Source organism: Lissotriton helveticus, chromosome 9 (assembly GCF_964261635.1).
Source record: "Lissotriton helveticus chromosome 9, aLisHel1.1, whole genome shotgun sequence".
Lineage (NCBI taxonomy): Eukaryota > Metazoa > Chordata > Amphibia > Caudata > Salamandridae > Lissotriton > Lissotriton helveticus.
In genome coordinates this window covers 449,055,997-449,200,175 of record NC_136070.1, presented here as the reverse complement: position 1 = coordinate 449,200,175, position 144,179 = coordinate 449,055,997, and positions in this window count along the sequence as shown.

Sequence of the window (144,179 nt, the reverse complement as noted above, 5' to 3'; positions counted from 1 at the left end):
TTTCAAGAATTCGTTACTTGTATTTAACCATTGTTGGAAAAGAAGTACTGAGTCTGGATCACCCCGCCATACTACCAGCACATCGTCGATATAACGCTTCCATAAGCGAATCAACATGAGAAAAGGGTTGGCAGACGTAAGGATGTGTTGCTGTTTGAAGGAATGTACATGCAAATTCGCCAGGCTTGGCACAAAAACACTGCCCATGCTGGTTCCCTGGATTTGTAGGTAAATTGTATCTTCAAATTTGAAGAAATTGTCTTTCATATCCAGCCGGGAAAGTGACATAATAAAATTTACCGGTGTAATACAATTCAAGTCAGTTTCGTCCAAAATGGACGCGACTGTATCCAGGGTCTCATCCTGGGGAATTGAGGTGTACAATGATTCGACATCGAAGGAGACTAAAGAGTGTCTCTCCGTGTCAAATTCAATCTGAGGTAGTAATCCTAGTACATCTTTTGTATCTTGAAGATACGTAGGCATCTTCAGTACGATAGGCCTCAAAAAGTGATCCACAAAGGTAGATAAAGGTTCCAAAATGGAACCTTGGCCAGAAATTATTGGCCTCCCAGGAGGTGGTCTTTGGGATTTGTGTACCTTCGGCAAGGTGTAAAAATATGGCATTATCGGATGCTTAGTCTACAGAAATTGGGTTTCACGCGCTGTTACCCATCCCTCGTTCATGGCTTCTTCAATCATGTCACTGATTGTCTTCCTCAGTTTCTCAGTAGGATCTTCTGTCAATGGCTGGTAGAATCTTCTGTCACTCAACTGTCGAAGGCATTCGGTTCTATAGTCCACAGTGTCTAAAATGACAATAGAACTGCCTTTATCAGCAGGTGTGATAGTTATTACTTGATCTTGTGATAAGGTTTGCAGGGCTTGTTGTTTCGGCCGTGGCAAATTCCTATAGGAACTTTGCTTGTTTTTACATAATTTAGATATGTCCTCTTGGACTGCTTTTTCGAAAGTCAATACCTGAGATGGTATGGTGTGCACAGGAGGATTAAACGTTGACCATTTCTTAAGGCCGGTGTTACACTCGCCTGAGTCATATTCCAATGATTGTTTGTGCTTGAAAAAGTAGTGTAGTCTTATTTTCTGAAAAAATTGTGATAACTCACACTGGATTTGAAAAGGGTCTCCATCAAAGGTGGTAACAAAACCCAGACCTCTATTGAGAACAAGTTCTTCATCCTTGGTAAGAGTCCTATTGCTTAGATTCACTACGAGACTATGTCTGTGCTGCTCCCCGGTTGTGCTGAATTCTTTCTCGTGTGACTCAGAGTCCCTGTATGTGGACCTGCAGACTGATCCCAATGTACCTGAGCCTGTGGATTCCTTCTCTGCCTCTCGATCTCTGTGGGCCAAACCCTAAAAAAAGACTGGTTCTTGTAATCTGGTTGATACGCTTGAAAAGGTGCCCTGGGGGCTGAAATGAATGTGGTGGATATCCCCATGGAGTCGGGGGCCACCACTGTTGGAACTGTGGTGTAGGATGTCCCCTATGGCTGTTCGGTCTATTAAACCTGCCTCGTCCTCTATATTGTTGTTTGTAGGCGCCAGGAGCCTCAGAGTCGCTGGAACTATCCTCTGAACTGGAGACGGAATAAGTCAACCCATATCTCTTCTCATTGTTCTTAAACTCTGGCGGGGAATAATTGTTAATTTAGCGGTAACTTAGCTCATTCCGGTGGTCCCCCTTGGTCCGCCCCTTTTCCAGCTCCACTAGGTGTCATGTGCAAATGATGCCTGTAGCGCTTTAAATAGCTGAAGTGCTCTTGAATATGGGTTCTGTCTACATAACTAATGTTAAGAAGACTTTTGCATGATGCTGTCCTGAAGAGCAGGGGCAGGATACTATCAAAATAGTGTATTCGGCTGAGGCAGAGTTCTATTTGAGAATCAGATAGACTGTTTCAGAGCAGGTTACCAAGTAAGACACTTTTAATAAGGTTGCATTGTAAGGAAGGAATGTTTTTGTAGAATGGTTTTGTGTATTTTTTAAGCACAGAGATTTAACATGACTAATACAGGAGTGGCGAGGTTGAATGCGAGGATAGGGACTGTCTGTTGTTAGGACCGCCTCTCTGTCACCCCTCTTATCCTTTTTTCTTTCTCAGAGCAGGGCCTCGTATTCCTGAGTAAGGTTCCAGGTGAGCTGAGGTCCAGTCCCCGGGTAAGAAGCAATGCATACATGGCTATCTAGACTACGAGACAATGGGCAGTAATAATAAAGTAAAAATAGGCCTGTTGGTCCATTTATAAGTGAATTAACTAGGAGTATTGGTGGTGTTTGTTTAGTGTTCTTTGTTTTCATTTAGGTGCCACCTGCATCCCTTGAAGCGGAGGATCTGCCTGGACGCTCCACATTACTTCAGTGCTTTGAATGTATTAGGCTGAAGTAAGTTGGTTGCAAGTTTGTTTTAAGTTGTAGTTGGTTTATTGACCTCTTTTAGGTATGATTTACATCAGTGAGTTTAAGCATGACATATTGCTTGTTTTCTCTCACTTTTCCACGTCCTAGAGGCTTTCCTGTGGCCCGGACTCCATAGTTTAAAATTTAGAGAAATTAAAGTGTCTTGCTTGAGTTATTGATGTTTTCTAGCTCTTTTGAGTACACTAATTTGACTTGGTTTTTGAATTTCGCAGATTAGACTGCCCCATCTCACCTCCTTTCCCTTGTACCCGTCCTGATGAAGACCCCGATAAAGGACCTAATGTAGCCTACGAATAGGGGTCGAAACGTCGACGACCTTCTCTGTTTAATTGGGACCTCCGGCACAATTCCCTGATTATTTCAAGCTCTGGTTGTGTCCGTTGAAATGTCCTTATGTTATTATTGACATAATAGATGCCGCAATTGTGTAGGCCCTTGTTAATTAGGACTGATTTTAAGTGTGATTTATATAATTTATTGTCACTGTCTTGATTCTATGTACTTTTTCCTATTCTGCACCGCCTTTTTGAGCACTTCCTCCTCCCTTCCCCCCTCCCCTCCCCCCGTCTTGGGGCTATTCACTAATTCATTAAGTCGATTGACATGTTTCGATTGATTCAAGTGCAGTATTGTTGAATAAATAACAATATCTGATTATTTTTGAGTTATTCTTCTAAAATTGTTTAATTTTTGATTGTGTGTGTTTCTCACAACACGTTCTCCTTGCGGGGATCCATTTACACTTACCACAGTACACCCAGGTCCCCGCGACTATATGGGTTCAACCCTCTTTTGGTAATGTTGAGCAGTGGTGGGTCTGAGGAGCTGTGAGGATGCGATGCAAGGTCCTACGTCGGGGATGGGTAGGGCAGTGGTGGTTCCGAGGAGCTGTGAGTTCCTGCATGGTGTATGTGTTACGCTGCAGTGTTTACGATATGAGGCTGCAAAGTGATGTGTAGCACTGCTTCGGTTCTGATCACAGGATGACAGCTAGGCTGGCAGAGCACCTCAGGCTCACGTCCAAGGGTCCAGGACAGGGGTGGCACCATGTGCGGGGTAACACTCAGAGCAGACAGAGTCCAGGTGCTGGGTTCAAGGTACTTGGAGCCTTTCCTGTCCCTGAGGCCAGCCAATCAGCCATTGGAGTCACACTGGAGGTCCTGGGTTGAAGATGCAAGTTCAATCCTTTTCACTCAGGCCACAGGGCAGCAGAGAAACAGAGTAGCATCCTTCTTGCAGAGCAGCACAGCAGTCCTTCTGAGCCCAGAGGTGCACTGAAGAGCTGGGTCTGAGGGTCAAATATTTATGTAACGTCTCACAGGGAGGGAAAGAGGGCTTAATAGGACCGGCATACGGGACCGATCAGAAGTTAAAGACAAAAGGTGTGCTGTTCCTAGGAGGCTAGGGGGGCAGGGGGGAAAGTGGAGGGGTACCTCAGAAATGACGGATTTAGATAGGTGCTAGAGGGAGCAAGAGAGGTAATGCTCATCCAGGATAGCTCCAATTAGGAGCAAGGGCCCTCACACAACCCGAGGGGTGGCATGCTTCATCCTCGGGCAGCTCCTCATTGGGCCGGCGCTGCAATGCCCAACGGGCCCCACAAGGGGGCTCTTTGCCGGAGGTCTTCTCGGTTTTGCCGTCGTGAAGCTAGATGATATTATGTGAGGGCGAACCTATGTGAAGGGAGTAGATGTGGGAATGTGCAGGTGTGGTTTAAAATAGCTTCTGGATACTCCAAGGGGAATTTATTTGTGGAGAGTCTGGGCCATAAATATAAACGGACTGAAAAAGTTGTGAACTGGTAGGGCAAATTAGACATGTGTCAGTTCAGGTGAGTTGTGCAAAAGGGTCAACATGTTTCTTGCCTATTTGAAAAGTACAACAGGATCTCAGCAATTCATCAGGACCTATGAACCTCGTCTACTATCAAGGGGGCACAAATAATAAAAGACGGATGTCAAAGTCACGTCCCCTTATGTCAGGATACTATAGTCGACCTGGTGGGTAAAAAAATAAATAAAAGGTGAGGTACAAATATATCTTCCAGAGATAAGTGCCCCTCGGGGACAGAAAATGTAACATACAAGTCAATGAGTACTCGATGAGGCATGGGCCGGGTCACTCTGAAAGAAAATGTATAAAATCATGAACAGGGAGAAGACATACGTATTGCCCAGGTAAAGAACAAAGAACATGAGAGGGGAAGGCAACCAACCTTCTGGAGAAAAAGGCACATAGATTTTTACATTGGTATATTTCAAACAAAGACACAAGGCATCTTCATTGCATGAATGTGGCAAATACCCATGCATCTCCATTGCGAGTGTTTCTGGCCACGCTGTCTCTAAAAGCAATTAGTGCAATGTTGTGATATCTGGTGGTGGTAATATAAGATCATTATTATTATTATATTATTAGCCACATTAAAGAAAAGGGCAAATGGGGAGCCTATTTTAGAAGGAGGGGGGTAGGGGAAAACAACTCGTAATGAAGACATAGTCCCACCATAACATATCATAAAATGGTCACATATATCATACAACACTTGTCGAGAGTGTGTGGCCAAGCCACTTGGTGTTCAAATGTGTGACCAGTGGGGCACTGGCTCCATCCCTATATGCACACCTTCATTCCTCACACAAACTTGAGGATTCGTTGTTGTGTTTGTCCAAGTGTTTGGTAATGTTTATTCAATCAATATTTTTTCAAACATAAATTTCGCATTTAGACATTCGATAGTCAATCTGTTTTTCTCAACATTTTCAACATGTGACAGAGTCCTTCAAGCGAGTCCAATGCATTTCGGGCCAATAATAGTGCCCTTCATCAGGGAACAGACACTACAAAATGAAAATAAAACAATAACGAACAGTCAATAAGTTTCCTATTAAAAACTGAGATGTGGGGGGAGGTGTGTGGGAATCACGTCACGATAAGTCGTGGAGCTAGTATGTGGATAATTAGGGTATCACCTCGATAAACCTTAATGCCCGTGTGTGTCAAACAGAGTAAACTGAAAATGTCTCACATGTCACGGTTGACAAGATGTTCCTATGGTTTAGGTATCTAGGGACAAAAGAGTTGGTAAGGAAACGATTTGCGAACAATGACGGCTTCCTAGTCATATCTAAATCGGTGGTGCCGAGAAACTAACCTGGGGGGTCGTCATGATCTTAGTCCGATGTTGCTAAGTTCAGGAACGCCGGTCGGGACGTGTCCGCCATGGACCGCGTTTCATAGATTTGCTCAGTTCCGATCCCGTGACAGTTGGAACTGAAGATAGACTACTAGTCGCGTTAACGATCGCCCGAAAAAAATAAACGAAAGTGGTACTGATGGTAAATTAGCGCAAAAGTCGCTGCATGTTAGTACTTGGTGGATATGCTGGTTTGTCCAAAAAAGTGGAAAAGGAAATTAAAAAGTGAAAAGGTTAAACACTTTTTAATTTCCTTTTCCACTTTTTTGGACAAACCAGCATATCCACCAAGTACTAACATGCAGCGACTTTTGCGCTAATTTACCATCTGTACCACTTTCGTTTATTTTTTTCGGGCGATCGTTAACGCGACTAGTAGTCTATCTTCAGTTCCAACTGTCACGTGATCGGAACTGAGCAAATCTATGAAACGCGGTCCATGGCGGACACGTCCCGACCGGCATTCCTGAACTTAGCAACATCGGACTAAGATCATGACGACCCCCCAGGTTAGTTTCTCGGCACCACCGATTTAGATATGACTAGGAAGCCGTCACCGTTCGCAAATCGTTTCCTTACCAACTCTTTTGTCCCTAGATACCTAAACCATAGGAACATCTTGTCAACCGTGACATGTGAGACATTTTCAGTTTACTCTGTTTGACACACACGGGCATTAAGGTTTATCGAGGTGATACCCTAATTATCCACATACTAGCTCCACGACTTATCGTGACGTGATTCCCACACCCCCCCCACATCTCAGTTTTTAATAGGAAACTTATTGACTGTTTGTTATTGTTTTATTTTCATTTTGTAGTGTCTGATCCCTGATGAAGGGCACTATTATTGGCCCGAAATGCATTGGACTCGCTTGAAGGACTCTGTCACATGTTGAAAATGTTGAGAAAAACAGATTGACTATCGAATGTCTAAATGCGAAATTTATGTTTGAAAAAATATTGATTGAATAAACATTACCAAACACTTGGACAAACACAATAACGAATCCTCAAGTTTGTGTGAGGAATGAAGGTGTGCATATAGGGATGGAGCCAGTGCCCCACTGGTCCCACATTTGAACCTCATTATTACAGACGTCGTAGGACCCTCGGCGTAACCTATGCAGCACCTACAAAATTGAATAACTTACGAAATTATTCGAATCAGCTGTGCATCCGCCCGGCCCTTTTCTTTGTTACAGTTTTAGCAGTTTTAGCAAGCCACTTGGTGAACATATTGTATCAGGCTGTATTTTGTCCACCATGCAGTCTCTAACACCCTGTATCCCACTCACCGAAAGAACGAGGTGGTAATGCCCCAACTGGGACGAATTGGTGAACTCGCTCAAGTCTCGAGGGAAACCCCTCCGCAAAATTCGGAAGTAATTATTTATCATGGTATGGTGCTCCACGCATAGGAAGATTGGTAATGTCTATAGGTGGGGAGCAAGCATCTGAGGGAAAGGTGCGTATAGCAAGTAGTGGTGGAACATACGAGGTGCTGGTTGCATTTAATGACGCGCCGAAACAGACGTGAGCGACTTATGGTAGAGCTGTGCTATATGTGGGGCTGCTATAAAATGTCTGTATGTCTAGGCAGTGCTAAATGTAACTACTGTGCTGCTGCCGTTGTGCAGGCCATGACAGGTTGTCTCTGCCATATTTAAAGTAAAATAAATATTCTACCTGGGTCATACTGGCAGTGCCGGGGAGGCTCGAGAGTGAACAGCGGGGCACGTACTCAGCACGCCCCTCATTCGAGTTTTACAGATAAGGCGTGGGACATGCTTCAGGGTAATTTGGAAGCACTAGGGAAGCATATTCCCAGGAAAAACAATTGCTCACTTTTTTAGTAGTCAGCAATCCATTCCGGCACCAGACGCCGAAGTATGCTGGCGTGACTGGGTTTGCGACTGTACGGGGCACGACAAGCTAGGCACGGCTGCTGATGGAATAGTAAAAGTTTTCCCTCCTGGGAGCTGGCGGTGGTACATGTAAGCATTGTTAGGGAGCAGAGAGCGGAGCACACGCTTAGATTAGTGCTTCGGCGGATAGTAGCGAGTCAAATATTTATACCTGGTGCCCACTTTGAAGTTGGAGAAGGTTCTGGAGGTTTCTACCCCCAAGGATGTCTTGAATTTCCTGCCTCACTGTCCTTGCCCAAGTTTGTCTAAGGTCACAAAAGATTAGTGTCAAACCCTTTGTGTGTATGCTCAGTCAGAGGCTTTGTGATGTGCAAGGGTGGTAGGTGACAGCTCCCCCATAAACTCAGAGATGGCCTCTCCTGTGAACACCTATTCCCCCTTTGTCTCACTGTCTGAGAGCAATACACAAAGACCAACGGGCAGCTAAAATGGTTAAGACAAGAAAATGCAAACTTTATAAAAGTGGAATTTTGTAGAACTGTGACTTAAAATCAGGCTTTACCATTTAAGAGGGTTTTAATTACAATTCCATAGACACCAAACTCAACATTCCAAACCGCTCCCAATTGAAAGTTACTACTTATTAAATGTAATAGGAAAACCCATTGTTATCCTACGGGAGAGGTAGGCTTCACAGCAGTGAAAAAAAATGTAGGAGTTTTTCACCACCAGGACATGTAAAACTTAAATGTATATGCCCAACTTTTTTAATACACTGCACCCTGCCCTATGGGCTGTATAGGGTGGATCCTAGGGGTGACATATATCTGTTATAAAGGGAGGTTTGGACCTGGCAAAGGTTTATCTTTCCAGGGTGAACTGGCACTTTCAACTGCACACCCAGGCTGCCATGGCAGGTCTGGGACATGTTTAAAGGACTACTTAAGTATGTGGGACAATAAGTGCTGCAGACCCACTAGTAGGATTTAATTTCCAGACCCTAGGTACAAGTAGAACCACTTTACTAGGAGCTTACATGAAAATTAAATATGCCTTTTGGGTGTACGCCAAAGTTACCATGTTTAAAGAAGTGAACGTAAGCACTGATCAACAGTGACAAAGAGTCCTAAAACCAGCAAAAACAAGGCGATGGAAGGCAACATGTTGGGGAAAAACCAATGATGTCAGGTTTAACACTAACTTTTTCAGACATAGTACAATTCGATACATTTTTAAATTGGTTTTATTGACAAAGCCTGATATCATTATAAGCTGACGTCAGATGATATGCAATATTCTCAATACATTTTTTCTTTTATTTAGGTGGCTAGGACTATACATTGATAGCATGCATTGGGACAATGGCTCATCACAACATGCAACCATCCTATCACTCAACCTATGAAGCTTATAACAGTGCACCCAGGAACACACAATATAGAGAGATGGAATGACATCTTGAGATTCTCAAGCAGATGCCTAGACATATCTTGTAGGCTGTTGCACGGACCAACATAGTTTGTAAAAAGATTGTGATCTATTGCAATGCCTCTTAAAGACAACAAAGAAAGCGTGGAAGGCTACACACATGCACACAGAAAATACCAGACTGTCAAATGCTCGCAGGATGGGAACTTGTGAAATCACACCGGGTCCGTATTATACATTGTGCCCCGGGGGCACACAGGGCATGTGCACAGACTTTGTCCCCCCAGGGAACAATGGTATTACAGAAGGGGCTGCAGACCCTTGTGTATCCCCTTCTGTAATACTGAAAGCCCTGTCTCACAAGTAGTGCCAGCACTATCATGAGAGGGTGTTCCTCATTTGCATGGAGGTGTGGCCCCATAAAAATGAGGGAATCACTTTGCCTCTGTTCCCGTACCATATTACCAACATGGGTGCAGAGGCAAAAATGCCTTTAGGAGTCTCTCTGAAAGTGAGGCACTAAAAGGTGGCACACTTTCAGTGCACCTCCTAAAGGCAGCCCTGTAGGTCTCACGGACCCCACAGACTCCCCCTTGCAGGTGGGTGTAGCCACTCACTGCACCCACATATAAGGGGAGCTCTAATCCCTCTTAAGCCGCTTCTATAGTGAAACACATAGTGGATTGTAAAGAGCCGCTACGTATTTCCCTGCCCTGGGGGCAATGCATTCACCATAATAGGGTGTACTTCCCCTGTTTGCACCCAGTGCACCTTCTGAAAGGTGCACCATTGCGCAAACCGGGAGAGTGCACCCTTATCATAATATGGGCACAGATGCCATTATGTGTGATTTTTGATTCTCTGCACAAATAGTAGACTTGTTATACCTTCTTTGCAAACTAGGAGGTCCAGGTGTATGCTGGTTGACATCATTGCATCCATAATATTTGTTTTGGTACTTCACCACTACCACACTTCAAATCAGCCCCACACATATCAAGATGGATTACGGCCATATTATCAAAACCCTAAATATCGTGATTTTTTTTAATATATATGTTTATCCAACTCCCCTGTAACTCCACCAAAAATCAAGCACGGACACCACTTCACTTGCTCATAATTATTCTAGTGCGATTGTTGCTGCTATGACGTATTCGGCCACACCTGGCCTTGATCACATACACCCTGCAAACTTAGAGACACACCTATATAGATAATATGGTATATGGACATCAAAAACATACTGTGCAAATCGAAGCAAAGTAAAAAACATCATATAAAAATCATGTCCAAAACAGGCAATGTGTTAAGATGGTGTTTTAAATATTTCCATAAAACTCATGAGACATACGCAGAGATCAATAAACATCACGCCCATTTTTGCCACATACTCAGATTGTAATGGATTTTGTTTCCTGGATAAATTAACATGGGCTAAAAACCATCAATTATTTGTTGTTGATTTTGAAAAAACATTATGATTTTCAGGTCAGTATACACACATTACAAACCATAAGGCTACTGCTCTCAGATAAGTGGGATAGATGCTAACAATTGCACAATTATATTACTGCAACCAATTGCCTCATAGCTCCACAAATGTGCATGCTGACTCTCTCAATCACTGGATAAGTCCATTATGTGTATATTATATTGATAGAATCATACACCACTCATATATGAGACAATCCAATAACTTATAGCCCAAATGCATGTTCCACAAGATGTAGCCAAATAGAAAGATAACTGAAACCATCCAATCAAAAAAAAAAAATAGATGAAACTGAAATTACATATTAAAGCACACATACAAAAATTAGCAAATTCACATGGCATGGATAGATGTTAATATTCAGATATCTGTATCCAATACAGAGTTATAAAAATATATACACTTAATCCAGCACATTAACCTGAGTCCATTACCCTCATAATCACCCATCATGTGAATATTATACATAAAATTATAGGGAAAAAGCAGCTCAAATTTTCTCACATGCTAATCCTTCAATTCCAAATCTTATATTGCTCGGGAAAACTTAATAGCAATGAATGAATTTCATATTCTTGATTCAAGACATTGGGTACTCTAGAGTCTAAGTTTAAAATGTAGCTAGTATGCAACTGTCTTAACATCTGTTCACGACTGCCTCCCCTAATCAATTTAGGAATCGAGTCGATAACACAATTTTTAATACAGTTAGGGTTACTATTGTGACATTTGGCAAAGTGGCGGGCAACCGGATAGGATTGATCTAAATTAGTAGTTGCTCTCAGGTGCTGTAAGGTCATCTTATGGACTTGCAATTTGGTACCCCCCACATATTTCAATTTACACTCACACTCCAGGATGTATATGGCATATTCAGTTTTACAGTTGAATATGCTTCTGATTTTCAGTGGTTTCTCACTGAAGGGTGTGGTGGATTCATTGATGTTATTCCAGATTAGCAGAACATGCATGAACTGCACTTATAAAAGCCTTTGTGTTGTAGCCAATTCCTCCTGTCCATGCGTTCAGTGCTGTTTTTTTACTAAACAAACAAAATAGCCAGGCAGAAATATTTTATTTGAATTTATTGATCCCACCCAGCCAATTAATTCTGGAGGGTCATCTATTTTATTTTAGTGTTTTTTGTATTTTTAGAAAAACATTTAGACATTTAGTTTGGATATGTCATCAAACAGACAGTCAGCAAACAGTGAAAAAAATACACACAAACAAATAAAGTGTGCATAAATGTACAAGTGCTATACAGTGTAAAAAATCAATACTGTTATTTTATACAAGCAACACCAGAAACAATTAATCAAATACCTAACAAAAATTCATATTAGGAACCAGTCCTTTACATTAGGTACAAAGAGACATGCGAAAGAACAGTTCAGAAAGCACTACCGGCCTGTCTTACTAAACCAGGGATAGAAAAATAAATCATAGGGTTACAGAAACTAGGGGTAGCACTGTATATATTTAAACAGCCCTAGTTGCACCCTTTATTCGTTTTCCCAGGCTTAGGGTCAACGCGTTTCGAACCTCAAACACTCCATGAAGAGAGCCAGGTGGACACCCAGAGAGCATTTGCTTGAGAAGAGACTTAGACCACCAACGCAACGTATGGTGTGTGTATCAACATTCGGACCCCACACTTATCCGGTCCAGAAAATCATTCGCATTGCTTGGCATTTAGTCGAAGAGGTCCTATCTAATGTTGGAGCACCCCTCTTTGAACTCAAGAAGAATCGCAGTATAGGGGAGCAGATCACATCTACACGACCCCAAAAGAAACGGGACACTCAGAGTACAATATTTGGCATGAATCGAGTGAAGGGTCATCGCAAATGCGGTACTTGTTCCGTGTGCAATCTAACAGTGGAGGGGTCTCTTTTTACTGATGGAAAGAAATTCTGGCGGCACGAGGAACATACCAATTGCAAAACCAAGTATGTGGTACATGCCATCCAATGTCCATGCCAAAAGGTGTATATTGGCAAAACAACACAAGAAGTCAGACAAAGGATTATTCAACATCGAACCAGAATCAACAATAAAATCCTTACTGCCCCGCTGGTGGCGCACTTCCTATAGAAGAATCACAAGGTGGAAGATCTGAAATGGACTGTGTTGTCAGTAATTAAAGTTGGTGGAGGCGGGGACCCTGAAATACGCTTATCCCAGAGGGAAGCATATCTCATTCTCAAGTTTGATACAGCTAACTCCGGACTGAATGATCTGTCCGAAATAAACAATCTATGATCATTTTCACTCCAGCTCTCATACTTGTTTCATTATACGGCATGAATGTCCTATGTGGTTACGGTTCCGACATGTTTCTTTATGCAGTTTCTTTATGCATTTACTGATCCGTCGCAGTGTTTGAATACGGTCCTCTCAAGCCTCTTAAGTGGCTTTGCCATGCAGAAAATAGTCTTTGTGGTGGACTACATGTCCCATCATTCCCGCTGACAAGTGCGGTGATGAGCGGTCCCTTTAATTGAGTCTCCCATGCTCGCGGTGTGCCTATGTCAAACGCCGCCAGCGAGTGAAGAGAGCAGTTCGCCCGTCTTAATAGTGAGTACAATCCTCGTCGAGCCCACGGTCTAATGCCTTCTAATGCAGGTTAAGTTTGTAAAATCCAGATCACCCTATTTTCCAGGCATGTTCGTGTCGAATATTGCCGTTGGATACAGAAGTATATGACCGCAGACAAGAGACCTCAGAGCCACGACGCCGGTCGCTCCTAACTAAGTGAGTGCAACATCGGTAAGAGTGGCACTCTACGCCATATGTCTATACTTTGTGTAGTAAAAACATGCGGGCATATTCATTAAGATCTTCCACCTTCCCCTCAGGTTGGCTTCTGCGGGAATCCCTTACAAAATCACGGATCTTCCGATATATTTACTTTTACTTGCATAAACGACGCATCCCAATACAGGTATGCCTGTGTTTACGAGTATAATGTTGTCTAAAAATCAAATCGCATGTATAGGTTCTCATTGCTATTCTTATCCGGTTACAGAATTCCGGCATGTGTGAGGCCCTCCATTTCACTGCAACGATTTTTGAGTGACAATTACTTGTCATTCCCAGGTACTCTTTGACTCTTTTCTTTAAAGTCTCGAGTCTGACTTTTAAATTCTAAATTGTAACACTCGTGCACAATTCTTACACCATTTCCCTCATTACTTATTTCAGTTTTGGCTCTATCCAGTCCATGTCCTGAGGAGAACCCTTACTAACGCTGAGGTTCGAAACGCGTTGACCCTAAGCCTGGGAAAACGAATAAAGGGTGCAACTAGGGCTGTTTAAATCTATACAGTGCTACCCCTAGTTTCTGTAACCCTATGATTTATTTTTCTATCCCTGGTTTAGTAAGACAGGCAGGTAGTGCTTTCTGAACTGTTCTTCCGCCTGTCACTTTGTACCTAATGTAAAGGACTGGTTCCTAATATGAATTTTTGTTAGGTATTTGATTCATTGTTTCTGGTGTTGCTTGTATAAAATGACAGTATTGATTTTTAACACTATATAGCACTTGTACATTAATGCACACTTTATTTATTTGTATGCATTTTTTTCACTGTTTGCTGACTGTCTGTTTGATGACATATCCAAACTAAATGTCTAAATGTTTTTCTAAAAATACAAAAAACACTCAAATAAAATATATGACCCTCCAGAATTAATTGGCTGGGTGGGATCAATAAATTCAAATAAAATATTTCTGTCTGGCTATTTTGTTTGTTTAGTACGTTGGAGTGGTCCAGGCCAGTTCAGAGATAGGACCCAAACCTTTCTCCTCGCCCTGTTTTTTTACTAAGGCATCCCTCATCCAGTCGACAAATGATTCAGTTGACTTCAATGTCCCCCTCCAAACCACGAATAGATCATCAATATAGCAGTAAATCAAGATCGCCTATTTGCAAGTTCTGTACATCAATGTTCACTTCTTGTTGATTGATCCGTATATACCTTGGTTTCATTAGTTGGAATTTGGCCAGCTTAAATTTTTTGATATATTTAAATATGTCAACTCTAGTTTGAGCATAGTTGAAGCTACTCTCAGGGCAGAATGACAAACCTAACGGCAGCAATTGTAATTCCACTTGGCTCAATTCAATACATTAATGACTGTATTATCGCTGCCTATGTTCCTAATGTTTATTTCTTGGACAATGTCTTTTTTTGTGTCTGTTTCCTTACTGCGTCTCCTTCAGCATTTTCTGCATTCTCTCCACCTATGATTTCGACATTGTTTGTTCTGAATTTTGTGTCTCTGGGCAGCAGTGTTTGACTGTGGTCCCTGCAAAAAAAATCCAACTCCTCAAACATGATATAGATGGCTAAAAATAGAAAATCTTAAATATGTTACCCTATAATATTAATATAATGTAAATTAATTACATTCAAATATTGTTTAAAAATATATAAATACATACTTATTTAAAAACACACAAATATATATATGTATGTGTATACATAAACTCATATATAATCTAAAACGATATTTACATACACATAGAACAAAAATAAAAAATTTAACAAATAAACTACAAATACATTTAAAATATGACCAATTATACATAAAAAGCAAACAGTAAACAAAAATACTTTTACTACAAATATCTTAAAAATTATATCAATTTATGTATATATAGTATTAAATAGACGAATACTAACAATATATATTGAATCAATATTAACAAAACGATTAAACTCTACGAATAAAAAAATTATATTATTCCCACTCCGATCAATGCAACAGTAGGGAAACCTTTGGACACAGGAGGGGTCAAATTTATTATTCCCACTCCGGTGTGTGCAATAGTAGATAAGGCGTTGGACTCAAGAGGAGTAAAATGTACTATTCCCACTCCAGTCTGTACAACAATAGGGAAAGCATTACACTCAGGAGGGTTAAAATTTACTATCTACACTCCACTGTATACAACAGTAGCGAAAGCGTTAAATACCAAAGTTGTTACATTTACTATTCCCAAACCAGTTTATGCAACAGTAGGGAAAGCATTGGACTCCGGAGGGTAGCATTTATAATTCCCACTATAGTCTGTGCAACGGTAGAGAAAGCGTTGGACTATGGAGGAGTAAAATGTACTATTCCCACTCCAGTCTGTACAACAATAGGGAAAGCATTACACTCAGGAGGGGTAACATTTACTATCTACACTCCACTGTATACAACAGTAGCGAAAGCGTTAAATACCAAAGTTGTTACATTTACTATTCCCACACCAGTCTATGCAACAGTAGGGAAAGCATTGGACTCCGGAGGGTAGGATTTATAATTCCCACTATAGTCTGTGCAACGGTAGAGAAAACGTTGGACTATGGAGAAGTAAAATTTACTATTCCCACTCCACTCTGTGCAACAGTAGGGAAAGCATTGCACTTCAAAAGAATACAATTTACTATTCACACTCCAGCCTGTGCAACAGTAGGGAAAGCGTTGGACTCAGGAGGGGTAAAATTTACTATTCTTACACCAGTAAGTGCAACAGTAGGGCAAGTGTTGGACTCAGAAGGGGTACAATTTACTTCTCCACTCCAGTCCGTGCAACAGTAGAGAGAGCAGTTCACTTTAAAAAAATAACATATTTTAACAACTCGATAAAATCCACAAAAATATAAAATTCGAAATATAAAAATTATGGACCTTCTTAAGAGTTTGGCGGTGAAGGACTGCGCCCATTCCTGCAAATCCATGCAGGAACCGCCAGCTATATCAGGAGTTTTCTCTTGTCAGGCAGTTGGTTATTTGCATTCCCAGGGCATTGCCACTACAATGGGAACTTCAAAGACAGTACCTGCAAGGCATGGACTGCTGCAGTTCATGCCATGCAGGTACTGGTGTGCATCCAAGTGGTGGTTGTTGCACCGACATGAAAAGTGTGGCCTCAATACCACCGCACTCTCTGATCACTGGTGTTTGTGGTGGTCCCAGAGAGGGCTGAGAGCCCTGGTCGTAATGCGGCCCGGCAAATCTGGCGGTCCGTGGACCATCAGACTCGTAATAAATCCCTATAAGTATACATTTTAACAAGAATTCAACAAATCACATAATTATTCCAATTGTTAAAAATTATTATCAATGAAAACAAATATTATTAACTTAATTTAAATGTCACCCAAAGGGGCCTATTACCATGGCGGGCGGATCGATCCGCCTGCCAAATGTCCCTGGTTCTTCCCCCGCCATATCAGTATGGCGGGGGCAGTGAGGAGGATGGAAAGACCGTCTGCCACTTTTCCGCCGGTCGAATTGTCGACCGGGTGCAAAAGGGACACAATATGGTGGCGGTGTCCGCAAGACACCGCTATCCATATTATGATGTGAGCGGAAATCGTCCTTTCCATTGCTGCGATGCCGCCATGAAAAGGCATGCAGTCCTCAATGTTGGGGGCCAGTTGCAGGCCCCTGGGTGTTGGGGTGCACATGGGGGGTACCTATGATAACCCCCTCATTGCAATGCACTACGTGGCAGGCACCACCTGGTGCCTGCCATGTTGTGCATGGCAATGCTGTGCACAATCCTTTTACATTGCAGGCGGGGCTGCAGCCAGCCTCAATGTAACAGGCCCAGGATGCGCACGCCAGTGTGGCGGGCGCATCATAATTGGCATTGCGGGACCGCCGCAACATCACTGGTCGGTCCAGTGCCTCGTTGCGGTCCGCCTGCCATCGTAATGGACCCCAAAAGGCTCACAAACATCACACCAACAATTATAATGTATTTGAAATTGCAAAAAGTATAACACAGATTAAGTAATAAATAAAACTATTTGTAATACATTAATACATTTTTAAAATGTATTATTACTTCCCACCCTATTCTCCTTCAAAGACAACAAACACACCTAATATATAACATAAAAAAACTTTTTTTTTTGTGCAAAAGTATCAATAAATTAAAGGAGAGGTGTCTGTTCAGAAATGAATAATTGGCAAATGTTTGCGGACATTGCAGATTTTCAAGGGGTCAATTCCACAAAGTTGGGTCAGACTGGGTAAAATATTCTCATGTAGCCGAGTAGGATTTGAATCTTTTGTCCTTCAGTAGCAGAATTTGTTTGCTTCTAAGGTTTTGCCCCTTGCAAATATTTAATAAAGAAAGAAGATAATTGGCTGTTTATGTTTGAGGACTTTGAAAGTGATCCATTTGATTCTCCCGTCCATGGGCAGTCTGTGAAGGTACCTCAGTACTAGAATTACGTGGTCAAAGGTTTTGATACCAGCTACCTGTCTACCATAACAGAGCTTTCATGAAAGCAAGTGAGTGTTTGGCACCTCTGATGAGAATGGTATTTTGCCATCATCATTTTTTAACAATATCTTGAATTACTTCTGATAAAGTAGATTATCTTTAAAAAGCTTGAGTCTTGTAAGTGAAAATGTTCAAGCTTGAGCTGATTCCTTTGTACAATGAGCATTATCATGGTGAAGTTCTAGCCTGTACAAAATCCAAGAGATGTAACTTCTTGAGCCATGATGGACACAAACACCTATTTTTTAGCTCGGTAAACCAATTTATGCTGAAGTTTGACTGGTGCTCTCAGGTAGTAAGAACGAAATACACATTTTATGGGTTTAATATGAGGTAATTTGTTAGCATCCATTTTAGAATATTTTCATTCAGGCAGTTTTGTGATGGGGGATGATGAACAAGGTAAATCTCATATATAGATCTCTGTCAGAGGCATGTTGGAGAATGGACATACCTGACTTTTGCATCATGATTTGCTGTGTCTGCATGTATCAACAGACCCATGTGGCAGCCAACATGGAACCTTGTGGCACTTTATATGTGACTGCATCAGAGTTGGAGCTGGCACTTCCATTTCTTACCATCTGGTTATGGTTGCTGAACTAGGAGCTGAACCAGTGCAGGACTTTGCCTGTGAATCCCACACGAGTCTCCAAGAGTAGTTGGGTCAAAGGATGCCAAGACATCGAGTAGGACAGAAAGTATGCTTATACATTTTACAATAGGATAAGGACATGATAAGATTTTTTGTGGTGGCTATTCACTGCTTCAGTTTTTGTGAATACAATGCTGATAGGTCGCTAACAGAATTCTATTTTCTATAAACACTAATAGTGTTCATTGTGTACATAGTGTGTTCAAAAAGTCTATGGGCCTTATTAAGAGTTTGGCAGTGTGGGAGCAGGACCGCCCTACTCCTGCACCACCAAACCCATGTAGGAACAGCCCGCCAGATCAGGAGTTTTCTCCTGTCTGGAGGGCGGTTCTTTGGTGTCTATAAAATATGCACCACAATGCGGACGTCAAAGGCAGTACCTGCATGGTGTGGACTGCTGCAGTCCATGCTGTGCAGGTACTGGTGTGAATGCACACAGGGGGGCACATCTTGTGCCCCCCTGTGTGTATCCACATGGGATGAGGCACAAGGGGGCTCTGTAGGACCCCTTTGTATCTTCACCGCCACACTTTTCATGTCGATATCACCGCCATGAAAAGTGTGGCGTGAGGAAACTCTGACTATGCTAGATGGGTGGCAGAGGCCCTACCAAGCATATTGTGGCCTCAATACCACCACAACATTGATTATGGTGAACAGCCCTGGTCGAAATGGGGTGGTCGGAATACTGCCACCACTGCACCCTGTGAGTATGGCAGTCCTCGTGATAAAGTCCTATGCCATACTAAGACCTGGTAAGGCCTGTTGATGTCTGTTTCCAAGTGCAAATGCTTTAAAACATGATTGTTTCAGTTATGTTGCTCTTGAGGTACAAATATGCAATGTGGAATGAGGCTGCAAAGAAGGATACTGTAAACATGGCACATTACTCACATGCATGTCATTCAGGGGGCAGTGGTTTAGTTCATCTGACCGAGGCAAGAGAATGCCCTACAACCATTTCTTCTCGCAAGATTTGCTCTTCTCACATGACTCAAAGTGTCAGTGACCATCCTGAATGGCCACATTTATAAACCTTGCTTACAAAATCCTGATGCTTTATACTGATACACCTATGAGTGAGGATGAGCAAATACCCTGAAGGCCTTCCTTCCTTCACAGATTTCCTTGGCAGTCTTTTAGTACATACCCAGGGTAGCAGATAAGTCAATCTGACTTTGGTTAACCTGTCAGTTATTATTTTGTTTACACAGTGTGCTTTTTATTGTCACATGTAGTGTTGGGCTTAAGTGTACTATAAACTTTGGTGGCAAGCTCACCGTTGAGGATGATGATGATATAATATATTTTGAAGCATGTACTATTGCCCTACATGGGTGTCCTGGCACTAGGTAACTGATATAAAAAAAATTGGCTTCACCTTAACAGCCATATCTTCAAGTTCCTACAGAAAGATGTATCAACCTTTCTCTTAAAGTTAATTTGAGGAGTTCTGAGGAGTAGAGCTTCCATTGATCTTAAAGACCTACTGGGTACATATTGTTTTAATTTCTCTGCAATACTAACAGGTCCAGCGCAATAAAAGGCTTAATGAGACAAGCAAGCCATTTTAAAGAGCAGTCTCTACCTGACCAGTAGCCAGTGCAGTTCCTTCAATGAATAAGAGACAAGTCATAGTTACTTCTGCCCTTGCCTCACTGTCCTCTTTTGTATCCTTAGAAGTCTTATCACCATTTTAGCTTGAAATTCCATGTACAAGACAATATAATATTCCAGGATTGATAAAAACAGAACCTGGATTACAGGAATGTGAGTCTGACTAAAGGAAGCACTATCTGTAATAGTCTCAGATGTAAAAGGTAAAAGCCTGAAATCAGAGAAGTTTGTTTATTCATACTGAGCTCGAAATCGATAGTTCCAATCCCCTAGAAGTCCATCCGGAAATGTAGATGAGATTGGTATGGTGATGCTAAACAAAGTGTTGAAAAGTTAAAATCACTCTATGGCCCTTCAACACTATTAGAGTGCCATTAAGGTGTAAACTATGACCACTACGGGGTACAACATGGATAGGAAAAAATCAGACATGAAAAGTTTGATATTTGGATTGCGGGAATACTTATGTAACAATGGAATGAGAAAAGTCCTGATACCCTTTTTGTCACCACAAATTCCCATTCAAAATTATCAAAATGTTATTCCTCAAGAAATGGTGAAGTCAATAGTGTAGAACATGTTGAGACCTTCATAGGTCTGTAAGCATGCAATCATTAGAACAATGCAAAAGGTACAAAAGGAAGAGAGGCTACCTTATTACCACATCCCATATTAGGCCTTTTTATGAAGTTGCCCTGCATCCCTATGCTTTCGCAGTAACAGCCGCATAACCACTCGTTGACGCTGCTTGTGTTTTTTTTTATTTTCAGCGCTTCATGCGCACTTTTAATTTAATTTGTAAGCCCCTAGACTGCTACAGACAGAGCCAGTGGGTAGGGGTCCCCCACTCAGGGCCCTCCTTCAATCATCCGGCAGACAGCTCTGGTACACACCACTCACTGGCTTTTTTTTTCTTTTTTTAAGCGCATATTCATGCTTTTACTTTTATTTTGTAAGCGCCAAGACTGCTACAAAAGCACTGAGAATAAAGAAAGGTATAAATAAAATCAGCAATTTAAAGGAAAATGGACAAATACGAGAAAAAACACCTGAAATAAGAGAGCGAAAACGATTGTGATGTGGATGGGGAAGGGAAGAGAGTTATTGAAAACTTTTGTAATATTCATATTGCGCGATTTTTTTAAAACTTACCCAAGTGAATCAAAAGAATTGGAAAAAAGTGAGCTGAAACAGTAAACCTATGGGCAAAGGTGAGGAATAGAACATGATAGCAGAGTTTCTGATGAATTCAGTGTTTCGAATAAAATAGCAATTTGAAGCCTTTATTGTATAAGTAACTTAGCTTTACATCAAAGACTCCTCAAAGTAGAAAAGGAATCATATTTTTCCACCACAAAAGGCAAGGTACTCATATATATACAACTTGTCCAAAAATATAATGCAAGGCTTAAAAGGTGAAGAATTTAAAATCTATTTCTGATGTGATGCATTATAGTAAAAAAAAGATTAGCAGAATCATTACATGAACAATCATTTGGATTAGAGCATTCAACTGTGTCTTTCTTAAATCAGAAACAGTGGGCAATGCAATGTAACAAGCATGGAAGTCCTTAATACATCAGTATTATATATACCAAAATGTTATCAAGAGATATGTGAAGTATATTTTTTAGCTCTATTTAGCACATGGCTTACCAAACACAACAAATCTTATTTTCGAATTAGAATTCCTCAACGTCATGTCTGGCAACTGTAAAAAGTATAGGTGAATCTCAATGTGGTACTATATTCTTAAGTAGTGAGGCATAGATGTTAAACCATTAAAATGTGAAACCACAAGACCCAGAGGCGATCTGGGGTGAGGGAACCAGAGGCACGGGGCACTGGGAGCAGGCAGCCTACATCATAAACTAGTAATCACAAATGGGGCCGCTCCCAGCGGGTCGTTCTAGATGTTACAGTGTTTCTATAATGTGAGTGAGGACAAATCACAAACAGTAACGGACTGGTCTCACACACCACCTGGTGTCATGCTTCATCATTGACCAGTCCTCGCCCTCTAAAAACTTGGTTTGATAGACAGCGGGCATACACCTGACGACAGGGATGCACTTCTAAACTAAGTGCGGGCCCATATATACAAAAAGTGCATTAAAAACCCATTATAGATGTCAAATTATTTTTCAAGTGACTGGCATCTATATGGTGATTAAAAAGAGTGGTCGGTGCAGTGGGGATTCTATTGTCCCCCCACCGAATTTGATGTGGACAACATGTTTCTGCCTAACGGCCTGGTGAGCTCAATGTCATTCATCAGGACCTAAAAAGAAAAGAAATTTAGCGGGCTGAACTCTTACCAGACTGTGGTGAAAGAGTTCCCAATATGTGGGGTGAGGGCTCTCACACCACTGAGAATGGCCTTATTCTAAAGCCTGCGATAAAGACAAATAATAAACAACATATAGTCAAACAACAGCATCTAAATAGAATGTGGAAGCAACAGTCTGTCACATGCGTCAACCGGTATCGTGAGTGACTATAAGTGCACAAACGTGTCAGTCAGAAGTGCACTTAAGGAAATGATATGGCGATATTGTCTCCAAATGCTTACCTTAACGTTGGGACTAAAAGCCCTATAGGAGGGTAAGTGCAGCAGACCTCTTCGGTCGGGCTGTAATTGGTGAGGAGAAAAAACAGAGATAACGCCATATGAGTTATCAACAGAATGAAATATAAAGTAATCCAGCCAGGAGGTACAATGGTACCTTATGCAGGCGCTGATTCACTCAACAATTTACCAGAGGTCACCTAGTCATCCATACACGCATTCACACTCTAACTGGACACGCGCTTACTTTGCAGCAGGACATTTGATTGTTTAAGTCTGGGTAAGACTGCTCAGCCATAATGTATTGCGCACTGCCTGTTTTTAAAAACAATTATACCGTTTTTAGCCTTACTTTGTTCACTCTCTCACACTTACTGGCATTTCTTTTGTGCTTGCCGCCCGCACCTCGGTTCCACCACGGGGATTCCCCGCTTGTAGTGGAGGGTGCAGGCAAGACAGTATTTCCTCTGTGGCTTTTGGGGGCGGAGCGACGCGACTAGCGCTGTGCTTGCAGCCTATATCAGCCCAGGGGTTTTCATATCGCTGTGGACACGCGCTTATTTTGCAGAAGGACATTTGATTGTTTAAGTCTGGGTAAGACTGCTCAGCCATAATCTACTGCGCACTGCCTGTTTTTAAAAACAATTATACAATTTTTAGCCTCACTTTATTCGCTCGCTCACACTTACTGGCATTTCTTTTGTGCTTGCCGCCCGCACCTCGGTTCCACCACGGGGATTCCCCGCTTGTAGTGGAGGGTTTTTGGTGAGACAGTATTTCCTCTGTGGCTGTTAGGGGTGGAGCGACGCGACTAGCGCTGGGCTCGCAGCCTATATCAGTCCATGACTTTTCCGTAGCGCAGCGGGCACACCGGTGGCATGCGAAGGTGCGCCAAAGGCAAGCCCGACGGTGCCCGTCCGTGCCTGGACCGGGCCCAGGGTCACCTTCCCTGGCTCAATCCCCTTAGACTCTGAGGCAATAACCTACTCGAGTAGTGATCTCAAACTTCTTCGCCCTGCAATAATCTGTCCTCCTATTGTGCCAAGTACCTCTTTAAGTGACCATTCGAAGGTCTGTCCTTACTGAGACTTCCCATTACTCTACCAGCCCATTTGGTCACCTCCCACGCACACTCTGCCCATTCTATCGTTTAAATCATTACTGTGGCCCTTGTAAACGTACACTCTCTAGTTAAGCATAAGTACAAGATACTAGATCTTGTCACAGAACATGACCTTTATCTTCTTTTTATAATCGAAGCATGAACAGACCCCTCATCAGGACCCGACCTCACTGCGGCTACCCCTGAGGGTTATGTAGCCTGTCGTCAAGACAGACCCAATAAGAAGGGTGCAGGCTAGCAATAATCTACCGCAGCAAATTCTCAGCTAAAATAGATAATATACCATTGCAGACCTGTGAAGCATTGAGCTTCTCCATCTTGCTAACCCCCTCCCAAACTTTTAAGGGTATTTTACTATACCGGCCCCCAGGTTCTCGGACACAGTTTCTCTCTACTCTGAGCACCATGCTGGAACCATTGGCCGCTGAACCATCCCTCTCTATTTTAGGGGATTTCAACTTTAATCTTGAAAATCAGGCTGACAATGATATGATCACGTTACTTTCAGAATTAGAGGCGCTGGGTCTTTCACAGTGGGTATCCAACTCCACGCACGCAGCCGGACACACCCTGGATGGCCTCTTCTCCAACTCTTCAAACATTACCTTAAAGAACATTCTTCCCTTGGCCTGGACAGACCATCATGCAGTCATTTTTAATATCCATATTAATAAAAAAAGACACCCAGTGCTCTCTTAGGCCCCCCATAACCATTAAAGCTTGGAAAAGCACAGATCCTGAGCTCCTTAAAGCACATTTATCCTTTAGTCAACCAAAAGCCTCCCCAGACCCCAATTTAGCATCATCAAATTATTTTAATTGACTGCATAATGCTTTTAATCTGTTGGTGCCAAAAAAGACTCTCTCAAAAAATCGTTGCTCTCCATCGGCCCCCTTGTTCGCTGAACCCCTTAGAACACAGAAGAAGCTGTGCAGGAACCTCGAAAGACAATGGTGTAAAAACTACAATAGTCAAGAAAAAACTCTTTACAAAGAATCACTTAACAAATACAAATTGCTGATCATACAGGAGAAAAGCAAATATTACATTGCACAGATTGAATCTGCGCAAGATTCCAGCAAACAGGTTCACCAGGTAGTCGCTAAACTATCAGGACAAATCTCAAATTGTAATCCAGCTCCAACACAAGCACTATGCGACTCCCTGGCTCATTACTTTTTTGAAACGGTGAATGACATTTACACCAATTTCTCTTCATACACCCAAACGAATGATCAGCTGTTTAATCCTGACCCTACTAAGCACTCTCCCTCCCTAGCATATTTTGAGAACACCACTCCCGATCAGATTTCACACCTAATAGCTACCATTAAGTCCGGCTCGGCCACTGACCCTTGCCCTCCTTCAGTATTCAAACCACTAGCTGACCTAGTTGCACCATCACTTTCTAACACCTGTAATGCAATGTTTTTATCAGGCATCTACCCCAGAATTTGGAAAACAAACATTATTAAACCCCTACTGAAAAAAACAAATCTGGATCCGAATGAAGCTAAAAACTATAGACCTATAGCCAGTTTGCCATTTCCAGCCAAAATCTTTGAAAAAGTCATAAACACCCAGCACTCCAAGTATATTGAAGATCACCAACTCTTGGATGACACTCAATTTGGCTTCCGTAAAGGTCACGGAACAGAAACGGCGCTCATCCAAGCATCAGAAGACATTAGAAGTATTCTTGATCAGGGAGGGACGGCTGTTCTCACATTCTTGAATCTCTCAGCGATTTTTGACATCGGTCGATCATGCCATTCTGATCAACCGTGTCACACAGATAGGCATCCAACAGACGGCTAGAGCCTCATTGTCTTCTTTCCTTACTGACCGTTCACAATCGGTAAATATCGGTCCCTTTAACTCATCTCACCAGTCCCTCCCGTATGGTGTTCCACAAGGATCTTCTTTAAGGCCAACACTTTTTAACATCTATGTGTCGGACCTGGCTAAATTCATCAAATCACACGGGATGGGCCTTACATCATACGCCGATGATACCCAATTGGTGCTCACAGTGCACAATGATGGCGATATAGTAGCAGCTAACTTTCAGAAGGGCATGATTGCCATTAGTAGTTGGATGACCACCAATGGCCTCAAATTGAACTCTGAGAAAACAGAGGTGATGATACAGGGTAAGCTATCTCCAATTTGGTCCCCCAGCTGGTGGCCGCCATCGCAGGGTCCTCCACCGTTTCCAGTGACCAAGGTTAGGAATCTGGGCGTCATATTCGACAACCGACTGTCCTTTGTTCCCCATGCCAACTCGGTGGTATCATCCTCTTTCCACAAGCTGCGCATGATAAAAAAACTTTTGCCATACCTACCTCTGAATGCCGGGAAAACATTAGTCAGTGCCCTTGTCATGTCCACTATTGACTACTGTAATGGACTTCTCATGAATGCCCAAAACAAAGTCATCCATAAACTCCCACTTGTTCAAAATGCTGCAGCCAGAATGTTATCTGGAACTACCAAACACAAGTCTATTTCCCACATCATTCGACAATATCACTGGCTCCCTGTGAAAAAACGCATAAAGTTTAAGGCTCTATGCATTGCTTAAAAAGCATCCAGCAATTCTAGACCTCAATTCCTTAACAATGCTCTCATAGCTTACGTTCCCGCTCGGTCCCTGCGCTCCTCTACAGCTAATCTGCTTACAGTTCCACGAACAAAAACTGCTTTTTGGGGTGATAAGCGCTTCATCATGGCTACAGCAAAACTCTGAAACGTCGTTCCAGCTAAGATTAGATCCAGCCCGTCTCTTCTAGTTTTTAGAAGAAGGACAAAAACCTGGCTGTTTAATCAGTAAGCTTTCTGCTACAAAGTATGTGTCTGTTGTCCTTAGCGCCGAAAAAGCCGCGGGTATTTGCGCGCTCTACAAATCTCATAAATAAATAAAATACTGTATCGTGGTCCGTCCTCCACGTTTCCACCTATATGTGCTCTTGACCCTTGCTCGGCGATGAATGAGTTCAGGCAGCGCCGGCTATTTATGGTAACTACGGCTGGTGTTAAGTGTTCTAATCGAAGGTAATTAGCCTCAGGTGTGTGTGGAACTCCGTATCCGGTGTCCCAACCTGGTAAGATACTATATATCCATGGTGTTTGCCTGGGCTGCCTGGAGTACCGATGGTGACAGTATGTCCAAAATAGGGGTTTCCGGTGTCCTGGAGACGGGCAGTGCATGTTAGTGATGGCGGAAGGAGTCTTCCATATAGTGCATGCGCACTGGAGTGGTGTAGGAGCAGAGCGCATGCTTACTGCAGTATAGATTTTGCGCATGCGTGTTTTTAGCGACGCGAAGCAGCGCTGCTTAGAGATAGTAGTGTTAGCATTGGTATCAAGGATGTGGCGGAAAAGTTTTGCGTAAAGCGCATGCGGGCAGAAGATGAACGTGTGTGTTATAAGTCCAAAGAAGGAAGTGCTACCCTTGTGTCATCAGTTAAGGGCATTGTGCTCTGGAGATATTGTGCATATTATGTTAAAACACTCAAGACACAGGCAGAAAGTATATTAATGTTACAATCCCTGGTATCTCAACGATGTATAAGGGGAACGCTACGCCAAGAGAGGTGCCTGCGCTCTTCTTGTCCACATGTGGTGTGATACCGGGTATATAATCAGAAAGAAATGGTGTTGAGGGTGGGTCAGCAGTGACCAAAAATGCTGATCCATATTTGTTGCGTGTAACCATATCTAGTTGATATTTAAGATATCAAGAAGTGAGGAGAATATTAGTAGGGTGTTTCTAAGCCAAATACTGAGCCAGCGCTATCCATGGGATCTCATCGTTAAGCCCTTTCTTCCATGATTGTAGGCGATAGACCCATCTCTGCTCTCGGATATGGAGTGGTTTGGGCAAATCATTTTTTTCTTTTCTCATCACTTCTAGAACCACCCACTTTAAGTCAGTGTCTTTGTGGTTTTGTTCCAAGAAGTGTCTTGTAAGTTTTCTGTTTGTGTTTTTTACATCGTATAGTGCTACGGTGTTCGTTAACGCTTGTCTTGATCTACCGGGTGGTCATTTCCACGTATATCAGGTTGCAGGGGCAGGTTAGATGGTACACTATATTTTCTGTATTGCAATTGCTGAAGCTGCTCAGTTTCCAAGGACGTGTGGTTCCTATATTCACTTCTTTAGTTGTCAGTGTTAGAGGGCAAGCTATACAGCCTCTGCTCGGTCTCTGGGTGTTCCAGAGGGTCATTTGGTCCTCCCTATTGCAGGATGGATCCTTGGCACGTACAAGCTCATCTAGCAGGTTTTTGCTTCGCTTATAAGCGAATAATGGAGGTTCCCAATGTTTCTCAGCACCATCCAGAATATGCAAATTTTTCTTTATGATTTTCTGTATAATGTTGGAGGTTGGTGTGTATGTGGCCACACACGGTATTCTGTCAGTTTTCTCTTTCTCAAGGTTCTCCAATAGAGCTTCGCGGTTTTTGTTCCGGGCTCGTTTTCTGGTCTTTTTTTATCAACTTTCTGGGGTAATGCCGATCCAATAGTTCTTTCTCAAGATCATTGGCTTGCTCATTGAAGCTCTCAGTCTCTAAGCAGTTCCTGTGCACCCGAAGGAATTGGCCCAATGTTAAGTTGTTGCGTAGGGCTTTCGGGTGGAAGCTTTCATATAGCAAGAGGCTATTTTTGTCTGTTGGTTTATTATGTACCTTGGTAGTGATACCTCCTGCAGTCATGCTGATGTCGAGGTCCAGGAAAATGTCATGATCTTTGCTGATTGTATGGGTGAATCTAAGGTGTTGGTCTTTACTGTTGACCCATTCCACAAAGCTCCTGGCTGTATCTTCGTCCCCACGCCAAACAATAAAAACATTGTCAATATCACGCATCCATGTTCTCAGATGTTCCGTAAATGGGTGTTTTCATGGAATATATGGTCCTCCTCAAACTGGTGTACGTATAGGCATGCCAGACTGGGGGCAAATGTGCTGCCCATTGACATACCAGTGATCTGATGTTATAGAGTTCCTTCAAAATTGAAGAAGTTTTCAGTCAAGGCCACCTCAGCACATTCAATGATAACGTGTTGTGGAGTCAGGAAGTTCAATCAGTGTTTAACGGATGTATGACATTACAACGCATGCTTTTACATCGCATGCTTTTACAACGCGGTTTTTACAATGCATACCATTACAACGCATAGTGCTTTTAGGCGCTGGATAGTGAATTGTTTAATTTACTATTCCAACTCCAGTTCCCGTGGATAGTAGGGAAGGTGTTGGATAGTACATTAAACATATTCCCTATCCTAGAGCGCCCCCCAGCGCAATGCGTTGTAATGGTTTGTGTTGTAAAAGTTGCGTTGTAAAGGCACTGCGTGGTAAAAGTTGTGTTGTAAAGGTTGTATACCGTGTTTAACAGAATCTTTTCCACGACCTCCAAAGTGTGTCTCTAGGGACTGCTTGTGTACAGTACCTCAATGTCCATGGTAATAAAGAGGTATTCTGTGTCGTTAATGTCCAGGTCCTTCGGGATGCAGAGTACAACCTTAGTGTCTCGGAGATAGGATCATGATTTCTGGACAATCGGTTTAAGAAACCAGTCACAAAACTGTGACAGAGGTTTAAGTATCGATCTGATGCCGGAGACAATCGGTCTCCCAGGTGCTGGCATTTTTTCTTTATGACTCTTGGGGCGAGTGTAGAATCTCGGTGTTCTGGTGTCTTTATTAAGCAGGAAATCTACCTCTTGTCTCATTATCCAGTCATTACCCCTTTTGTTAGCTGGTTTGTTCGTAAGTTTGGAATTGTTCTTTAATTTCTCAAGTGCTGTCCGTTCCCGTCTGGTAAGGTTTTGAAACCCTTTTCCCTGCTGAAATTGATTTTTTCTACCTCCTTAAGTACCACCTATTTGAATGCAAGGATGTGACAGGGGATGGTCTGTGTTGGAGGCATGAAGGTGGATTTCTTCTTCAGACCTCTGTGAGTCTGTTCGCTTTGTTTTTCACTCGCATCCCCAAAATGGTTGCGGAGTTTGATTTTTCTGAAGAACTGGGTCAATTCTGTATTAAATAAAAAGGTATCATTAACGAAGCCCAAGCCTTTCGAGAGTACCAATTCTTATGGTAGCTGAGGTTAACTATGTTTGTCACTCTGCTTGTTGATGGGCCACTCCCTCTCCTCACTCTTTGCTCTGTGTCCCCATTGAAACCAGGGTTTGGCCTTCCCATTATACCCTTGTGTTCTGTCTTTTTTGTCTTCCTTTGTCTTCCTTTTCCCCATCCCCGGCCTATGTATAAAAAATGACTGCACGCCTTGGGGAAACACGAACCCTGGTGGGTAACATGATTGTTGCCAGAATCCAAATTGGGGCATTGGTGGGTGCATCATTTGTTGTGGATAGGTCTGTTGTCGTCTCCCTTGGTAGCTCTCCGAACTCTCATCACTGCTGCTGCCACTTGTGCTTCCCTCCTCCCCAGAGCTGAAGGTCAAATTCGGTGGGGGGACAATAGAATCCCCACTGCACTGACAACTCTTTTAAATCACCATGTAGATGCCAGTCACATGAAAAATAATTTGGCATATATAATGGCTTTTTAACACACTTTTTGTATATTTGGGCCCCCATTTAGTTTAGAAGTGCATCCCTATCGTCAGGTGTATGCCTGCCCTCTATCAAACCAAGTTGTTAGAGGGCGAGGACTGGTCAATGATGAAGCATGACACCAGGTGGTGTGTGAGACCAGTCTGTCACTTTTTGTGAGTTGTCCTCACTCACATTATAGAAACACTGTAGCATCTAGAACACCCAGCTGGGAGCGGCCCCATTTGTGATTACTAAACCATTAAAATGATCAACTGTTTAGCGTATTGAGGGTTCTCCGAAAGGTGTTAGACCTCCTCCCCATGGACTCCAGGAAGACCATTGTTCACGCCCTAGTAACCCCCCATCTGGACTATGGGAACGCCTTGTTACTGGGCTTGAGCAAAAAGGGACTCCACCAACTCCAGTGTGTCCAGAATGCTGCTGCACGTCTTGTGCTAAAGCTTCCCCGCAGAGCCTCAGGGAAATCTGCCCTATCCAAGCTTCACTGGCTCCCCATCAAAGAGCGTATCAAATTTAAAGCATTATGCTTTGCCCATCGCATCGCTCATGGCACAGGGCCAGACTACTTAAAAAGCCTTCTTACAATACACCGCCCCTCCAGAAATCTCAGATCCTCTGGGGCAATGTTGTTTAAAATCCCTAAAGTCACCAGAGCCAGAATGGGCGGCTGTTTGTTTGGATATCTGGCTTCTAAGTGCTGGAACGAGCTCCCACTTGAGATCCGCATGGAGCCCTCCGAAAGCAGGTTTCGGGGAAAACTGAAAACTATCTTATTCCCTCGCACTTAACCGTTTCCCCCTCAGTTGGCTCTCCCGTTCTCCCTTCTCTCGCGCCTGTGCAGTTTTCAGCGCGGGGACACTCTGTTCTTGAGTAACCAGGCGCTTTACAAATGGCTTTAAATAAATAAATAAATAAAAACTGTTAGTTTCTTAGCAAGAGACAGATGCTTTTTGAAATGTAATTTAGATTTAATCTGATGGTATTTCAAGATCTAATAAGGATCGCTCCAGTTGATTTATAACACTAGAAATCATTCTTCTCTTCCATCTGATCCACTCCTCTTAAGAAATACATCATACCAATGTCTCGTTTAATTTGTGAAGATTGATCTAGCCCATGTAATGATGATATTGTCATCATAGCAAGGCTGGAGAAAGGCGCCCAATCATGTATTCATAGCCTTCATAGCTGTTGATGGGGAAGAGGTAAAGAATCACACAGCATATTCCCTTCTAAATGATCAAGGCCCAGAGATTCAATATGCTACAGCTATTTATAGGCATAAGACTGAATCAAGGCCTCCAATAGGATGGGGACACCCCTGTGATGCAGGACTTGAAGGGGCCTGGATTACAGACCTGGTTGAGTTCTTTATCAGTCATTACAAAGATGATGTAGAAATTGATGCTGTAATACAGACCATCGATTTCCAATAAAGCAAGGTACATTAATTATCAGGTGCAGTATTAATACACCCAAGGAAAAAATGAGTCAATGTATTTTGTGCACTGATTTTCACATGATTTCCCTTTATTTAATCATGATTTTTGTTTTAGATAAATTCTGCTTGCTGTTCAAGGATGAAATTTGTCAAGGCAAAAACAAAGTAAAGAAAGTTTCCTCCTGAATTGGAATTCATTCTGCACTTGAGGGCAGCTCCCTTAAATTTTAATGCACTGCAGCAACCAAAGTTCCTGCAGTGTATTGCATTAGGAGGAGAGAGTCAGGCAGCACCACCATATCTTACTAGATATGTCACTGCTGCTGTCATGTCTGGGGTTGACGTACAACTGCTCAGCCTAGTGCCATGCACACACTTTTGCACCACCGTGTCTAGCATTGGTTTTGTACAGGAAGGCTACCTTTCCAGTGCAAAATACTATGCTAAGACATAGCTTAAAAAGTCAGCTTTTTATGTGTACTTTACACTGGCACACATATGCAAAGTTTGAAGAATTAGAAGAAGAAGAATTAGAAGAAATAAAAACATTTATTCATGTTAACAACAGCTTTGAATAGGTGTTATGTTTTGGGGCAAAGCGCTGTCTACAAAAGTTAGCCAAAGAACAGGTAGTGGTGTCAAAAACCATGGGTGGTTTCATGGAAATGCCTATATCCCAGCTGGGTATACCCATTGAATGCAAAGTAATGCAAAGTAGTGCACAGTGTTTTTTTGGTTTAGTGTAGGACAACTTTCCAGCGCAAAACAAGTCTTGCGCTGGAAAGTAAATCCCTATTCTACACTTTGGGGCTCATTACCAAGTCTGGCGGAAAGCCTCTGCCTTTTACACCATCTCGGATTCGGGACCGACCAACTTGCAGTGGGCGGTTACGACCGCCTGATTATGATGCGACCGAACACTGTACGGTCGGATCCCCAGTGTTTGTTAAGGGAGCTCCTGTTACACCCGAGAACCGGCAGTAACACAGGCTCCTATGGGGAAATAGGGTGTGTATGTAAAGCTCTGCACACTGTCACAGGCACCCAATGGTTCCTGCCACACAGTGCAGGGTTTTACAGGGGGGGTATCTTAAGTACCCCCCTCGGCCACCAACCGCAGGCTGTGGGGGCTAGGGGGCCCAAAAGTCACCTTCCAACAGCCTTTCCATGTCAGAAAGGCCAGTGCGAAAAGGCTGTTGGAAACCGACATTGTAATCCCGACGGCAAAAACACCGTCCATTGGGGGTTACGGTGCTGTTCCAAGCGACAGGAATACTCCGCGAGTCGGTCGGAACCGAGTTGTAGTGACCGACAGGTTTACGTTCTGATTGCAAACACCGTAATCAGGCGGTCGGACTGTAAACCAACCAAGTCGGTCGGAGGGGCTCCAACGCCGTTGCAAAGATTCCAACTCGTAATGAGCCCCTTTGCACATTCCATCACTTTTGGGAAATAAACCCACTGCAAAGTGCTGAAAAATCTGTCTCCAAATGTTGAAATAGATGTTTTGAAATTAAAAGCAGCAAGGATGAGACCAATGAACGCCCTGCATGCAGCTGAAAGGTCTCTTTGTTAAAAGAAAGGAACAAGGGCCTTATTGAAAGGAAAGTGGTAATGGAAGATCCATCAAAAATGGCAGATGTTCCCACCTCTCCCTCTGGTAATCAAAATACCCTATTGAAATTGCCCCATGTCAGATGCCTCACTGGCAGTGACACCGCCAGCTAGGTGAAATGATAACCCAAAAATGAATGTGGCTCTCACGCCCGACTTGCAGTGTCAAGTATACCACAATGTTTTGCAGAGTTGAAAGAATGCTTGTTAAGTACGTCAGACCATCACAGAAGACTCAGTACTATGTCCTAAACAGGGCTGGACTTGCTGTAGTGGGTACTGGGCGTTTCCCCGGTGGGCCGGAAGGGTGGAAGTCGGTTTTCTACCAGTGGGGTCTGTTTTGTTGCTGGGGGGGGGGTGGTTTTTGCAGTAGTGCTGCAAAATTGGCCCCTTGTAACAAAAGCGCAGCCGCGTTCCAGCCAGTCCTGTGCAGTCCCTCCCCCGGAGGCTAGTCGGACGTAATTGCCAGGGCTGGTTTATGATCCCAGTCTGGCCCGAGTCCTAAACAGGATGCAAAACATCCCCTGCAGGTAAGGGGTATAAAAATATGGGTATGTATTCTTACTTTGGCGGCATCAAACTGCAGGTAGAAATAACTCTATCCAATACTAACATTAACATCTCTCCAAAATACCTGCCTCCATTGTGACGGCAGCCATTTTGAGGGAAAAATTTCTACCAGCATGGCAGGGAACTCAAAATGCAGCAAATGTTTCACAGGAATTGTTGCAGAGGACGTACAATGCCACAGTGGTGGACAGAAATTCGATCTGCAGTATTCTATATCAGCCTGTGGTCCTCTACCAGAACATCTTGTTACCTTCCCTTGAATCCCAGGCCCCGCATGAATTTCTGCGAACACACATTTTGCAATTATTTCATGTTCGTGCCTTTGGTGGTTTGCTGACTTCATTCTTACTGTCAGATTCAATTGGCTTTATTAGCTCACCAAGGTAGTTAGTATGGGTACCTCTCCTATTATTGTTAGCAATTTAATTTCCCATAAGGACGGAGCTTTTTTTCCTAAGAATATTGCAAGTTTTTACTAACTGACCAAATAACAACACTGTTCTTGCTGGGGAGTAGTCTTTTAAAAAGGTGTTAGTCATTGTGCCACATATTGTTGTTATATTATGTGCTACATTAGTTTGTGTACAATCAGGGCTCATATAAAGGTATGCACGGTAGTATACAGTTACTCAATAATTCTTAGTAATTGAAGGAGTGCAGATCGTGATGGACGCCTCGTCTTGAAACTTCCATACTGTGGTACCACAACACGTTTTTTTTCTATTTTTATTCAGAAAAATGGGATTCTCCACCTTGCACCGCAGGGAGGGGGGACTTGTGGACCGGAGATAAGAGTAATTCTTGCAGTGGTTTTAAAGCAATGGAGTTCGAAGCCAAGAGGGAATCAGGCTTGTTCCTCACTCACGTTTTCCTCAACAACAGACAATGTCAAGTTTTTTAATTAAAGCCCTGGGGGTGGGGCGAATCACAAACAACTGACCTCTAAAGTATAACTCCCCTACCTCTCACATAACTTGGAAGAGGTCATCCAATTAGCCTTTCTTGAGGTTCTACCAAAGTTCGAAAGGCATATGGATAGTAACTGTGCGACCCTTACATTTTATCTGGTCGCGTAATTGCAGCGAATAATTTCCATATAATTTCATTCATGAAGGAGTTCAATTCAGGTTAAGGTTTTTACTACCTACGCTATTTTAGCTCTCGTGGCAATTACAATAAATTACCTTACAAGCTATTTCTTTACTGATTGAAATATTTGTGCTCCCTTTGTGAAAGCCGTACCCTTGTCACTTTTGATACTGCATATTTAAAAAAAGAAATGTGACTAAATGACAGGATATGTGACAGTAAATGTTATTTTTCGTTTCTTCTGCTCCAGACTTTAGACTTCCTGCACACATACCAGGCATTAGTGAATTGTCTCTAATTGAGTGCTTGGAATTTCGTTGCTGTCTGTTCTGTCTCCTGATCACCACGGCAACACTCATACGCTTCTCAGTTTCTCTTCCTATTTCAATTCCTCTCACAGGCGGGGCAAACCCTTCCATGATAGTAGTAGTATCTCACAGCTTTCGCCGTACAAGAACACATTATCAGGAGCAGTTGTAATATTATTTTGCAGTTGTATTTATATAGCGCTTCTTACCCTTGACATGGTGGCAGACCTGTAGCACTATGCTCCATGGATTTTGTTTGGTTGTAGGTCTATTAGATTGTGAAGTGTCCCATTGGAATTCAGCGGCGGCTCCTCCCGATGGCGGAGGAGCGTCGCCCCACTGGGTCAGAGCCAGCCACTAAAAAAGAAAATTATATTTTAATATTGTTTTATTTTTCAATTGCTGTCCGAGAGTATGTAGGGCCGGGCAGGTCTGGGTCACAGGGAGGAGATGCTGTGCACTTCTAAGAGCACATGTCTGTTTGGCCGGCCGTCTTTGGCCGGCCAAACAGACATGTGCAGTTAGGTTTCTCTAACACTGCTGTATTCTACAGCTGGGTAGAGAAACGTGCCAGACTTCATGTGCCTCAGCAGAGCGCCTAAGCATCCCGCTCAGGCCAATCTCGGCGATGCTCTCATAGTATGAGAGCAGCATCTGGATTGGTTGGGGAGCCTGTTTTAGGGACTGTCAGCAGTAGCAGGAGAAGCGCAAGGTGGCCACAGGATCAGGTATGTTTTTTTCATAATTTTTTTAAATTGAACCCCTGCCCGTTCCCAACTACTGCTGCTGCCCTGCCGCCCCATCTCCCCCCCCCCCCCCCCCCCACGGCCCCCCACCTCCTGGCATACTGGCGGCAGCCGTGACTGTGGAAAGTGATTTGGTGTTAAGTATGATAAAATCAGTGGTGTTCTTATTATGTTCTACTTTGCTGAGCTTCAGTGTGTAGTGCACCTAACATTAGAAAGATATAGAATGCTTATGCTTATATAGTATTGATGTCTGGTTGGAAGAATGTGGGCTGCAAGTGTGGCCTATGTGGGAAGCTTTTTGCTGCCAATGCTTGATGAGCGTCGGCTTGCTCTTACAACGTCACTACAATCTTTGGGAGATTGGCTCTGGTTCTTGGTTGGTGTGAACCTAAATCCCTTCTAGGGGAAGAACCTTCCTGAAATCTATGAGGACCTGTGTGTTTCTTGTTTGTGCAATGAGGCAAATCCATAATTTTATAAGGAGAAGAAATTTCCATCCAAACCTGACTTGGGTGGAATAGACAGCAAAGGGTTTTTTTCCTCAAGTGTTTTTGAAGTTTTACCTAAATGAATTTACAGTTTTACCCAATTAGAAGAGTGTTTGAAGGTAAGCAAAAATGTGTTTTGCACTTGGGAGAGAATTTAAATAGGTTTGTAGAAGGAGTTGCATATTGAATCAAGTTACAAGGACACCATCTATCCAGTTGTGGGACGTCCTTTGACAGATTTTGCACTCAACAATGTCTAGGTCTTATTACTACATTTGAACCATGTGGGTTATCACACCAGATAGCAATGATATGTAAAATAAAAGCTATTTGAGTAATAAGGTGACCTTAAAGTTGAAGCACGATGTGAAGCTCTGCTTTATAAAAGTTTTGAAAATCTAGAATTGTTGAAAATATGTAAAAAATTAAGGGCTGGAATACTATTACATTACATTATACATTAAATAGTTTTTTGTAGCAAAGCTTACTTTCAAGTCCCTAGTGTAAGGTACTCTGGGTACCAAGGGCCTGCAATTTAAATATCACCAGTAGATTGCAGCACTTATTTTGCCACCACTTCTGTCACAATGTGAAAAACTGGCTCTAGGTTTGCTATTGTAGCCTAGTCGGGCAGCTTTTAAACTGCCATCTTGATATGGGAAAATAACCATTTTACCAAATCCAAACCTTCCTTTTTTAATTTTTATGTCACCCCTAAGAAAAGCCTTAGCAGCCCATAACGCAGGGTCCTGGATATTAAAAAAAAGGGTATAACACATTTAAACTTTACATGTCTTGACAGTGGAAATTCAAAATCTTTGGTTTCACTGTATTATGGCCGGTGGTCCTATTGTCTGAATGCTAACTCCATTTGGGACCACCAAACAAAGGGGCTCATTATGATGGCGGGCGGACATTAGTCCGCCCGCCATCATAACGGTGATGGGACCGCCCGCCAGACGTGCGGCGGTCCCACCAGTGCAATTAGGATGCCCCCACCATACTGGCGGGCGCATCCTGGCCTTTTACAAATGTAGACGGTGCTGCTGGCTTCAGCACCGTCCGCAATGGTAAAAGATCATGCACAGCATTTCGCTGCACTATGTGGCAGGCACCATGCGGTGCCTGCCACTTGGTGCATGGAACTGAAGGGGGGTACCATGGGTACCCCCCAGTGCACCCCTCTACCCCCTCCCCCCACAGAGGTGGCCTGCAACGGGCCCCCAAAGCAAATCCCAGCCAGCCTTTCCTTGGCGGCATCGCCACCATGGGAAAGCCTATCTATTCCCACATCCTAATATGGCGGACGGTGCCTGCTAGGCACCGCAAACTTATTAGTGGCCCTCCTCCGCCCAGTAGGCAATCATAACGATTGCCACCTGCGGAAAGTGGCAGACGGACTTTGCGTCCGCCGCGATACCCACCGCCATCCTAATATGGAGGTGGGTAAATCTCGTTACGATGGTGGAACGATCGCTACCGTCTGCCCGGCGGTGGTGATCGTTCCTCCACCATAATGAGCCTCTTAGTACTTCACGGTATGAAATTAATCGTTGAATTAAACCTGACTTAGATCTGAAATTAGATTTAAAGTAACTTTAAATGCAAAGGTGACTTTTGAAAGCCACCTTTTTCTTGCCCCAAATTCTAGTAGCCATTTCTGATTAGCTGCAGCAGTTGTCACCAGTGAAAGCCTGCTGCCCTCCTGCCAAGATGTGTGAAGCACTCAAAGGAATGGGAGCAAAGGGTCTATTGGTGTCCAGTGGTGTAACCTCCCCCAACAGGATGGTCTGACGGAAGTGGCCACAGATGGCCCAGTTTCATATTGGCTACCACCTCCGATATGCAGATGTGAGTCAGATTGCAGCCTGCTTTTCCCTTTATTTAGGTAGACAGGCTGGCATCTCTTGCAGAGGGGGAAAAACAGTTGCAGTTCCAATTTTGCAGCAGGGGTGGCTGACATTCAGTTCAAATCTCAGGGGTCAGCCAGTGACTTGGTCCCAGGGACGAAGAGTCCTGACATTTTGGATTTGGGCAGAGAGATGCCCTGCTGGATTGTTTAGTTCCAATCTCACTGAGATTTATGTTAAATTGTCTAGGATTGACTCACAGGAATTGTAGCCCCATTGGTTAGTGAGTTCTCACCCACCACAAATTCGAAATTGGCCTACAAATTGCACACCTGGCTTTCAGTCTCAGACACTACTGGACTTGGAAAAAATAGAAGAAGGACTGCACCGGCTGAAAATGTGGACTTTACAAAGAAAGGCTGCATCAATAAAGACTGCACCTGCTGAGCCAAGACAGGGTCCAGAAAAATAAGGGCTGCTCCTGCTATTGAACCCGTGGAGACCGACCTCAAGGGCTGAAACTCTTCCCACTTGTGCCAAGGATCAGTGAAGTGGACTCCAAGGGATAGTTCGATACCAAAGGGGATGTTGGACGGAGCGTTTGAGCAAACCAAACAGTCACCCCCAGTCAACTGATTTGGGTTTAATCCATCACCATTCTTTAGCTCACTCCGCCAACCCAGTTCAAACATGGCCATATGCAAATCAGTCTGACCCTGTGCCTCATGGGAACAGTCCAGCCCGAACTGCCAAGCCATTTCTTCCCTGGGCCGGAAACTAGCATCCTGGGACCGGTTTCGGGTTCATAACCCTCATCAGCCAGGCTATCTTGAATCCAGTGGCAAAGTGAGCAAGGGACTCACGTCTGAGCATACCCTGCCATCTTATGGTGAACAAAGGGATACCAAAGGGGATGTTGGATGGAGAGTTTGAGCAAATCAAACACTCACCCCCAGTTAACTGATCTGGGTTTAATCCATCACCATTCTTTAGCTCTCTCCGCCACCCCAGTTCAAACAAGGCCATATGCAAATCAGTCTGACCCTGTGCCACATGTGAACAGTCCAGCCCGAACTGCCAAGCCATGTCTTCCCTGGACGGGAAACAAGCATCCTGGGATCGTTTTCGGGTTCATAACCCTCATCAGCCAGTCTATCTTGAATCCAGTGGCAAAGTGAGCAAGGGACTCATGTCTGAGCATACCCTGCCAATTTATGGCGAACAAAGCGATACCAAAGGGGATTTTGGACGGAGCGTTTGAGCAAATCAAACACTCACCCCCAGTCAACTGATCTGGGTTTAATCCATCACCATTCTTTAGCTCACTCGGCCACCCCAGTTCAAACATGGCCATATACAAATCAGTCTGACCATGTGCCTCATGGGAACAGTCCAGCCCAAACTGCCAAGCCATGTCTTTCCTGGACCGGAAACTAGCATTCTGGGACCGGTTTCAGGTTCATTACCCTCATCAGCCAGGCTATCTTGAATCCAGTGGCAAAGTGAGCAAGGGACTCACGTCTGAGCATACCCTGCCAACTTATGGCGAACAGAGCGATACCAAAGGGGATATTGGACGGACCGTTTGAGCAAATCAAACAGTCACCCCCAGTCAACTGATTTGGGTTTAATCCATCAACATTCTTTAGCTCACTCCGCCAACCCAGTTCAAACATGGCCATATGCAAATCAGTCTATCCCTGTGCCTCATGGGAACAGTCCAGCCCGAACCTCCAAGTCATATCTTCCCTGGACAGGAAACTAGCATCCTGGGACCGGTTTCAGTTCCTAACCCTCATCAGCCAGGCTATCTTGAATCCAGTGGCAAAGTGAGCAAGGGACTCACGTCTGAGCATACCCTGCCAACTTATGGCGAACAAAGCAATACCAAAGGGGATGTTGGATGGAGCGTTTGAGCAAATCAAACACTCACCCCCAGTCAACTGATCTGGGTTTAATCCATCACCATTCTTTAGCTCACTCGGCCACCCCAGTTCAAACATGGCCATATACAAATCAGTCTGACCATGTGCCTCATGGGAACAGTCCAGCCCAAACTGCCAAGCCATGTCTTTCCTGGACCGGAAACTAGCAATCTGGGACCGGTTTCAGGTTCATTACCCTCATCAGCCAGGCTATCTTGAATCCAGTGGCAAAGTGAGCAAGGGACTCACGTCTGAGCATACCCTGCCAACTTATGGCGAACAGAGCGATACCAAAGGGGATATTGGACGGACCGTTTGAGCAAATCAAACAATCACCCCCAGTAAACTGATTTGGGTTTAATCCATCAACATTCTTTAGCTCACTCCGCCAACCCAGTTCAAACATGGCCATATGCAAATCAGTCTGACCCTGTGCCTCATGGGAACAGTCCAGCCCGAACCTCCAAGTCATATCTTCCCTGGACAGGAAACTAGCATCCTGGGACCGGTTTCAGTTCATAACCCTCCTCAGCCAGGCTATCTTGAATCCAGTGGCAAAGTGAGCAAGGGACTCACGTCTGAGCATACCCTGCCAACTTATGGCGAACAAAGCAATACCAAAGGGGATGTTGGATGGAGCGTTTGAGCAAATCAAACACTCACCCCCAGTCAACTGATCTGGGTTTAATCCATCACCATTCTTTAGCTCACTCCACCACCCCAGTTCAAACATGGCCATATGCAAATCAGTCTGACCCTGTGCCTCATGGGAACAGTCCAGAACGAACTGCCAAGCCATGTCTTCCCTGGACCGAAACAAGCATCCTGGGACCGGTTTCGGATTCATAACCCTCATCAGCCAGGCTATCTTGAATCCAGTGGCAAAGTGAGCAAGGGACTCACGTCTGAGCATACCCTGCCCACTTATAGCGAACAAAGCGATACCAAAGGGATGTTGGATGGAGCGTTTGAGCGAATCAAACACTCACCCCCAGTCAACTGATCTGGGTTTATTCCATCACCATTCTTTAGCTCACTCGGCCACCCCGGTTCAAACATGGCCATATGCTAATCAGTCTGCCCCTGTGCCTCATGGGAACAGTCCAGCCCGAACTGCTAAGCCATGTCTTCCCTGGATAGGAAACTAGCAACCTGGGACTGGTTTCAGGTTCATAACCCTCATCAGCCAGGCTATCTTGAATCCAGTGGCAAAGTGAGCAAGGGACTCACGTCTGAGCATACCCTGCCAACTTATGGCGAACAAAGCGATACCAAAGAGGATGTTGGACGGAGCATTGAGCAAATCAAACACTCACCCCCAGTCAACTGATCTGGGTTTAATCCATCACCATTCTTTAGCTCACTCCGCCACCCCAGTTCAAACATGGCCATATGCAAATCAGTCTGACCCTGTGCCTCATGGGAACAGTCCAGCCCGAACCTCCAAGTCATATCTTCCCTGGACAGGAAACTAGCATCCTGGGACCGGTTTCAGTTCATAACCCTCATCAGCCAGGCTATCTTGAATCCAGTGGCAAAGTGAGCAAGGGACTCACGTCTGAGCATACCCTGCCAACTTATGGCGAACAGAGCGATACCAAAGGGGATATTGGACGGACCGTTTGAGCAAATCAAACAGTCACCCCCAGTCAACTGATTTGGGTCTAATCCATCAACATTCTTTAGCTCACTCCGCCAACCCAGTTCAAACATGGCCATATGCAAATCAGTCTGACCCTGTGCCTCATGGGAACAGTCCAGCCCGAACCTCCAAGTCATATCTTCCCTGGACAGGAAACTAGCATCCTGGGACCGGTTTCAGTTCCTAACCCTCATCAGCCAGGCTATCTTGAATCCAGTGGCAAAGTGAGCAAGGGACTCACGTCTGAGCATACCCTGCCAACTTATGGCGAACAAAGCAATACCAAAGGGGATGTTGGATGGAGCGTTTGAGCAAATCAAACACTCACCCCCAGTCAACTGATCTGGGTTTAATCCATCACCATTCTTTAGCTCACTCGGCCACCCCAGTTCAAACATGGCCATATACAAATCAGTCTGACCATGTGCCTCATGGGAACAGTCCAGCCCAAACTGCCAAGCCATGTCTTTCCTGGACCGGAAACTTGTAATCTGGGACCGGTTTCAGGTTCATTACCCTCATCAGCCAGGCTATCTTGAATCCAGTGGCAAAGTGAGCAAGGGACTCACGTCTGAGCATACCCTGCCAACTTATGGTGAACAGAGCGATACCAAAGGGGATATTGGACGGACCGTTTGAGCAAATCAAACAGTCACCCCCAGTAAACTGATTTGGGTTTAATCCATCAACATTCTTTAGCTCACTCCGCCAACCCAGTTCAAACATGGCCATATGCAAATCAGTCTGACCCTGTGCCTCATGGGAACAGTCCAGCCCGAACCTCCAAGTCATATCTTCCCTGGACAGGAAACTAGCATCCTGGGACCGGTTTCAGTTCATAACCCTCATCAGCCAGGCTATCTTGAATCCAGTGGCAAAGTGAGCAAGGGACTCACGTCTGAGCATACCCTGCCAACTTATGGCGAACAAAGCAATACCAAAGGGGATGTTGGATGGAGCGTTTGAGCAAATCAAACACTCACCCCCAGTCAACTGATCTGGGTTTAATCCATCACCATTCTTTAGCTCACTCGGCCACCCCAGTTCAAACATGGCCATATGCAAATCAGTCTGCCCCTGTGCCTCATGGGAACAGTCCAGCCCGAACTGCCAAGCCATGTCTTCCCTGGATAGGAAACTAGCAACCTGGGACCGGTTTCAGGTTCATAACCCTCATCAGCCAGGCTATCTTGAATCCAGTGGCAAAGTGAGCAAGGGACTCACGTCTGAGCATACCCTGCCAACTTATGGCGAACAAAGCGATACCAAAGAGGATGTTGGACGGAGCATTGAGCAAATCAAACACTCACCCCCAGTCAACTGATCTGGGTTTAATCCATCACCATTCTTTAGCTCACTCCGCCACCCCAGTTCAAACATGGCCATATGCAAATCAGTCTGACCCTATGCCTCATGGGAACAGTCCAGCCCGAACTGCCAAACCATTTCTTCCCTGGACCAGAAACTAGCATCCTGGGACCGGTTTTGGGTTCATAACCCTCATCAGCCAGTCTATCTTGAATCCAGTGGCAAAGTGAGCAAGGGACTCCCGTCTGAGCATACCCTGCCAACTTATGGCGAACAAAGCGATACCAAAGGGGATGTTGGACGGAGCATTTGAGCAAATCAAACACTCACCCCAAGTCAACTGATCTGGGTTTAATCCATCACCATTCTTTAGCTCACTCTGCCACCCCAGTTCAAACATGGCCATATGCAAATCAGTCTGTCCCTGTGCCTCATGGGAACAGTCCAGCTCGAACTGCCAAGCCATTTCTTCCCTGGACCGGAAACTAGCATCCTGGGACCGGTTTCGGGTTCATAACCCTCATCAGCCAGTCTATCTTGAATCCAGTGGCAAAGTGAGCAAGGGACTCCCGTCTGAGCATACCCTGCCAACTTATGGTGAACAAAGCGATACCAAAGGGGATGTTGGACGGAGCGTTTGAGGAAATCAAACACTCACCCCCAGTCAACTGATCTGGGTTGAATCCATCACCATTCTTTAGCTCACTCTGCCACCCCAGTTCAAGCATGGCCATATGCAAATCAGTCTGACCCTGTGCCTCATGGGAACAGTTCAGCCCGAACTGCCAAACCATGTTTTCCCGGGAGCGGAAACTACCATCCTGGGACCGGTTTCGGGTTCATAACCCTCATCAGTCAGGCTATCTTGGATCCAGTGGCAAAGTGAGCAACTGACTCACGTCTGAGCATACCCTGCCAACTTATGGCGAACAAAGAGATACCAAAGGGGATGTTGGACGGAGCGTTTGAGCAAATCAAACACTCTCCCCCATTCAACTGATCTGGGTTTAATCATCACCATTCTTTAGCTCACTCCGCCACCCCAGTTCAAACATGGCCATATGCAAATCAGTCTGACCCTGTGCCTCATGGAAACAGTCAAGCCCGAATTGCCAAGCCATGCCTTCTCTGGACCGGAAACTAGCATCCTGGGAACGGTTTCGGGTTCATAACCCTCATCAGCCAGGCTATCTTGAATCCAGTGGCAAAGTGAGCAAGGGACTCACGTCTGAGCATACCCTGCCAACTTATGGCGAACAAAGCGATACCAAAGGGGATGTTGAGACGCAGGGTCAGACTGATTTACATATGGCCATGTCTGAACTGGGGTGGCGGAGTGAGCTAAAGAATGGTGATGGATTAAACCCAGATCAGTTGACTGGGGGTGAGTGTTTGATTTGCTCAATGCTCCGTCCAACATCCTCTTTGGTATCGCTTTGTTTGCCATAAGTTGGCAGGGTATGCTCAGACGTGAGTCCCTTGCAAACTTTGCCACTGGATTCAAGCTAGCCTGGCGGATAACGGCTAAAATGCAAGAAACCGGTCCCATGATGCTTGTTTCCGGTCCAGGGAAGACATGGCTTTGGCAGTTCAGGATGGACTGTTCCCATGAGGCACAGGGTCAGACTGATTTGCATATGGCCATGTCTGAACTGGGGTGGTGGAGTGAGCTAAAGAATGGTGATGAATTAAACACAGATCAGTTGACTTGGGGTGAGTGTTTGATTTGCTCAAGCGCTCCGTCCATCATCCCCTTTTGTATCCAAAGGATAGTTTACTAGCCTCCTGTCAAGCTTCAGGGGCACAAAAGCTAAAGAAACCCTGCATCTGTAAAGTGCCCAACTCACCAGTTAACCTTGGACTTGCCCTTGACTTCGCTAATGCAGCTCAAGAGATTAAGGCCTAGCCTCCCAAAAGGTGCCTTTCAGGTCCTAGACCCTTGTAGTAGAGAAGTGTGGCTCAATGGTTAGAGCGGCAGACCCTGATGCAGTAGTCTGGCCGGGACCAGGGTTCAATTCCCGCCTCGGCGGGTCTCGGGCTCAATTTCCTCGGACCTGATAATTCTCGCCTCTGTGCCTATTCTAATCATGAGTCCCACTCTGCACCTCTGGGCAATATCTTGCTTAATCTCTACAACGGCCCCAACAACGCTGAGGATGCCTGACTTCACCTTGGGGGTGCCCAGGAGTGGGCTCCTCACAGGGAAAGGCCAGGAAGGGTTCCTCGGCGGTATTCGTACAAGCGCCGAGATGACTACGGGTAGTCGTGCGCTATACAAGTGCGTAATCATTTCATTGTTTAGTGAAAAAGTTAGCTCTTTCTCAACACAGACATGCAGTTAGGGAGCCAAGCCAAAAGTTAGCTTTTTTTTAACACTGAGTCTGAGGCTCATAGACTACCGCTGGTTGGTGGTACATTGATAGCCTCAAATGCCATCAAGAACCAACGCTTCACTTTAGCCCGAGACTGTGCAGATCTTCCGATATCTAATCCAAAGCTGAACTCAAGTTGCAAAGGACACTGCTCACCTCACTGTTGATGAGAAAAAGAACCTAGAAACCTTTCTAAGTACAAAGGTGAAATATTGACCGGCACCCAACTTGCATGGCAGTCAGCCTGAACTTTGACTTTGCGCTGGATCCTCACATTCAAGGCTCATACAACACTGCTAAGCATGAAAAGCAGTGATTTACTAACTTTGCAAAACGTTTCTAAACTTTTTGGAGTGAAAAGCAGTGATTTATGAAAACCTTACCAAAATAATACCTCCAGTGCCCTTCACCAGATTTTTGTTGGTTTGAAATCTACTTGAAGACAAAAATATTTATTATTTTTTATAAATTGGGGGGTTTTATTTGTGTCATGTTTCTTACAGTTTTTGTACTAATAAATGCGTTATACTTGTTTTCCTTTGGTTTAAGCCTGGCTGTTCTGTGACACAGCTACTCAGGACCAAGCTAAGGTTTGATTTAAAGAAACCTAACTGGACCTGCTATATGTTAGTGCCGTTATTACTCGGCGAGGTCTCACAGCCATCTCAAATTATGACCCAATTCTCTCACACTGATCTCTTCTTATCTTGGATTACTACCTTAAATCTTGAATGGCAGCATTTGAAAATAGAAAATAACCAACGTTATTAAAAAGTGAATCCCAGCAGCACATTATTTCAGACTGTAAGTTGATAACCATTATTGAGTCAGTAAACGTGTCTTTTAGTAGAGAAAAAGTGGAAATCCCAAACCTTCTAAACCACCTTAAAATGTTAATGGGAACAATATGAAATGGAAGTTTAAGTTTAATCTGTTGGAGGAACAGTATTTGCTCACATGATGGTAGTAGAAAGATTGACGATTGCCAAGGTTCCCTTGGTACAGGAATGGAAACTAAATGGAGAATTCATGAACAGGAACAGGGGCTTACATTTCTGAAAGTATGGGGTCTACAAGTAATGTCTAGCGATGTGTTATCCAGTAGGTAAACTACAGAGTTTTTTGCTGAGAGGAGTAAAGAAAGAGAATGGATGGAGACATTCACCAGAACAAAGATATCGTCAACGCTCCAAAAACATCATTGTAATTAACTGTGACAATACCAGTAGAAGAAAGTAGAAGTAATACTTGATTTAGTGTGACTGCTGAAATTGTTGTCATTCAATGGATGTTGAATCTTAATGGATTTAAATAACTTTTAATAATGTTTTTCTTTTACTGAGAATGAATACCTCTACTGATTATGCAATATTGACGTGCTGAATGGAAAGAGACACTAAATGGAATGTATCAAGGCAGGTGCAAATCTTCAAAGACAGAGGGGCTTATTTACAGGGCCCTTGTGCCACTTTTGTGTAATTTGTAACATTTTAAAAATGACGCAGAGTGATGCAAGGGCCTTGTAAATATGCCCCAGAATGTTTTTCTCTAGGAATTACTATCAAGTTTGAGACCCAGCGGAGACACTGAAAACGCCTTGAAGGATGTTCAGGCATCATTAGAAATGGCTCTTCATGCAGTCAGAAGTCTTGAGATAGTAGTAGCCTATCACACAGCCATTCATTAATTTCTTTAGACTGCAGAGATGTGGATGTGGCAACACATCTTGCTTTGAGATGGATTTTCTCATTCGTCTCTTGCTATCGCCTGAAAATAAGGTTGGATACCACCAAGTCCTCAACATAAAAGGTGGCCCATGGAGTTTTCCAAGGCTCTTTGTTGTCAAGAAAGTTCACTGCATTAAATGTATTTATATATTCCTTGGTAAGCGTGGAACTACAGCGTGTACTAGAGTAGAGAGAAGACAACTCAGCTTGGTTATCCTGAGTCTGGACAAGGGAGCAGTTCCCTTCGGCCCTAGAAGCCCACTCAATAAGACTCCAACAAACAAAGGCTATGAAGGACATACCCAGCATAAACACAACCCACCTTCAGATTACAGGAAACTCTTTGAAAACAGGTCAGTGACTAATACAGTCCAGGAGCAACGGGAGCCTTTTGAGCCCTTTTGTGCAAAGCCTGAGCTCAAAAGGTCAATCATTTGTATGAACATTGAATTCTAGGTGCCAACTTGGATTTGAAGGGCAGGAGAGGAAACTGGAATCCGTAACGGAGACACCCATGAGCATACAGATTAGTGCTGTTGCTGTCTACAGTGTAAGTTACCACTCTGAAGTCGAACATTCTGTTTCATTACCTTGGTGTAACGTGGAACCTTAAGGAAAATTATGTGAAAAATTGGGGAAAATGCTACCCAGGTGCATGTTCACGGATCTTTTAGGAAAATAGATGTCTAGACTCTAGAAAAAGTAATTCTAGAATCCTAGGCATGGAGTTAGGGAATCAGTAATTAAAAAATGTACAGTTAGCCTCGGTGGGTCTCTGGTTGGCGCAGGTAGGTACTTGTGCCAAACAGGGACCCTCTCCTCTAGTCAGGGCAAGGGAATTACCCTCTTAAAATAACCCCTGCTCACCCTCTAGGCGGCGTGGCGCGACCCGTCAAGGCTAGTTCAGAGGCGATGTAAGTTAAGCATTTGTGACTACATACAGTAACCCAGTGACAACACTACAAATGGACACCACACAAGGTTTTGTATAAAAAATAAGTTATACTTTATATAGAGTTACCACAAGACCAATAAACGACAAAAAAAGTCCACAGTACTATCAAATTTCAAGAGTTCTGGTTAAAAAGGTGTAAATCAAAGTTCTGTGCGAGTTGGTAGCCTTGTCCGGCTACAACGTGTTGAAAGAACACAGAGTCTAACAAATCCAGCGGACCGTAGCAGTCCGAGCCCACTCAAATGTCGACAGACTCAAACACAGTACCTTTTCCTTGGGGCGGCCGGCACGGATGTGCGAGCCGGTTCCGGCGATCGTTGCGGTACAGGAATAGAAAGCGTTGCAGGTCACGGTGTCCCTTCCGTCGCGGTGCAGGCTACGGCTCGTTGGCAGCGTCGGTGAGCTCAGAGCTTGCATTGTTCGGGGCGGACGTTGCTCGTTGCGGTGCTTCCAGCTTTACGGTGCGGTGTTCGAGCCGGAGTTCGGGAGCTGGCGTCGGTCAGTCCGGACAGCGCTGCGAGTCGGGCGGTGCGTCACGAAGTGTGCGAGGCGGTGCCTAACTCCTGTGCGGTCACAGGATTCGAAGTCAGCAACAGTGACCGCATGTTGCGATGTCCTTCCAGTTGCGGTGCAGGCTACGGCTCGTTGACGGTGTCGAGACGGAGTCGGTGAGTGCAGAGCTTGTGTTGTTTGAGGCAGACGTTGCTCAGTGCGGTGCCAACAGGACACAGGACCGGTTGTGAGAGTCGGTCACAGTTCCCTGCCTCTGTAGCCACTGGAATAGTAGCAATTCACAAAGGCTGGTGAAGTCCACTGGTACTGGGACTTCGGTCAGGGGGCAAGCGCTCTTCCAAGCCCTTGGAGATCTTTTTAGCACAAGTTGAAAAGCAAAGGTAAAATCCACAAAGTCCTTTCTCCTCTCTAGGCAGCCAGGCAACCACTGCAGGCCAATCCCCCAAGCAGCACTTCAGCTTGGGAATAGTCTCTTCTCAGTTTCTTCAGGTTCCTTCCCCTCAGCAGAGGGTTTGTCTTGTCAGTTCCAGGAGTGATCTAATTTCATGGGATCAGGGTCCCAATGCTTATACCCCAAAATCCTTTGTACTCTGAGGGGAGAGGGGTCTGTGCCCAGTTCAAGCCAGTTTTGAAGCACTCTGTTTACCAGACTTCTCCTTCCCTTTCACTGCACAGGGCAGTGAAGTACCTACATTTCACAAACCCCCAAAGGGTTATACTTACAATTACCAAATACTATTCATCAATAATCAGTCGATTGGCAGTGTAGAAAGTTCAAGCGTTTATTACACAAATAATACTCTGCCAGAGGAGCTCCCAACGACCTCACACCCGAGGACCGCAGAGAGACTGCTGGCACATTGACAGCTCTTCACATATATACTATCACAATTTGCAACCGTTACCTAAGATGGAAAAGTACAAGTTGGTACAGGAGGTGGCAAAGGATATGCCCATATATGGCATACAAAGCATCTATCTGAGCTCATTATAGCAAGGTCACGTTGGTCGACTCCCTTCTGGTAGTTTCGGTGAGAGTCCGCACCGCGTTTGCAAGAATGTGCTTATCTGTCCGGCCCCCTCCTACAACCTTGATGGGGCCCAGAAGCAGAAGCAGCTGCTCGCTACATGTGTCTAGCTATTTCTCATGAGAACGGGAATATGCGAAAAAACTGAGCCCAGGAGGTTTTTACAATTAGTACTCTGGGTTGACTTAAACAAAAAAAGGCGCTGGTCCTGTAGTCCGACGCTAACCTATTTACAAGGAGAGCGGAATAAAAATGAATAAAGAAAGGGTGACAAAATGTAACGAAAAGGGTGAATAATGCCATAGGGGCGTTCTCAGTATGTTAATCAGTTTCATCGCGCTGAACACTCGCGGAGAAACTACTATCTATTTCCCCGTGCAAGGCCTAATCTAATTCTAGTTCCTCAAACCCTACTTTTAGCGTGATGAAGCTAATAACAGAGGTGGCTAATCGTCGAAGAGGTCTTCGTCTATTCTCATAAGTTCACGGACCTCCTGCTGGAGCATCTGGGCTTTGGTGGGGGTTGCTGAAGGGGTGACTGCCGCTGTTAATCTAGAGGCACAATATGAACAGCAAGCAGGACCACACTGCAGACAGAGACAGCAGACAAACAGGATACCTGCCGCTCCACCCAAATCAGTAATACCTTCCAACCCCAAGTACCCAGGAGACCCCAGAACCACCCAGACAGGGACCAGGACCCATTCTCTACATGCATCTCTGCTGCTATGCGATGGAGCTTCTGAATGGCCAAATGAACAGTAGGGGCGGGGTCTGGAATGTAAACACAGCAAGAGCTGCCGATCGCCCGGCATGCTCCGCCTCGATCAGCCAAGATAACGTCCAAAACCATACGGTTCTGAAGCGCCACGAGCCTGGTCGCCTGAAGCTCAACCGTTAGATTGGCCATGATATCAGTGGTGATGTTAATCACATTTTCTACTATTCTAGACAACCGTCTTATTTCTCTGCTGTTAAAGATCGGTCCCCAGAATGGGACCAAGCCTTTGATGAAGTCTGTGAACTGCTCCAGGGAGGTGTCGGTCTGATCAACTTCAGTGGCTATGAGCTGCCTACGTGGCCTATTGGGTAATGCTCTCGTTGAATGCAACTGGTGTGTTCTATGATAATCAGACGGTGCTATATATACAGGCGGGTACAGGAAGGACAGATAACAGTGCCCAGCCCAGACCCCGGTGTAAGCATTTTCCCCACATACGAAATACACATTGGGAGGTGTCAACAGAGGTGGACTACTAAGTATATTCATCTGATAAGTATAATTACAAACGCTGTCACCAACTTGCACATGCCCCATTCCTTGCACACAGAAGTCAGAGGAAGTATTCAAAATAGGAATGGGTACAATGCGGTCGCTTGTAACATTTCGATCAACAAAAAGCTGGAAATATTGGGTGGAATTAAATTGATTAAAATCATAGAGTTCATCCTGCAACCAAGTACTATTCCGAACCTCCATATACCTGTTCATAGAAGCCTGAAGATCGAAAGATCCCCGTCCCCCATTGCCTTGTGGATCAAATCCCTGATGTGCCGTAATGTACGCTAAAATCATATTATAGTCTTTTTCAGTGTAACCAAACTGTTTGTAATTTTCTATATAATGGTTGTACATGGCTGAAAACAGTTTGAACCAAGCTTCACAACTCCCTAAATAGGAGAGAGGGAGCGAGAGGAACAGATCATGATTGTGTACAACAGAAGGCAGAAGGTCACAAACCCAGCAGTCAGTGGTGTTGTTGGTGCTGTGCGTTTGGTGCAGCATTTCTACAAATACATTTTTCGCATAGGTCTGGCGATGTCGTTCTTTGTGGGGTGCTAAAGTATACATAAAATGCTCAGGGGGGGCAACAGTCGACATCATCATTGATTGCATTGGGTGTTTATATTCTAAGTATATAAAGACCCCCATAAAGATGGCTAAAATTACTGCAACTGTAACTACAAAAGCTATCTTTACACGCATGGTCCAACTGGAAAACATTGGTTCGTAAAAAGGCAAATACCTAGGAGCAAAAGGTAATTCTTCCTCAAGTACAAGTCGACCAAAAGGGTACATTCCTAGCTAAAAGTCCAAAGAAACTAAGTGGGGCCAGAACAACCTTCCTGCCAGAGGGTGCTTCTCCCTGTGTCCTTCAAAGCCTCACAGGCAGGCTTGTAATCTGAGTACACATCCGACGACGTCCCACGAAACAGATTTTCTGAAAGAATTTTGCTCAAACAACCTGGCCAGTGGCAAGAACAGAGTCTTTCTTTCTGAACAGAGCACAATATCAATGTTCCAGCTCTCAACTAGTTCAGTCCAGTGTCCCGCTCAGCACCCCAGATTAGAAACTAGCAAACCCTACTTTTATCCAAGTCTTTTCTTATCTCCTAATAGGGTCATCTGAGGTACTGTGATGTTTTCTTGGCCGCAGGTTGTAATGGACATGACCGGGCCCTTCTTGATCAGGGAATAACAAAGGGGAAGGTGTAATACCTTCATCAGAACTGCTGCCAACCAAATCAACATGGACAGGGCCAGGGGCAATTGCAGATTCTCCAGAGACTGCCCCGTCCGGCCCTATCTCTCCTTGAGCTCCGATTTCACGAGCATCGGAGAATGGGACAAACGCAACAGCTCTCTCGCCTTCCTGAGTCAGGATTCCCTCAGGATGCCGCTGGTCATAAGGAAGTGGAAGAGGAACTCTTTTCAGGTGTGACACATGGATCCAGTGTCGTTTCCCATCCACTTTCACTGCGGTCCGCGTAGCCAGCAATATCTGATGTGGCTCAGACCATCTCGGAGCCAAGCTGGAGTCTCGATCGTATTTTTGACCAACACCCACTGGCCGGGTTCCAGGCGATGTCCGGGGCCCTCTGGTAGGGGTTGCAGTACAGATGCTACCTGCTGATGAATAGAACGAAGGTCTTTAGTCAAGGTATACAGGTAATCGATCAACATAGGGTATTCAACATCAGTAAATGATCTCGGCCTAGGCACGCCCCACACACTAGCGGGTCGCCCAAAAACTATCTCGTAAGGAGATAAGCCCGAGCGTGAATGTGGGGTGACCCGCAGGGACATAAGAGCTAATGGGAGGGTGTCGGGCCATTTTAAACCAGTGCTCTCTTGAATTTTTGCCATCTTTAACTTTAATTTTCCACCAGCCCTGCTGACTGGGGGTGTCTGGCTGCATGGAACTTCTGTTTTATCTGGAGCCCATTGCATATACTCTGCACAAGGGCCCCATGGAAATGCCCGCCGTTATCAGACCAGATCAAGCGGGGCAATCCGAAGCGTGGGATGAACTCTTTTACAAGCGCTTTTGCGGTGGCTAGGGCAGTATTTTCTTTCGTAGGGTACGCCTCAACCCATTTGCTGAAGACGCACACCACCACTAGTACGTACTTTAAGTTATTGACGCGCTCCATATGGATGTAATCCATCTGGAGCACCTCAAATGGCAATGTCGGGGGGGCAAAGTTCCCACTCAGAACTGGTTCTCCTTTCCCCGGGTTATGTTGCAAGCAAACCATGCAATATTGGACCAAACGTACAGCTGTTCTTTGTATATTGGGGTTATTCCAAACGGGATCCAAAAAGGCACAAATGCCTTTAGCTCCGACATGTGCTGGTCCGTGGGCCATAGTGACGACACCCTGTACCATTGCATTGGGCAGCAACCATCTCTGTTTGTCTGTCAAATCCACCCAACAGTTATTCTCGTCCAATCGTCCCACTTCCTGTTCCCATCTGTCTAACTCCGCTGTGGTTGCTTCTTTCTGAATTTCTTGCACACTTTCAATAGTATTATTAAACAAGTCGGACTCCCCCACCCATCTGGCAGAGGAGCTTACATACATAGAGGACACCATTGACTGGGCTGTTTGTTTAGCTACCTGATCTGCAAACGCATTTCCCTCTCCCACTTCATCCACCACTGTTTTATGTGCACTACATTTTACGATTGCTACTTTCTTGGGGAGAGTCAAAGCGTCAAGTAATCATAATACCAAGGGTCCATTCTGTATCTTTTGACCATGTGAGGTGAGAAACCCCCGCTCCCTCCATAACCTCCCAAAACTATGGGCCACGCCGAAGGCGTACTGGCTATCCGTAAATATGTTGACCTCTAATCCCTCACTTAGCTCACAGGCCCGTAGTAAAGCCATCAACTCAGCAGCTTGGGCTGATCGATGGGGTATTCGGAATGTTTCAACTACTGTTTTTAGAGCGGTAATTGCATATGCAGCTGTCGTTGTGCCATCTGCTAATTTAAAACAAGAACCATCCACATACAATTCCCCTTGGGGTTCAGATAAGGGAATGTCTGTGAGGTCGATTCTTCCCTTCGTTTCTTCTTCTGTCCTGAAGATACAATCATGGACATCATTCGCCTGTTCCTCCGAAGGGAGAGGTAACAGCGTAGCCAGATTTAATGTGGCACAACGCTTAATGGTCACATGTGGAGCAAACAAAGTCAATTCATAACCCGTGAGGCGCGCGCTTGTCAGATGCTGTGTTTTCGTTTTATTTAATAATGCATCCACAGCATGCGGCACCATCACGGTCAAATTAGAATTTAGAACAAGTCCTTCTGATTGCCTGATGGCCGCCGCCACAGCCGCCGTGGCCCTCAGGCAACTGGGAAGTGCTCTGGCCACATTATCCAATGTGGCTGAAAAATAAGCACACGGTCTTTGCTTACCACCAAAACCTTGTGTCAACACTGAAAGTGAGCAGCCGTCGACCTCGTGCACATATAGTACAAAAGGTTTACGGTAGTCAGGAGTTCCAAGGACAGGAGCAGAACACAGAGCAGATTTCAGAGAAGCAAAGGCAGACTGACATTCATCAGTCCAAGGGAGGGGTTCATGCACATCTTTAGTGGTTAAGTGTAACAGAGGTTTAGCAAGAAGGGAAAAATTAGGAATCCATTGACGAATAAGAAGTAATACCAAGAAAAGCACGGACTTCACGCTGAGTACAAGGCACAGGCATGTTAGAGATGGTAGTAATTCGTTCAGGTGATAGACGCCTACCCTCCTTCGATAGTAAGTGGCCTAGGTAGGTCACTTCCCGTCGACAATATTGGAACTTGGACAAGGAAACTTTATTACCTCTGTCCGCCAGATGGTGTAGTAGTTTAACTGTGGCATCTTTACAACCCTCTTCAGTGTCAGAAGCGATCAATAAATCGTCAACGTACTGCAAGAGCACACTACCATCAGGCAAGGACAGGTCATCCAAGACCACCTTAAGGGCTTGGCTGTAGATGCTGGGGCTCTCGGTATAACCTTGAGGAGCGCGACAAAATCTGAAGCTTTGGCCAGATAATGAGAATCCGAAGATCTGCCTGCTATCTGGATCAATAGGAATGCTAAAGAAAGCGTTCTTTAAATCGATCACGGAGAAATACTTAGCAGTGGGAGGTATCATAGTAAGGATGGTAGTGATGTCAGACATAACTGGAAATTGGGGCACTACTATCTTGTTAACTTCTCTTAAATCAATAACGAAACGATATTCATCAACATTCTCAGATGTCCCTGTCTCAGGAGCCTTTTTCAAAATAGGCAAAATAGGGCTATTACAAATGTTCGAAGCCGTTTCTTCCACCACCCCTTTGTCAATTAAATGCTGTATGGTGGACAGCAATGCTCGCTCTCCCGCTGGGGATATTTTATACTGGGGTATGCGAGGTAATCTAGCATCGGGTTTCAACGTAATCCGGACAGGAGGGATATCTAACTTTCCGACATCCGGATCTCCTATCGCCCATAAACTGGGCGATATGTCCGCAAATTCAGGTGGCAATGGGTCATTTTTAGCAAAACATTGTCTCGTACTTACATCGGGATTTTGAATAGTCAAATAAACACCATCGGGAGAGCAATGTATTTTAGCATTCAATCTTTTCAACATATCCAAACCCAAAAGATTCTCTCCGCAACTGGAAGTTAAAAGGAATGGAGAGTCCATAGTGAACGGGCCAATCGTGAAAGAAAGAGGCTGAGAGATGGGGCTGATTACGGGAACTCCTGAAAATCCCACTGAAATATTATTTTGCCCGGACAGAGCGTCCCCTGGGACCAACGAGCGAGCAACCGAACTATTCATTGCTCCTGTGTCAATCAAGAACTTATCGGTGGTCCCCATCAACTCCCCTGTCACATAGGGTCCCTGCTGATTGACCGGTATCGACACTTGGCCCCCACTCTGTCCTTGGCTGTCCTATACATCTCCGAATTTATCCTGATCCTCAACACCATAATCTTCATTATAGTATTGCCTACCTTGGGGTTTATCGAAATGATTTCGCCCGTGGCCTCCTTGCCCTGCTTCTTCTCTATGCAAGTCACTACGGTCCGTACCGCCGCGTCCTCTACCCCTTCCTCGGACAGCTCAGTTCTGTTCTAGCAGCCACGGACACTGATCTTTCCAATGGCCTTCTTCTCTACAATACGCGCACTCATTGGGTCCCCAGCGGGGAGGCTGACCCCCTCCTCCCCCTCTGGAGACCGGCCCGCTGGACCCGGGCCCTCTGGCGCCCCTCCCTGTGCCTCGACCCCTCATAACCTGCTGCAGCAACACTCGAGTTTTGAGATCCTTAGTCTTCTTTTCGTCTTTATCCTTACTCTCATTTTCCCTGTGTTCGTAATACTGAGCCATACTTAATATGATAGAAGGGGAGGATGTAGTCCAGGTGCTTTCGGCAGTTTGCAGGTGGGTTGAACTCTCAGGTATCAGATTGGTCACAAATCTATTCACAAATAATCGTATTCCACCTTCGCTAGCGAGGTCCTGACCACTAAAATCGATGAAAGTTCCCTCGAATCTGGTAAAGAAGTCGGAGACACTTTCATCTTTCTTTTGCCTACAAGCAGTCAGTTTATCCCAATCCACCTTTCGTGGAGGGATCAATGTGTGCATATAAGCTATAATCTTGGCTGGTGAGGCAATTATTTCAGCCTTCGGCTTATGTCCCGGCTTACGGTCTTTATCCAACGCCTTAAGCTCATCCCAGGTACCCCCCAACTCCGCCGCGTTGGGAGTATCATGGACCTGCCGCCATATATCTACGGGAACCAATAATCCGAAAAACAACTCAATATCTGCTAGAGTCATGACAGCGGAAGACGCTGCCTCTGTTAATTCTTATAGTAGGCAGTGGGATTCTTACGGGGGTCGGGAAGTTGTGCTTTTAAAGCCAATACTTCATTTCGTTTCCACGGTGTGTACACCCATTGTTCTTGAAACCTGGCGTCTACTCGGTCTCGTGTTATTACATTCTGATCATTGGGCAGCTCAGGAATCTCGGGATGATAAATGGGATGTACCTCCCTCATGGGGTGCTGGGAACCTAATTCAGGGAACCGTGAAAAAAGTCTATCTCGATAACCCACTAGCGTGTCAACATTCTTATAAACTTCTTCCGGGCTTAACTCGAATCTATGGGCACGGTCCTTAATGTCGTACAAAATTTGTGGGGCTAATCCTTTCTCCCCAAAACACTGTTCCCAGATTTCAATAAGGAATCGGGACATGTGTTGCAAGGCAGTCTGTTGCATCACCGGTTCAAAGTCTTTCATGGTGCTCCATATGTCGGTTAACGTGTATATGTCTTTGTACATCCATCTAACTGCTTGGTCAGCTATTGCTTCCTTTTCTCCGTAGCCTACCGACCCTCTCGTAAATAACCGCCTAATACGCAAGCCCTCCTGATCCCCAAGCGAAAACCTATCCCTGCACTCGGGTGTCGTGCTTGCTGACTGGGAAGTTCCCACAGGGCTAGGCATGGCTAATATCGTTGGGGAGACACCCGCCGCCCCCAAGGGGTGGCGCGTGTCTGGGATCAGGGTGGCTAAATTCCTGGCAGAGGGAGCAACGGTACCCGGTACATCTGTGTGAGCCCGGGACAGGGCTCCCTCTTGAGCCGACGCCAGAGGGGCCGTGGGCGCCTGGAGAGGCACCGCTAGATATATTCGCTGTGGTGCATATGGCGGAGGGGGGCGAACATCCAACAGATCCTCTATCTCGTCCTCAGCTTCCTTACGGACAACATAGATCTTATCTACTTCCAACCGAAATTGCCTATCTAGGTACTCGATGTTCTGCTCGGTCTGATTTTTGTCACGTGCTATGGCTTTCTGAGTAATGGTCTGTCCTTGCTTCATTTTTACTAGTTTCTCGGCCCTAATTCTTCTGTGGGTGGCTTCTTTCTGCCAGGTTCTTAGGGTATCGAACATGGACTGTCTACTGCGTTTTGCGAACAGACGTTCTTGCAAATAATTAATCTTTTTCTCATCGAAGGACCCGGTCAATGGCCATTGTAGCTCTACATTATCCTTGGTGTACTTGTGCCATAGACGATTAAACACCAAGGGTCCAATCTCGTGCTTACAGTACAAGTCATGGCTTGGAGTACCTTCCGGAGGGGCTGGCTGACTTTCATCTAATCTGGTACTATTCGGGCTGGTACAGCCAAAACATAACTTACTGAAGCAAGGCATGGTTCGACTACGGTTCTAATTGTAGCTGTAGAGAGGAAAAAAGGCAAGTTATTATTTTACAATACTCTCATACATACATGGCCATGTTCAACTATTCACTCAATCACTCATTCATTCCCTAAGAGTCATATGATCATCCTGAATACAATTAAACAAACACAGAACACAAATAGAAATACAGACAAAACAAACCAATATAAACCAATGCTAGCCCAAATCAAAAGACGGAGCCCGTCGACTCTCGTCTGTGGAGAACCGGTATGTTCCAAAGTCAAAAGAACCAAAGATCAAAACAGCCTCACCATAGGGGCTGCCTAGAGATAGCCACACAGGTTTTTCACAACCACAGACTGACCTACCGACCATCCAACGGCCTCCTTGGTTCACCTCCCGGACTATGCTGGCTTAGCCCGCTTTTTCAAGCACCGCTCCAGATCTGTCCGAGTGCTACCCAAGTCTGACCATCAGCATTTCAGAGGGCGGTCCGGCCGGATGTGAACGTTTCACAATTCACACTTAGGTGTGTTAGTCATATCTCTATCAAATACAAAATAGAGGCGTCCGCGCGTGCAGTCTCACTACTGCTCCGTCAGACCCCCTTCCAAAATACCGCGATCTCCGTGGTCTATGACCACCCAATTCCAAAACCAGATGCAGAAGGATATCCAACATAGAACGAGACAAAACACTCACCTGGTGCACTCAGGTCCGATTGCAAATTTCTCCACTGCCAATCGATCTGTTCATCCGGGTTTCACCCGTAGGACTATGGCGTGGGGCCATTAGCAGCCAAGGCTCTTCCCGATCGGAAAAGCCGAGCAACCCTTTTTCTTTGGTCAGTCCACCCCCCCGACCGAGAATACCCCTCGTAATGTCCCGTTATTTTCCAGATACGGAGGGACGACCCCAATGCGGAGTCCCGGCGGAGTCGCCAACTGAAGTACCTAAATTTCACAAACCCCCAAAGGGTTATACTTGCAATTACCAAATACTATTCATCAATAATCAGTCGATTGGCAGTGTAGAAAGTTCAAGCGTTTATTACACAAATAATACTCTGCCAGAGGAGCTCCCAACGACCTCACACCCCGAGGACCGCAGAGAGACTGCTGGCACATTGTCAGCTCTTCACATATATACTATCACAATTTGCAACCGTTACCTAAGATGGAAAAGTACAAGTTGGTACAGGAGGTGGCAAAGGATATGCCCATATATGGCATACAAAGCATCTATCTGAGCTCATTATAGCAAGGTCACGTTGGTCGACTCCCTTCTGGTAGTTTCGGTGAGAGTCCGCACCGCGTTTGCAAGAATGTGCTTATCTGTCCGGCCCCCTCCTACAACCTTGACGGGGCCCAGAAGCAGAAGCAGCTGCTCGCTACATGTGTCTAGCTATTTCTCATGAGAACGGGAATATGCGAAAAACTGAGCCCAGGAGGTTTTTACAATTAGTACTATGGGTTGACTTAAACAAAAAATGGTGCTGGTCCTGTTGACCGACGCTAACCTATTTACAAGGAGAGCGGTATAAAAATGAATAAAGAAAGGGTGACAAAATGTAACGAAAAGGGTGTCTAATGCCATAGGGGCGTTCTCAGCATGTTAATCAGTTTCATCGTGCTGAACACTCACGGAGAAACTACTATCTATTTCCCCGTGCAAGGCCTAATCTAATTCTAGTTCCTCAGCAGGCACATCAGACGCCCCACAGGAGGTGGAGCCAGCATTGTGGAAGGCAAATACAGCCCTGGAGCACTTTGTTGACAGTCGTCCTTCTCTTCTTTCACTGTGCAGGCCAGAGACATCAGACGCACCACAGGGGGTGGAGCCAGCACTGTGGGGGGCGGGCACAGTCCTATTCAGGTCCCAGGTGCAACTCCTCCCTCCCATCTGGTTGCAGATCTCCCTATTCACCACCGGGCTGCCCCAGCCTGTCTCCTGGAATTTCCCAGTCCTGTCACACACAAACCCAGACAAGGAATACACAACCTAGCAGAGGCAGGCTCAAATGGTTAGGCAAGCAAATACCTACTTTCTAAAAGTGGTATTTGCAAACACAGAATATTAAAATAAACTTTCCTAAAAGATGTATTTTATTATTCTGAGTCCAGGTATACTAAACTCGAATTTCTTCCATGTTCTCTGAGTCTGCTAGGATTATAAAGTGTAATAATTCTAACAGCCCATTCTGACCTATGGAGAACAGGTAGCCTTGCAATAGTGAAAAACGAAAATGGCTGTAATTCACTATTAGGACATGCCACACACATCAGGGCTTGTTCCACCTTATACTTACAATGCACCCTGCCCTTGGGCCTACCATAGGGGTGGCTAATATGAAGACAAGGGAAGGTTTAGGGACTGGCAAGTGGGTGCACTTTCCCAGTCAGCATGACAGTACCAGACTGCACGCAGGTTCTGCAATGGCAGACCTTAGACCCATTTTACAAGGCTGCTTCTGTGGGTGGCACAACCAGTGCTGCAAGCCCACTAGCAGCATTAGGATTACATGCCCCGGGCACACTCAGTGCACTGTAGTAGGGTCTAACAAGTAAACCAAACATCCAATCAGGGAACCACTAATCAATACATCAATTTACAGTAGGGAGAGCATATGCACTTTAGCACTGGTCAGCAGTGGTAAAGTGCCCAGAATTATAAAATAGCCAACAGGTCAGAAAAAATATAGAAGGAAGGCAAAAAGTTCAGGGATGACCCTGCAAAAAGGGCCAAGTCCAACATGTACGTTCCATCCCTGTAGGTACATGTTTTCAAGGCTTGACATATGTGCTGCTTAAATTCACCATTTGACCAGTATACATATATAGTCGAGGCATTTAGGCAGAGCAATAAGTCACATTAATTTGTTTCCAATATCAAATTTCACATATATCGTGATCATAATATCCACTCCAGTATTAGAGGTATGGTAAATGTAGATTTACTACTAGTCAAACTACTGCAACAATACCACTGCCACTTTATATGTGTAGGTTGATATTCTTAAGAGAAATCGTGTAGTACAAATCTCTATGAACAAAATCATAAGAAGGACATGCCTTTAGATAACGTCTGCACTTCACTCTCATCCAGGTTCACAAGATGGAAGCAGAATACTGTACAACAAGTATTTTACAAGCGGAAGTCAATTCACAGCAGGTAGCACCACATATAACTGCTTCAAAGGAACTCCAATTGATTGCCATAGTATAAATTTATCACAGTTCAATGGTGGCACGATGCGAGCGGCTCAGTAGGCACAGTGGGGAACACTAGCCGAAGACAAGAGTATAAGATGTCCTCGCCTTTTGAGCATCAATACCTCTGGGCAAGTTTACGAATCTGCAAAAATATTTGGTTATAAAGGATATGCAAGTTAATTTAGGTGTTAGAAAGTTTCATAGAAAATAGTTTAAGGGAATGAGAAGGTCATAGTGGGGTCTCCAAAGTTGTGTTTTTAATTCAGACTCCTGCAGGAGTGATTTTATGAAAGACTGTGGATGTAACGAAGCCAAACTAAATATAGAGTTCATTGTTTTCTGCCGTTTTGGTGCACATCTATTCAGTAGTTTTGCCTCTGAAGACCCACATGTATGGAGCAGTAGGAGCTGGTATTTGAAGGCGGTAGGGGAAGGATAGCGGGGGCGGGGACAGTCATGAATGAAATAAAAAAAAACATTTACCGTCGCCACCTTCTCCTGTCGGTCCTCTTCCCCGCTTCCAGAGCAGGAAGCAGGATGCACCCAGCTCCCAGCCTCCCGATAGCCAATTACAAAGCTGCAATGCAGTGTTGTTATTGGTCTGGGTGCCGTGGATTGGCGCTCAGTCAGAGAGTGGTAGTCTAGGCATGTTCTCCATGCAGGCTGTAATGCAGAATGCATGAAGAACATTCATGCGCACTTTAGGGAGTGCAAACCACTCCTCCCCTCCCCTGTCTGTCAGCAGAGCAGCCCGCCCCGTCACAGCCGCAACAAGAAAAAAATAAAATGATAATAACTTAGAGTTATCATTTTAGTTTCCGTTAATGACACTGCTTAAAAACAATGAGGTGATGCTCCCCCGCCTTAGTGAGGAGACGCCACCGGTATGGAGAGTTAGCTCACGAATGAACTTTTGCTGCTGGGAAAGACTTCACCATCGCCATGTGAGGAAATGGTGGCAACAAACCAACTGCATGAGGGCTATGTCAAACCATACCACATAGGGATAGTCTCTGCTCCCAAATTAAAATAACATCCTCTAAAGTAACTCACTGCAAACTTCAAAAGTCAGCTGCGATGACACAGAAGTCTTTATCCAGGTATCCTTTTGAAAATTGGATGACAGCGTATTTTATTGAGATTCAAGTGTCTGTGTGGATATGTGGCAATGGCAAATCCCGCCTCTGCGTAGCCACAGGTGACCACTGCCCCGCGCTACCGTAATGGAGATAGCTGAACGAGGTGAATCAGCGTCATTAGCTGTGATTCAAGATGCAAAGGTGAACCATGAGATCACTCAGGAAAAACATATTTGAACCAGTTGTTGTTGAATGGTTGCGCAGATTGATGCTGGGGTGGCGCTGAGTGGTGCTGTGGTGGTGCTGAGTGGTGCTGTGGTGATGCTGAGTGGTGCTGTGGTGGTGCTGAGTGATACTGGGATGGTGCTGAGTGATGCTGGGCTGGTGCTGAGTGGTGCTGTGGTGGTGCTGAGTGATGCTGTGATGGTGCTGAGTGATGCTGTGGTGGTGCTGAGTGATAATGTGGTGGTGCTGAGTGATGCTGTGGTGGTGCTGAGTGGTGCTGTGGTGGTGCTGAGTGATATTGTGGTGGTGCTTAGTGATAATGTGGTGGCACTGAGTGATGCTGTGGTGGCGCTGAGTGATTCTGTGGTGGCGCTGAGTGGTGCTGTGGTGGTGCTGAGTGGTGCTGTGGTGGTGCTGAGTGATGCTGTGGTGGTGCTGAGTGGTGCTGTGGTGGTGCTGAATGATGCTGTGGTGGTGCTGAGTGATGCTGTGGTGGTGCTGAGTGGTGCTGTTGTGGTGCTGAGTGATAATGTGGTGGTGCTGAGTGATGCTGTGGTGGTGCTGAGTGATGCTGTGGTGGCACTGAGTGGTGCTGTGGTGGTGCTGAGTGGTGCTGTGGTGGTGCTGAGGGATGCTGTGGTGGTGATGAGTGATGCTGTGGTGGTGCTGAGTGGTGCTGTGGTGGTGCTGAGTGATATTGTGGTGGTGCTTAGTGATAATGTGGTGGTGCTGTATGATGATGGGGTAGCACTCAGTGATGATGTGGTGATGCAGAGGGCAGAAAGGCACAAAAAGCAGTCTAACAAAGGGCAGAAAAACAAGGGAAAAACGAGTCTGACAGAGGGCAGAAGGGCACAAAAAACCAGTCTAACAGAGGACAGAAGGGCAGAAAAACAAGGGAAAAACGAGTCTAACAGAGGGCAGAAGGGCACAAAAAACGAGTCTAACGGGGCAGAAAGGCACACAAACGAGTCTAACAGAGGGCAGAAGGGCACAAAAACTGAGTCTAACAGAGGGCAGAAGGGCACAAAAACAAGGGAATAACAGAGGGCAGAAGGGCACGGAAAACAAGTCTAACAGAGGGCAGACAGGGCAGAAAAACAAGGGAAAAACGAGTCTAACAGAGGGCAGAAGGGCACAAAAAACGAGTCAAACAGGGGGCAGAATGAATCACGCCCTGCGTGTTTGTCCACGAAGATGCCACCTTTTTTGTGCAATACCTCTACTCAACTGGAGTACTTTCTATTGTCTAATCAGTAAGTGCTCCCTCGTTGGCTAAATGTATAGGGGCAGATTTACAATAACTGGCGCATCCCCAGGGATGCGCCAGTTATTGTGCGCCGCAGCTCCGCCACCCATGATGCGCCGCATTTACTATGCGGCGCACCATGTGGCAAAAACAGCACAGATGCGTCAGGCATCTGTGCCGTAAAAGCAGCGCATTGCTGGAGCTGCATCGTGCTTGCTTGCAATGCTCTGGGGGGCCCTATCTCCCCAATGTTGCATCAAGCCTTGCGCCTGCTTGAAGCAGGCGCAGGGTTTTGACGCAGCATTGGCCTAAAAGTGACTGAGTGAAATCTTGTAGATTTCACTCAGCCACTTTTAGGAGGCGTTCCTGCGCAGGAACGCCCTTCCCTGCGCCGGAACGCCTCCTGATGGCGCAGGGCTTTACAACGTGACGCATCTCTCAGATGCGTCACGTTGTTGATACCCAGCACCATGGCGCATCTTTTGTGCTGCCGCTGCATCGCAAAAGGTCTCGGTAGAGGGTGGCAGTTGTGAACCAGAGGGTGGCAGTGATGAACCAGAGGGTGGCAGGGGTGAACCAGAGGGTGACGGTGCTGAACCAGAGGGTGGCAGTGCAGAACCAGAGGGTGGCAGGGGTGAACCAGAGGGTGGCTGTGATGAAGCAGAGGGTGGCAGTGATGAACCAGATGGTGGCAGGGGTGAACCAGAGGGTGGCATGGGTGAACCAGAGGGTGGCAGTGGTGAACCAGAGAGTGGCAGTGGTGAAGCAGAGGATGGCAGTGCTGAACCAGAGGGTGGCAGGGGTTAACCAGAGGGTGGCAGTGGTGAACCAGAGGGTGGCAGTGCTGAACCAGAGGGTGACAGTGGTGAACCAGAGGGTGGCAGGGGTGAACCAGAGGGTGGCAGGGGTGAACCAGAGGGTGGCAGTGATGAACCAGAGGGTGGCAGTGGTGAACCAGAGGGTGCTGTGCCCATACACGACCGCATGGGTAACTTCGCCATGCAACCGGCCCGCGAACACGCAAAAAGCCCCGCGAACACGCAAAAAACTCCGCGAACACAGAAAAAACCCCGCGAACACGCAAAAAAACAAAAATCCGCAAATTCGCACGAATTCGCGGATTTTGCGGATTGCAAATTTCCCCCATACTTAATACTGATCCTAGAGGGTGATTTTATTTATATACAGAATCTGGTACTAGATACCTCAACTAAAACAAAACGACAGCTAAAGCTTAAAACCGCAGAGCTAATAAAAAGTTTGTTAACAGACTTTGCATTAACGGACCCCGGGAGGCAGGGACATCCCGGCTCCTCTCAATTTACCTGTTACCCCTCAAGGTGCATCTCGGTTGGACTTTTTTTTGTGGATAAGCTAGTGTCCAATGGCCAATTCCTTCTCTGATCACTCTGCGGTGTCTTTTGCGTTAAGGTTGAGGATCAAGCCGGAAGAGAGTTCAATATGTCAGTTCGATAAATCGCTACTGGAAGACAATACTTAGGTGACGGAAACGAAAATTTTTAGCAGGGAATTTTTCCAGTTTAATGTAAATACTGCCCCAATTTTTGTGGTTGGGAAGGCATTTAAGGTCACCATCAGAGGACAGCCTATAAGGTCAGGTTAAACAAACAACGCAAGCTGATGTTTTCGGAGTTACAGACCGCAGTATAGGAAGCTAGACAAAACCTAGATTCTCAGCAGTAGCAGAACATACATTTAAAGCACTACAGCAAGATTTATCAAAAGTTAAAGATCAGTTGAAGGATTCCTTTCTACTAGAGGAGATCTCAGGAAGCACGGCGTATCAACATAACGTTTATGAGGAAAGCCAGCATATTGGCAGATTCTTGGCCTGGACTACGAAAAGTAAGAAAGCGGCACAAATAATCAGTCATGTCAGAAATCTTTCTACCGGCCTGTTAGAAGAAGATAAACAGGCAATATCGGAGGTGTTCCTTTCTCATTTTAAACGAATCTATGTGGATACATTGGCAGTAGAGGAGTCAGAATTGCAGTCCTATCTTGAATTATTGGAGTTACCACAGATATCTCAGCAGTATACTGAGACGCTGACAGGAATGTCACAAGTTAGTGCAGTACTAAACAGTATGTCCAACGCCAAGGCTAGTGGGTCGGATGGGATGCCGTTTGAAGTATATAAGATATTTCAAGAAGAACTACTTCCTATTTTACCTAAATTGTTCAGTCAAATAAAGGATGAGATTGATATCCCTAATAGTTTTAAGGAGTCAGTACTTGTAGTCTTCCTTAGAAAGGATAAAGATCCTCAGGATGCAAATTCCTACTGCCCTATCATTTGCTAAATACAGACTACAAACTGTTTATGATGATCTGGGCTACAAGGATTGCTCTGTGCACCCAACAAGTAGTTCATATTAATCAAAATGGTGTCCTTCCGGGACAGCTAATGGGCACCAATACATACTTTCTCATGCAAGCAGTCAATTATTGATCGGTTAATAAGATTAAAGTGGTCATTCTGATGATGGACGCTGAAAAGGCTTTTGATTTGGTAGATTGGTGTGCCTTATTTGCTATTTTGGCTAAGTATGGTTTTCCTGTTCAGTTGATACATATGCTGAAAAAATGATATAGTCAGGCGGAAACAAAAATTGTCATCATTGGTGCAGAAGCTGGGAGGGTGAATATTAAACGAGGCACGCATCAGGGCTATCCGTTATCTCCCCTTTTGTTTTCCTTGTTTATTGAGCCCCATGCTGTCAAAATTCGTAATAATTTATTGATCGTGCCCCCCCCATTGAAAGTATGCCAAAAATTAAGCTATATTCAGATGATATAATCTTATATCTTAAAGCTGAAAGGTCTACCATACAGAATGCGATGGATGAATTTCAGAAATTCACAAAGGTAGGGGGATATAAAGTTAATCAAGCAAAAACAGAAATCCTTACATGTAATTCAGTTCCTTCTGATTTTCCGGCTTCTTTACATCCTCAACTGCCACATCCAATCAGATACCTAGGCATTTTTGTTACAAATTATTATAACCAATTTTTTTTCTCTGATTTACACTACTATGCTAGGGAAAGTGAAAAAATTATTAGAAAAGTGGTCTTTGCTTAATTTATCATAGATAGGTCGGGTGTCTATGGATTAAATGTCGGTGCTTCCATTCGTTGTTCCAGTTCCTCTTCAGTAATCTTCCCTTGAAAATCCCAAGTGCCTATTTTAAGGAATTGGACGAAATGATTTGGAAGTTTGTATAGAATAATAAACAGCCCCGGGTTAAGCTAGCCACACTACAATTGGATGCAGCATCGGGGGGTTAGCGCTCCCACATTTTCCAACTTATTACCAGGCCTCGTTGCTCAATTTGGTATCGCAACTTGGAGAGAAAAATTCAGTTTTTGATAACTTTTTTTAACACAAATGGTGAAGGAAAACGCCATAAAACTTCCCACTTTTTTATTATCAGCAAAACGCCCTAAAAAACAGGTATAAGGTCATTTTGGCATTAGCGGCTAGGACACTGCTTTTTTATAAAGCACACGATATTCTAGCATATCATGCTTATGTTCCTATCCCAGATTGTGTAGTAGGAGGTTTAATGCTGCCCAGAGGGCTTAACCAAGTAAGGCAAGAATTAGGTTTTGGTCAGCTTGGGGATTTTTATAATCACCAAACGTTAAATACCTGCGAAACGACACAGCTGCAATCCGGCAATTTAAATACTGCTTTTTTTTTAGCAATCTTCAGCTCGTGAATTTTCTTAAGATTAACTATACCATGCTGAGTGAGGCTGCGCGTCCAAATTACTAAGCAAACGACACATAAAATAGTGGGAGTGGGATTTTGGTATCGGCAGTTACATCAGCAGATTCATATTGAAATAGCTCCAGAAAATCTACTCAGAGACAGGTTGAAAATTTAATACGAAAGAATGGCAGCAGCTCAGTGAATTATCAAAGAAAGCAGTGCAAGGTGCTAATTTTAAAAGAATGAATTTCCTATCCAGATGGCCAGCATATTACACTCCTTTGAGATTGCATAAGAGGCTTCCTACTAGCTTGAACCAATGTCATAGATGCAATAAACATGGTGAAGTAGGATAGGTACACACATTTTATGAATGTAGTAAATTGCAGCAATTTTGGAAAGATGTTTTTATCATGATTTTTCAATTTCTGTCATCAACTATTGACCCATCATCCAGGCTGGTATTATTTGGTGCATCGCCGGAGGTACAATGTTTTACGAAATATCAACAGTATTTTGTAATAATTTCTACAGCGGTTGCTAGATCTTTGTTCTGCAAAATTGGAAAACTATTAAGCAATCTACAATTGGCCAATGGGTCAGTAAAATGTGCGGGACTTACTGATTCGAGGAGGCCTATGCAAAACGTGTAGGAGCTACAGTAAGATTCAGAGCTATCTGGCAAAAATGTAGTTTATCTGAGGAAAGTAGGTTCTAAGACCCCCTCTGTAGTAGGGAATTAATTTTTGCACAATATTAAAACAGTCACTGCTAGCTACACTTGCCCTTTAAAGGGTTCTTGGGGATTTGTACTGATGCTGCTACTGGTATGGTTTTAACTGACTTTTTGCACTTTTATTGAAATATTTGCTCCTAGTTGCACATGCACTTTAAATTGTTGCTGATATTGTCATGCTTTTTGTTTTTCATTACTGTTTAGATTGGAGTGGGCCAACTTTGCAGTAATATTTATTAAGGATTATAAGCTACTGCAAAATATATTTTGTTGCACCTTCCTATATTTCTTAAACCCAGATACTAATCCAGAGTCCTTTTTAGGTTTTGCCTAGCAATGCGTACGAAGTACGCATGCGCTAGCAAAACCTCTTGAGTTCTATGTCGGGTGATGACCCGCCTCTGTCTCTCATTGGCTAGCTCCATAAATGGAGGCTAGCCATTGGGAGACAGAGGCTGTCAATCGCGCTTTCTCCAGAAAATGCGATTCGGGGGCGTTTCGCAGTGTTTTTTTAAGCCCCGCCCCTTTGTCCCGGGCCGCGCTGTGATTGGCTGCCGGCCCGGGACACCCCCGTGATGTCATTCCCGGGCCGCGCTGTGATTGGCTGCCGGCCCGGGACCTGACTTGTTTCCTTTTTGTTTCCCAGTTTTACATCCTTCCTTGTTCCCACCTCTTATCTATATATTTTTATTCCCTCCATTTTAATTTTGTTTCCTTCGTGCCTACACTTCACTTTCATTCTTGTTACTTTCCCATTCTCGTCCTTTCCTTTGCCCGCTCCAGACGGACGCCGACGCCTAGAAGGGCTGCAGACCTTTGCATGCCGTGAGAAAAATACTTCAAGCTACGTCACAAGACAAATGGCCTCTTTCTGTGTCACTGCTCAAGGACGGCCTCATTTGAGTCACGAGGCCTGCCATTCACGTTTGTACGGATCTTTCCATCCCACGCAGCAGTACTATGTCGATAGGAATCCTTCATGGGGGTGGTGTGTGTGAGGGGGGAGGGCGGGAGCTGGAAGCGCTGCTTGCTAGAGGTTTCAACCTCAGCCGCTGACCTTGAGCGGTGTCTTTTCTTCCTGGGCCTCGGCTACACGGGACCAGTAACATGCAGAGACCCTGTGGCTGCCCCGGAGCAAGCACGGGAGCCCTTTACATGGACTGGGAAGGAGGGGACGATATATATATATATATATATATACACAACCCTTATTACTTATAATGTGATTATTATTTACACATCTGTGTACATAGGCTGGCGTCATACCATCATATATGTGCTGGGGTCTGGCACAAGCGAGCTGCACTGCCTCGCAAAGCGTCAAGATATTATTTGCTTTAAACTTTTTTTGGCCGCGCTGGGATTGGCCGAGCCTCCGCCGTGTCATCGGGAGGAGGAGGAGTGGAGAGCAGGAAGCAGCCTGCATCGGCCGCGCTGGGATTGGCCCAGCCGGCCGAGCCTCCGCCGCGTCATCACTAGAGCTGCTTCCTCTGCTCTGACGCGGACACGGGCAGTCAGGTAAGTTTTCTTATTTTTAAAAAATTTACTTTTTAACCCCCCCGCGCGAGTCCCTTGCCCCCCCCCCCGCACCCCCAAGTCCCGTCCCCCCCACCCCCAAGTCCCTTTACCAAAGCCGACAATTCTGACTCGATAATGAGACTGGACGCTGCACTCAGACCACATGGCTTCTTGTGTGAGTAGTGTCTTCTGCAGCCGTGGAGGAGCTGTACTGACCTGCCCATTATATGCTTAAAATGTAGTTTACTGCAAGGCTATGCATTACACTTTTCCTTTCAAACTAAATTAACGTCTCTCACTCTTAATAAAGCTAGCACTGTGCCTAGCGATGACGTGGCATAAAGAGTATTGATGCACATAGTCGCTGTGCGTCATTTAAATGATACCTGTATATGAATCTATAGCCTTCATCAACCCACATAATTACGCCGTTACTGCTCGCCTCTGGTATTCCTTTACAGAGATGTCTGAACAGGAAATCCAGCAAGACCACAGGCACAACAGGCAATAATGAATTCAAGGATTGCCTGGTTATTCCAGAATGCCTCAGGCCCTTGAGGACTGGTATGGAAAAGTTGGCACACAGAGAAAGACCTAAACTTCAGAGAATACTGACAAATTGACAACACATGCAGTATGTTCCCATGAGGTGCACAGTAAATGGAGCATTTTGTAGAAGCTGAGTGAATGGTAATGACCACTGATTAGCTGAGGTCAGCCTATTGGGTCAAAAAGGGTTGCATTAGGCAGACTTAGTGGCTGAACTTATGAAGGGCCGGGATGCTTTCCCAGTGACCTGTGAAGAAACTGAAATAGATGTAGCCCTCTCAAATACCTACCCTCCAGCACTTCTCCAACTTGTTCTTTTGTGAGTCCCTTGTCTCACCACTAGCCATGGCCCTGATCGCGCACTAGTCCCTATGTCCACAGCTTGTGTTTAGCGCTGCAGACAGCTAGGGAGAATAAAGAGTATCAAAGGCAGAAAATCAGCCTACAGAAAAATAGGTGTTTCACCGTGGCTGGTGTATGCGGTATAGTGCAGAATGCAATATCATATTCCGAAGGAGTATTAGCTTTGATGGTTCTATACAACAAATAACACACACCTTATAAAGAAAGCCATCTCCGGATGTTGCCCATGAAATTAGCACAATTGTTTCAAAATCCATCCACTTGGTGAACAAGTTTAGTATTTTGTTATGTTCCTAAATGTTTTCATTTCATTTTCTTCACCGTGAGAGAAAGGAGATAATGCATGATTAGAAAAATTTAGAGAGAATATGTTACTTTATTACAAAGAAATTCAAGCCGTGTGTGCTTTACTACATCCACAGAACAAAAATAATGCCCACAGGTTACCCATAGTCCAGGTTTTAACTTTTTGTTCTTCTGTAGCCGTCCAATTCCTTATGCTCAAAAAAGAAGTTTGGTTACATATGACCACATTCCCTCTATGGCTTTATTATATTCTATTGTTAGAAGTGCATGGAATGTCTGCCTGAACAGTGCATATATTTTTCATGATTAGAATATTTTTTGTGGTCTTGGATTTGTTAAAGATGAAGTGATGGGGTGTTAAGGTGGTGGTTTCCCAATGCTTGCATGAGCCAGAAATTCACAAACACCTGCCCTCGTACTAAAAGCATGACCGTGGCGTTTAATCAAGAGGCTATGATTGTTATGTTTCATTATTGGCAAGTTGTTATATTTTTGTAGTGGTGATTTTCATTACAATCCTGGGGCTCGATTTGCAAAAAGCAGGAGCAAAATCAGATTTCAAAAAACCTAATGCTTTAGATTTTTGTTTTGGTCAGCCCTGTTTGGTGCTAAAATGTGGAAATGATTAACATAAATAATGATACGTTCAAAACGTAGGAAACAAAAATAGGCCAGTGGGTTGGTACACACCATAACAGTCCATACATAAAACAGTATCTTGTGACCCTGTTTTCGTTCCTCTGTTGCCTGCTTGTGACCCTGTTTTCGTGCCTCTGTTGCCTGCTTGTGACCCTGTTTTCGTGCCTCTGTTGCCTGCTTGTGACTCTGTTGCCTGCTTGTGACCCTGTTCTCGTGCCTCTGTTGCCTGCTTGTGACCCTGTTTTCGTGCCTCTGTTGCCTGCTTGTGACCCTGTTTATGTGCCTCTGTTGCCTGCAATGTGTGGGGGCTCGCAGTGTGTGTGGGGGGGGGCTCGCAGTGTGTGGGGGGCTCTGTGTGGCTGTGTGTGTGGGGGGCTCTGTGTGGCTGTGTGTGTGGGGGGCTCTGTGTGGGTGTGTGTGTGGGGGGCTCTGTGTGGGTGTGTGTGTGGGGGGTTTGTGGGGGGGCTGTGTGTGTGTGTGGGGGGCTCTGTGTGGGTGTTTGTGTGTGGCATTTGCGAGAGATTAAGCTATTGGCATTGTAAATGACAATGCCATTTATTTACGTTAAAAAAAACATAAATAAAAATAATGTCAAGAGCAATGCCAATAGCTCTAACTTTAACAAAGGCAAAACCATTGCATTGTAAATGCTTGTTTTTGTTTCTTATGCATTATTATGTAATCTATATTGTGTTTTTTTCTGCTTTTATTCCTGCTCTAATAAAAAATACATTTTAAAAAAAGAGATTCGAGTATCTGCACTACCTACTCATGATTTGGAAAATAAAGTCACTTTGGTCACTAAATAAAAACCCATTTCAACACCTGAAAACCCTAATTCCATGCTAGATCTCTAGCGAAAACTCAGGGCCAAAGAGAAATGTCCCCATGGCCATGCAAGGCCTACCCTCTAAGACCTTGTCTGTACCTGGTCTTGGCCAATTGAATTCCACTAAAGAATAACATGTGTCATAAGGATAAGAGGAAATCAAAGGGACTACATTTCTGATTTTGTTAATGCAAATTAGGCCCATTATCTCATTTCCAGATTGCAAATCCAATAAGGTTGCAGGAGTCAATCTTCTTAACCAAACTGTAACACTTGACGTTGGCTCAAACTGTGTCCTGCTTGGAAGGATATCTATCACTTGTTTGTTTATCCTGGCCCAAATCCATAGGGGGCCTGAGAAACCTACTTATGATCTGTCTTCTAGTACCCCATCGTCCATAAATGAGGTCTTTTGATATTTGGAAGGCCTGCCAATTCCTAATCATTATGCCTACAAATGGATCCTTCAAGGGAAAACAACACATCGCTTGGCTCCACTTCCTGGAGTCACAGTGCTGGCCAGTGAAAGACTAACACACAAAATAATGAGGGTAAACTGTGCATTTATTGATCAATCTAGGCAGGGTGATTGACAAATAGTTCATTTATAAATTCTTATTTATTTTTTAAGCAGTATTAAGAACTATCTCCAAAGTGGGCTACCTCTGGGAGCAGCGCGGGACTGGGAAGAGGATGAGGAAGTAATGAAGGGGGATCCTCCTGCACCACACCCCCAAGTCATCCCTCACTGCAGTTTCAAATGTATTCAGCCCAAAACCTGATCACGCTTATTTGCATCCTTAAGCAACACCTTTTGGAAGCATTGATGCATTAACATTCTGCGCAAACATATGCTCATTCACACTGTTTAAAAACAATGCCGCTTTATTGCTCACAGATGCTTTCCCAAAAATCTAAAGAGGTTAATGTGTTGGTGCAGCCAGAGGGAGCTTTCTTCTGTATGTGGCGTTGAATCAAACAGCCCCAGATCTTCATAACCTGTAAATCAGCTGTCGACTCAGCTGTCAATATTTTGAAAGGGCGAGATTTTGATCGATACCTTATATCTATTGATCCAAACCTCGATCTGGTCGACTGAACCTTTGTTGCCTGTCTAGGAGGAAAACAGTACACCCATTTCCAAGCCAGTTCACCCAAGAAAGGACTCTACTCTCAAAGATCACGGACAACTTCTAGTTTTCAAAAGTTTATTGTAAAGATATAATGAGCTGCAAATACAGGCATCTCAGAATGAGATTCACGAGATACACAGGTCCAATTACATACATGTGCTCTCGAAAAGCCCTCAGACGAGCAACAGAAATCACTAACACAAGTTCTAAGAACAATAAAGCTATCAGCATAGACGCATATCTCTCCTTCATTTAGGTTGGAGGAAAAACAAACACAGGTTAGGCGTCCCTACCCTGTTCTAGATGGTATCCCTACTTAACCAAATCCCAACCTAACAAAGGTGTCAGCAGTGAATGACCCCCAAGGGAAGTCACTCACTCTAAGTCTCTTGGTGAAAACCTAAAGTTCTCCAGTCATGACCCCTCTCTGCCTACCCATCCGCTCTCTAAAGGGTCCTCAGGTCTCTGCTCTAACTCCACCCAGGGGTGCTGTCCCTAATACAAAACAGTCAACAACATTTGAGACGCCCCTTGCGAAACGCCTCTCACGTGGTGCAACTTCAGGCTTTTTCCATGATGCTTTGTATTGGGCCTCAGACGTTAGAGTTGACCTTGCTTCTCAGACTCTTCTCCGGCCCGCTGATACCCCTTAAACATTCCAGAGCCCTCCTCCATGTCTGGGCCGTCTACTGAACAGACCTCTATTCATTCATTTATAATTGGATCCCCCCTTTCCTGTTGCAGACAGATATCTGCCGCCAAGAACCCAACTCTCATAGACTTCTAAAAAGGCTTGCAACATTTCTCAGCCCAGACATGTACGTGTAAATCAATGCTAAAACATTTCAGGCCTACAATATTTCTCATTATGATTATAGCATTCAACTTCTTCATTAATTAAAGCATGTTAATACTCTTATTCTATTATTAAGTAAACATTTCTATAAATCATGGTCTATTAAATGCAATGACCAAAAACGTTAATATAATCTGTGTCGTGAAAAGAACCATCTTCCCTTTCAACTCCAGCTCTGGCCCTGAGGCCTACCACGTTCTGCTTTTAACCACATACCATCTTATGTTTTAGCAGCTTCACGACATGGATTCAAAAAAATAATCACATCTAATAAAGTCATATAATGTCACACATTTCTGTATTAGTTCCACTTCTATTAAATCTCTACATTAGCTATACGTTTTTGAATATAATTGCAGATACTATTAGCACTCATGGCATTTCTCTTCACGATTTGTGCTTACTACAGGTAAGTGTGATGTACTCATACATTTAAATCAGTTTGCGCTCTCTCAGTTCCCCCCTTTGATGACCTCTCGGGGTCATCACTAACTTTAAACTGCAGTTATTGCTGGCATTCTCTGCGCTTCCAGAGCTCTCAGACTCCTGTACTGATTATCTTGTATGGCAGCCAATCTCTGCAACTGCTCTCTTTGGGCCCTTTCTGACCTTCTTGCTCTGTACCATTTGAATACCCTCACCAATCCCCACAATATTATCCCACAGATCAATATTATGATGATAGGCTTCAGGATATACCATACAAAGCTTTTGCCTAAGGCGGAAAACCACCCTCCAACTGTACTCATTCCGTGGCCCACCTTTTCCCAGACATTTTCTCTACTCAAGTCTTCGATCTCCTTGTGAATACTAGTTATGTTCTTAATAACTTTCTCAAGGGGCTTCGAATTGTCTGGAATGTAAGTACAACATTCCTGGACCTTCAAAGCCTTACAGACTCCGCCCTCTTTTGCTAATAGGACATCTAATGCAAGACGATTTTGAAGAACCATAGCCCTTATCGATTGCATCTCTCCTTCTACCAGCATTAAGGACTGAGCAGTGCTGGCAGACAACCTGTCGACAACTGTTGCCAGTCGTCTAATTTTAACATCATTAAGGATTATTCCCAAAAGAGGAAACATAGCTCCAAAGACATCTCCAACCATTTCGGCATCACCTACATCTCTCCTTCCTCTCGATGATGTCTGACCCTCAATGATCACTAAGTCTTGTGCATGATATATTTTGGGGAAGACAATTGCCAAGTAACATGATCCATACCAGTTGTCAGGTAGTCTCACGTAAGCATTTCTTCCACATACAAAATACACATTTGGAATCACTTGCATTCCCTTCAGGAAATCCTTAGTGTAGTACTCTAAATTAAAAGCATGTTCACAGTCAACTTCACCTACGTATACATTTTCATAATACGTTTTGGCTCGGTGAAGACATAACTTTCCTCTCTGCGCTTTATCTAAAGCTATTGGACCACTACTACCCTTTCTCTTATGTGACTTCTCTTCCTCGGTCCAATCTATTTTCCCTTGTCCTGATTTCTTCAAAATCTTTTGTCTCCTGTAACGATCATCCACCTGCCCTATGAACTTCTTCTCGACTTCTGACACCTTGCATGTCAGGTTATTTCTACGGGCATGTGAAGTATCTAAGGTAATCCAAGGAATGAAGAATTTGGCCAATCTGTCTTCACTCTTCCAGTAATCCCATTTATTCATCTGCTTATAATTCGGGACTTCTGGCAACACTGAATCATAATTAGAGAAATAGTATTCAAAACTATCTCTCTCATAAAATATACTAAGCAATAAGCTACATGTAATGCCATATGTCAGAGGGAGGTGATGATAGCGAATTCCTTCATCTACAGACGCAGGCAACTGCATGCAGACGTAGCAATCCTTAACCTCCATGGCATCCACGTATTCATATAAAAGTTTAGCATAAGCATTTGACCTAAAGTCTCCTTGGGACTCGTCTACATGTAACCTGCGGGCTTCTGCAGCCAATAACGCTTTCTCTTGAGTGTTTTCCCTTTTCTCACCAGCAACAATAGGTGTAAGCGTTACTACAGAACTCACATCAGTTACCTTTACCTCTTCTTCATTTCCCTTTACATAAGAAATTGTTACCACTAAAGCTATTAATATTATCACTCCTACTATTAGTGTACCTATTATACATTTAGCTCTGCGGTTCGGGGTGCCGGCCTCCATTTCGTCAGACTATCTAGCTCTCTCTTTATCTTTGCAAAAAGTTCTTTTCCTCTCGTTCCTTTACAGTCTCTTTTCAATCCTTTTGTCCTTAGAATCCACACAACTGGAGGCTGACAACCTTCTTCGCAAAAGTCCTTTAACAGTTCAAAAAGACAACCCTAGCCCTTCTCCATCACCTCAAGGGAAGTTCCCTAAAATTCTCTGCTTCCTGGGCGCTAGGTAATCTTCTTTTTCTGCTTGCTTTATTTACAAAGTCCTTTAACAGTCTACTATCAGATTTGTGGTTGCTGCTTCAATAGCATAGTTCAGTATTTCCAAACGAAGATTGTGCTCTTCATGTGCTGTTATCGTTGTACCAAAGTCGGGGAATTGCAATTCTGTAAGAAACATGTGTTTTAACTTGCTGAGGCGGGGAGGTCTGGGGAGCACGAATGTCAGCGACCCTTCTTGTTCGACACCGGGTACCAACAGTCGTATTTCCACGGTGATAATGGGCTCAGAACTGGACACCACCACCGCTCGGATCCTCCCTGTCTCCGGTTTCACAGACATTTGTCGCCAGATATGTCCACTCAGGTGTGGAGTATCTTCTGTTAGGCACACGCACTCTTCTTGACCTTCTTCGGTCCGGTGCTTCAGCGCCCTGAGCACCTTCTTCTGGATCTGAGTCTTCTGATATTGGAGGAAGGGTTGCTTCTGGAGTTGACCTCAGGCTAGAGCTCCTTCTTTGCGGCCAATTAGCTTCTCCACGTGCCCTTCTACTCCTTCTCCTTCTGGTCTGTTCTCGCTCTCTTTCAGACCTGTCAGGGTCAGACTCGTACTCCCAGCTACTTTCTCCTTCTGTAGCGTCTTCTGTTTCGCTGTTGTACTGACCGTCCTCAGCTTGGTCAGACTCGTTCCCTGCTTCCGCTGGCACCTCTACAGCTTGGCTAGCCCCCTCTATGGCTTCTCGGTCCTCTGCTGGACGTCTATCCGAGAGAGGAGCTGTTTCCAGAGGTGCTGGAACCCTTTTCGTATGTGACGCGTGGATCCAATTGGGCAGGCCTCCCACCTTTACAGCTGTGTTTGTGATCAGGATGACCTGGAAGGGCCCACGCCAACGAATATCCAGACAGCTTCTTCTCACGTGTTTTCTTACCAGGACCCAGTCCCCAGGGTTCAGGTCATGGCACGGGCCCTGGCACGCTGGAACCTCTGCAGCCTGCACCTGAAGGGACACAGAACGCATGGCGTCAGACAGCCCCTTACAATAGTCCAGGATCATATCATCTGTGATATTTAACAGTGCAGTAGCTGGAATAGATGGCAGCCTCATTGCTCTCCCCATTAAAACCTCATGTGGTGACAACCCTGTTCTTCTGTCTGGGGTACTACGAAGGCTCATGAGGACTAATGGCAGGGCATCAGGCCAACTCAGGGTCGTTGAGGAGCATACTTTCGCTATTCTGGCCTTGATTGTGCCATTGATTTGTTCCACAATTCCTGAGGCTTCTGGTCGGTAACTGCAATGTAGCTTTTGGTCAATATTTAGTGCTACACAGATCATCTTCACAAGCTCGCTGTTAAAATGTGTTCCCCTATCTGATTCCAAAAAGGCCGGCACCCCGAAGCGAGGGATGAGTTCTCGAAGCAGTAACTTGGCCACTGTGAGGGTGTCGCACCTACGTGTAGGGTATGCCTCAACCCATCTGGAGAACACACAAACAACCACCAGGACATAGCGGAAGCGGTTGCACCTTGGCATTTCAATGAAATCTATCTGCATTCTATTGAATGGACCTCCAGACCTTCCTATGTGACTTAGTGCAACTGGTGTTCTTTTCCCTACATTCAGCTGCTGGCAGGTCACACAACGCTGGCACACTGCTTCTGCTGCTATTCTAAACTTAGGATTGTACCAAGTCTGTCTAAACACTCTCAGCATAGCATCTCTCCCTAAGTGTACGGGACCATGTATGAGTCTAGCCATTGGACTCACCATCTCATTGGGCAACACTGCTCTGCCGTCTGCTGAGACCCAAAAATGGGTCTCACCCATTACACATCCTGCCTTTTCCCATGTTTCTTTTTCAGAATCAGGAGCATTTTCTTGCATGGTTGACAGTTCATCCCAAGTATCAACAGTTTCCAGTATCATGGCTAATTCAGTTCTTACATTTATTCCACCCACATCCACCTCTGTGAAAGAGTAACCTTGTTCCGCGCAATACCGCGCAACTTCATCAGCATATCTATTGCCTTTCGAAACAAAGTCCTCATTTCTGGTATGTGCGATGCACTTTACAACTGCGATACTTGCTGGGCATTGCAATGCTTCTAACAACAGGCGCACAAACTCTCCATTGCGAATGGGAGAGCCTGAAGAAGTCATGAACCCTCTTTGAGACCATAACTGCCCGTAATCATGAACTACCCCATACCCATACTGGCTGTCGGTGTATATGGTAACTCGAATTTGATTGCCTGCTAAGCAAGCTCGTGTCAGGGCAATAATCTCGGCTACCTGAGCGGAGTGTACTCCTTCCAGGCACCCAGCTTCCACAACTCCTTCAATTGTACAAACAGCATAAGCTGCTCTCAACTGCCCAACTTCGTCTCTTACACATGAGCCATCGACAAAGAAAACTTCGTCTGGGTCAGTCAGTGGCTCATCTACGATGTCGGGTCTGGGTTTGGTGCATAGTTCAGTCACATCGAGACAGTCATGGTCTGTATATTCATCATCATCATCAATATCATTTGGAAGTGGCATTAAGGTAGCAGGGTTCAAAACAGAGCATCTCTTGAGGGTCACGTTCTCTGCAGCAAGAATAACTTGCTCATAGCGCGTGAGCCTGCTGTTGGTCAGATGCTGTGTTTTGGTCCTGGTCATCAATAGTTCAACAGAATGTGGCACGCACACCTCTAACGGGTGCCCCATGACAATATTTTCACATCTTTCAATGCTGACACCCGTTGCAGCAACGGACTTGAGACATCCGGGCAACGCTGCGGCTACTGGGTCTAAAGTAGCCGAGAAATAAGCAACTGGTCTACGGGCATTCCCATGGATTTGGACCAACACAGACAACGCACAACCTTCTCTCTCACAACAGTAAAGAAAAAATTGTTTATTGTAATCAGGCATTCCCAATGCCGGAGCACGACACAGGTCCTCTCGCAGCTGTAAGAATGCCATCAAACAGTCTTTGTCCCATGGTACCGGATCACTCACCTCCTTGTGCGTCAGTTTTTGCAAGGGCTTTGCTTTCAGTGAAAAGTTCACGATCCACTGTCGGCAATAACCCACCATCCCTAGAAACATCCTGACCTCTCTTTGTGTCTTAGGCGCATTCATTCTCATGATCGCCTCTATCCTGTCTGGTGACACCTTTCGTTTGCCTTTCTCAATTCTGTGTCCCAAGTACTGCACTTCTGTCAGGCAGTACTGCAATTTTCCCGGGGACACCTTATGCCCATTGGCAGCTAGGTGATTTAACAAAGCAATGGAGTCTTCTCTGCAAGCTTCTTCTGTCTTTGACGCCACAAGGAGGTCGTCTATGTACTGGACCAGAACTGACTTCTGGGGCAGCACTAGACTTTCAAGATTTTTCTTCAAAAGCTGGTTAAAGATTGATGGACTCTCTGTATACCCCTGAGGGATACGACACCATGTTAGGACGCGATTTTCCAGCTTAAATGCGAAAAGAAAATGGCTATCTTCGTCCAAAGGGATCGAAAAGAAAGCCTGACAAAGATCGATCACTGTGAACCACTCTGCTTGGAATGGAATCTGAAACAGTATCACTGATGGATTCGGTACCACTGGACAACACGAAACGACTATGTTATTAATCTTTCGAAGGTCCTGTACTATCCGAAATTTCCCATTGGGTTTCTGCAGACCCATAATCGGGGAGTTGCATGGACTACCCACGATTTCTTTCAGTATTCCCTGTTTAATCATGGACTCGATCACGGGCTTTATGCCTGCAATCGTTTCTGGAGTCAATTTGTATTGGGGTGTTCTTGGGAACTCAGCATGCGGTTTCACTACAATTTTCACTGGGTCCACCCCTTTGACCAATCCAATCTCTTCCCCAGTGAAATCCCATACTTCTGATGCCACTGTCTCTCTCAAGTCCCAGGGAAGCTCCTCTACTGTTAAAGTAGGGTACAGTTCCACGCATATTCTAGAGTTTGCAACTTTGAAATCTGCGTCATCATCATTGGTCAATACCTCCACTCCCTGAGGTGTACAGTATATAGTACAATTCAATTTACACAACAGGTCTCTTCCTAGCAAACACACAGGGCTTGAATCGCAAACCACAAACTGGTGCTCATCGCTGTACTTCCCTATTTTCACCTGCACCGGTTCGGTCAATTGGCTGGTTATTCTTCTGTTTGCGACCCCTACCACCTGTATGGTCTCTCCAGACATGGGCAGGTCTGGAACTGCAGCTGATCTGATCGTGGATCTAGTGGCTCCTGTGTCCACCAGAAATGTCGTAGGGCACCCTGCTACTTCTGCTTCCACATAGGGTCCCCTCTGATCTACCTCTAAGGCTGCCCCAAGGGTGCAGTCTTCTCTTTCCACTCTCTGTCCGGTTAATGGGTCCACATAATAGCACTCTTCCCCTTCCACAAACAGGGGCATTTGTCTATAGGTCTTACCCATGCTCCCTGCTCGAGGAGGTTGCGGGAACTGGGCTCGGGGAGGAGCCCCCCCCCCTTTGAGCACCTTTCCTTGGTATGGCGTTACCCCTCTTGTAGGCGCGCTCTGAACCTCTTCCTCCACTATCTCTTGCTCTCCTATCTCTACATTGTAAGGGCACTCGCGTTTCCAATGCCCCAGCTCGTTACACTGGTGGCACCTAGTCGTTTTCTTCAAGGTAGCTATGTCTATTCTGGGTCTAAAGGTGGAACTCTCCTCATTACCCTTGTTCTGACTGTACTGCTTCTTTCCTCCTGTACCTGTTCCTTGCTGCTGTTGCTGCGGCCCCCCCTTCCCTGCTGCTTGCATCTGTACCACCATCAACTTTTCCTTTAGTTTCTTAGCCTTGGAATCTATCTCATCACAGCAGTACCTTGCATATCTCAGTATTTCATCTAGGGGTTTAGTTTGCCAACAAATCGAGTGTTGCTGAATCATTAAACTAATATCCGGTCTCAGTCCCAGAACGAACTTGGACACGAATTGTCCTATGTCTTTTGGGTCCATTACATCCAAGCCGCTATACTGTTTAAACGCCTTCAGCAATCTCTCGTAATATTCGTGGACTGTCTCTTTGGGTTCCTGTCTCGTTCGGTCTATTCTGACCCAATCTATGTCTTGCATTGGCACCTTTTCTTTCAGCCAAGTCATCACTCTCTCGAATTTTGCCATCACAATCTCGGACGGCCCATTAGTCTTGGCATCTCTCTCTGGCTCCGTTGTGGGCCACTCAGCGCTAACCTTACATGCTGTCCACAGATCGCCTGGTACTACAATGTCAAACAGCGTGTTCAGATCTATCCAAAGGACCTTAGAGATTTTTACAAACCTCTCGACTTGCTTGTACCACTCCACAGGGTTCTCTCGTAATTTGGGGAAAGAGGTGGTAAAAGCAGCTAAATCTCCCCTACTCCAAGGGACATGTACATAGTTCCCATTTGCAACTTCCCGCAAAGGGTAAGCTTCTATTCCCTGCTGTCCTGGTGTCATACCAATCATGCTTCTCCTGCCGGTCCCTTTCTTGGACCACCTCTCTTCCCACTTATCTAGTGCCCTCCATGTCCTTATTCCAGTAATCAGTTCCCTTATGTGTGTTTTCAGCCCAATCGTTCTCCTCTCATCTAGGTCTCGATCTGAGTAATGTAGCCTGTGGTTACCCTGTAATGCTTTGGTTCTTGACAAGTCCACCATATATTTGCCTGCTAGTTCGACTAACTTCTCATGGACTGCTCTCGCCTTTCGAGTGATGTCCTTTGCCATATACAGTATTTCATCCTGTTCATACATTTCCATTCTTTCTAAAGGCAGGGTACCATCTACCATGTCATCCAGGTCTGACCTTAAACTGGAGACATCAAGTCTCTTGGCTTTTATCTCAGCTCGCAATATGTCTTTCGAAGGGGGCTCGCTGGTCTCCCTACCATCCCAACTTCGAGCTCTGCGTTTGGGCTCAGGAGAGTTAATGGGTGGCCTCCCTTGCTCCCATCTCTCCAGGTCCCATGCTCGGCCATCCGATCTTGGAAGGTGATGGAACACGGGCCTGTTACCCCTATTCTGGCTCTGCCCATTCTCTTCTTCTTCTCTCCTATCACCGCACACCTCTCTGTTATTTTCCCTCTGGTCGCTACTCTCCCTTTGCCTCGTATCGCTCAGTATCCGATACGATCCTTCCTGGTTCCCCATATTCCCTGGGCTGCGCTCATTTCTGTCATCACAGGGACTATGGTGCGTCCTCTCACAACTCCCATTCAGTTCTCTGGTGCCGGGCACACAGTGTGGACACTTAAAGCGGTTTCTGTACTCTTGTGCTCTCCTCTCCTCTTCACTGAGTATTGGGCGCGCCACCCCTTCACTCCCGGGGCCCCCGTTTTCCAGGTCTGTTCTACCTCCACTCCGGGCCCAATGGGTGACTCCCCTACTCCCTCTACAGTCCCACTCCGGGCTACTCTCCCCAGCCCCGCAGTGAGTCCGTGCTCTGCTGTCCTGACTTTCCCTTTCTGCTTCTGCAGCATTTATGCACTTTTGAGCCTTCACTGCCTCATCCCACTGCTTCATGTACTCATTTAGCTCTTGAAAGGATTTTCGTCCCGATCCCCTCAGATCCATTGGCCATCTAGGGCCCCCAGGATCTCCTCCTGGGTCCCCTGCTGTGTGCATCGGGGTGCTCCACTCTCTGGGTATCGGCATCTGACTTGGGGAATTAGTGGTATCGTTCCTCCTTGCCTCCTCTGCTCTTTCTCTGTCTTTCCGTTTCCGTTCTTCCCCTTTTGCTCTCTCTTGGTCATATATCGATATTATAGGACCTATGGTAACAGGTACCTGTAGTGCATCTGGTAATGGGTATGATGTGGCGCTTTCCGTTTCCGGCGCTCTTTGTACCACAAACCTACCGACTACCTGTTGCACCTGACTAGGCTGGAACAACTCTTTCTTTGGCTCAGGATCCCACTCTGAACTGGGAAGCGGTCTATGCTCTCCTGCATTGCCCCCCTTTGCTCCTTCAGTATTCTCGACCTCTCCCCCTGCTCTATTATACGGGGGTGGCCTGTCTGTCAGTAATCTGTTTATCAGGCTGTCCTCTGTTTCGCTCTCATCATCTTCTTCCAGGGGACTTTTATTTACTGGCGCCTCTAACACTGGGTACAGTTTATTTATTTCCAAATTATGCACTCTCCATCTTTTAGCATCCGCATCCCACCTGGCATCCTGCACTGCCCTTACCGAGCGTTTCACCCTTTCTTGTCGTCTGTTCATATTCTTTTCATGCGCTGCCCTAATCCATGCTTCAAGAGCTTCAAACTGGGTTGGTCTAGGCAAGGGTCTCTTTGAGGTCATGACTGATTTTAATCGATGTAACACCTCTAATCTGAACGTCCCGTACTTCGGGAACGTCAGTTCCTCATTTCCTTCAGTAATCTTACTCCACTCTGATATCCAAAGGATCGTATGCAACCCAACATTTACTGCCATATAACGAGCTGGCGTACCCTCCGGCGGGGCTTCTTCCCCTTCATACGATCCCCGCTTCTCTTTTTTAAACAGCGCTTTCAACCATTTAAAACACTTCATAATTATGCGCACAAAATCCAGCCTCGCTACTCTGTTTACTTCCTGATGACAATCCACCAATCCTGTCGCGGCTTTGCTAGCTTGGCCTATCACAGCGCGGTCTTTCTCCTGTCGGCCAATCACGTCGCGACCCTGTCTGACGTGTTCGCTAGCTGGCCTATCTCAGCGCGGTCTTTCTCCGGTCAGCCAATCACTGCGCGACACCACCTGACGTCACTTTTCTCCGCTTCGCAGCAGCACCCCTCCTTTCTCAACTCGTCTCCCGGTTATGCATGCGTCCCATTCATACACCGAAAAATGACTACTTCCGACCAAGCGGTCACTTCTCTCGACTGTACGTCCACAGTCTATCTGTAATTGTCAACACAACTGACGAGATGTATCGTCTCTCTGATAGGTTGCTTACACACACAGTAACTTCCGACCAGCGTCCGTTACTCACGCACTCACTCTTACGTTCCCCCTATCTCGGTCTCTCGGGTGATCAATGGTACCTCATGACCCCCTTCACGCTAGTTGACAATTACTCTGGGTGTCCGATACACCCGAACCACTTAAGCTCTCCTTGAACTTAAGATTTCCACCGGTTGCGCGCGCTCACAACCTGTTCCACAGTCACTCTACAGACATTCAACTCCGCCAGACATTACAACATAGATACAATACAAAAACACCGCAATCTAACACGCATAACCCTTTATACTCACTCTCGACCGATACTGCTGCTTTTTCTGTCTCACGTCATCCGGATCTTCATCTGCGGGCTGTTCTTCCGATCATCGATTTCTAGGGGCCTTGGGGTAAGCTAACCTGGCCTAGGTCACCGTCCTCAAGAAGGCAACCATCCTCTATAGCTACCAACTGAAAGGGCGAGATTTTGATCGATACCTTATATCTATTGATCCAAACCTCGATCTGGTCGACTGAACCTTTGTTGCCTGTCTAGGAGGAAAACAGTACACCCATTTCCAAGCCAGTTCACCCAAGAAAGGACTCTACTCTCAAAGATCACGGACAACTTCTAGTTTTCAAAAGTTTATTGTAAAGATATAATGAGCTGCAAATACAGGCATCTCAGAATGAGATTCACGAGATACACAGGTCCAATTACATACATGTGCTCTCGAAAAGCCCTCAGACGAGCAACAGAAATCACTAACACAAGTTCTAAGAACAATAAAGCTATCAGCATAGACGCATATCTCTCCTTCATTTAGGTTGGAGGAAAAACAAACACAGGTTAGGCGTCCCTACCCTGTTCTAGATGGTATCCCTACTTAACCAAATCCCAACCTAACAAAGGTGTCAGCAGTGAATGACCCCCAAGGGAAGTCACTCACTCTAAGTCTCTTGGTGAAAACCTAAAGTTCTCCAGTCATGACCCCTCTCTGCCTACCCATCCGCTCTCTAAAGGGTCCTCAGGTCTCTGCTCTAACTCCACCCAGGGGTGCTGTCCCTAATACAAAACAGTCAACAACATTTGAGACGCCCCTTGCGAAACGCCTCTCACGTGGTGCAACTTCAGGCTTTTTCCATGATGCTTTGTATTGGGCCTCAGACGTTAGAGTTGACCTTGCTTCTCAGACTCTTCTCCGGCCCGCTGATACCCCTTAAACATTCCAGAGCCCTCCTCCATGTCTGGGCCGTCTACTGAACAGACCTCTATTCATTCATTTATAATTGGATCCCCCCTTTCCTGTTGCAGACAGATATCTGCCGCCAAGAACCCAACTCTCATAGACTTCTAAAAAGGCTTGCAACATTTCTCAGCCCAGACATGTACGTGTAAATCAATGCTAAAACATTTCAGGCCTACAATATTTCTCATTATGATTATAGCATTCAACTTCTTCATTAATTAAAGCATGTTAATACTCTTATTCTATTATTAAGTAAACATTTCTATAAATCATGGTCTATTAAATGCAATGACCAAAAACGTTAATATAATCTGTGTCGTGAAAAGAACCATCTTCCCTTTCAACTCCAGCTCTGGCCCTGAGGCCTACCACGTTCTGCTTTTAACCACATACCATCTTATGTTTTAGCAGCTTCACGACATGGATTCAAAAAAATAATCACATCTAATAAAGTCATATAATGTCACACATTTCTGTATTAGTTCCACTTCTATTAAATCTCTACATTAGCTATACGTTTTTGAATATAATTGCAGATACTATTAGCACTCATGGCATTTCTCTTCACGATTTGTGCTTACTACAGGTAAGTGTGATGTACTCATACATTTAAATCAGTTTGCGCTCTCTCAATTTGAAGGTGCGACTCACAGATCCAAAAGGTGAAAATTCTGCAGTTTTTCATTTATGCCGAACTGCAATACACATTAACCATAAATTGCTTTTGGGGAAAAAAGGAAGGAGTGGGAAACACTTTCTTAAAAAGGCAACCTTGTATTTATGATATTTTAAGCTTTAATACATTTCTAATTGAAAAGGACATTGCTTTCTTCTGGCATCCTGTAACTGTGACATGTGTCTAACGTTTGTGCATTTCTCTAAATTTGGTAAACTTTACGTACATTTCATTTTCTTTAATGCAATGAACACTTTAATGTGCATTTTTTTCCCCAACTGCTATAAAAAGGTATAAAAGTTAACAACGTTTCTTGAAATGTAAAAACATGTTACATTATTCATTTGGAATGCAGTGAAGATTAAAAGTCTTGCCCCGCTCTTATGTCAACAGCCCACTGTATAAACTTGAAAAATATAATTAGTAGATGACTTATGCATTTATGCATCTCCAACGTGCGTTTTTGCAACCGCCTGTGCACCCTTTGACATGGAAAAATAAATTCACCACATTGTTGCTAGTTGTGTCCTGTTATTTGTGATGTACGCTTCAATAATTACAAAGCGTTGGGTTATATTTAAATTCTGAACGTGACTTAACCACGCTGAATCGTTTCAGGAGTTAAAACTAACTCTGTCATTTTGCTGGCGAGTATATGTTCATTATAGGGTCTAGAACGAATGATTCTTCAAAGGAGACTAAATGATCTCCAAACATAATGTCAAGCTTGTCGTGCATCTTACAAAACAGTGAGTAGACTAAAAAGCATGCACAAAGGTGATAATTTTGACTTGGGTATAATGCACCTGATAGAGCCCGCAGGTCACCCGACTAGTCTTTTATCAATTTCACCTGGGCCCATAATCAATAAACTCACAAATTATGTAGGTAACCTTCGCTCTACTACCAGTGTATTTTAAACATTGGGGGCCAGATGTAGATCACCAAATACCGGTCGGTAGCGGCCGATTTCGGCCATTACCGACCGGTATTTGGGATTTGTAATGTAGGGGGCCATTGATTTACAGAATTGGTAAATTTACCGATTCTGTAAATATACAGAGTCAGTAAAATACCGAATTGGTAAATTTACCGATTCTGTAAATCAATATGTAGGTGGCACTGTAATCAGTGCCACAGGCCCTTACCGAATCGTTATTTACCATGGAATACTATTCCATGGTAAATAACGAATACCTGTGTACATGCACATCTGTGCATGTACACCTGTGCCTAAGGGCATGTCTGTGTGTCACATGGCACGCAAGCCAGAAACAGGGGTGCAACAGGGTGTCAAAGTGACACCCTGTCCCCCTTGGCAATTCGGTATTTTTACCGATTCGGTAATTACCGAATCGGTATCTGCCATTGAATCCTATGGGCTTCAAGGCCCATAGGAATCAATGACAAATACCGATTCTGTAATTACAGAATCGGTAAATACCGAATCCTACAGATTCGATATTTGTTATCGAATAATTACCTACATCAGATTTACCGATTCATAAATACCGAATCATTAAAATTCGGTATTTATGAATCGGTAAATCTGATTTACCTACATCGGGCCCCTAGGACTTTTAACGTATCTATACCTTGGCTTACCAATCCACGTTACCGGTACCTAAAGTCCTAAGGGATCAAGGGTGTTAGCATAATAGGAATAATAACATTTTCACTCATATAATAACCACAAACTAGGGAAGTTTTAAATTCTTTATCTAAGTTTCTTAAATGGTCATGATCCAAAGATTAAACACCAAAAGACTTTCAATTATGAATATCAGAATCACAATATAACTATGCAAAAGATGTATTAAACTAATTTCGATCATTTAGCAATAGGGAAGGTAAAGAAAGGGAACATAAAATACAATCAAAACGTCTAGGCATTTAACAAAAGGGAGGGGAAAAATGGAACATATGTTAACTTTATCAATAGGAAGGGTGAAAAGAAAAGGAACATTGATATGCAAGCACAATTATCAAATATGTAACATTTAGGGAGGGGAAGAGAAAGAAACAAGTTAATGACGAACCCACATACATTTATATTTACCTAGGAATGGTGTGAAGTACTAACCCTGGCCATAGGTCAGTTTAAAGGACAGAACACCGAAAGTTGGAGTCGCCAGTAGGCTAGCAGGTGCGGATCAGAATCAGGACAGGTAAAGCCAAATTAGATCAGGACAGGACCACCAAAGGTTAAGACTGGCACCCGCAGTTAAGTTGCAACGCCTGCGCTACTCCCTCTCTGCAGCTAACAGCCAGAACCCCGATTGGGTTATCGAATTCCCCGACAAAGTGCTTCGCCAGCACTTCAGCTCCCAGAACCCCGATTGGGTTATCGAATCTTCTGACAGAGTGCTTCGCAGCCCTCTGTTCTTGGTCACCTATTGAGTTCGTTGGGTCAGTGACAGGTCAGCTATTCGGACAAGTCGGACAAATTAACTAGCTAAGCCTACCCGAGTTATACTGTTTTCCAGGTCAGTGTACCACCCCACAATGTTGCAAGTGTAAGGATCCCCAAATTTGATTGGGCAAGGAATGAGGAGAGGTCGTCGCACCATACCAAAATGAAACTTTCTGCGTGTCATATTTAAATTATTGTTCCCGCCCAACAATTTATTTTCACGTGACATTTTTATTCCACCCAACAATGAATGTTCTCTTAGTGAATACATTGTATTAACATTGTACGAATTAGCTTCCTTCGACAGGGTAAAAGGTTAGCTTCCCAGGCACATCTTAGATGAGACTGTTCTTTGGCAATCATTCAATGTCATTTCTGAAGTGTCCCTTAGTTTCTTATGCGCATGTTCAAAATGGATGCAGTGGGTTCTCGTCAGGCCCAAATGTTTTATGTGAAAAAAATAGGAAAGAAACAGTTTGAGAACACAGAATAAATGAATGCACTGTATACCACTTATCTCTACTCTATTCCCATTTATTTATTTTTAACTTTTGCGTTAAGGTTAAGCAGAACAAACAGCTTAGCAAAAGCAGCAGCGCAAGCTTCATGCATGCTATAACACATAGCAGCCATTTTAATTCTAGTGTGCAGAAGCGAAAGATTCCCTCCAAAGCAAAGAGTACGTCATGTCATGTGAGTATGACAGACCCATGCGCAGTAGAAAATCCCACGTAGCAGCGGTCATATTAATGCAAGCAGATTACGCTTAGTAAAAGCACATATGCAAGCTTCCCTCGTATGGTATGTAATGCAATATTAGTAATACGAACATGTTGATTCATTTATTAACGTTATGTCGAGAGAGTTGAGTACAAGCAAGTCACATTACGTGCGAATTCTTGCACCATCATACCCATGCATGCAGATAGACACAAAGCATGTGATGTTACATATATGTTTCATAATTTTATATGTATAAACTTGTACCCATGAAGGCAGAGCAACATACCTGCGGATCCACTGGCACATAGAGCAGTAGTAAAAAAGGTACTCATTAAAACAAAGCACTTGTTATACAGTCACCGCCTCAATGCTACTTCAGTTCACTAGAGAGAACAGGAAGGTGGAAAAGAGACAGCAAGCAATGGGATGGGTAACAACTGTATGAATGGAATGACCTGACCCTAAATAAAGCAAGTGATGGGTAGACAGTCTTATACATCTAGTAGGCTAGGAGGAAGTTGGATGTGAATGGTGAAAAAATGGAGAGGGAAGGAGGCAGCAGGAGAGGGAAGAGAGAAATCAACTGGAAAGAACAAGAAGTGTAGGCGTTGGTCTTGATGAAGAATAATTAAACATGAAAGATTGTTGGGTAGATGCCACACCATACCCTGAAACAAAAACCCAACTCTCTGATGTTTGAAAAATATTTTAAATTGTCTTTCCTATGTTGATTCCTTAAGTATCAGTTCCTTCTCTTGCTTCATAACAGCCTTTGCCTACATGGCCACCATTCAGCCATTTTGGGAGACTGTCTTTATGGACACAGTCAAGACATCGATCATTGCTAACACACAATCCTCTATAAAGAATCAATGGGGAGGTAGAAGTACTAAGGATATCTCCACTTGACTTCCAAACATAAATAGAAAAATCAAAGGGGAGTGGATTGCCCTAGAGAAGCCTCTTATTGGTCTTGGAATCCCTTAAGATGTGTTAAGAGACCCTCACCCAGCGTAGTTCTTTGGTGGCATGCTTCGTCATCGGGTTGGTACTCAGTCACACAATGTGGCTGAGTGGGCTCAACCTCCTCACAGTGGAAGCATTTCTAAACAAGGTAGCAAGTGGGAGCTGTGAAATGTGTGTTAAAATTACCTCTGATATCCCACTCTGGTTTCACTGTGTATCCGAGATTCGGGTTAAGAATAGAAAACATAGGGGCATATTATCCCACTAGACACACAATTGATGGATGGAATGCAGAACAAATCAAAACATTCACCCCCAGTCAAGAGATCTGGGTTAAATCATTCTTTTGCTCAACATGCCATCCCAATTTAGACCTGGCCATATGCAAATCAGTCTTGACCCAGTGCCTCATGGGAACAGTCCGGCCCGAACTGCAAAGCCAGGTCCTCCCTGGACCGGAAACAAGCATCCTAGGACCGGTTTCGGGGTTTCAACACTCATCATCCAGGATAGCTTGATTCGAGTGGCACAGTGAGCCCAGGACCCACGTCTGGGCATCCCTGGCGCACTTAGGGTGATAAGGTAAAAGACACACAATTGATGGACGGAATGCAGAACTAATCAAGACATTCACCCCCAGTCACGTGATGTGGGTTAAATCCATTATTCTTTTGCTCACCATGCCACCCCAGTTTAGACCTAGCCATATGCAAATCAGTCTTGACCCTGTGTACTCATGGGAACAGTCAAGCCTGAACTGCCACTGGAGTCAAGCTATCCTGGCTGATGAGGGATGAAAGCCCGAAACCAGTTCTAGGATGCTTGTTTCCAGTCTAGGGGGGGACCTTGCTTGGCAGTTCGGGCTGGACTGTTGAATTGGGCACAGGGTCAAGTCTGATTTGCATATGACTGGGTTCAAAGTGGAATGGGTAGGTGTGCAAAAAAACAATGGATTTAAGGCCAGATTTCTGTACTGGGGAGTATGTATGACATTGTTCTGCATTCTGTCCATCAACTGTTCTTTTTGCATTTGTCTCCCTGAGTGGGATTGGTATGCCCAGACAAGGGTCCCCTGGCTTGGTAGTTCGGACTGGACTGTTCCCATGAGGCACAGGGTCAGAGCTGATTTGCATATAGCCAGTGTCTAACCCAGGGTGGTGTGGAGTGCAAAAAAAAATGGATTTAGGCCCAGATCTTTGTACTGGGGTGAATGTATTACATTGTTCTACATTCTGTCCATCACCTGTGTTTTTTGCAATTTTCACCCCGAGTGGGCTGGGTATGCTCAGACGTGAGCCCCGGGCTCTCCACACCACTGGAGTCAAGCTATCCAGGCTGATGAAGGCTGATAGCCAGAAACCGGTCCTTGGATGCTTGATTCCGGTCTGGGAAAGACATGGCTTGGTAGTTCGGACTGGACTGTTCCCATGAGGCACAGGGTCAGAGCTGATTTGCATATAGCCAGTGTCTAACCCAAGGTGGTGTGGAGTGCAAAAAAACAATGGATTTAGGCCCAGATCTTTGTACTGGGGTGAATGTATGACATTGTTCTACATTCTGTCCATTACCTGTGTTTTTTGCAATTTTCACCCCGAGTGGGCTGGGTATGCTCAGACGTGAGTCCCGGGCTCTCCACACCACTGGAGTCAAGCTATCCAGGCTGATGAAGGCTGATAGCCAGAAACCGGTCCTTGGATGCTTGATTCCGGTCTGGGAAAGACATGGCTTGGTAGTTCGGACTGGACTGTTCCCATGAGGCACAGGGTCAGAGCTGATTTGCATATAGCCAGTGTCTAACCCAGGGTGGTGTGGAGTGCAAAAAAACGATGGATTTAGGCCGAGATCTTTGTACTGGGGTGAATGTATGACATTGTTCTACATTCTGTCCATCACCAGTGTTTTTTGCAATTTTCACCCCGAGTGGGCTGGGTATGCTCAGACGTGAGTCCCGGGCTCTCCACACCACTGGAGTCAAGCTATCCAGGCTGATGAAGGCTGATAGCCAGAAACCGGTCCTTGGATGCTTGATTCCGGTCTGGGAAAGACATGGCTTGGTAGTTCGGACTGGACTGTTCCCATGAGGCACAGGGTCAGAGCTGATTTGCATATAGCCAGTGTCTAACCCAGGGTGGTGTGGAGTGCAAAAAAACGATGGATTTAGGCCCGGATCTTTGTACTGGGGTGAATGTATGACATTGTTCTACATTCTGTCCATCACCAGTGTTTTTTGCAATTTTCACCCCGAGTGGGCTGGGTGTGCTCAGACGTGAGTCCCGGGCTCTCCACACCACTGGAGTCAAGCTATCCAGGCTGATGAAGGCTGATAGCCAGAAACCTGTCCTTGGATGCTTGATTCCGGTCTGGGAAAGACATGGCTTGGTAGTTCGGACTGGACTGTTCCCATGAGGCACAGGGTCAGAGCTGATTTGCATATAGCCAGTGTCTAACCCAGGGTGGTGTGGAGTGCAAAAAAACGATGGATTTAGGCCCGGATCTTTGTACTGGGGTGAATGTATGACATTGTTCTACATTCTGTCCATCACCTGTGTTTTTTGCAATAAATATAAACCTAACCATATGAACCATCAAAGGAAAATAGCATTGTCCTCGTACGGCAGGTGCAAAAAATAAAATAAAATGCATGACATTCTGCCACTGCTTCAACAGAAATCTCTGATTCTTCATATCACTGTACTGTCACCTCAGTCTGACATCCTGGACCATTTGCAGAATAGTCCACTACCTGCAGAAACCATTTAGAGCTACTCTGGCCATGAGCATGTCTGGTGTTAAGGGTAAAGCTGAAAGGAAATCCTTGCTGCAGGAATGGGATGACCATGTGTTGAGACAGTTGTGTCATCTGCATGGTACACCAGTGTGAATCCCTCACCATGAATACCCGACTGCATATGAAATTGGTGTCCTGATTTTTCCTTTCCCCGTAGCTTCAAATTAATCTATCGTGAGTGCAGGGGCCTAGTCAAGTCCCTGGCAATGTAAGATCCAAGACCTTTCCTGTAACCTGAGGGGGTGCAACAATCTGGTTCTCATAGAAGACAGAAGACTTCTGTCCCAGTCATGGGTGCATCATGTAAAACGGTAATGGCAATGCACTGTGCTTTAGGAGTATATTGTAAACATGCCAGGCAATGGATTGGCAGGTAGGTGGGATATGCAAGTGCAATACCAATACCCCACAGAGGAAACATGTGTGAGAGTTTGCATATGTAGGCAAGAGACCAGATTATATAAAAACTACCAAAATGTAAGGGGTATCAAGGGATCCTGAATAGACCTGATGAAAGCCACATAACTTAGCAAGATATTAAGTGGCTAGAACTGTAATCTTAGAGCTAGACCTAGCATCACTCACACATGAGTGTTCACAACCATTTGCTGAGGAATATGCAAATAAGGTGCCAAGAGGGCTAGTTGTTAATGTATGAACCCTAGGTCATATAAACCAGTAAGCTGAGGTCGGTGAGAAAGCAACTAGTTAGTTTTGGGCAAGAGCAACCAACTTTGAAATGTTCCAAAGGCACTCTGTGCTCCTAGGACGCCCCAGATGACCCCAAGAAGTGCTGAAGGATGCATTAGCACTGATGATGAATCACCCACTAACACAGCAGCATAAATTGATTTAACACTACAATCTGATGAATAAATTAAGGTGGCTGCAACATGTTGACCAACAGAGGCTAGAGATACTTTTCATAGTTGGTCCTCTTGAAGCTATGGAGCAAATGTTTTGAAAAAAATCACAAACATCTGTCTATTGATGCCAAAATAACAACAGGTATACACTTCCAAGTATCCCAGGGCCTCATGGGAACATATAGAGACTCCAATCCGGTTCAGCTCCAGTTACCATTGGTCCCCTGGGATTCTTTTATATCTTCCTGGAGGCACCCTAGTGATCACCTTATGATCCCTGAAAATCTTTTAGTCCTTGACTTTCAAAGGGAATGGGGTCCAACATCCTCGGGTAATTCTTACCTGTCATAGATGGCAAGTGTAGAGGTTAAGTCTGCCTGGTTTCCTTCCACAAGTCCAGCCTTGTTCTGATGAAGGTACCTTGGGGCGTACAATTTATGCTTAGCACCAGCTGGTGGGTTAGGACTAATCCTAGACACTCCCTAGACCAGATTCCTGTCTCCAAGGCAGAGACAGTTCTGCCCAATAGGGAAGTAACCAACAGAGACCTCTGACTCCTGTAAGTGTCAGGAAGCACGCTCCTAGACATCCACTGACAGGTGGATCCTCCCTTCTGGTGTCTGGAGTAGGTCTCATGTCAAGCCATTGAGCTGGCAATGAGTTGTTCACTTGCTCATGATATTCCTTTGACTTCTGGATGTAAGGCATTCTATGCTAGAACCGTAATTTTAGAGCTAGACCTACCTAGCATCATGCATGCAAGAGTGTTCACCACCGTTTGCTGTGGAATATGCAAATAAGATGCCAAGCGGGCTAATTGTTAATGTAGGAACCCTGGTTTGAGGTGGGTGAGAAAGTGACTAGTTAGTTTGGGGCGAGAGCAGCCAACTTTGAAATATTCCAGAGGCACTCTGTACTCCTAGGGCGTCCAAGATTACCTCAAGAAGAGCTAAAGGATGCATTGGCACTGATGGTGGATCACCCACTAACACAGCCGCATAAATTGATTTAACACTACAAATTGATGAACGATAAAAGAGCAGGAAGCTAGAGAGGGTCTCATCGCACTTGGGCACATGTTCAAGGTGAACCTCGAGTCCACGCTCTCCTTTCAAAAGAGTCTGTACAAATTGGCAACGTTCAGAAAAATCTAACATGAGCAAAAATTGAACAAAGGGGTTGGACTGGGCTCTTTCTCTGTCGATAGTGTGAAAAAGCTGGCCCTTTTGATAATAAGACCACACAGTTGGCAGGAAATAGACTAACTCAAACCTAGCTGACAAACAAGAGTGCACATAGCTCAATACACAGATCACAGATCAACAGTATGACAGCATCACAAGAAGACTCATTACCATTTAAGCGTCCTTGTGACATTTCTGTAGGGAAATCTTGCAGTATTTGCCCTAATCGACTCAGGAGCCTCTGAGTCTGTCATGTAGAAGCTTTTCAGAAAAGCTGGCGTAGGAAAAAGAAACTCCTGAAGCTATCAATCAAATTGATGGAACATATTTAATATCAGGAGAAACCTCCAATGAAAAGTAACCCTTATAATAGTTAAACAGATGGAACACCTCAAAACCATCATATTCAACCACATTGATGCTCCTGCTTTCCCGCTTGTATAAGGTACTAGCTGGCTCAGACTACAACATTCAGCAATTAATTAGGAAGATTTAAAGATCAACTTTTTGTCACATTAATGTATGAACCATTATTACCTGTTTCCTAAGTTTGAAAATACCCCAATCTTGATTTGTTTTGTAGATCACAGAGCAGCTCAGTAAGGATGAAATTCATGGAGTTAACCGGTATTGGAGTTATCTCTGTCATACCAAGAGTTTGCAGATTTATTTAATAAAAAGAGAGCTGACAGCCTACCACCACACTGAGAATTCAATGAGAGGACTTAATCCCCAGGGCAAAACATTTTCATGGTCAGATCTATCCCCTCACAGTGGAGGAAGATAACATACTGAAAACATATATTCAATAAATTAGATAAAGTATACATTAGACATTCCACCACTTCAGGGGGAGCAACCACAGTTGTATGGGGAGTTTTCCTCCTGTGTCAATTAGAGAGATTTGAACGCAATTACTACCTGTAAACAATACTGTCTCCACCTTATTTCATGGATAGCTGATCAAGCAAAGATGACATCCCTGGCACAACTCTGATAGGGAAGTGAGTGGAAGATGGCTTAAGAGGAGGTGGCCTAACAGCTAGGGCTGTCGACCTCTGGCAAACCGTGTTTGAGTCTCGGCAAGGATGCGCAACTTCCTGTGATTCTGGGCAAATCACGTAATCTCCCCATGCCTAACAAACATGAATGTTCCTCATGTGCCGAGACTCGAACCAGGTTCCCCAGATTTGAAGTCGACCGCCCTAGCCGTTATGCCAACTCCTCTCCCAGGTTTGTCTATTTGTATAGGAGAGGAGCCACATCTTACTTACAGGGTGACCAGGTTTGGATGTCCATGAAATGTTTGCCTGTACCTTTCTCAAACCCGAAATTCACTCCTATATTTGTGGATCATTTCAAGATGTCATAGTGTGTAGGGAATTCAGCTCTACGTCAACCCCTGTGTAGACATTGGCGCATCCACACAGTTGCTCACATTTGCAGAGTTAAACCTGCAGAATATTTTATGACACAGTCCTCACCACCACCTACTATGACTGATGGCCTCCCAAAAATGAATTAGAGGAGAATCTTGATTCCTGAATCCATAATGGGTATCTTCAATACATGACAGAAACAATGGAAAAGTGGCAAGGCTTTCTTGCGCAAAAGACAATATTTGAACCCTCAAATCAAAAGAATGTTCCACAGTTATAGTGTGCTCCAAGGACAGGGACAGCCACTTGTACCCCCTTGATGTGGACCAGTAAAGCCAGTCCAAACTAGAAATATGAGACAATGTCCTGAGCACAACTTTACTCCGAGTGTAAAGAAGTCCAATCAATCTTCTTTTGTGGTGATTTTATTCATCAAATCAGAAAAAATCTTCTCTTTAAATGTATTGCAATCTCCAACAATTCATCCAAAGCCAACACGTGTTTCGTCAACAGCGATGCACTCGCATCTATGGCTTCTTCAGGGCTATCTGGATGTTCTCTCAAATTCCAAAATGTATCAACTACTCTGTCTTGCTAGAAGACAATTTCCCCATATAAAATTCTAGTCCAGCTCGCTCAATATTCCATTATTCATTCAGGTCGAACGAAAGCAATTCACTTGTTCTATTAATAGATCCAGACTCCGGAGAGTACTCCTCGCTGTCATGACCCGGCGTTCCAAGTAAGCCTTCAATACATGATAGCTTTGAAGGTGTATGACTTTTTTAAACAGATTATTGGAAACAGCATCTTTTGCCAGGTCTCCTTAGCTGATGGATACATTTCACTCCTTTTTCCATGGCAAATTTTGGGTGGAGGGTTCTGTGAGAGGATAGTGTGAGGATTTGGGTCAGATTTCCCAGTTTGAAAGCTGCGGACTCAGGCCAGCTCATGTAAAGCCTTGCATAAGTGTCTACATCTTCTTAAGGGGAGATTATGATTACACTGGAGACCTTGGAGAACATGAAGATGGAAGATAACAAAACCTATTAGAAACTAGACAGCCAACCTCTACATGGGGAGTATCCACTTCTGGGCTGAGCAGTCAACTTCCAAGGCACCATAGGCAGCTGCAGCACAAAAGGCCATCTCACCATATGTCCCTTGCCTGCCAATGTGTGGCGTAGCTGCACTGGTGTTCTGAGCCGGCTACAGTTTGCACATAGCCTCCTACCCCTTGATGTGGACCAGTAAAGCCAGTCCAAACTAGAAATATGAGACAATGTCCTGAGCACAACTTTACTCCGAGTGTAAAGAAGTCCAATCAATCTTCTTTTGTGGTGATTTTATTCATCAAATCAGAAAAAATCTTCTCTTCAAATGTATTGCAATCTCCAACAATTCATCCAAAGCCAACACGTGTTTCGTCAACAGCGATGCACTCGCATCTATGGCTTCTTCAGGGCTATCTGGATGTTCTCTCAAATTCCAAAATGTATCAACTACTCTGTCTTGCTAGAAGACAATTTCCCCATATAAAATTCTAGTCCAGCTCGCTCAATATTCCATTATTCATTCAGGTCGAACGAAAGCAATTCACTTGTTCTATTAATAGATCCAGACTCCGGAGAGTACTCCTCGCTGTCATGACCCGGCGTTCCAAGTAAGCCTTCAATACATGATAGCTTTGAAGGTGTATGACTTTTTTAAACAGATTATTGGAAACAGCATCTTTTGCCAGGTCTCCTTAGCTGATGGATACATTTCACTTCTTTTTCCATGGCAAATTTTGGGTGGAGGGTTCTGTGAGAGGATAGTGTGAGGATTTGGGTCAGATTTCCCAGTTTGAAAGCTGCGCGGACTCAGGCCAGCTCATGTAAAGCCTTGCATAAGTGTCTACATCTTCTTGAGGGGAGATTATGATTACACTGGAGACCTTGGAGAACATGAAGATGGAAGATAACAAAACCTATTAGAAACTAGACAGCCAACCTCTACATGGGGAGTATCCACTTCTGGGCTGAGCAGTCAACTTCCAAGGCACCATAGGCAGCTGCAGCACAAAAGGCCATCTCACCATATGTCCCTTGCCTGCCAATGTGTGGCGTAGCTGCACTGGTGTTCTGAGCCGGCTACAGTTTGCACATAGCCTCCTACCCCTCACACCTTCATATTGAATCTTCCTATTGGTTCTTTTGGTCCCTTTCTCTCTTTGAACTCAATTTTCTTATTTGTATTGTTATTAGGAGCTTTTCACTTCTTTTACTGTTTACTTCATCTGGCACTTGCTGCCTCTTCCACAATCCTGCTGACCCTGGATGCCATATTATTTTGGGCACTGGTCAGCAGTATTTTAAATTTCTTGTGAATGTTTTTCAAAACTCGTGTTCTGTATTATGCAGTTGAGCCTTATTTAGTGAAAGCAACTGATTCCTAATGAAGTGAAGTAACTGAGAGAGACACATAAGACCTTACAAATACCAGATAATTCTCTCTCTCTCTCTCTCTCTCTCCCTCCCTCCCTCCTTTGCCAGTGTTGTTTTTTCCGGGAGTGGTTTAGCTACCCTGAAGCAGTATTGGATGAGAATGAGGATACTCATTGGGCTCATCGCTTGGCTTCTCGAATCCTGACAATTAACTGTGTTGCCTGTGTCTGTTCATAACTTTAGTACCTTCAGTCACCTGGCTAGCTAAGATGTGCAGAGTCACTGAGTTTTAGAAGAAAGCAGGTGGAGAGTGTTGCTAAGCCTTTCCCTTTTCCATATGGTCACTGTGGTCCTGCTGTTCTTCTCTCAAATGCTGTATTTCCTGAATTTCACCATTTACACTTTCAAAGTTAACTGAATCCTACAAATCTCTGAGTGCCCCAAATAGACCTGATAATATTTTTGATACAAAGCTTATTTTTCTCCATGGTATCTCAGTTCAATATTCTCTTATCACCTCTGTGTGCGTGGGTCTCAGTTGTGCACTTGAGAATCCTGGCCCAGCACAAACCGATGCAAGGAGTAGACCTACTCTGTCAGTAAAATGTGCATGTGTCCTCAGTTACCCCTGCAGCAATCAATCTTTCAGAAGAAAGGGGAGGCATTATCAGCTCAGGATGGAATTGTGAAAATTGTGAAACGTTTTTAGAAGCCCGGTTTCCACAACTCAAGAGCTATCTCATCTGCTTTTAAGAGGACTTTTGCTAGCTGTTAGCACCACCAAAATCCAGAAGGTGGACCACTCTTGTTTTAAAGTGTGTTTTGCCCCACCTACATAATCAGTTTAAGGAATCTGGGCATTCTAGAAGTGAGGTAGCGGGGGACTATACTTTCTTTCGATATTGCCAAACACTTGCTTTAAATACTCCAGGCCATCCATCGTAACTGGAAAAATGAGGTATTTCATGCTTCTTGTGTTTGAAGCCCAATCTGAGTTCTACTGGGCACATTGGAACAGCCTAGAGTAGGAGATCAGCCAGTTCTTCTTCTTGGCTGTTGGAAGTTCAATTCATATATAATGCTTACTTTTTGAGATCATAGCTACAAGAATTATTTTTCTTGCAGAAAGGACTCCTTCTTGTCACTTCTCTTTCCACGTTCATCCATTTGATGTTTGCCTGAAATCTTTTGAAGCAAATACCACGACCTAACATCAGTCTTTCTCCATTCCTTTCTCCTATTCCCTACTTTCCTGCCTTGTGTTTCCTTCCATCTGGTCTTTACCTGAAGCAACTGGAAGCAATCTGTGTCTGTCATAAGTGCTGTACCACTTTCATTCCTGGCTCCTATTCCCAGCATACCTCTACAGTGCCTAATTTGTGCCAGGGTTTGTGAGTGCTCATAAGATCACTATATGATAGACATACAAATTGTATAATATGATTACCTATATACACATGTACATCAGAATGTTTGCTTTTGTGATAAAATACAATGAGAAGATATTGAATGTTAGCCCATGATTAACTTTTTGTTTGAGACTAGCTCACCAGCTTTCCGTTTCTTTCCTCTTTAGACCCCTGATGAAGGGTCGCATTTCAGACCGAAATGCATTGGGTTAAATGTAAAACTATGAAGAAGTAAAAACATAAACGAATGGATTATGGAATATAATATGAATGGAAATATGAAATAAATATTCATCCTGGAAAAAGAAAGAAGTATTGAATGTATTGATTAATACAGAGAGTAACTGATAAAACTTGAATGTTTTGTAAAAAGTGCACGCATCCATTGCGACGGAGTCACCCGTCCCACCTAGTTAAGATGATATAGTACAGTGCTTCATGACAAAGCACGACGATGAAGCAGCACACAAACCACTAGGTCTACAGGAATACACTAGAATAAAAACAAGTGCACCAACGGATTTTCAGTTCATCTTAAGTTAAAGACAGGGGTTCACCATATTGTTCTATTTTTTCTGTTGGACGTTGTGGTCCCTAACTGAAAAAGCAGAGTGGCCACGGTGCATAATGCTGCCCTGAATAGAACATGCCTTCCATCACCACATCTGCCACAAAATGTCAGTGATGTGGGGGTCAAGTGGTTGACAGAACCGGCTCTGTCAGTAGAAGAGAAGATCCATCACATCCAACCAATAAACAAGGCAGTAAATGTGAGAGGAGCAAATGGTATATCTAAGAATGAGTGGAAGAGAAAAGAAAACTAATACTGACATATGAGTGCAATTTTAATGAAGTTCGTAATATCATAGAAATGATATACTATGTTTCAGAGAGAAGCCATAAGAAGCTTGGTGGGTGAAGATGATAAGAAAAAATGAAGAGTGTATTATCAAACAGATCTGGCAAATGGCACCATGACAGACTGGCCCAAAATGGGAAGTGTTCTGTTAGAATGGTGGGAAATGAGAGGTAATTAAGTGAGGCAAGAAGAAAACACAATAAAAGTGACCTCAAAATCTGGAACACAAAAAAGTGCTGGTTGATGACATACATGGTCTTGCCTATTCCAGATACCAGAACAAAAGGATCATTGTTAGAAATTGGGTTTCTGGTTGGCAGAGGTTAGCATCCTGCCCAAGCAGTAACCACAATCCTAGTCAGGGTAAGTCAGATACAGACTAAAAGATAACCTGCGCTCACCTTCTGGTAGCTTGGCAGAGAGCAGTCAGGCTTACCTAAACATCACAAGAAGACTACACACATGGACAGAAAAATAGACAATAACTTTGTAAATAATTGAAGACCAAAACAAAAATACTCCAATAAGTAGAAGAAGAGATATGAATTTTGAAAGTAAAAAGAGTTCAACAGCTTAGAAGCCATAAGCACCAATGAGAATTATCTAGTCCTGTTGGACCAGGGGGAAAGTCAACAGTTCAGGCTGACCACAATGGAGCGTAGGCCAGGAACCAGAGCCATGCAGGCCTGGTGAACAGAGTACCTTGATCCTGGTCGCAACAGCGTGTTGCAGGTTGCAGACTAGTGATACGTTGACGTTGAACTCGCAGTCAAGGTGATGTGTTGATCTTCTCAATGCAGTGGTGACGATGCATAGATTCTGAAGATGAAGCGCTGAGCCAGGATGCATTAGTTCTGAAGTTTGATGTGCAGGGTTTCTCCATGCAGTGGACGGGATGTGTAGATCTTTCCACACTGCTGTGGCAGTGATGTGCGGTTCTCAAGGTGATGTGTTGGTTCCGAGAGCGATGCACTGATTTACTCCTGCAACTGGGGTGATTCACCAGATCTGATACACGCAGACCAGAGGTGCGTTGATTTCTATGTAAGTATCTGGATCCACTTCAGCAGGAGCAGGTATAGAGACTTTGATAGCCTTGAATCTAAAGTAACAGGAGGTAATACAACAACTCCTTGCAGATCAGCAGTACACCAGAGCATCAGTCCATGATGCAACACAGCAGTTCGTCTGACAGAGTTCAGTTACAGGTTCTGAATTGTCTGATTTTGTGGGATCAGAGTCCCAGTATTTATTCCCAGTTGTGCCTTTGAAGTGGTGGTGACTTCAAAGAAGGGTCTTTGAAGTGTGCAGAAGCCCTTTCTTCCCAGTCCTGGCTCCAGACTAACTCTTCCTGGTAATTAGCTCTTTGTGTGGGTACAGGACAATGACTATTCAGTTGTAGGTGTCAGCTCGTAACTCCCTTGCTGCCCAGGAAGAGCCATCAAACTGCAGATGAGTACTCAGACACACTTATCTTTCCAACTCCAGACGTGTATTGGAGAGAGGCTGCAGGCACACAGAGCTGTAAGAGTAGAGAAAGGTCCACTTTCTAAAAGTGGCATTTCTAAAATAATAATGTCAATCCAGCTTTACCAGTAAAGAGGGTTCGCCATTAACATTCCAAGGATAAAAATATGATACATCTACTCCTCTCTAATCAAGAAATACAGCTTAAAAGTGTATTAAGGAATTCCCAATGTTAACCTTTGAGAGAAGTAGGCCTCACAGTAGTGAAAAACTAAGGTAGGTCTTTTTTCACTATCAGGATATGCAAAACTTAAAAGTACATGTCCTCCCTTACACAGCACCCTGCCTTATGGGCCACCCATAGGCTACCGTAGGGGTGATTTATGTGTAATAAAAGGGGAGTTTCATGCTTGGCAAAGGGTTTTAAATGGCAATTCAAAATGGCAGTAAAACTGTATAGACAAATTCAGAGGTGGCAGGCCAGAGACATGTTTAAAGGGCTACTTGTCTGGGTGGCATAATCAGTGCCTCAAGCCCACTAATTAAAATAATATCCCACTTGTGGGTAGACTAAATGTAACAATGTTTATGGGAGAGAGCGCATGCACTTTGGCACTGGTCAACAGTGGTAAAGTGCTCAGAGTCCTCACAATGGTGGCTATTTACCTTGCTGCAATTTGCAATGAACTACTGCATATGTTCAGCAACCTTTGACAGCAGAATGTTGAAAACTGCTGCACACGAAGTTGCACAATTTATGCTACTGCCTCAAATGGGAACGGTGAAGAAAATCAGCGGAATCTTTTCCCTACTACAGCTATGCCCCAGCAAAATGACTAGTCAAGCTGGATTGATTTCTCCTACAAAGGAGGGAACACAAAAGTGTAATTGTGATTAACACTGAATCTAGATATGCTCTAATAAGTGTAGCTCATTTATTTTCACTCCACGTGATCTTTAAACCCAATGGCATTTCGATTTTTAGGACCTTAGTTTGGAACTTGAAGTTTGGTACTCCAGAGTATGAAATATTATCCACAAATCTTAGATTTTTAAGGTGCAGGGCTCAAAAGGAGACGGATTCTAGGCAGCACCATCACACATTGTGGAGTCATGAGCAGGCCTTTCTCTGGAGAAGTGAATATTTCACTATACCTGCCTATGTTAAATGTCAAACACTACTGGGGATTTTGCTTGACCTCATCCTAGTAATAACTGTGCTTTTCTCCTGTATGCAATCCTTGCAACATTTAGTATTTGTTTCTACCTCTATACCCATGGCATTCAATCTAATTTCAGTTTAAGGTTTGCAGTGGTAGTCGCAGCTGACGCTCCACCATGCAACACTTGGCTCTTCTCCGCCTCTAAAAGGAAGGGGGCAGCGGGTTTGACGAGGTGGTAGAACCACAGATTACAGTGGTTCTTCTAGTTCACCAAAACTTAAAGGGCTCTCACGTTTCTCTATTAACCATAAAGAACCAAGTCACATTATTTAGATTCCTATAAACAAACCCCCCCCCAAATGTATGCGTTCTACCTTTGGCAACCACCCCTTTCACGTAGTGCCCGGTCTTGGGAATGTACGACCCACACCTTTGCTGTTTAACAAGGCAAAGGGACTTCTTTTTTAATGGTCATTTGTATTAAATGGCGGATCCACATTTGCTCCACCTAACACCCAATCGAAAGGCTCTGCTATTGCTTGGTGTAAACAGTGGACAAATCTCAAAAACAAACCACAGGGATGTTTTCATTAAATAAAGAATGTACTGCTACTTTAAGAGGCACACATAATGGACACAACTAAATTGGTCAACACCCATTGCACTAGAATTGGCTGATCATTCTTATTTTTAGAAGTCATCTTAGTAAAAGGATCAGTTGCTATTATAACCTTATACATGCTTTCAGGGCAGGTGAGGAAAAAAAAGCTTTTTCTTAAAAGAAAGGCGTACTAGTTCCAGCCACTTCCATTAATGTTCACTGTCCAAAACATTAGAAAGAGCATTTTAATTGAAAGCCCATAAGCCTTTCTGTCGCCTTTGTCAGGGTCTGATTGGGCATCTGCTGACACCTGCAAAGAAATCCGACTGAACCCCCAACCCCTCCGCCCCCCACCATTCCACCCGGTTTAATCAGCACTTGAAGGTCTCATTGTGAGCCTTTAAGCAGGTGGCAACGTGACGACCAATCAACCTCCTTGCTGAGTGGATTTTCATTTTAATGGCTGACTGTTTTATGGAAAATGTTCAATGCCTTTCATCATCCTTCTTTTACAATAAGACAAACCATCAGATAATGGAGAACGCACCTCACACCTGTGACAATATTAATGCTCGCTACTTTCAGAAGTTAAATTTAGCTTCTGGCTGCATGTGATCATACACTGTGCTGTCCTTACAGTGAATTAATCAAGGGCCTCTAAGATAAACTTGTACTGTGAATCAGATGCTGACTCTGGCACTTGTGGCAATGGCATGAAAAATTAAATCACTTTGAATACCTCTCATGTGGATGTATTTGACATATCCAGCCATTGGACAAGTGCTTAATTTGTGAAAAAAATATATTTAGGTTTCTAAATGTTTTCTTAGGGGCACCTCATCATGCTGTAGTTACCAAATTACATCTCCTGCAGTGCTTAATTTGAGCCGGTGTTTGCAGGTGCCCGGCACAGCACATCATACTCAACACTAGCTCCTATGTTATTCTGTAGAGATGATGGAGAGCGGTAATTTCTTCTGGTAGTTTCTCAATGCAAAACCCTCATGCTACCTCTATTTTACCGCTCAAAAGGTGTTGGGCCCTTCACACCATGTATTACCATCAGGAGAAATTTAAATAAAGATGAACAGTCAAAATGCAATTATTATTGTAAGCCAATAAAGAGAGTTGTTGATTATTTTAAAGGGTTTTATTTTCTAGTCAAAAAGTTAATTTTTCTCTGACCCTTTATTCATTAGTAAAATATCAATTAGGTTACAGAATTTTGGAAAACAGGAAAAATATCAATAATACAGAACACATTACAGTCTGCATATAAGCATTACATGTAGTTATGAAAATGTGGCACAAAATTTCAGTCACAATTCTTAAAGAGTTTCTAAGAAAAATAGTCTTGCAAAGCTAATCAATAATTAAATAGTTGGCAAAAAATCTCCCATTAAGAGAAATAAATGCATAAGACAAATTAAACTTTTAGACCTAATTAATTAGTCAAAACATGAACTTAAAGTTTAGCATCTATCCTGATCCACTGCACTCTCTGTCTGTCTGTGTCTAAAGAGGAAAGCAGCCCCTCCTTCACCAGACCTCAAAGGAATGCGGCATGAAGTGCCAAGATATGACGTGGAAGCAAGAAACCTCCCCCTGAATCTCCTCGGACGCAAACCTGCCCTTCAGCAATCTCCCGAGACGTTTCTCGTACCTAACCCATAGAAGCCAGCTGAGCTGAGAAAAAAGAAGAAGTGGCAGCTCCCATCCAGAGAGGACAGTATTTATACCATAATTATTGGCAGAGTACACAAAGATGTAACATTTTTCAGTAAAACCTTTACGTGATTGGTCAGTCATGATGCATGAGGTCACACTTCCCTGACTCATTCTAAAAACCTGACTTCACTAGTCTTAACAAAAGAAGCATACATGAATAACTACATTTATAAACATTGCAACATTTACTAGGAAAAATGTTTCAATCTAATTCATCTTTCCTTCCTTCTCAGCGCAGTAGATGGACACTTTTAACTAACTGGTACATTGGCAGAATGACAAGAATTCAGGTTGTCCTTGACTTTTTGTCATGAGGAAAGCTGCCACAGTCTGCGCATGCTCCCTTCTCATTAAATTGCAAGCCATAGTCTTGATGGATTCACAGGCAGCCATGTTTTGTGTAGGCCCCAAAAATAAAACAAACACAAAGGTAATATTAATTTCATGTAAATCAGTCCATTATGTGTCCCAAGTGCATTATTAATTCACACACATTATAAAAAGAGGTGTTATTAACTGAAAATGTTTATCAAAATATGCAACCAGTCAAAGTCTATTAAGACAGGAATAATACATTTAGTTTACATGGATGTGCTGGGAAGAGAGAAACACATTCTATTAAAAATCTTCAAAGGTAAAAAGGCCACTTTTTCTCTACATTGCAAAAAAAACACATGTTAATTTAATTCAGCAAAAGCATTTTCAGTCTGAAGTGAATAGGCCTCACTTTTCATGTTTTTCATGTGCCATGTTTTTGACCTGCACCAAAATGTGCGTGGCAATTTAAATGCAGCCTGTCTGAAGCACAAAAAATAAAACAATGCATGACTGCAGATGAAATCTGCTCCATCAATCCACCCTCTTGATAATTCAAATCATAATAAAATGATTTATAATTCATCACACATATTTCATTTCATAAGTGACAATTTTTTTTTATTTTTTTTTTAAATTGCAAAAGCTGAGCATATAAGAATGTTACTTCTATTTCTAAGGCAAACACAAGTTTGGTCTGTAATCAGATCATATATAGCCAAGCTCAAATGTTTTAGTGCAGAGATCTGTAAGTAGCTTCTTGGAACAGTTAGTCTTCTTTAAAATAAGTAACTAAAATAATAAAAAAGGAATTCAACAGGACAGTTTCAGCATTTCTTTACTCATTGTCATCAGCTTGTCATCAGTATGGCTCATACTTTCCATGCAAATTGGACTACTTAGGTGCTGAGAAATTCTGACAGAGCACCATCAATCCTTTGCACTTTTTCAACCAAGGCCTTTCACTCTTATTTTCACTTTGATCAGATTCAGATGTTTCACCACAACATCTCTCAGATCAAAACCGTTGCACCATCCATTATGCAGATCTTGTGTAGCAGCTGCAATCTGGTGAGAAACTGCACACTGTACATCAACCAGACCTACACAGCAATGGCTAGTGTTCTCCTCAGTGTTTTCCACAAGTGCATTTACATAGGCATTTTCAAGCCACTTTGGTAATGCTGAAAAACAGTCTTTTGCAAAAGGTAACTCTGTGCTGCCATTGTTTTGCTTTATTATGCGTGACACTTCAGGCAGATAGCTACAATCCATTTCTTGTCCAATCTGTTGTTCTGCACTCATTATCTTTGAGACCACATTATGATCTGATTTCAGAGAAACTGGCAATTTATACCTGGGCATCAGTCTTTGCAATAACACATTTGTCACTTTGCAGTTGTCATTTTTCTCAAAAACAGTTCTGATACAACCCTGTTGTGTTGCTTCAAAAACATTTTCTTGAGCCTCTTTAAACTTAACTGTGAAGATTCCATAGAATGTATATGCTAACAGAACACAATTTTGTGCAACTGAATTAGCATTTCTCTCTCCCATGACAACAGTGACTCCCAATTGAGCAGATATACTGCATGTTATGGTAAGGGCAATCAATTTCGAATTTTGGGCTGGGGTAATTACTAAAAGCCATGAAGCTTTGACAACATCATGTATAAGGAGCACAGCATGTGCTGCTTTTAATGTGTCACCTTTCAAACATGGGCCATCTACAAAATGGACATTGTTGGGCTGACTCGGATGTTCATCCTTCAAGTCTGAATTTGGCTTTATGCATATTTTCATGATATTTAGACACTCATTTTCAGTTTCATCACAATCCAATCCATTTGCTGACATTTCTGTGAAGTTAGGGTCAAAGGCCATTGGGCAATACATCACAGACCCTTGAAAACATTCATCTTTTTGAATAAGCAATGAGAGAGCGCAGCCCTCCCTCTCACTGCAAATTAGTGTATTTTCTTTCAAATAAACTTTCATTCCTAGTGCTGGGGCGCGCCAATTTTTCTCTTTCAACTCTAGGAATGCTTTTGTGCAGTTGTTGTCCAATGGAAGCGGATCAGACACACCTGAGTGTGTCAGCCTCAGTAAAGGCTTAGCCACTAGGGAAAGGTTTAGTAACCACTCTCTACAGCAGCTAACCATTCCCAAAAATGTCCTGACTTCTTTCTGAATTTGAGGTGAATTCATCTTGGAAATTATTTCCACCCTCTCTGGTGACACCTTTCTACCTCCCTTTCCAATTTTGTGTCCCAGACATTCATCTTCTTTTTGACAGTACTCCTGACTATTCTCATGCAATGGCACTGTGACACGAGCTTGGCAAAAATCAATAAAAATAAGCCATTCTTCACCACATGGAATGTGAAAAAATATATTGGCTGGATTCGGTACCACAGGACAACATGGAAAAAATATGCTTTTAATCTCCTGCACTATTCTGTTCTTTTCATTTATTTTCTGTGAACCTATGATCAGAAAGTTACACAAACTTCTAATCAATTCCATCAAAAATCCTTTTATTGGTAAAATTCCTGCAACTGATTCTGTTCCTGAATACATGTCATCTGGTTCAAATTTTAATAAGACATGTTCTGCACATTTTATTAATCTGGCATCCTTCTCTGTGAACTCTCTTATTTCTGTGTTTATTATTTTTTTCAAAGCAGAAGGTAATTTTTCAACTGTCTTTTCTGAAAACATTGCTACAACTGTCTCTTGTTGCGCCATTTTAAAATGTACATCCTCATCAGGAATCTGAAAAATAGCATTATCTGGTGTACAGTAATCTGTGCTGCTTAATTTGCAAAATAATTGTTTTCCTGCTAGGCCTGAGTCACAGACAACAGTTTTGCAGTTTTCCTCAAATGGGCCTATTTTTGGTGCACATTTTTCTAAAACTGGGGGGCATATTATCAAGCCTGTGCGATAAAATTATTGCCGCTTTATCGGCCGAAAACGGCCGATAAAGCGGCGATAATGAGCTTGATAATATGCTCAATGAATTCCAATCGAAGCCCATGTTAGATGTGAAGACATCTAACATGGGCTTCGATTGAAATTCATTGAGCATATTATCAAGCCCATTATCGCCGCTTTATCGGCCGTTTTCGGCCGATAAAGCGACGATAATTTTATCGCACAGGCTTGATAATATACCCCTGGGTTTGTAATTTCTTTCTTTAAAACTCCTGCAACTAAATCTGGACTTTTCACTGCCTTCACAATGGACTTGGTAAATTCTGAATTGTGAGTGTTAAAACTCTCATTTGCAAACAGAGCAACCTGTTGAACTGGGTTCTGATTTTGTCTCTGGAAATAATTCACATTGACTCTGGACAACTTATTTAAATTCATGTTGGCATTTTCCATATTTTGTGGGACCATCTGTGCTTGAACAAGTCCTGCCATAGGTACCTGTTTCTGAACTGACATTTGCATTTGCTTAACTGGCATAGTTTGCATCTGCAATTCTCCACGTTTTTGTGCATCATGTTTAAATTTATATTTCTTCTTCCAATGCTCAAATCTGTTATAAAGATGGCAAAAGGACACATTTTCCAGCAGTACAACATCCATACCTGAATTTGCACTAACCAAAATACCTTTACTTCCATCCTGTGCTCTTTTAATCTGTACCCAATCAACATCCTTTGCTGGCACTTGGCCCTTCAGGAAAATATTCACTGCTATATTTTTCTCCATAACAACAGAAAATGATGGTGCATTCATGCAAACCCTTTTCATGGTCTCTTCACCTGGCCTTTCCACAACAACTTTAGATTCAAAGCACAATTTAGTCTGCATGGCAATGTAAAAGAACATTTCCAAATTAATGCACAACTCTTTTAAAAAGTCATCAAATCCATCAACTTGTGGGTACCACAGCACAATTCTGTCTCTCAGTTGTGGGAATGTGTTCAGAAATGCTGCAAGTTCACTTTTATTCTGTGGCATATGAACATGCACTTCTCCCACCATTTCTCTCAATGAGTAAGCAAAAGCCTCTCCCTCATTCTGTTTATTATTTTTCTCAACTAAATCTGGTGGCTTCTTTTCCTTATCCAGTTTCCTTGCTAGGTCTGGTCGTTTCTTTTTCTTCTCATGTTTTCGTGCCCATTTGTCTCCTAATTTCTCAAACCCATTGCATTTGAAAATATATTTTATTTCTGCAAGGTGCAATTGCATTTCTGAAGAATACATTTTCTCATTTGCTTCATCATCCATGTGTACCCTGAAACTTTTCTGAAATGGAAAACTTCCTGAAACATCAGTTTTATATTTTTGAGCCAAATCTGTCAGTCCATTATGAGTAATTAATGAACATGTAGCTGTTTCCTTACTCAGGGAAATTAATTCTTTTTCTTGACACTGGTTCACATTTTCATTATTTAAACAGCAGGGACAGTTAATTTCTTCATGTTCACATGTTGAATTTAAAACACTAAGCTGTTTCTCTTTTTCAGGGCCTGTGTTAATATGTTCCCCCATGTTTTCTATATTTTTAATCACTGCTGCTTCCTCAGAGCAGGTTTGAGCAATCCCATTTTCAAATACATTTATTTTATCCTGGGCTGCAGATGTTGTAAATATCATTTTCCCCTCACCTTTCAGTGCTTGGGGTAATTTATGTTCAATAATCTGTGTGTTCTTAGTTTCTGAAATAAACCCTGGCAAAATCACTGATTCTGCAGTTCTTTGAACCTTTTCAGTAGGGACCATATTAATTGGGACAGTCATAATTTTTCTAGGCATTATCTGTGCATCTGCAGTTTGCAATTGTTGGACTAAATCAGGCACATTTAAAGCAGTAACACCTGGAGGTATCACTGTCAGTACTGAATCAACAGGTAATGGGTCAATATAAAATGTCTGCACAGTTCTCTCAGTCTCTATTTCTCTCTGTTCAACAGAAACAGTAGCCCCTGTAGTATTTACTGGTGCACTATTTTCAGTCTTTTTCATGGGAACCACATAAAGTGGTGGACACTCAGTTATCAATGCATCCATTATTTCATCCCCTGAATCATTATTTATTTGAAGCTCTTTGTCAGCATTAATTCCCTTCTCCTGTATATGGTGCTTTACCTTTTCATCCTCACTTGCTTTCTCTCTTGCTGTCTTTTCCCACAGGCTTAAGGCCTCAAATTGTGCAGCTTTAGATGGTGTCTTTATTTCACATAAGACTTCCCTTAATTTGTCAATTATTTGCAATTGAAAAGTACCATTATTTGGAAACCTCAAAGCACCCTCTTTTTCAGTAATCTTGCACCATTGTTGAACCCACATACATGTGTTTTGTCCCAAACTGGTAGACATAAAATGCACAGGTGTTCCTTCAGGAGCATCACCAATAAAAAACGAATTTTTCACTTTACCTCCTAACAGCTTCTTTAAACCTTCAAACAGTTTCATTTTTGCAATAGTTCAATGCAATTTCTTTTCTCCAAAGCTGTCAATCTAAATTTCAGTCAGTTTTACTCCTACCACTGACCCTCCACAAAATCTTACTGCAATATTTCTCTTAATCAATAACTCTGTTAGTAACAACATAAATACATTCGCTACTCTGTCTGTTGTGCTAAATAAAGGATAGATTTATATTCACTGCGAGTAACACATTCCGCTTACCCTTCACAAAGTAAGACTTTCCGTTTACTCTTCAAACACTACAGGTAAATCCCTTCCGCTTACCTTTCACTCAAGCTCAGAAGAACCTGCTACTCCTTTGGACTTATCCTTCAGGATATATCTTAGTCCAAAGTTTCACCAGCGAACCCTTTTGCTATCAATCAAGCTCAGAAGAACCTGCTACTCCTTTAGTGTGACCCTTTCTAGGTGATATCAGACTAAAGTTTCACCAGCGAACTCTTTGCTATTAATCACTCACACAGAAAATAGTCCCTAATTTAACACTGCCAGCCCTACCTAGCTTCTCAGTGTTATTCCAACAGACGAGTAACCTCAGTGCAGTGTGGCTTCCATTTACCACCCGCTATTCCTTCCCGGGATTCCACAAGTGTGCATACCTGCGTGTTCCAGACAACATAGAACAAGACACTAACTTAACATGAAGAGTTAAAACATGTAATCAATAACCAAAAAAGTATGTCCTATGAAATTACCAATATAATCAATAACACCATCAATTCAAAATGAGCAAAATATCACCAACAGTAAAAAATCCTTACTATTTTCAACACTTCAAAAAAACATGCTAGCATATTAACAACATTTCACAACCCTATTGATACTCACACCTCTTCTTGCATCACCTGCCAGTACTGCTTTGCCAGTCTTCAGGTTCTGAGCATTGGAGTCAGGAATCAGGACTTGGACATTTATCTAACTTGGGCAATTATTTTATTTCCCTCTTAAGGTCAATGATCCATTAGTTGAGTAGTTGATGGTGAAATCAATAATCATTAATCACCAAACTAATCAATAATGACCATCCTCTGCTTACCAAAAACTGATAGAGAGCGGTAATTTCTTCTGGTAGTTTCTCAATGCAAAACCCTCATGCTACCTCTATTTTACCGCTCAAAAGGTGTTGGGCCCTTCACACCATGTATTACCATCAGGAGAAATTTAAAAAAAAGATGAACAGTCAAAATGCAATTATTATTGTAAGCCAATAAAGAGAGTTGTTGATTATTTTAAAGGGTTTTATTTTCTAGTCAAAAAGTTAATTTTTCTCTGACCCTTTATTCATTAGTAAAATATCAATTAGGTTACAGAATTTTGGAAAACAGGAAAAATATCAATAATACAGAACACATTACAGTCTGCATATAAGCATTACATGTAGTTATGAAAATGTGGCGCAAAATTTCAGTCACAATTCTTAAAGAGTTTCTAAGAAAAATAGTCTTGCAAAGCTAATCAATAATTAAATAGTTGGCAAAAAATCTCCCATTAAGAGAAATAAATGCATAAGACAAATAAATCTTTTAGACCTACTTAATTAGTCAAAACATGAACTTAAAGTTTAGCATCTATCCTGATCCACTGCACTCTCTGTCTGTCTGTGTCTAAAGAGGAAAGCAGCCCCTCCTTCACCAGACCTCAAAGGAATGCGGCATGAAGTGCCAAGATATGACGTGGAAGCAAGAAACCTCCCCCTGAATCTCCTCGGACGCAAACCTGCCCTTCAGCAATCTCCCGAGACGTTTCTCGTACCTAACCCATAGAAGCCAGCTGAGCTGAGAAAAAAGAAGTGGCAGCTCCCATCCAGAGAGGACAGTATTTATACCATAATTATTGGCAGAGTACACAAAGATGTAACATTTTTCAGTAAAACCTTTACGTGATTGGTCAGTCATGATGCATGAGGTCACACTTCCCTGACTCATTCTAAAAACCTGACTTCACTAGTCTTAACAAAAGAAGCATACATGAATAACTACATTTATAAACATTGCAACATTTACTAGGAAAAATGTTTCAATCTAATTCATCTTTCCTTCCTTCTCAGCGCAGTAGATGGACACTTTTAACTAACTGGTACATTGGCAGAATGACAAGAATTCAGGTTGTCCTTGACTTTTTGTCATGAGGAAAGCTGCCACAGTCTGCACATGCTCCCTTCTCATTAAATTGCAAGCCATAGTCTTGATGGATTCACAGGCAGCCATGTTTTGTGTAGGCCCCAAAAATAAAACAAACACAAAGGTAATATTAATTTCATGTAAATCAGTCCATTATGTGTCCCAAGTGCATTACTAATTCACACACATTATAAAAAGAGGTGTTATTAACTAAAAATGTTTATCAAAATATGCAACCAGTCAAAGTCTATTAAGACAGGAATAATACATTTAGTTTACATGGATGTGCTGGGAAGAGAGAAACACATTCTATTAAAAATCTTCAAAGGTAAAAAGGCCACTTTTTCTCTACATTGCAAAAAAAACACATGTTAATTTAATTCAGCAAAAGCATTTTCAGTCTGAAGTGAATAGGCCTCACTTTTCATGTTTTTCATGTGCCATGTTTTTGACCTGCACCAAAATGTGCGTGGCAATTTAAATGCAGCCTGTCTGAAGCACAAAAAATAAAACAATGCATGACTGCAGATGAAATCTGCTCCATCAGAGATAATTGGCAGCAAAATTAATAATATTAGACATTTCTTTTCACAACATTGACCAGTATTGTGGGTTTTGTGTACCATGAAAAAAAATGATAGACCACATCCTCTTAGCGAAGCTGGAGTATACTTACTTTGAACGTTGGCCTTGGAGAAGTTTGATTCGGAAAATAACAAGCATTTAGTTAAGATGGCTTGACAAAATGGTGCACGTCCGTGATGCTTCAATATGGGAGTCCTAAGGTTACTCCCTTGCCGACCAAAACTTATTTGTGGCAAACAGTGTGCTTAAACACTCATTTGCTTTCTTTGAGTGATCAAAACAGAAAAGATTTCATTCATGTGTGACTTGGGACTCACTTATTGAGAGCTGAGTCCAGCAACATCAGCATCAGTAAACTAGGAAGATGAAATACATATCCAGTCATTGAAAAGCAGGGTCAAAGGCATCCCTTGGTCCTCAGGATATGTATATGAGCATGGTAGCTCAGATATATTTTTGGTGAGATAGGCTCACATTATCAACAGTGGGATTTAGACTGAGCTTTGAAAAGTTTCTGTTACTAAAGCATAGTCACTCATAAATTCTGCTTATTATGTTTAGGATATTTCATGTAATTTCTGATTTTCTTACAGTTATAAGTGAGACTTTGAACAGAATATGTCTCATGGGAACTGTGAAACTGTGAAACTGTAAGTGTGCTTCGGCCACATGCACTGAGCCAGCTACTTTTTCCCAGGACAATAAATTGACCTGGTACAATGCCATTTGTGTACAACAGCATAACTTTTATTACATGTTTACACAGACAACTGCCTTGGGGAAAAATCATGTAATTCTGTAACAGGTATAAGTATTATGCATGGAACAAAATTCTCAATTTTGTCAGACCCAAGAAACAGAACAGTAGGTCATGGACCCTGACAAAAACTTTTAGGCAGAGGAGAGTCGTCTCACTACTTTCTCGCAGTGCGAGAAGCAGAAACATAAAATGGTAATAACCACCATTTTATGTTTCTGCTTCTCGCACTGCAAGAAAGCAGAAGGGTTTTGTTGCGGGCTGGCAGGTGGGCGGGGCTGCTCTGCAAGCAGGGTTGGGCAGTGGGGAGTGGTGTGCCCACTACTGAGTGCACAAGACAGGTTTGGTCGGCCCTCTGGGCCGACCAAACAAGGCATGCACACTCTGCCCTTCTCTATGTAGACTGCAATGCAGCCTACATGGACATGGCCGGGCCATTAGCCCCTGGCTGGGCAGTGTCCCGACCAAACATAACACTGCTTGCAGGATTGTGATTGGCTTAGGGGTGGAAGCTGGACTGCCTGCTTCCTGTTCCTGCTGGAGACAGGAGAGCAGGAGAGGAGCATAGACGATGTGGGACCCGGCCGGCGGGAAGGTAAGTTTACATTTTTTTATTATTAAATTAACCCCCCGTTCTCACGCGACCCCCCGTCCCTCCACCCGCGAGTCATGCTGTAGAACATGCTATCTACCGCTTACAAATACGAGGCTCTGAGGTGATGCAGTAATTTGGGTGCAATGTATTAGTCAAACATGACATTTGTGGCATCGGAGAGGGTTGATTTCTTCTTGCACAATTTTGTACTCACCCAGCGTGCATTTTTCTCCAGTCCTGCCCGTCATCTTGCACAACAAAAACTGTCTCTAGCAAAGCTTTCAAATCTTACTGGTCCAAGGATAACATTGGGGGAGGATTTTCTAATGTTTCATGGAAATCTACCCACTAAAGCAAAATATGGCACTGCTTAACTCTCTCCCGGTGCTTGCACACCTCTGGCTGCCTTGGGCCAATGCAGCCACCCTTGCCCCTTGGTGCAAGGGTGTCTGGATTGTGGATAACAGCAGTGTACCGTGGGTTGCCAGCACCCAGGGCAAGGCCACTATTACACCCCTTAACCCGTGGACTATTAGCACTTTGTGATATTTGTGGGGGTATCCATCCCGCAACGCTAGGAACGTCAATATGGAGGATCTTTAGTCAAGAGTGTTGGTACGGAGGTTCACACATGCCCGTACTGTGAGTTTAGCCATGCCCACCACCCCAAGATGGCCCCTGCCTTTCCTGAGACTTGCTTTCAGCCACAACCCTCCTGGACCATAGCGTTGGGGTCCTCAGCTTCCTTCTATGTCCCAGGACCACTGAGGAGATTAGCTGTAACTCGGTCATGAGCTGTCTAACTCTCTCTTCCTTGCTTATGGTTTTTGCCAATAAATCAATCATATCATTTGTAAAGTTCACTACTCACCCGTGAGGATCTCAAGGCGCTGGGGTGGGGAATGCTGCTACTGCTCAAAAAGCCAGGTCTTGAGGAGTTTTCAAAAGGTCAGCAGGTCCTGGGTCTGCCGTAGGTGGATGGGGAGGGTGTTCCAGGTCTTGGCAGCGAGGTGGGAGAATGATCTGCCGCCGGAGGTCGCTCTTCGGAAGCGGGGGACTGTGTCAAGGGCGAGGTCGGCAGAGCGCAGCTGGCGGCTGGGGGTGTAGAAGCCGAGTTGTCTGTTGAGGTACGTTGGTCCGGTGTTGTGGAGTGCCTTGTGTGCCTTTGTGAGGTGCTTGAAGGTTATCCTCTTGTTGACCGGGAGCCAGTGCAGGTTTCTCAGGTGGGGTGTGATGTGGCTGCAGCGAGAGATGTCGAGGATCAGGCGTGCAGAGGCGTTCTGGATGAGTTGGAGGAGTCTCAGGAGTTTGGCCGAGGCTCCTGCCTAGAGGGTGTTTCCGCAGTCCAACCTGCTGCTGACGAGGACCTGGGTGACCGTTCTTCTCGTTTTAGTGTGGATTCACTTGTAGATCCTGCGGAGCATGCGGAGGGTGGTGAAACAGGAGGAGGAGACGTCGTTGACCTGTTTGGTCATGGAGAGGGTGGAGTCGAGGATTACCCTAGGTTGCGTGCATGGTCGGCGGGTGTTGGGTCGGTTTCCAGTGCGGTCGGTCACCAGGAGTCGTCCCAGGCCAAAAGGGGTGGATCCGAGGATGAGGACCTCTGTCTTGTCCGAGTTTAGCTTCAGTCAACTGTTCCTCATCCATTCAGCGACGGCCTTCATTCCTTCGTGATGGTTGGTTTTGGTGGTGTGGGGGTCCTTGGTGAGGGAGAGGATCAGCTGGGTGTCATCAGCGTAGGAGATGATGTTGAGGTCGTGCCGACGGGCGACGTGGGTGAGCGGTGCCATATAGATGTTAAACAGAGTTGGGCTGAGGGATGAGCCCTGGGGTGCGCCGCAGATACTTTCTGTGGCTTTTGAGCGGAAGGGGGAAGTCGGAGAGGAAGGAGGTGGTCCAGGGCCTTCTCTTGGATCCCGGCATTGTGGAGGCGTGTTCATAGTGTGTGGTGGCAGACCACGTCGAAGGCGGCTGTCAGGTCCAGGAGGATGAGAGCCGCCGTTTCTCCATTGTCCAGCAAGGACTTGATGTCATCGGTGGCGGTGATGAGGGCAGTCTTGGTGCTGTGGTTGCTGCGGAACCCGGACTGGGAAGGGTCCAGGATGTTGTTCTCCTCGAGGTAGCGGGTCAGTTGTTCGTTGACGGCCCGAAGTTCTTGAGGTCCTTGGGGTCCGCCTTGAGTTTCTTGAGTAAGGCGTTGATCTTGGCGTGCTTCCAGCTCTCCGGGAAGGTTGCTGTCTCGAAGGAGGTGTTGATGACTTTCCAGAGATGGGGTGCGATGGCTTTGCTGGCTTTGTTGAAGATGTGGTGTGGGCATGGGTCTGATGGAGATCCGGAGTGTATGGTGTTCATGATCTCGATGGTGTCTTTGTCGTTGATGATGGTCCAGGAGAGCAGGCGGTTGGTCATGGGGGTGGAGGTCTCAGTGGTTGTAGGGGCGGTCGGGCGTTGAAGCAGTCGTGGATGTCTGCGATCTTGCATTGGAAGGTGGCCAGCGAGTCGCACAGGTCTTGTGAAGGTGAGATGTTGTTGGTGTTGGAGCTGGGGTTGGAGAGTTCCTTCACGATGTTGAAGAGCTCTTTGCTGTTGTGCGCGTTGTTGTCTAGGCGGTCTTTGAAGGAGGCCCTTTTGGCCGATCTGACTAGGTGATTGTGTCTGCGGGTGGCGTTCTTGTGGGCTGTGTGGCTGTCTGGTGTTCGTTCATGGAGCCAGATCTTCTCCAGCTTTCGGCAGGTTTGCTTGGATGCCCGGAGGTCTTCAGTGAACCAGCTGGCTTTCTTGTTGGTGTGACTGTTGGAAGGTTTCTTGATAGGGGCAAGAGTGTTGGCGCAGTCGTTGATTCACTATCTGAGGTTGCGAGTGGCGGTGTTGGGGTCGGTGGGGTCGGCGGGTGGGCTCTGGGCAAGGGTGGTGGTAGCTGGTCTTCGGTGACTTTGCTCCAGCAGGTGGAGTGAATGCAGCGATGGTCAGTCCAGTGGAGTTCGGTGGTGTGGTTGAAGGAGACGCGGGGGCTTGCGGATAAGATGGGGTCAAGCATGTGACCGCCGGAGTGGGTGGGTGTTGTGACGAGTTGTCTGAGTCCGAGGTTGGCTTGGTTGTCGATAAGGGTGGTGGAGTTGGTGTCGTTGTTGTTCTTGAGGTGGAAGTTCAGGTCCCTGAGGAGGATGTAGTCCGTGGAGGAAAGGGCATGTGTGCGGGGAACATCCTTTACAGCGCAACTTTTACAACGCACTACTATTACGACGCAGCTTTTACAATGCAAGTTATTACAACGCATTGCGCTGGGGGGCGCTCTAGGATAGGGACTAGTTTAATTACTATCCAACACCTTCCCTACTATCCACGGGGACTGGAGTTGGAATAGTAAATTAAACTATTCAAAATCCAGCGCCCCCCCAACACAAGTTGTTGTAACGACTTGCGTTGTAAAACCTGCATCGTAATGGCATGCATTGTAAAAGCATGCGTTGAAACGTCATACATCCCATGTGTGCTGACGAAGTCGGCAATGGAGTCGTTCAACTGCGGTCGGGGACCGGGGGTCTGTAGATGAGGGTTCCTCTGAGGGTGGTGTTGGGGTCGGTGTGGATCTGGAAGTGCAGGTGTTCAGCGGTGCTGAGGGTTTCTCGGTGTTTGTCGAGACTCTGAGAGTGTTCCTGTGGACGATGGTAATTCTTCCTCCTGCTCCGTTGGTGCGGTCCCTGCGGGTGATCTTGTAGCCTTCAGGGTTGGCTATGGCGATGTTGGGTGCCGAGGCGGGGTTGAGCCAGGTCTCCGTCAGGAAGGCGACGTCTGGGGAGGTTGAGTCAAGTAGGTCCCAGAGTACAATGGCGTGTTTGCGGGCAGAGAGAAGGATGCATCTAAGGTGGTTGGGTTCTTTCCTGATGGCAGCATGGTGGGGCGGATGCTTGTGAAGCTGCAGTTTCGGCAGGTGAAAGATCCGTGGGTGCGCTTCAGGGCGGCCAGGAAGTAGGTGTGTGATTGTCCGGTGTTGAGTGCATGGAGGGTTCTGGCATCGTATCGGTGTCGGGCGTCATGGCGTTCGCAGGGTCCAGGGGTCCTGGGGTCCTGGGGTCCTGGGGTCCTGGCGCTGGGAGCGGTCCAGGCGCGGACGGGCGCAGACTGGCTCGCCTTAGGCGCACCTTCGGTGCGCCTGCGGCGTGCCACTGTGCCCATCCGCTGTGCAGCCTCCATATGTGAGGATGTGGGAGGGAGGAGCAGCTGGGAGGCGGGACGGCAAATGGAATTACAGGGGGGCTGGCCGCATGTACGCAGCAGCGGGAAAAACGGGAGTGGGCCGCGGGAGAAGTGGGCACAGGAAAGAAAAACAAGTTTAGGCAAGAAAGCAAGTACAGGCTCAGAGGAATAAAAACAAGCCTGGGCAAGAATACAAGTACAGGCACAGAGGGATAAAAACAAGTCTGGGCAAGAAGCAAGTACAGGCACAGAGGAATAAAAACAAGTCTGGGCAAGAAAACAAGCACAGGCCTAGAGGAATAAAAACAAGTCTGAGCAAGAAAGCAAGTACAGGTACAGAGGAATAAAAACAAGTCTGGGCAAGAAATCAAGTTAGGCACAGGTGAAAAATACAAGATTAGGCAAAAACAATGCAGGCAGAGCCGTGCAGCAGCGTGGGGAGTGACCTGCCTGCGAGCAGTGTCAGAGGTCACCACCACCTAACTCTGGATATCACCATCCCGGGAGTCCTCCTCTTCTGCGGCACTCAGTCCTATCGGTCTCACTCACCTCGTCTCATGCGCTTCCCCTTTCTCCTGCAGCAGCGCCCTGTGGCTAACATCACAACCGACTGGTAAGCTGCTGAAGTCGTCCGCGGGGCACACCATAGTGGCTATCTTGGAATTCTCAGGCATGTCAGGTGCTCTATTACACACTTTCTGATGCAAAAAAGAAATTGTAGTACAATTTTTTTTCTTTTAAAATTTTGCGCCCCTAATAATTTTGTGCCATCGGCTATCGCCCCTATGGACAGCCCTCACTACGTCACTGTTGGATAAGATTATTTTTGTGTATAAAGAGATACCTTTCTGCACAAGAACAATCCTTACAAGCTTCTTGCACTTTGTATGTCGGCAGCAAAATGCAGATATAAAGATATTTCTCCTGGTTACACCATCCTAGGGTAGGCACAAATCATGGTTTACTGACTTTAGTAAATCTGAGTTTACATTTAAATCCATGGGTGGATGCATGAGAATGCCCATGCTCCACAGATGGAACGCTTCCCCCGACGGAAAGTAACAAAAGGAAGCGATATGTGCAGCAATGCATTACTTTTTTTGGGGGGGAGAGGAGTTGGCCTTACGGCTAGGGCGATTGACATCAAATCTGGGGTACAGACTTCGAGTCTCCGCAAGGACACGCAACATCCTGTGATTCTGGGCAAATCACTTAATCGTCCCGTGCCTAACAAAAATGGATTTGTCCTTATGTAACGCAACTGGTGCTTGTGTAAAGCGCTATGATATCCAATACCTACGTGTCAAGTTTGCGCTATATATTACTCTGTAAAATAACAAATAAAAATAAAGTCTAAGCCATGCAAAGATACCCAAATGGGGCTACGCCTGGCTTCATAACTCCCAAAATGCATTTTGTGTCAGGGCTGCGTCAACAAAGTGATGCAACCATGACACAAAATGTTAGTAAATCCGAGCCTGGGGTTGTAATTCAGCAGCAAAATAGCCTCTGGATTATCCACTGAGGCTAGAATCCTCCTACTATGCCTCGCCACCATAGGATACATCTATGCAGGTGCCTGGCAGCACCAGCAGGAGGCGGAAGCTGTATAGTCGTTTTTACTGCGGCCTGCTGGTGGTGCCATAAAACAAATGATTCCCTTTCGATGAATTATGGACACGCCGGCCCAGCTTGTTTTACAGAAAAATAAAGCTCTCCAACACCTCAAATGGCTATTATAATGCAGTACAAAGCTTAGCAAGCACGCTTTTACATTAGCTTGGATTCAGCAGAACGCGTTCACAGCACATCCCTCCTGACGTGCCCTTTCACTGCAAAATAGCTCCTCTCCAGAAGTGATGTGAACATATGGCATGTGTGCAGGCATCATACCACAATAATAAGCTCACCTGCCTACAGAGACTTTTTTTTATAAATATGCCGTGACACCCACATCAGTTTTAACAAGCAGCATAGCTGCCGTTCCAGTTGCATACGCTGAGCTGGGTGCCTTTCATGACAAAAAGTTAAATAAATAAATGAGTGTTTTCTAAATCACAGATGATGGAAGATATTTCAGGAACTCTTTAATCATTAAGTTCACTGGGTCATCTTCAATGGTTTCCTCATTAAACGTGTTTTGCTGTTGAGCCTGACAGAAGCCTAAATACAATAGTTCTTTATTGTCAACTGTTCCCTGAATCTGTCGTTAGCACCTGAAGAAGGATTTTCATTGGAAATTCCACTGCCCCGAGCAACACTGATTGACCAGAAGCTTGGAGACAGAGTTCCCTGCTTTAATAAACTGAGTGTCTATATGGTTCCAAAGGTCAGTCCTCATTAGTGGTGGTCACCCACCTCCCAATGGGTTTTACTCAATAGCACACCCATGCCTTCTTTGAAATTAAAAGGGCATTACAGTGAGGGTGTAAAACACAGGCATGGTCATAATGCGGCTTTTAGTGCCAATAGATCAAATTGTACTGGCAGGGTAGTCGCAAAAGCACTAATTCTGAAGTGGCATCATGGGTGATCAGTAAAACGAGTTGACTTGGTTGGCATGGCACCCATAGGTATGGTGTGCGTTACAGCTGCGAGGCCGCTGTTCACTGAACTGAAATTCTGAATTATTTGCTAAAGGGATTCGGAGCAATTTTCTTTCGGATTCGAGATGCCTCATTTAAAGCTAAATTGGTATTCACAAAAGCAATAGCATTGTCAGGCATGGTTACAGCATTCAATCAGACATGACTCGTTAGGAGCAAAAATCTCCGGGGTGATTTTCAAACACAAACCCATGAATACCAGTAAGGCTGCAAGAGTTTGGTTCGTGTTTCACTTACAAAATAAGGACAGGGGCAGTTGAATAAAAAGAGGAGCAATCCTTAAAGCACTACAAAAATATGATTACAGGTTTGTTTGGCGAGGTTATGGTAGTCAATATTTTCATTTACTGAATAAGCATGCAATAACAGGAGAGTCACACTCCCTGTATTTTTACAGCTGGTATTAAATATAGTTCTGACATAAGAGCATAAATGTTTCTGACTCATGCACGGTGTTGTGTTTGGTTACACAGGGACCGATGCATCATTCCCATTCACAAACCAGGGATGTGTCATTAGCAAAACGATTGGTGTGCTAAAGGGAAGGCAATTTGGTCCAGAAGTACAAAGCATTTTACCTGTCTCAAATGGCCCATCAGTCCTTTGCGACCGGTAAAATGCATTTTGCCATGTACAGAAGGCAAAATGCGGCTCGGTAACTTGTTGCTCAATCGCATTTTGCTTTTGCAATTTGGTAGGGGCGTGTTTAGTGCGTCCTTTCCCAATACCGAATAGCACCGGTATGTATGAATGTTTTGCGACTAGAAATGCGGTCTCAAAACATTCTCAGTTACCACCAACGTAAATTTGGTGGCAACCCATTCGCAAATGGACCTCTTCCCCTTTGTGAATGCAGGTGCCAACATTTTTTAAGAACAGGCAGTGGCAGTGGTCCTCCGGGACCCCTGCCTACTCTTAAAAAATTAAAAGGAAACTTTTGATTTTTCTATTGGAAAACGGGTTGCATTTCACACAAAAAACTGCGGGGCATATTATCAAGAAACGGCGTTAAAATTATTGCCACTTTAGCGGCAGGAAACTGCCGCTAAAGCGTCGATAATGGGCTTGATATTATGCCCTTGAGAATTCACATAGAAGCCCATGTTCTGCTGTGAACCTGGGCTTCTATTGGAATTCTCAAGGGCATATTATCAAGCCCATTATCGCCACGTTAGCTGCAGTTTCCTGCCGCTAAAGCAGCGATTATTTTAACGCCGTTCTTGATAATATGCCCCAGCGTTATTTAAAAAGCAGTCAGAGTCATGGTGGTCTGCTGACCCCAGCAGGCCACCATCTCTGTAGTGCCGGTCATTCCTAATGGATCACTAATTGTGACCTGCCTCATGAATATTAATGAGGCAGGAACCATGCGACCCATTGAGAATCGCAAATAGTGTAAAACACACTGTTATACATTGCTGTTTGCGATTTTCTAATGGCAAATTGCAAAAATTCGCTATTAGGAAATCGCAAAAGTAAGTCCATGTACATCTGGCCCTTTGTGATTCGATCTTTGCGACCTGGCTAATAAATACTAATTAGTCAAACAGCAGTTTGGGACACCCAGTAAAAGGTTTTCACTGCAGGGATGGAATTATGCAAGGGACATTAGACCTCAGCATTTGCTTTCTGAAATGGGAAACAATTTTTTAAGCAGTTCATACCCATGACAGGCATGGGTGCCACTTTAAAAACAAAGAATGATTCCTGCTTTGGAAGACAAAGGGGTGAGCAGGCCACTGACTGCTCCATCCATGGCCACTGACATTATTTGTAAAGGGGAAGGTGTCCCAAGGTGACTCCTTTGCCAATCAGTTACAACCCCATATTGGGGGTCATTAACTCCTCTAAAGTTTTCAATCGCAGGTGCAGTCACAATACATTCCTTTCCAACTTGCAAATAGGAGGGGGCCTCTTTTACACCATGTCCTACTTGTATTTTTAGGTTTTGCCTGGCAAAAGCTGCGCTCTGCGCAGCTTTTTCGCACAGGCGAAAACCTAATGAGTATAGTAGGGAAGACAGGAACGGCCCCCGTCTTTCATTGGCTAGCTCCATAAATGGAGGCTAGCCATTGGAAGATGGGCCTGTCCGTCAATGCCGGACCAGATTCGGGGGCGTTCCCGAGAATTTTTGGCTTTTGGCTACGTCACGCTACGTCAGCCGAAAGCCAATTCTCGGGAACGCCCCCGAACCCCATTGCGCTTTATTTGTGCCTGCATAGCGCTAGACGCACTTATATTTCTCCCCCAAGCGCTTCATAGCGCTTTTCTGCCCTAGCGAGTGCCCACCTCGCTTATTTGTTATTTAATTGTCCCCTGGCAGGCGCCCAGGGACCTTGCCGCTATTGTTTCTTTCTCCTCGAGGGAGCCCACCCCTCGGTGAATTCACTCCCCGCCTGCAGTAGCTGAGGCGGGCCGCCGCGCTGCCCGCGACGACCCAGAAGCTGAGGGGGCGACCCGGAAGTCCCGCCCCCCCCCCAGCGCGGACAAGGAGAAGCAGCTGCACCCACCGGCAGGTCTCCATGGTGGAAGAGGAGGCCCGCCGCCGCCCGTGAGAGCACCCGGCCCCAAGAAGCGGGACCGGGTGAGGAAGAGCTGCCGCCTCTGTTGCCTGCTTGTTATAGGTTATAATAACGGTAACTATCAAGTTTGGTATCTCTGCCTATGTATCGAGAGGTTAGTGTGGAGGCGAAATATTCCACATTCGTATAAGTGTTTCAACTAATGTTAAAAAACTCAATTACAAAATGGTCTATTTAAATTTGAATTGGGAAGAAGGTTTCTTTTGACGACTTTGATAAATGCGTAGGGGTTGCAAGTAAGCTATCTTCAGTTTCGTGCGAATATTTTCTTTATGTAGCACGTACTCGGCCCAAGGGGATTGGAGGGCTTTCCATCAGCACCAGTTACATCGCAGTACGTCACATTCAATTAAAATCTCGCTTCTAACCAGCTGCTTGTTTTATGCCACATGCAAAAGTGTGAGTAAACGAAAATTCAATGTAAGTGCAGCCCTACTGGCTGGCAGGTTACAGGCTGGCACTGCTTCCTCCCCGTAGATCTAATCCAAGGAGTATCACTATCGTATTCCCAGCTCTCCCATGCAGCTATTCATTGCAGTATTCAGAAGATAGATGTATATCTAGGCATGTTTCTCTTTCTTGAGCACATGTGATCTAAGTGTGTGCGTACTTATACATCTGGGTATTGTTTCTGTGTCCATGCACTTTACAAAACTCACCCTTATAAGCTTTATCACTGTTTATTTGCTTGACACCTTACCTAAATCTTTCAATTCTATGTCTCAAGTCAAGTGACATCTGTGTCACTAAACTGTTATTCAAGTCGGATTTGTCCAAGTTTTCATCCTCGTTTTGTTACTATAGCATTAGGGAAATAATTAAGTGATGGAAGTCACACTACGCATGTATTACAAATTTTACAAAATTGTGATCCGAGCAGAGCAAGTGAATGATTAACTTCAACACGAACTAGTGTAGATATCAGGAAGAATGAGTTTTTTTGTTATATTTTTGTAGTGGTGATTTTGATTACAATCCTGGGGCTCGATCTGCAAAAAGCAGGAGCAAAATCAGATTTCAAAAAACCTAATGCTTTAGATTATTGTTTTGGTCAGCCCTGTTTGGTGCTAAAATGTGGAAATGATTAACATAAATAATGATACGTTCAAAACGTAGGAAACAAAAATAGGCCAGTGGGATGGTACATACCATAACAGTCCATACATAAAACAGTATCTTGTGACCCTGTTTTCGTGCCTCTGTTGCCTGCTTGTGACCCGGTTTTCGTGCCTCTGGTGCTTGCTTGTGACCCGGTTTTCGTGCCTCTGTTGCCTGCTTGTGACCCGGTTTTCGTGCCTCTGTTGCCTGCTTGTGACCCGGTTTTCGTGCCTCTGTTGCCTGCTTGTGACCCGGTTTTCGTGCCTCTGTTGCCTGCTTGTGACCCTGTTTTAGTGCCTCTTTTGCCTGCTTGTTTTAACCTTCCTGCTGTCTTTCACTTTAACCATCTGTCTTGTATCAATGCTGGCATCCCTTGTGGCGTTTTTCTGATAACACTGCATTTGTCTTGCTTCCCTTTCATTCTTGACTTTGCTTGTTCTGGTGCCCCCTCCGCACACTTTGACTCACTCATCCATCCTTGATTATCGTTTTCAAAGCACTCCTCATTAAGACAAACGGACCGTATCCTGTTACTTAACAGGGTGTAATGCGATATGCCCACATCATTGTAACTTCGCACTACCAATTAAGTAGACTACTTTTGGTCAATTGTATCACACCGTTAATCACACAAATAAACCTTTGTGAGAGATTAAGGTATTGGCAATGTAAATGACAATGCCATTTATTTATCTGTTTCCTAAACAAACACATAAATAAAAACTTTATCATTTACAATGCCAATATCTCAAACCTTTGCAAAGGCAAAATCATTGCATTGAAAATGCTTGTTTTTTATATAGCGCAAACTTCCCAAAGGTATTGGGTATCAGACCGCTTTACATAGCACCAGTTGTGTAACATGAGGACACATTCCTTTTTGTTAGGCACATGAGGATTAAGTGATTTGCCCAGAATCACAGGATGTTCAGCGTCATTGCAGAGACTCGAACCCTGTTCCCCTGATTCGAGGTCGACCCTCCCTTAGCCAATTCGAAGAGGATTGCAAAAGCCCTTTTACCATTTGGACTGAATTTTCCAATACAAATAAAAGACAATGCAAATAGGCAGATTGAGTACTAAATAGGCCAGTAGGCCTCTCTGTTTGTGAAGTAAGGAGGGAAAGCCCCTCCTCACATGAATCCTTGTTCCCTGGGACCTGCATCAATACACACTGCACACCACATATGCATGGGCCCAATATTTGGGTGAAGGTGAAGCGAATGTGCCCACCAGTTCTCACATGGCCACTGAGGTAGCTTTCCTTTTGTTCTCTGCAAGCTCTCATGCAAACCTATAAATCAGATGGTGGGTAATTCAAAGGAGGATAAAGGGATGGGACCATTCCAGGACAGGAAATACCATGAGAGGTGGTGAGGATTCTGCCTCAATCCAATCTCTAGATTTAGGAGCCTCACAGAAATCGCAAAAAAATACTTCCACCTCCTCCCATCGCGAATATAAACGGATAACAGGTGCCTGTTTCAATTGATGGACTCAGGTGTGACAAAAACATGATTGGTTTTCAAAGGAACAGGAACTCTTCATGTTGTGAATCTTTGTACATTTGCTTTTATATTTAATACATTCCATGAAAATGTGCCATAAGGAATTACATCAGTTTTCAGAGTGCTCTTGGCATGCCTCTTGACTTGGATTGCATATAATGGTACCCCAAGAAACTTTTGAAGCTCTGCAAACATACAGTTGAAAGCCCTAGAGCTGAAATTGATTTAATGGGCCCGATTCACGAAGGTAAGGAAAACATTGTAAAGTTACAAGTGCAGAGTCTACACACTTGGGATGAGTCTCCGTACTCGGGGCGGAATCTCCAGGCTGCGCACCCTGAGCGCACTTACACCTTTACCACTTGATAGTTACCTTTTTTTAATCCACCCAATGTTGTTTTTAATACTTGTGCCTATCATTTCTTTTTTAATTAGACTCATTACATGTCCATTATTGTTCAATTGGTTCACCCTGTTTTGACCAACAGTTAAGCACTATAAGCAAGTAAAAGATTACTGCCTAATGTATCATTGGGCATGTTCCAAATAGTGGATTCAAGTTGTTCACCAGCTTTTAATGATTTGTCCAAAACTGTGAGATGTTATGTTGCAACTGTTCAATCACATTACAATATGTCCATTCATATTCACGTTCAATCATAAAACCCCCATGACTCACGTTTGCGATCCTCTGCAAAATACTGCAAACACAGGGATGAAGGCATGTGAGGAACAGCTGATCTCCATCCCTGGCATTCTCATTATGTGAACTTTTTTTTAAAGGTTCGTTGAACAAAAGTATGCTTTAAAAAAAAGTCACACCCTCGAAAGATATTCCAACTCGTGAAAGGACTTATGTAAATTGTAAAAGAAATGTTGGCATCACAAATCCTCTTATTTTACATATCAAATGCTATGAAATTGCAATATTGCTTTGTACATCACGACATAACTATTAAAAACAACTAAAGCAGTGATTCCTTCTCGGACAGGCAGTGTATGAGCGTTGAACTAATTTTGGCCCAAAAACTAGGTAAAGCTAAGTAAATTAAATACTCTCATCAGGCGGTAAACCACCTGAAAATATTTCCAATGTAATCTTAAAAGACAGTTGTATACCTTTATAGAAAATACCTGCAATATCTATTTTGCTTTTAATTCCAAAACAAGAATTCTAAGTCCCCCTACAGAGTATTCTTAACGATATTTTTGCTAAAGTGGTGTATGATCATAAAATGGACCATTCCTTTCATTTCTGATCTATATGATTTTTATCTATAGATGTGCATTTGCAATTAACCCGAAATTCTACATATAACCCAATTGTGTGAGGATGTATGGGCTGTGTCTAATCTATTGAAACTGGTAAGGACTCTATGGGCCTGATCAGGTTAGGGTGCAGGTAGATTCAGCTTTCCTCTAATCTCCTCGAGAAGGTTTTTGGTAAAATTCATAATATCAGCTTCCTCTGAGTCACTGGGTATACCCCAGATGCATATGTTGTTGTGCCTGTTGCAGTTTTCCAAGTCTTCCTGCTTTAGTTGCGAGACAATGTTATTCTCTTCCACTAGCAGCACCCTTTACCAGATCATTTCTTGGACTTTGGATCTTGAATCTTGGATCCTTAGTATGTTCTAGGTTGCTGACATCTTTGTGAATTTCTTGCAAGCAGAATTTAAATTAATCCAATCTCAGAAATTGGTCCATGTACTCCTTTGTGACGTGGGTCGCTATGTGCTGGTGGATCGTCTTGCTTGCATGCCCCATCACCTGTTCGATTCTACATATATATGAACAAACCCTTTTTTGGGTGTTTTCCCATGACTATGTTGCAAAAGGAAGGATAAGTGGGATATGGTGACAGATCACCTTACTTAAAGGTCTGACGTGAAGGAAGGAAGTGAGGCAAGATGGACCAGATATTGTTGTGTTTGCCTTATCTCCAGTATGCATATGGGCACAGTAAGCCCGTCTGTGCCCGTCCACGCCCAGACTGCGCCTAGTGCCAGACCCCCTGGCCCTCGTGAACTCCACAGGACCCAACGCCTCTACGACACAAAGACCCTCCACGCACCCAACACCGGCCGCAATACCTCCTGCTTCCAGGCCACCCCGAGGCTCACCCACGGACCCTTCACTCACCTGCCGAAAATGCAACTACACCAGCCAGCGAACACCAGCACGGCCTGCCCACCCCAACATGCAGACCACAACCATCTCAGCTGCATACTACTTAACACCCGCTCAGTCCACAAGCACGCCGTCGAACTCTGGGACCTGCTCAACTCCTCCGCCCCGGACGCCGTCTTCCTGACAGAGACCTGGATGAACACCTCCTCGGCACCGGACATAGCCATAGCCATCCTGGCCGGCTACAAGATCACACGCAGGGACCAGAACAACAACAAACCAGGAGGAGGAATCGCCATCATCCACAGGAACACCATCAGAATCTCAACCAACACCGAAGACGCACTCAGCATGGCCGAACACCTACACTTCCAGATTCACGTTGATCACAACACCACCCTCAGAGGAACCCTTGTCTACAGACCCCCGGGACCCCGACCACAGTTCAGCGAATCCATCGCCGACCTCATCATCACACACGCCCTCGCATCCACAGACCACAGCCTCCTCGGAAACCTGAATTTACACCTCGAGAACGACAACAACTCCACAACACTGATCGCCAACCTCGGACTCAAGCAACTCGCCACAACACCCACTCACTCCGCCGGACACACGCTCGAACCCATCTTCTCCGCCAGCGACCACGTCACCTTCAGCCACACCACCGAACTCCACTGAACCGACCACCACTACATCCACTTCTCCTTCGAGAAACACAGCGCACACAACCAACCGCTATGCAATCCACACACCAACTGGAAAAAAGTCACCGAAGACCAGCTCATCACCACACTCACCCGAGACCATCCATCCGGGCCCTCCAATCAATCAATCAATCATTGACACTTATAAAGCGCGCTACATACCCGTAGGGTCTCAAGGCGCTGGGGGGGGGGGGGTGCCGCTACTGCTCGAACAGCCAGGTCTTCAGCTTCAAGACAGACGCAGCAGCCAACATCTTCAGACAATAGATCGACGACTGCGCCAACACCCTCACTCCGATCAGGAAACCCCAAACAGGCGCACTGACATAAGAGCCATCTGGTTCAACACCAACCTCCAGAATTCCAAGCACACCTGCAGAAGACTCAAGAAGCAATGGCTCAATGACCAGACACCAGACAACCACACAGCTCTCATGAACTCCAGATGCAAACACCACCAGCTCATCCGATCAGCCAAAAGTACCTCTTTTAAAGAACATATTGACAACAATGCACACAACAGCAAAGAGCTCTACAGCATCGTGAAAGAACTCGCCACCTCCAGCTCCAGCTCCAATGACGTACCACCGTCGCAAGAACTCTGCGACTCCCTGGCTACCTTCTTCCACTGCAAGATCGCAGACATTCACAACAGCTTCGATACCCAGGTGCCGATGACTGACGCCGACACCCCTGACAACTCAACACCCACCAAACACACCAACCTTCTGCACTCCTGGGACAATGTCAACGATGAAGACACCATCAAAATCATGAACATATTCACTCTGGTTCACCCTCCGACCCCTGCCTCCACCACATCTTCAACAAGGAAAGCTCCATCATCGCACCCCAACTCCGAAAGATCATCAACAGCTCCTTCAAAACCGCCACCTTCCCAGAGAGCTGGAAACACGCCCAGATCAACGCCCTCCTCAAGAAACCCAGGGAAAACCCAAAGGACCTCAAGAACTTCCGACCCATCTCCCTTCTCCTGTTCCCGGCAAAAGTCATTGTGAAGGCCGCCAACAGACAACTGACCGACTTCCTGGAGGAGAACAACATCCTGAACTCCTCCCAATCCGGCTTCCGCAGCAACCACAGCACTGAAACCGCCCTCATCGCCGCCACTGACGACATCAGGACCATAGTTGACAAAGGCGAAACTGTGGCCCTCATCCTCCTGGACCTCTCGGCCGCCTTCAACACCAACTTCCATCACACCCTGCGCACACACCTCCACAATGCAGGGGTCCGAGGCATAGCCCTGGACTGGATCATCTCATTCCTCACCGGCAGAACCCCGAGAGTCCGCCTCCCCCCATTCTGATCCGAAGTCACCACGATTACCTGCTGCGTACTCCAAGGATCATCCCTCAGCCCGACCCTTTTCAACATCTACATGGCACCGCTCCCCAACATTATCCAAGCACACCACCTCAACATCATCTCGTATGCCGACGACACCCAGCTGATCCTCTCCCTCACCAAGTACCCAGCCACTGCCAAATACAACCTCCACGAAGGAATGAAGGCCGTCGCAGACTGGATGAAGACCCTCTGACTGAAACTGAACTCAGACAAGATGGAGGTCCTCATCCTTGGCTCCACGTCCTCCGCATTGGGATGACTCCTGGTGGCCGACCATGCTGGGAGCTGCCCCGACCTTATCACACTCATGTTTCATCTGCTTCAGACTCTTAGGCCTGGTAACACATACTCTGATGATCTGGTGGGATAATGTGTAGTGCGTTAGTAATTCCACGTTACATATGTCGTGCAGGTTCCCGTGCTATCACACTCAACATGTGCATGCACTTTAATGTTGATTACCTGGGGCTGTACTTGGTCACGCCTTACTGAGGTGTGAAGAAGGATTAAAGTGTTCTATACAAAATTATACAATAGGAGCATGCACTGAGATCCAGAGTCTCTGCATTGAGTCTCGTGCTCTAGGATAACTGGTTTCTGGTAAGGGGAAAGCCAGGCTCAATGAAGTTGTAGAGTCTCAGGTTGTAAGGTACCTTAAGCCTCGCCACTGCCCTGCAAGTCCTGGGAACAGATAAGCAATAATTCAAGTCAGTCTCTGCAACCCAGATGGGGAATTGTTGTGTGAAGGATACGGTGTATCGCCAATCACCATTTCACATTGGAATAGCTAGTAAGGTGCTGCGCGCGTGCACACAGTTTACTTATTCTCACGGTTCTATACTCCATGACAGGATCCTTATTCCTTTATAGTTGGTTACTGTAGGGGTCTAGCGTTCTGCAAGAGACAGTGCAGCCAAAGGTTTCTTTTCAGAGAGATGTGCGTCCCTCGAGGGGTTTCCTTGTTGCTGCCTGAGCAGCTTTCCTGATGAGTGCCTTTGATGCTGCCAGAGCAGCGTGGCTGGTGGGTTTCTCCTACTGCTGCTCGGCCGAGGAGAGTAGATCCAGGATAGGCTCCGATGTCTTCTTGCTCTTAGTCAGATTCACCTATTGAGACTTAAATAGTCTTAGTCAGCTAAAATGGCCGCCAAGAGCGTCGGTGTCATGTGTCCTTCGAGAGCAATCTAGAAGAGCAGGGTGTGGCAGTGAGGGCATAGCCAGTACTGTGTTGATGGTGACATGCCAAAGTGTATAAATATATGCAGTGCAGCGCATCACACCACTTGACTGTTGGTGCAGTGGCTTCCCTGACTGCAATCTACTCAGTATTCTGTGGCAGTGTCGTAGACTGGCTGGGTACTGGACTGCAGTATCGACTGCCATTGGTTCCCCTGATTCCTCATCGGAGAACTTGGGCCGTCCCGAAGATACAACTGACTTAGGGCCTAATTATGACTACGGTGGTCCGATGGACTGCCACAGCCATGGTAGCAGTGTGGTCATTGCCACGCCACTGGTCCGTCGCCCTATTACAAGTTGGGCAGTTGTCCACCATGGGACTGCCGCAACCACCAAGGATCAGCGATCCCTGGTGGTGTTGCGGCAGTCTTGAGGCCTCAATATGCTTGGCAGTGCTGCTGCCACTCCACCAATAATATTTCAAGTTTCCTCCCCACCACCGTTTTCATGGCGGAGAACCCGCCATAAAATCTGTGGCACAGAGGAAGCCAAGGGGGCCCTGTTGACTCAGGGCCTTGGTGTACCCTGTGTGCAGTCACCCATTTTACTGCATGGCATGGACTTTTCAGTCTATGCAGTACAGGAATAAGCTTTGGCTTTCCCATTGCGGTGGCTTTTTAATAGGCACAGCTGTGGGAATGCCAAAGGCCTGCCCACCAGATGACGATATTTCTCGTAATCTGGCAGGGGGCTGGACGTCGAGTTTGGCAGTCCTAGAGCGGCGGCTGGCTTGGCGGCCCGCTCCAGGATCGACAAACTCGTAATCAGGTCCTTAATTGGCATGAGAAATCCTGGACGGATGTGGATTGCGACATCTGAATGCTGGGAACTGGAGATCGCAATAAGCAACCTCTGCTTGATCAGTGAATGTTTTTCATGGTAGTACTTCACCAAGCAGGTGATTAGTGATGATAAATAAATTCCAAAATGAGGAAATATATACGTGGACTGGAACAAGCAGTGTATCTCTAATGTGAGTTTTAGAAAGTATGATCTAAAGGACATCTATAAGGCGCATGTGCTACATTCAGGATGGCAAAGAAAAGATTAAATAATGAAGGAGACTCTTCATGAGATGAATTCTAGAAACACCAACACATATGCCATAATGGGCCAATAATTATGTTCAAACTATTTTATACTCCTGCTTTACAAATATAAATGTAAGGGGTAGACTGCACTTTGGACAGTGTTCAAGCCCTGAGTCATTTTCTTGTATCCTTGGGATTAACCCATTGTACATGTGCAAACATTGGGCTTTCTGAGAAATGAAATAAGAGTCTTGAGATTGCTTATTTTTAAAATATATTTACAAAGTAATCAAAATGTTTTGGGGAGTTTTTGTCATTAAAAATGTGTCTTCTGACATGGGTATTTGCCCCAAAACACTGAAATAAAAAGTGACATTATCTTTCCATAACAGCTAGACAGGGCAGATATATATGTTAAATACTTTGACTCACTACTTGCGTTGAGTTAAATTAGAACACCCTAACACTGAAAAATATAAACCCATGATACATGGTGGTATATTTCTCTCCCTCTACCTCCATCCGGTCACTAAACATCATTTAAGCATACCCATAATAGTCCCCCTATTTGAGATCACTGTTAAACACCACTGCGCAAGCCACTCAGACACGTGTACCCAACCACAGAAGTTTGTTTTATATTCTGTGATATTGTAACAACATCACTCCTAGGCTTGCATGATCCCCCCCACGCAAGATTGGTTGACGCTGGCACTCATTGACCTCATGAACTGTCTCCTGTGCAACCCCAATTCTGGAGCCTCCGCCTTTTGCAAATGTAATGTTCTCAGTTGTGCCAACTACATCTGGTGCCCAGGCCCTGTCCCCGAAGTTGGCCAAAGATTTGCAGCTATGGGCTTCAATAATTCCCAGTGTATTGCCCCCAATGTCCTGGTAGAGTTTGACATTTCTGGTGCCTCTAATGCTCTCTCAAGGCCCCTTTCTGTCCTGTGGACCATCCATTCAGTGGTACCTTCTAAGAAATTATGATACTTGTGGTTATGGTGCTATATTTGTTTTACTTACTATTGTACTTTTCCTTTTTTTCGTATGGCGTATGGTTCTCTAAATTTGGAATAAGAAAGCAATTAAACAATAAAGCTCAACAGTGAAGGCGTATTTGGAAATCTGGTAAGGTCTAGATTCTTGGTATGTAGCTTTAGATGGTTTGTTGGAATGTTACTAGAATACAGAGCTTTGAATGTTGTGCTGCAAAACTATAGTGGTAGAAATATTGATAACCATCATATCAACATGGCATGTATATGTAGGTTGTAGCTTTCTATGTTGTGTTGTGCTGGCTTACTGTGGTGGAGTATTTTTCTGCAGTTATAGTGATTTGTCAGGTGTTTCTTAAGCCTGGGCGGAGTACGCGAGAACTCCACAAAGTGACCAAAAAACCCCGACATGCTGCGTGGAGTTCCGCAAACATGTACAGAAGGTATTTCAATAAGAGCGGTCGTGACTACCCGCATTGAGAAATCTGACCGCACGCGTTGAAAAATCTCGCCTGAGTTGGATTTTCCTTGCTTGTGCTTGCCAACTTGACGTTGAAGAGCACATGCGAGGTCAAAAACTCTGCTCCATGTAGCGGAGGGGAGTAGGTGGTAACAGGCGAATGTTTTGCGACCGCAATTGCGGTCACTAAACATTCCTGCATACCAATGCGATTCGGTATTAGGAAGGGACGCCCTAAACACGCCCCTTGGTAATACCGAATCCCAAACCCATTTTGCAATTCTGTAACATGTTACCGAATTGCAAAATTAGGTTTGCTGCATCGGACAAGCAATTTTTGCATTCGCGAATGGGAAGATTCTGCAAATCTGCCCATTTGCAAAAATGCATGATACATCTGCCCCTTAGCTTCCAAGCTAACCAAAATCTACAAATCCTCAAAAGTCTCCAAACATATGGTATGAGTCAATGGCAACTCTCCAATAAAATTGCCGAGGGTGGGTGGGGGGGTGGGGGGGAGGAGACGGGGATAATAAAGGCTTTCTAATCAGGTAATATATCTATATCATCCCGAACAAGCAATGTAGATTGACAGATTCTACGGCGCACTTTTGAAGGAGAAACTTTAAAAAGCAGGTTAATAGAATAAAACAGACTTTGAAATCAAAGAGGTAAAATAGGAGGCCAATTACTAGAGCACCAAAAGCACATCATTAGTGCTCAGTCCCTTATATATAATAATCAATACAGCCATTAAACCGAAAGATGTATTTTGTCCACTTCACCTAGCATCTCCAAAACATCAAAAGACAAAGAGATCATGGCAAAACTGGCTTTAAAAATAAGAAGAAACGCTTCAAAGAACGTTGTTGTACCATTGCTCAAACGCTATTTAGGGAGGGGTCTCCTTGACCTTCATTTTTAGGTCGAGCTGGCGTTGGAGCGCGAAGCGCTCCCGCCAGCGAGACTATAGTCACCTTCCTCCCTGTCAAGGGAGTAACAGCTGTGAACGAGCCCGATACAGACCTGGGCACGAGCCGACCCAGGTCTGTGAACGCGCTTCAAGGTTGAGCAGCTTGTGCACGTTTGTTGGACGTCAGGCGCTGCAAGCCCGCCAGACCAATTATCCCAGCAGGAGTCTCCACTTCCTCAGGCGCCGCAACAATTATCACAGCATGAGACCCACTTATCACAGCATGTCAACAGGCGCCCCAGGCTGCTGGAGCACTCAACTATAATTAATGTGCAGTTGAGTGCTCCAGCAGCGTGGGGCGGCTCTCTGCATGCTGTGATAATTATATCTTTGGGGCCTCATGCTGTGATAATTAGGGCAGCATGCTCTATTTGCAGCACTGAACATTTTCAAAGAAGGCCAAGCAGTGACATTCATTGGAGACACTCACCCTCACGCCCTCACCCCTCACCCCTCACACACCTCCTCACCCTCACACCCTCACCCTCACACCCTCACCTTCACACCCCCTCACACACACCCTCACATACCCTTACCAGCACAGCAAAACACAACACAACACAGCACAGCAAAACACAACACAGCACAGCACAGCAAAACACAACACAGCACAGCACAGCAAAACACAGCACAACACAGCACAGCAAAACACAGCACAGCACAGCAAAACACAGCACAGCACAGCACAGCACAGCAAAGCACAGCACAGCACAACACAGCACAGCAAAACAACACAGCACAGCACAGCAAAGCACAGCACAGGACAGCACAGCACAACACAGCAAAACACAGCACAGCACAGGACAGCACAGCAAAACACAGCAAAGCACAGCACAGCAAAACACAACACAGCAAAACACAACACAGCACAACACAGCACAGCACAGCAAAACACAGCACAGCAAAGCACAGCACAACACAACACAGCACAGCAAAACACAACAAAACACAACACAGCAAAACAACACAGCACAGCACAGCAAAACACAGCACAACACAACACAACACAGCACAGCAAAACAACACAGCACAGCACAGCAAAGCACAGCACAGGACAGCACAGCACAGCAAAACACAGCAAAGCACAGCAAAGCACAGCAAAACACAACACAGCAAAACACAACACAGCACAACACAGCACAGCACAACACAGCACAGCAAAACACAGCACAGCAAAGCACAGCACATCACAACACAGCACAGCAAAACACAGCACAGCACAGCAAAGCACAGCACAGCACAGCAAAACACAGCAAAGCACAGCACAGCAAAACAGCACAGCACAGCAAAACACAGCACAGCACAACACAGCACAGCAAAACACAACACAACACAGCAAAGCACAGCACAGCAAAACACAGCAAAGCAAAGCACAGCACAGCAAAGCACAGCAAAACACAGCACAACACAGCACAGCACAACACAGCACAGCACAACACAGCACAGCACAGCACAGCACAGCAAAACACAGCACAGCACAACACAGCAAAACACAGCAAAGCACAGCACAGCAAAACACAGCACAGCATAGCACAACACAGCACAGCACAGCAAAACAGCACAGCACAGCAAAACACAGCACAGCACAGCAAAACACAGCACAGCAAAGCACAGCACAACACAGCACAGCAAAACACAGCACAGCAAAACACAGCACAGCAAAACACAGCACAGCAAAACACAGCACAGCAAAACACAGCAAAACACAGCACAGCAAAGCACAGCACAGCAAAGCACAGCACAGCACACCACAGCACAGCAAAACACAGCACAGCACAGCAAAACACAGCACAGCAAAACACAGCACAGCACAGCAAAACACAGCACAGCACAGCAAAGCACAGCACAGCAAAACACAGCACAGCAAAACACAGCACAGCACAGCAAAACACAGCACAGCAAAGCACAGCACAGCACAGCAAAACACAGCACAGCAAAACACAGCACAGCAAAACACAGCACAGCAAAGCACAGCACAGCAAAGCACAGCACAGCAAAACACAGCACAGCAAAACAGCACAGCACAGCAAAACACAGCACAGCCAAGCACAGCCAAGCACAGCACAACCAAGCACAGCACAACCAAGCACAGCACAACCAAGCACAGCACAACCAAGCACAGCACAACCAAGCACAGCACAACCAAGCACAGCACAACCAAGCACAGCATAACCAAGCACAGCATAACCAAGCACAGCATAACCAAGCACAGCATAACCAAGCATAGCGTAATAAAGCACAACAAAACATAGCATAACAAAAAATAGCATAACAAAACACAACAAAACATAGCATAACAAAACATAGCATAGCATAACAAAACACAGCATAGCATAACAAAACACAACACGCAAAGCACAGCAAAACACAGCACAACACAGCACAGCACAACACAGCACAGCACAACACAGCACAGCACAGCAAAACACAGCACAGCACAACACAGCAAAACACAGCAAAGCACAGCACAGCAAAACACAGCACAGCATAGCACAACACAGCACAGCACAGCAAAACAGCACAGCACAGCAAAACACAGCACAGCACAGCAAAACACAGCACAGCAAAGCACAGCACAACACAGCACAGCAAAACACAGCACAGCAAAACACAGCACAGCAAAACACAGCACAGCAAAACACAGCAAAACACAGCACAGCAAAGCACAGCACAGCAAAGCACAGCACAGCACACCACAGCACAGCAAAACACAGCACAGCACAGCAAAACACAGCACAGCAAAACATAGCACAGCACAGCAAAACACAGCACAGCACAGCAAAGCACAGCACAGCAAAACACAGCACAGCAAAACACAGCACAGCACAGCAAAACACAGCACAGCAAAGCACAGCACAGCACAGCAAAACACAGCACAGCAAAACACAGCACAGCAAAACACAGCACAGCAAAGCACAGCACAGCAAAGCACAGCACAGCAAAACACAGCACAGCAAAACAGCACAGCACAGCAAAACACAGCACAGCCAAGCACAGCCAAGCACAGCACAACCAAGCACAGCACAACCAAGCACAGCACAACCAAGCACAGCACAACCAAGCACAGCACAACCAAGCACAGCACAACCAAGCACAGCATAACCAAGCACAGCATAACCAAGCACAGCATAACCAAGCACAGCATAACCAAGCATAGCGTAATAAAGCACAACAAAACATAGCATAACAAAAAATAGCATAACAAAACACAACAAAACATAGCATAACAAAACATAGCATAGCATAACAAAACACAGCATAGCATAACAAAACACAACATAGCATTGCATAACAAAACACAACATAGCATAACAAAACACAACATAGCATAGCATAACAAAACAACATGGCATAGGATAGCAAAACTAAACAGAGCATAGCATAACAAAACAAAGCATAGGATAGCAAAACAAAACATAGCCTAACAAAACATGGCTTAACAAAACATATAATAGCATAGCAAAACATAGCATATCAAACACAACAAAACATAGCATAGCAAAACAAAGCATAGCATAGCAAAACATAGCATAGCATAACAAAGCATAACAAAGCATAGCATAGCATAACAAAACATAGTATAGCATAACAAAACATAGCATAACAAAACATAGCATAACAAAACATAGCATAACAAAACATAGCATAACAAAACATAGCATAGCAAAACAAAGCATAGCAAAACAAAGCATAGCATAGCAAAACACAACACAACATAGCATAACAAAGCATAGCATAACAAACACAACAAAGCATTGCATAGCATAACAAAACAAAGCATAGGATAGCAAAAAAACATAGCAGAGCATAACAAAACAAAGCATAGAATAGCAAAACAATACATTGCATAGCATAACAAAACATAGCATAGCATAACATAACAAAACATAGCATAGCATAACAAAACAAAACATATCATAGCCTAGCAAAACATAACATACCAAACACAACAAAACATAGCATAACATAACATAGAAAAACAAAGCATAACACACACAACCACACACAACCACACACACACACAACCACGCACACATAACCACAACCACACACACAACCACGACCACACACAACCACACACACAACTATCTATCTATCGCCCTCACTCTATCTGTCTATCGATCTATCGCCCTCACTCTATCTGTCTATCGATCTATCGCCCTCACTCTGTCTATCTATCGCCCTCACTCTATCTATCGGCCTCAGTCTATCTATCTAATCGCCCTCACTCTATCTGTCTATCTATCGCCCTCACTCTATCTATCTATCGGCCTCACTCTATCTAATCGCCCTCACTCTATCTATCGCCCTCACTCTATCTATCGCCCTCACTCTATCTATCGCCCTCACTCTATCTATCGCCCTCACTCTATCTATCGCCCTCACTCTATCTATCGCCCTCACTCTATCTATCGCCCTCACTCGATCTATCGCCCTCACTCGATCTATCTATCGCCCTAACTCTATCTATCTATCTATCGCCCTCATTCTATCTATCGCCCTCACTCTATCTATCTATCGCCCTAACTCTATCTATCTATCTATCGCCCTCACTCTATCTATCTATCTATCGCCCTCACTCTATCTATCTAATCGCCCTCACTCTATCTATCTATCAATCTATCTATCGCCCTCACTCTATCTATCTATCGCCCTCACTCTATCTATCTATCGCCCTCACGCTATCTATCTATTGCCCTCACTCTATCTATCTATCGCCCTCACTCTATCTATCTTTCTATCGATCTATCGCCCTCATTCTATCTATTTATTTAGATACTGATCGCCATCACTCTATCTATCTGTCTAGCTACCTATCGCCCTCACTCCTATCTATCTATCTATCTATCTATCTATCTATCTATCTATCTATCTCGCTCACTCAATCTCTCTATCGCCCTCCCTCTATCTATCTATCGCCCTCACTCTATCTATCTATCCCACTCACTCTATCTATCGCATCACCACAGCATCACTCAGCACCACCACAGCATCACTAAGGGGCCCAACAACATCACTATGCGCTACCACAGGATCATTGAATGCCACAGCATCACTAGTCGCCACCACAACATCTCTCAGCCCCACCACAGCATCAATCTGTGCAACCATTTACCAACAACTGGGTCAAATATGATCTCTCAATGTTTCAAGCTTTATTACAAATGTCACAAAAAGAGGTTAGTATTTCACTTCTGTTCTTGGATTTTTGTCACAATAAAATACACTGAACATATTCTTCACAAAAGTTATTTACAAAAGTTTAAGCTATTGCCATTATAAATTACAATAACTTTTATTTAAGTATTAATTATCAAAAAAATTCAAAGCCATTGTTATTTGTAATATCAATACATCTAAGTCACGTGAATACAACACATATTGCATTACAAATGCTATAGGTGTCACAAGTTATAACTATTGGCATTGTAAATGACAAAGCTATTATTTTTGCTATTTTCAAAACCAACACATATATAAAAAAAATGTCATTTACAATACCAATAGCTCAAACTTTCCTAATGCGAGACCTTATGCATTGCAAATGCTTGTTTCTACTAGTGATCCTAACTGAAAAACATAAGAAAATGTTTAAATTCAGTTGGAAGTTTACAAACTGCACGATCTGGGTGGAGGACTATTATATCCATTTTTATCATGAATTTTTACCGTGAAGTATTTTGAAGCATGCAAGATAAAGTGTTCTGAAGTATCAATCTGAGAGATTGTTGTAAAATTGCAAAATATGAATTCGAACAAGTTTAATTTCTAATAAGACTATCTCTAGCCCTGGAATTCACTGGTTAGTCATATGCCACCAATTTTCTGACAGACTTTGAACTTCAAGATAACCAATGGGAATTCTACTGTTTGGAGTTTAGAAACTTGAAAATAAATCAGGTATTTAAATACATTGAAATATATGTGAAATGTACATCTATTTCAAAATAAACACAATAACATTTCCAATAAGAACAAACAATTTGAAAGGGAACATTAAGATAACTAAAAAAATGTATGCGAGAATGTACATTTTCCTAAGCTTTTCCTGAACTATGTAGGAGGCTCCAAACTCAAAAATAAAACAACCATTGGCAAAGCCAATAGACCATGCCTATGTTTATAAATGTATATATTAAACAGAATTTCTGTTGCAAAGGCGCCAAATATTGAGAACGCACTCAGGGAAAGCTTTCCTCTGCTTTACTTTATTTGATCAGGTACAATGCCAACGCCTTTTGGTCTGTACTCGGATCTTGGTGATGGGTTACACTCGTTTTGTCCCTTTCAACTTATTCGAACATTGGAATGTTGGGAGCTCCATTGCAGACAATGGAGTGCTCCCTGCTTCTACGGGCCGTTAAAGGCCCGCAGAGCAACATTTCAATGTTCTACAAAGGCTACTCGAAGTTCGAGGGGATTTATATCCCCTCGAGC